Raw genomic sequence first — 124,331 nt, forward strand, 5'->3', positions numbered from 1 at the left:
GACCAACTGGAATGGGCCACACGGTATCACTAAAAAAAATTGAGATCACCTCAGTTATGGGTTTGAAGGAAATACGACGACTTTGACAAGCAACAAACGATCGAGGCGTACATGCATGTTGACTTTGAAATACAACGAGTTGCATTACAGCCAACTCACATTGACTTAAAAAGTCAAATCATTTACACAAATACAAACATATATTTGTAATGGAACGTACGGTTATAGTATTGATGGAGGAAGTATGTTCCGACAGCACATGTCCTAACAATCAACATAATAAACATATTCATGTAATGTAATTGAGCAAGTAGGTAGCTAGCAATGGAAAAAGTGGCGCGCGGACTTGAGTTGAGAGCGAGGGCCGGGGGTAGACGAAGGAGTTGGTGATGGTGATGGCGCGGGTGGGCCCCGCGTTGATGTCGTAGGACAGCCTCCTGAAGATGGCCGGATTCACCACCCGCAGCGGAGGTGGAGGTGGAGGTGGATGGATCGATCGAGAACGAATTCACAATTAAAGGGCCCGCCAAAACCATAAGAGGCAGGCGGCCGGCAGGCGGTCCATTCCCATTGAAATGTCATTGCCTTATACTTATTAAGTCCTTTGTTGTTTAACAAATTTTAATAAAAATAAAAGATAATTGTTACTTTTTTTTTTTTCCTTTTATAGTATAAAAAGAATTTAATATATTTTAATAATAATAATAATAATAAAGTGAGTATAAAATTAAGTGATGAAATTAGTATTATACTACTTTCTTAGCACCGAAAAAAAAAACAAAAAAAACTGGTACTTATTAATTACTTACTTAACCAAGGAGGGACTAGAACTTAAATTAAATCAAAGATGAATAATTAATTAATTAGGGGAAGAGGGAACGAGCGAGCAGAGGCATTGAATGAGCGTACAGCCTCTTCAATAATTTAGGCTGTGCCCTTTTACTAGCCAGCGAGGTTAAGCTCTACCTACCTGCCTGCCTATACAATTCGAAATTGGACTACATTTTAGTTATTTGTGTTACACTTAAGTCACTCATACTCTTACTGGAATTGAATTCCAATTCCAATTCCATCCACTTCACTTCAGTTATTAAAGCTGCTCGGTTTCATGTCATCAACGTTAATCCAATTATCTAATCAGCTTCTATATATTTTAGTCAATATCTTCTGGGCCACCCCACCCTACAGTCCTACTACTACTTTACTATTATCATTGTCAGCAGTAGGCAGTAGAAGAAGCAGCAGGAACGACAGTCCTGCTGAGCTTGGGCTTGCCCATTAAGAAGCCAAGCCCACTTCACATATACATATATATATATATATATACACACACGTATATATAGTTGGGCTGCAGTGGAGTGGAGTGGACTGAGCTCGTCATGGTCGTCAAGAATACACACGCGCGCGCACACCCTTACAACTCGCATCAATATCACATGCTTGCTTAGTTGCTTGCATACATGAACGATACACCCAAAATCCCCGCCTTTCCGACTGACGACTAGGTTTGAAACCCAGCGCCAAGAGAAGAAAAGAACAGAAAATAAATCCAATGCACTTCCCGGACAATAACAGAAACGACGCAATGGAGACAGAGCAGCAACAGCAGAAGAAGCAGCAGCTTTCCTATTCTTATTCCTCCTATGTGACCCAAGGGCGGGAGGAGCAGGACGACCCTTTTCTCATTTTCATTCACAATGTAAGATCCACCCTCTGCGGCCTTCCTCCTGCATTAGACGACGACCCGCTGCAACCCCCGGGCTCGGGAATGGGCTGGGGCTGGATTGCCAATCGCCTTCTCAAAACTTGCGCCACATACCCTAGTGGTGTCACCCCTGCTATTCTACTGTCCGAGATTTCCATGGTACTCTCTCCCTCTCCCTCTCCTCTTCGTCTCCAGGCAACTATGCTTACATCTTTTCCTTTCAACGATCGTTTAGCTATCCGAATGATAGGGTCTTTGATAGCGAGGTCTTGCCAGAAGTTTTTATATGCGCTTCTACCGTCTATCTTTATCTTTGCTATTTGCATCGAGATATTGCTTTTTTTCCTGGTTTAGTTCTTGCAAGGGTGTTGTATATATTGCGTGTATAGGCTTGATCATCACAGCTTTCTCTGTCACGTGCCTTTAAAAATATACAATTTCCTTGACTTGAAGTTTCATGGAATATATATTGTCAACTATTTTGTTCAACTATATTGCTATGATACTTGCGTCACTGCATTTCATCCCAATTTATGCTACCATAGAAGACTGTTCATCTTCTATCATTCGTGTTATCTACTGATCCAGCTGCTAATGCCTTCAGGTATAGATACTCTTGTTGCTCATCAGTTTTTAATTTTTATTTTGTGTGGGCTACTTGTTAAGAACATGTTGTTTATGAGTCAGCCTTCGCATTTTCTTCTTCTTTTTGTGAATATGTGATGATTATGCATTGATCCATGTGCCTAGGCCTGGAGCGAGCAAAATAGAAGTGGAGCTCCTAAAAAACAGCTGGATTGTATTGTGAAGTTAAAGAAGAAACGAAATAGATTAAAGCTACCGAACACCATCACAATAGATTCAATATATGAGAAAAAGTTCCTGTCATTGAGCAGTGTTATTGAAGCAGTTATTATTAATGCTTATATTCTTCCAGGTATGAAGCTGAGCTGACCCTTTAGTATGTTTCTATACTGAGAACTGAGTGTTACTGTGAACTGCCATCCTTTCCACTGCTTGACTGGTTTCTGATTTAACTATGCACAAAAACTAATTGATATGATAAATGTCTCAGGAACTGACATCTATATGCTCACTTTGGGGGATGTATGGAGCTCCAATACTATAGATCTGTATCTTCACAGGCGGTAAAGAATAACCATGAGCAAATCTACTAGAATTGTTCTGCTTTTATATTTACTGTTATTGCTGTCATTGTGTGGTGTGCAATAGTGATTTTCCTTTGTATCAGGATGGATGTTCTTATGACCTCCCAAGTGTCAAATGATTCACATTATGTCTGATGTGTTTGGTCTGGTCTGTTACTGTAGAAGTCTGATTCAGTAACTCCGTATTTAGTTAGTCCTTTTCTGTTTTTATTTATTTATGTTAATGGAAAGTAAGGAAATTTATTATAGTAAAGCTAAGGAAGCAAAAATTGATGGCACTACTGATCGTAAACCAAGAGTATCAAAAAAGATAGAGAGAGAGAGATTAAAGATGCTATTTTACATAACTTAGTTTATTTAGCATGGGCATTGTTAATTGTTGCTTGGATCTGAGTTTAGATTTGCCTGTGGTGTACTTAGTAGACCTTAATCTAGAGAAGTACAGTTGATAAAAGCATGACACAAAATAAAGAATATATGAAAAGAAATGGAAGCAAGAGTGGATAACTTAAGCCATAGCTGTATGTAGTATGGATTCTGCATATTTTACATCTGCCTCTACAAATGATCTCACTTGATTTTGAACAGGTTTTATGACATTGCTGATCTCAAAAGTGGGATTCTAAAACAGGGACGTGAAATTCTCTTAACTGGATGCTATCTTCGAATTGCTGCTGGGAGTTTGCTCTCTGCTCGTATTTTACCAACTGAGTATCTAGTCGTACTGCTGGATGAGGTGACTACTAGTTAGCTCTTCTCTCACATCAATGGGGAATATTAAAAGTCCATGGTTTTCTTTTTTTTTTTTTAAAAAACTATAGCTGTCATGGTTGTGAAAGGTGCGCAATGGCACATGCCATGTTGGCTCTTGTCTTTGCTTCTTTTCCATGGAGTAATGGTGTGCGCCACGGGCCCTTTTTTTTTTTTTTTTTTTAAATTTCAAATCTCCCACACTTTTTAGCCTTATAATCATCTTACAGCTTCTCTTTTGGTTAGTTTCCTATGTGTTCTTCTCTTGTTTCTGACTTCACTAGTTTACTCCGCTCCCACCCACTCTTTGACTCCTGTGTTTGTTTGATTGATATTATATAATTCTAGTATTTGTGATGTTATGTATTGCTTTTATTTATTTATTTATTTTAATATCTTTTGGCATTGAACTAAGTATGCCATCGATTGAAAGGATTGTTCACGGAACTATATAGCATACTTCTGATTTCTAATAATTTAAACAACATACTATGTAATTTTTGTAAGAATACTTTTAAAAGTGAAATCATAAGATTCAAATATCCTGTGGGAATATACTGCAATGCAAATATATAATTATAGAGCATGCCATGTGCCTTTTGCCATGCTGCACCGTAAAAAAAATACAATTATGACAATTGTTGATGTTCCTGTTCTAATGACTAATTTATTAATTTATTTTTTGTTAGTATCTTCTTGGTCCTTGTTCAAGTTTATTTTCTGCAGTAAAATATCTCCACAGGAATCTGCATTTGTAGCTTCTGGTAGTGGGTTTCTGATTTGGTTTGTTAAGTATCTGCAATTAATGCATTATCATGCACACCTTTTGCTTCCCTTATCTTTCTAGATGATTCTTACACGTAGGATGAAGATGATGATGCCATGCTTCTTGGAGCCCAGTTTTGTTTCGATTCATTTTCTTCAATTTCTCTAGATGCAGTGAAGGAAGGGGCTTCATATTCACTGTATGCAAGGTTGTTACTGTTTCTGTTTCATGCATGTCTGTTGGGATTGAGCTAACCCAGTGGATATCTGACTTTTTATGTAATTTTTTTTGTACTCAATAACTCAAATGCTGAATACATTTCCATGCAACTGTGTGCTATAAAATATCAAAGTTTGTAAATAAATTTTTGATATGAAACATATGCACTTTATTCTGGCCAATAATGGTAATTTACTTTGATTCCTGAAGCTTAAGCAGTAGCATTACAAGTTACAAATACTCTTTTGCTTTTTGTCATCATACATTTTGGGAATTAACCTTGGACAGAATTGACTATATTGGACCACTGGAAGTTCAGGGTAAACATGGCAGTGTAAAGAGGAAACAAGTTACTCTTGTTGATATGGGTGGTATGAGGTTAAATTTTTTACTCTGGGGGGAGCAAGTTCAGGTTGCCAATCTCTTCAGGTATGATTACTCTGTCTTGCTAGCTATTTTACGATGCTTTGAGTTTTCTATCTGTTTTCCAATATATACTTTCTTGTTTTTCCAGCTATCGCCCTCCTCTTAATGGTGTACAATAAATTTTAATTTCATGCAGTGTGGGAAGTATGCTTGCCATTGATAAGCCTTTTATTGCGAGTGCTATAGATAGTTCTCTTGAAACTTCTGGTGAAATTTGCCTTGAGTATGGTAGCGCAACTCAGTTATTTATGGTGCCAGTTACACTGCATGAAGAACAAGTAAGATGAAAATAATGCATTGATAGTCCTGTTGAAAAGATGCTTTCCTAGGATTTGACAGGTTATTCTTAACTTTTGTTTATCAGGTTTGTGTAGCAATGACACAGAGCCCTTATCAAGGATCAAAGCTGTTGAATGCCTCGTATCCAAGCCAGGGACCCACAGTTTCTCAAGTGACATTACCTTGTGATTCTCAAGGGACCATTGACTTCAGCAATTACCCCTTTAGAGTAAGATCTCTCTCCATCTGATCATGAGTGATGCTGATAGCAATTGTTGGATCTAACAAATGACTTGCGGATTAAATTTTTTTCTCTCCATTGATCTGCCAATTCAATAATAATAATAATAATAATAATAATAATAATGAAGGATATAAAAAAAATAAAAATCACATAGGTATGCATTTGAAATTTTAGGCGTCAAATTGGAAGTTCGGTGCTTTGGAAGTCTAGATTAACCAGTTTAAATGGACCAATTTCACCAACCTACTGTTCACTTGATTGAATAATCTTGCTATTCAGATGACCAGCTTTGTATGTACTGGAACCTAGGTAACAGATGTTGATATGAAGTTGAGAATGTCCATAAGCAGATGTAGAGTGAAAATATTTACCATATTCGCCTATCCTGTACATGAAATTATGCAGGCATTTCTTTATTATTTTTCCCATATTCTTTTCTCTTATACTCCAGTTATTCCTAAATTATCTTGGCTTAGTGATTTTTACCATGGATTTACTCCTTCCAGTATTTAATCTTCCTAAATACCTTAGCTTAGGAGTTTCAGAGTGTGCAAAGTTTAAATGTTTTTCTGCTTGCACCTAATGAGGGTTTTGATTGCTATTATTAGATCAACAACAGTTAGCATCTTTCCAGTTTCATACTTTGGTTTGCATTCTTATTTGCGAAATATTATTTGTTATTATTTGTAACCATGTTTATAATCTTGCAGTCATATATTGCTGATCTTCGAAACAAGATGACTGGCATTAGCCTCTATTGCGTTGTTACAGACATAAGAGCATCAGAAGGCATATTCTCTTTGAAAATTGAAGATACTACTGGAGCAGTCTGGGCAAAGCTACATTTTAGTAGATATTGGTACAAATACAAGAATTTTTTAAATCTTTGTTTTACTGCTATACAATGCTTTTGAAAAATGATTGATTGAACAATATACTTTTGGTAAAAATGCTGCTGTGCACATGAACTGGAATATAATCCCAAAAGAATACCCATATAACATCAAGCTTCAAGGGGGTATCACGGTTGTGGTAAATCTCTTACATTTTCAAATAATAAGATTGTGGCTTCAAGAATACAAATTTTCAAATGATTAATGTATGCTTGTTTATTAAGCACTGAATCAATTTGCCCCAGTCAACCTGAGAAGCTAAGAGGTCTGACCTAAATTATAATTTGATTGCCCTTTCAGGTCGCTGGGGAGATTAGCAGTAGGTCACATAATTTACATATCTGGTTTAAGCTCTTCGCTCACTCCGCGAAAAAGGTACTTCTTATTGCATATTATTGATAGCCTAATAAATTTGACACTTCTCTTATCCTTGAATAAATTTTCATATCTTCCCTAACATTAAACATTTCCAAGCCTGCAGCCTTGAATTATCCTGGTTTCAGAGTGGCACTGGGTCATCATTTTTCAATCTGAGTTGCCTGCCAGCTTTTTTAAATAGTTCTTGCTTTCAAAGATTACTGTCTCTTTCTGGACTATCCACCGATGCAAGCTGTGTTCAGGTGTTAATCTTTATATTTCACGCCCATATGTTCTTGTATTTCTGTGGATTCTGAGCGTACTGCTTGTCTGCTACTCCGCATTTGATTTGTACTAAGATTGACTTGTGAATGCTCTTTTTAACATCTGGTTTTCAAGATTGGCTTCCAGGCATACATGGTTGTCCCTTTTACCTATGTCATCCTATTTGGATTGTTATAGAGAGCCATTCTGCAGGTTTGTCGAATATGGGTGGATCGCGTTGAATGCTGTTACGTGGACACAAGATTGATGCATACCCATTGTGGCCATCTCGCTGACAAAGCAGCCAGTGGAGATATGGAGTGCAAGTTCTGCCATAAAATCTGTACAGGTGAAGTGGAGCCCACCTTCCGCCTAAAAATTGCTCTTGCAGATGAGACGGCAGCGACCAACGTGATTGCCTGGTGTGTCGGACAGACTGCAACCGAGTTGCTGCAAATATCTCCAGACGAGTTCTATGAACTGCCTGAGGTAAGAGGGTAATCCCTTAGCCAGACCAGCCAGTGACCAAGAAAATGTAGGAAGACAAAAAGGAGGGGGGGGGGGGGGGGGGTTAAGGAGGTACTTTGATGGGCAATGACCGTTTTGTTTTGTGAAAAATTGGTGCAGGAAGAGCAGATAATGTATCCAGCATCACTCGAGAATGAAACGTTCATTGTAGCAATTGCGAGTTCGCGACGCAGACAAAGACAGCAGCAAGAAGGTGGGGCAGCCGTGGAGCTGGAGCAGGGCGACCATCATCGCTACAATGAAGCAGTGGGAGCCGACTGGGAGGTCACGTATGCAATCAAGTGTGAGTGACAGGATAAACACGCCATGGGTAAATCACACACCTGCACTTGACACTGGCTTTTGAATCCCCCTCTCTGTGTGAGTGGTGCAGTTTAGGGTATTATAGTGTTAAACACCACAGGGCATGCAGTGCATGCTCATCATGCTGATGGTGTTGTCTATCTATCTGTATCTATCGCTTTCGTGCCTCCCAATTGCCAATTAACTGAGTTGATAGATAATGTTAATAATAATAATTGATTTTTATTTTTATGTTTTAAACAAAGAAGAAAGAGGATAATAATTGATTTTTTTTAGTCTCTTTATTCCCCATCCTCTCCCCCTCCCTCTACTCCTCCAATAGTGGGCGCCGCAATTCATTTTTTTTAAAAATAATTATTAATTGGGAATAAATTGCCAAAAAGTAGTTTAGTATTTCGATTCCAATCTCTTTCTATTAAATCGATGATTCGTGTCCTAAATCTCTTTATATTAAATCGACGAACAATCTGTTTTGAAATGAATAGTTTCCCTTGTTGGAAACGGATAGAAAGAAGGTCTCGAAACTATTAATCCGAAATTTTCATTTAAAATTAATTTGTGTTGAAGTGGAATAATATTTGAACAATATTCAAGTTCAACACTGGGGAATAATGAAGAGGTGAGGAACGCAAGCGAGGCAGGGCAGGGCAGGGCAGGGCAGACACAGCTGGCAGTTGGCACACGCACTAAAAGGTCACTCACTCTCTTGCTCCAGTGCCTGCTTGCCTGTGTTACGTCGTCATCACATCAGTGATTCATCCCACCAAGTTTAATAGAGCTATCTATAACTCCACCCCTCTCTTCCTCTTTCGCTTTACACTATTTCTCGTGTCGCTGCTCTTGTTTTATATATATATATATATATATATAATTTAAAGAAGATAAGAGAAGAGAGGAGAGGAGAAATATTGTTCAATTCTCCGAAAAGTTTTGATTTTTGTATCTGTGTCGAGTCGAGTGATGGCTGACTGCAGGAGAGTGGGTGTGGCAGTTGATTTCTCGCCCTGCAGCAGGAAAGCCCTCAAATGGGCTGTGGATAACCTTGTGCGCACCGGGGATCACCTCATCCTCGTCACCGTCCGCCATGAAGGTTACTATGAGTCCGGCGAGATGCAGCTTTGGGAGGCCACCGGTTCTCGTATGCCCTCTCCTCTCTCTTCTTCTTCTTCTTCGCATCTCTTCTTGTCTTTCTATGTCTCAATTTTATTTTATTTACTCCGATCTCTTCTATTCAAGCACGTGATTTGATGGATGATGATGATGATGATGGTGATGATCTTGGGTTTGTTTGCGGTTCAATTTTTGGAAAGTATATAGATATGAATGTATGTCTATGTGTTAGGTCTTTGCTTTTTTGTAGTTGGTATTTCGTATTTGGATCATGCTCTCTACTTTTGTGAATCTGGTACTTGCGCTTGGTCTCTGAGCTTTTCTGTCAAAGTATAATTGTCCCCTGAAAAGATATGGAAATAGCTCGGAGACTTAGTAAGGCTGCAAAATCACTATTATAAGCTTGATCTTGATCTAGGCGGCGGGCGATATGATAATGATTACCCACTGATAGATAGATAGATAGATAGATTGCAATTTATTTCCCACTATTATCATCTTGCCTTGGTGACAAGACGAAAGAGAGGGGGTGTATTTCTAGATGTCTGTCTGCTTTATCTTCTTAATTGCTTTATCTTCTTAATTGCTGTATTAATCTTATGACTTCTTTTTTTTTTAATATATCAGCCCTGATTCCTCTGAGCGAATTTGCGGATCCCCACATCATGAAGAAGAAGTATGAAGTCGAGGCTGATCCTGAAACACTTGATATCGTCTCCACGGCATCTAGGCAGAAAGAGGTACATACGGATGTGTGTGTGTGTTCATGGACAGACATTGGCATTTGTTGGGGTCGTAACAAACAATGATTCACAAAGCAGATTACTGTGCTGATGAAAATTTTCTGGGGTGATGCCCGAGAGAAGATCTGCGAATCAGTTGACAACATCCCCCTGGACTGCCTGGTCATTGGGAATAGAGGCCTTGGCAAGATCAAAAGGTATTATTGCTTCCTGCTGCTGCTTCTTCCAGCTCTGAAGTGTAATGGTGAACTTGGACATATCAAACAAATGGTGGGAGGACAATAGATTATTGATTGATTCCATGTGATGGCAATTCTGTATTTGATGTGTTGCAGGGCCATCATGGGCAGCGTAAGCAACTTTGTGGTGAACAATGCTACGTGCCCCGTTACTGTCGTGAAAAGCCATGACTAGGCCAGGCTGGGTTGAGGAAGAGGAAGAAGAAGAAGAGGAAGAGGAGGAGGATTCCTGCTGTTGTCTGGCTAGCTCAGGATATTCTTCTACTAGAATAAAAAATAAATGATTTATGTTTGCTGTTGTTGTTGTATCGTCGACTGTGTCTGTCTGCCTTGTCTATGACTGTATTTGCACGCATGGTGATCATTCTTGCTGTAATTGAGAGAGAGACGGGGCTTCTTGAGCACTTAAAAGTTATGTATATGTGAGTGACTCCTTTTGACAAGAACTCCCTTAATCTAGCAAGCATGCCTAAATGCATATATGGCCGTCCTCTTTTCTTTCTCAACAAACCATGTCATGGAATGAATGAACGAATAGTAGCAACAATAATAGCCATCATTTTGTAACCACCCACCGCCTAACATAGGAGGAGAAAGAGGAAGATGAAGATGGGGTATCCATCCAATCCATGCACTGTTCCAGCTCCCGTGTCACGAATTTTTTTTGTTTGTTTGCTAGCAACACCTGAGCTCCCTTCCCAACAATGGTGGTCAGAGTCCAGCATCTCCAGCTGCTCTTCCTCTCCTCCAGTCTAACCGTCTTCTTTCATTCATCTGCTCGATTCCAGCTTGATGCTTCTCCCGCCCCCAGCCGAGCCCCAGCCCCAGCCCCATCCCCATCCCCATCCCCAGGCCCTGCAGCGGCTGTGCCAACACCAGCTCCATCCCCATCCCCGGGGCTAGCACCTGCACCATCTCCATCTCCAGGACAGGCGCCAGTGTCGTCACCTTCACCTTCGCCGTCTTCATCAATCTCAGTTCCTCCAGCTTCGGCTCCTGCTCCAGCACCATCACCATCGGGCAACATTGATAGCCCTTACCAAGTGGACTCCCCAACAACGCTCTCTCCCTCAGCAAATGTCGATCCAAAAGTGAAGGGCATATGTGGTTCCACACATCATTCCGCCCTTTGCCTCGCCACGGCGGTTCCCCTCCTCAGGAATGATGAGCCACCCACCGTGGCATCCGTCCTTGAAGTGACCATCAAGGCTGGTGCTAAACTTGCCAAGCATGCCCTGTCTGAGGCTAAGAAGGCGACTCAAGAACAGGGGAAATCTGCTGACCGCCACGCCCTGCTCCGCAGCTGCACAGATGATTACGAGGATGCTGTGATCAACTACCAGAATGCAGTCACTGCATTTCCCAGGAGCGGAAAAGGAACCATGAACACCATGCTGAGCAAGGTAATGACAGCTGTGAGAGACTGTGAGGATGGATTCTCATCCTTTCGTGAAGACTCTCCCCTTTCCGCTGTTGCTTCGAGGTTGACAAACGTTACAAGCAATTGCCTTTCAATCATATCTCAATTGGATTGAGAGTTTAGATTTCATATTTCAGATTCGAGATTTGAGATTTAAGATTGAACATTCCGCATTCTCAACCCAGCTTCAAATGGAAAGAGAAATGCTGTCTATGGTGATGCCAATGAGCATCCATACTCAAACAACACCTCTCATCTGAAACTGAATCTGCTCACAGACAAATGTATGTATGTATGTATGTATTTGAGGCAAGAATCTTGTAGCAATAGTCAAACTACGAAAGATGGGAAGCACCTCGAAGAGAAGAGCTCTTTTGAATCGCCGGATGAAGGGGTGGCCTGCTGCAAGTGCAACAACCCATTGTTCAAGTTAGATCTTGATCACATGATTCTTCACATCATAAATACATGTATAAAAATACAGATCAATGTGGGTGGGTGATAGACAGTTAAGGCTGTAGAGCTTTTGTGATTGAATCATGGGTAAGCTAAAACAGCCGATTCATGCATTCTCCATTTACCATAAAGACTGTAAGCCACTAAGCTATTATGTATGTTTTTTGTATGTATGCATAAAGTATTGTTACGCGCAGACTACACGCTCAATGTTTCTCTGTCACTCATCACTAAATACAGATTCTACCTCTCATCTAAAGTACTCTGTCGACGACTAAACCAGTTTGCATATGATCTGGTGTGAATATGAATATTGGTGGAACCTCCACAGTATAGGATGGAGGGTGTGAAGCTGTGCTTTTTAGAACATTCATCCTGAAATTGAAGGAACAACTCATAATGATCCTTCCTTCAAGTTCAAGGCATGTTTTGTCTTGTCTTGTGTCAGCCACTTCCTCGATACCAATTTCCCAATTCTGTTCCTCATACATTATGCCTTGTGCCTGGGAGGGGAGGAGAGGGGAAAAACAACAATGGAGAGAATTGATGTTTTTGTCTTGATTTCGTCGGATATTTCCCTATGGCCTGATGCAGCTGGAGATAATACAGCAGCCGACAAAAAGCTTAAAGCCGTCGGGGATTTATTTATTATACATTCAATTCAATTCAATTCCATTCAGTCTTGGCCCTCCCCCTTTGTGTGCATCGCATTCTCTCTCTTTTATTTTATTTTACGTTTTTTGTCTTCCAAGCTTACGCCTTTCCTTAAATGAAAAAACAGAACAGGGTTGAATGCAGTCGTTGCCAACAAGAAGAACCCACCCCCCCACCCCAGACTCTGTCTGTCTGTTGTATCATACACAGACAGACAAAGAACAACATTCATTTCATTTAAGGTTGAGAAGTAGGAGTTGCAGGCAGTATCAGGTGTCATGTAATGTAACTGAGACTTTTGGCATTGCTGAAGATGATGAGCACCGATTACCAAGCTGAGTATATGCACATGGGCAATCCAGAAGAATGGGATTTGGATTTGGATTTGGATTTGCTGGGTTGTGACATGGAGGAGTTGTTTGATTACAAAGTTGATCATCCTGGATTAGCACCTATTTCCGAGACTCCTCCTCACATAATCCCCCAGCAGCAGCAGCAGCAGCACCAGCACCAATATTCTTTTTCGTGGAGGTATTCCCCAAGTCCAGAGGCGATGGAGACAATGAAGAAGAGGAGGCCTCACCTGTTTAGCTCAGGCTCGGCATCATTTGATATTCTGAACAAGTATGGAAACAGGTGCAGAAGATTAAACAGTGAATTTTCAAATATTTCGACAAAATCCGGCCTGAGTTCTGGCGAGCTGTCAATTGAGATGATCATTCAGTTGGCTGCAGAGAATTTCATCCAGACTACTTCCACTTGCCAGGGTGGTGATCTCTGTGTGCTCAGCCACAGCCCCCCATATCCAGGTTCAATCTTGTGCCATTCCAAAGAAGACTATGAAGGGATTCAGCTTGTCCAGAGCCTCCTCTGCTGTGCTGACAAAGTGGGCAAGAGGCAGTACGAAAGCGCCTGCAAGCTCTTACATGAATGTGATAGAAAGAGCTCCCCTGAGGGGACTCCTGTCCAGAGATTAGTGTTCTATTTCTCCGAAGCCCTGCACGAGAAGATTGACAGGGAAACTGGAAGAATCACTTCAAAGGGCTTGGGGAAGAAGGTTCAGGATCCTCTAGAGGCTTTGCACAGCCCTGACTCGGCTCAGATTGCGTTCCACAAAGAGCATCCTCTTTCCCAGATCACCAAATTTGCCGGGATTCAAGCTGTATTAGATAACATAGCTGATGCAACCAAGGTCCACTTCATTGATTTCGAGATCCGGAAAGGAGTACAATGCATAGTGTTGATCCAAGCTCTTGCCACTGCTAGGCGTCACCATCCTATAGATCATCTCAAGATCACTGCTGTTGGGACGAGATCGAAACAAAGCATGGAGGAGACAGGTAGACAATTGATGAGCTTTGCTCAGTGCGTAGGCTTGAACTTCTCTTTTGATGTAATCATGGTAGATGACATATCAGACCTCAATGGAAACCTCTTCCAGCTTGATGATGATGAAGCCATTGCTGTGTACGTGGCGTACGCTTTGACACATATGATCAGTAGGCCCAATCAGCTTGAACATTTAATGGGAGTCATCAAATCACTCAATCCATGTGTTATGGTTGTGACAGAAGTTGAGGCTAGCTGCAATTCTCCAATGTTTGTGGACCGATTCGTTGAAGCTCTCTTTTTCTACGGTGCATATTTTGAGTCCATGGCGAACTGTTTGAAGAATGATGAGAAGCACAGGTCCCTGGCTGAAGGAACATGCTTCAGTTCATCAATAAGGAATATGGTTGCGGCTGAGGGAGAGGACAGGAAGATTCGGCATGTAGGCATCGATGTCTGGAGGGCTTTCTTCATGCAATGCAGCCTTGAGGAGATAGAACTCAGTACATCCGCGTTATACCAGGCACATCTTGTGCTTAAGAACTTCACTTCCGGGGATTGCTTCACTTTTGACATGGATGGTAGAAGTTTGATTATTGGCTGGAAGCGAACACCGATATGTTCTCTATCTGCATGGAAATTTCAATGTCCTCAGTGATTGATCATATTTGTTTGTAAAATGGAAGAACTTCAGCAGCTAAGCTACTTGTATATTTGTGCATTTTTCAACTACGTACTAAGTCCAATCATAAAATTCAGTTTTCCATTTGGTTTCGGAGTTGGTTTTGTAGTTTGAAATAGTGGAAACAAACTGATGAAGGGGGCTGCATCATCAGCCTCGTCTGTCTTATCTTCTTAGCTGTTATCATCAGTCTGTAAATGTTACACAGTCTCATCAACAAAACTGTCTAGTGTCATATGAATCTTGTCTTTTCCATTACAACCAGTTATACTATACTAGATATGGATTTTATAATAAAAGAAATATAAACTAGGAAAATGATGCATACATACAAGCTTCAAACAAGATTCAAGAATACGCTGCTCTGATACAGAATTGTGACACAAGATGTGAAACTGATGACACGCAAGGGCATAATTATGCTATTGTTAACTTCATCCGGATCAAGTCAAGGCACAGAATCAGTCTCAATCTCACACCATTATCAAAATCTGGTATGATGGAGACAAGTGAAATCCTGTTATTGAAACAGGTGGCATACAGCAAGCAGCAGCAGGGTAGGAGACATTAAACTTATTCATTTCTTTGGTTTCACCAATTGGTGGTTCTGTTTGTATGCATCGATTTTATTCTTGCATTTGTCTTCATTTTCTTAATACTTGTACATACCTTGCTTGTCTTCATTTGGAAAACCTTAAAACCCATGTAAGAAAGGATGGAATCAATCCAGTTGCAAATTGCAGTAGACTGACTGACTGGTCTTTTGTTAGATTTGTTTATGGTGTTTTCTTTGCTGCAGGGAGGGAGGGAGGGAGAGGAAAATTCTTAGCAAGCCGGACATAGAAGATATCGAAAATTGACGCCCGTACATGGTGGAATCAACTCATTACTAATAATACAATACTTGTAGCACCGGAAAGTTGGGGCCACCAACAACAAGGAAGATAATTATATATACTTTTATATAGAGCCTCTTTTTTGCATGTTTAATGTTTTGAATCAATAAGCAAACTGAACCGTTCCTGGTAAATTTGATGGTCATACTCGAGTTATTCATGGTAAAGAGGCTATTCTATGCAACTGAACTGAACTGAACTGAACTGAATTGAAGGCCAGGTACCTACCTCAGATATGGAATTATTCAGTTTTGGTGTCGATTTCTTTCGTGTCCATGACAATGAAGAAGGTGTTGCAATTTCCAAGTCAGGAGGATATCCAAATTCCCATGAGTTCGGGACAGGGAGCTCAGATGACTTGCACCACGACGCTGTCCCTAGCCCTTTAATGCCATCATCATGTGAAGAAGATGATACAGCAGAGAAGGCTGCTGGAATTGACTGCCAGACACGGACTGGACCTAAGAAGAAGCAGCAGCAGCAGCAGCAGCAGCAGCAGTATGTGTTACCTGCTGCTTTTGAAGTTCTGAGAAGACATGGAAGCAGGCGTCTCAAGTTTGATGGGAAGACATGGAGCACAGGTAATGAACAACCACAGTCTGCAGAGTTGCCAACAGAAATGATCATTCAACTGGCTGCAGAAAAGTTCATCCAGTCCGCGCCCCAAAGCGGCCGTAGTAAACTCTCTGCTCTCAATCACCCTTATCCAAGTTCACTGTTAAGCCACTCCGATGAGGATTCTAGAGGGGTCCAACTAGTCCAGAATCTGTTGTCGTGTGCAGAGAAAGTAGACGAGAAACAGCACGAGCGTGCGCTCAAGTTCTTGAAGGAGTGTGAGAAACACAGCTCCCCTAGTGGAACTCCTATTCAGAGAATGGCTTTTTATTTCACTGAAGCCCTTTTCTCAAAGATTGCTTGGGAAACAGGAAGAATTACACCAAAGGTTTCAGAGAAGCCTTTGGATTCTCTAGAGCCACTACTGTGCCCGAATATCCTGATTGCATTTCACAAAGAGCATCCACACTCCCAGATCACCAAGTTTGCAGGAATGCAGGCCATTGTGGATCATCTGGGGGATGCAAGGAAGGTTCATGTGGTTGACTTTCAGATCAGGAGTGGGGTGCAATGGATCATCTTGATGCAAGCTCTTGCAGCTCGAACTGAACACCCCATCCACTACCTTAAGCTCACTGCCGTTGGAACCAAAGGAAGGTTGATGCTGGAGGACACTGGCCGGCAGTTAGCAGCCTTTGCTGAATCCTTGGACTTGAAATTTATTTTCAAACTAGTCATGGTGGAAAATATTTTAGATCTCAGAGAAGATCACTTTGAGCGGGATGCTGATGAAGCAGTTGCCTTCTATGCAGCCTACTCCCTTATGAGCCTTATTGGAAGGATTGACCATATTGACCATGTGATGGGAGTGATCAGAAACATCAATCCTTGTGTTATGGTTGTCACTGAAGTAGAAGCAAACTGCAATGCTCCCACCTTCATAGGGCGCTTCGTAGAGAGTTTGTTTTTCTTTGGTGCATACTTCGATTCCTTGGCTGAGTGTATGAAGGATGATGAGCCAAATAGACGCTTTGCTGAATCTACAATGTTCAGGTCCTCGATAAATAATATTTTGGCAGCCGAAGGAAAGGAAAGGAAGGTTAGACATGTGAATATAAATGTGTGGAGGGCATTTTTTGTGCGCTTCGGATTAGTTGAAGTGGAACTTAGTTTGTCAGCTCTGGATCAGGTAACAGTTGTGCTTCAAGGATTTTCCAGTAGGAGCTCCTGCACGGTACAGCTAGATGGTAAAAGCCTAATTATGGGCTGGAAGGGAACACCACTTACTTCGCTTTCTGTATGGAAATTCAAATGATGTTTCGATCTACGCAAAAATAGATTGAATGATATTTTTTCTATCCATTATCACATGCTGCTAGCGTTGAATTTTCTGGGGCGTCGTTTTGGCCTCTACCTTGAATTATGTACCACATACTTCAGGCGCTTGTTTTGAAGTGATTCAAGTTGCATGATGCTGTTTGAAGAACTGTGACGGATCTATTGATACTTTATAATCGGAGAACTGTATGATGAAATTGTATCATATGCTTCTTGAATATTTGAGCTCTAAACAATAGAAACAAGAAGTGATCATTGATCTACAATGAAAAAGTAACAAGCATATATCGTGCAATATTTGCACCTGCAGTCTGCAGATTACTAGAAATAAAGATTTAACTAAGAGACATTGATTGGTAGACAGCCAGAAGCATGTCTAAGTCGCTCACTAGATTTTGCTTTGTTCAGAATTAGATATTTAATTATTTGAGATGAAATTCTGGAAATGAAGAGGAGGGTGCTCCCACTTTCACCCTCAACTTCCTTCCTACCTTGCTTTTGTGAACCTACCATCCATCTTCTTCTTCCCTTAACTGAAACAGAAAAACGGAGACATTGGATTATTGTTGAAGCACTTCTCTTAGTCTCTGAGTCCACAATAAAACTGCATGAAGTAGCATGGTGAATAAAAACCTATCCTTTTCTACAGTAAGTTATATATTGTTGGTAGCTGAGATGAACAGCATACTTTGGCAGTGGCATACTTGGGAATGATGGAAATTGATCTGAGCATGCCATCCACTCCGCACACTGCTGATATTGATGAGAAGTCTTTCACTGGATCCATGAGTCAATGCATATTTGATTGAACTCAAATATGATTCAAGGTTGCTAATAAAATGCTGTATGCTTCTTATGAGTCTAATCTCAATAGCTTCTGGCTGGAAGTGTAGGAAAATTAAGTTGACAATGACCAGGATATGCAAAAGGAATCAAAAAGATTTCTACGCCCAAAAACAAACTGCTACAACTTTATTACTCAAAAGACCTGTATATGTATACAATACATCTCGTATCCTACAAGATGAATGGACGCAACTTTACAACTCTAATGGACATGAACTTTCAACACTAACAGACACAATTTGTTCCAAAAAGATTTATGGTTCTCTTGTTGATATATGTTGTTCCAAAAAGAATTAAAAGTTTTGACATTTTGCTCTATTCCTCTGCAGGCATGCGACATCTTACCTAATAACAACTAACATGCTGGAGGATTAATTTGTATCAGCATATAGATTGATGAGAAGGGTTTGACTTATTATGGCTATTCATATTTGCCCATACTACGTTGCCTTTAATATCTTCAGAGTATTTGACCTTTACAATACCAATGCACTTGCTTCCATGAACAGACAACCCTAAGCTAACAAGAACATGGCATTTTACCTCATAGTTGGGGGCAAACACTCTTTTCTGTCACACATTTTTGGACAGATGCTCTCCTCTTCTGAATCAGGCGGCTGCTTAATAAACTCACTAGAAATCATTCATTTTCTGGATGTATTCAAGATACTAGTAAAATATCATAACAGTGAAAGGAAAAGATATAAAGTGGCTATGTCACTCTTCGTTCATTTCCAGAAACAGCCAATTCATAGTGACCTATTCATTTTATATTAATGGAGATTCTATTGTTAGTGATCTTATTCTGTCTTTGATCATTTACAAAACACACTTGTATTACTGGGGAGAAAATCCAGGTGCAACTTTGGTGAAAATACTGGCAAGACATGGCCCCATACTCTGCAGGAGCTTCTCCGAATGACGATCAATTCCTCCATGCTAGTCATGTTGAAGCTACAAAACAACCTTTGCAAAATTTTCATGCTTCGTTTGAAATTTTGAACAAGTATGGGAGCCAGATGAAGCGTTTGAGAAGTGGGAAACATCATTATCCATGCCTTGAAATGGAAAAACCCAAAGGGCCGACTGAAGAAGCTGGAAGCAATAGCTGGAGGAACCAAGAACCATCTGCTGCAAGCTTCATGAGAATGGCGAAAATGGAACTGATCCAGCTTAAAGCTCCAAAGAAGTCTGATTCTTCCAACCTTGTTCTAAACACATGTGGATTCAATTCAAGTGTACCTTATGAGCATAAAAAACATATGAAGCACGCTATGTATCTGCTTGGTGCCGTTGAAAGGTTTTCTAACCAACAGTATCATGAAGCTGAAATGATGCTCCAGTTCATTCTGCCGGCTTCTTATGCTGATCATCCTGTTGAGAGAGTCATCACACGTTTTGCTCAAGATCTAAGAGAACGAATTGATGCAGTAAGTAACAACCTTGATCTGGAAAGAGAAGTAGTACTTATGGATGTGGAACAGGTAATTGTGGACATGAGGTCGGCTATTCATACTTCTGAACAGCGGTTGCCTCTCATTCAAATTACACATTTCACTGCGATTCAAATGATTCTGGACCATGCAGAATCATCTGAAAGAATCCATATTATCGACTTTGGAATACAGATTGGCTCACACTGGATAACTATATTGCAAGCTCTTGCTAATAGGAAAAGCCATCCTCTGAGGCAGCTGAAGATCACTGTTGTCTGCAAACCAAAAGAAGATTTTGAGGAAACAGGTAAGCTACTGACATCTTTTGCTGAGTACATGAGCCTGCCGTTTGTATACAAAACACTTCACTCAGAAACACATGACCTTAAGAGAGATCAGTTTGAGCTAGAACCTGGGGAATTGGTAGCCGTTTACTTGGAGTGTTGTTTGATTTCTTTGTCAGAGGGTCCCCAAAAGATAGAAGCCTTGATACAAGGGATTAAAACCCTGAGTCCTCATTTGATGGTTGTTAATGAGGTAGAAGCATATACTAGCGGATCTACTACTTTCATCGACAGGTTTGATGAGGCACTATTTATTTGCTGTGCAATGTTTGATTGCCTCGATCACTGTCTAGAACGTGGCAACCAATGCAGGGAGTTATGCGAGAAGATCTACTTTCAAGAGATAATAAGAAATGGTGTTATGAATGGGGATGAAGGGAATTTTCAGTGGAAATGTACGATTAACTTTTGGAGGGAATACTTGTCAAGATTCGGCTTAGTGGAAACTCCGCTTAGCCAGCGAGCCATCCATCAAGCAAGCCTGATGATTCAAGAATCACCTTTATGGCACTCCTGTACCATGACTCTGGATAGGGAATGCTTGCTTCTGGGTTGGGATTCAGTTCCTCTACGATCAGTCTCTGCCTGGAAGTTCCAGCATGAACCAAGCTAGGAGGAGGATCCTCTATCCCTGAACCAGTATCAATGAATAACTGCAAGAATCAACCAGCAGAGATGCCAGTATGTGTTATATTACCTCATTTCTCTATACTGTCAATTGTGCAGTAGCATGTATATAACTCTTCTTACTGCTTAGAATATTTTCTTCCATTGAAAAGTAAGCATGTAAGACTCATTGCACAAACATGCATCAGTCTCTTGTATGATCGAAAATAGAATAGAATAATGGAGTGTTCATTGACTATAGTTGGATATGCAAAGGCAGTGTTCCTCAATTACAACGTGGCATTGCAGTCTCGTGCTGAATTCTAAAATTCTTAGTGTGTCTGCATGCTTTTGGATTCAGTCTTGAACGTTGTTGCTTGATCAATCAAGGAGTTAATTAGTATAAAGAGAAGCAGCTACCAAAAGAAAAAACAAGAAAAAGTATGAACTTAAAAGTGAAGGAATACATGGTTAGCTACTAATGGACAAGGTCAGCTTTATTATAAATAAAAGTGTCAGCATAACAGCTAGCTAGGAGCATGTCTATTACACGTGTCTGTGTGTGTGTGTGTGTGTGGCAAAGTTCTCCATCAAAACATGTAGATCCCATCAATAGTATGGGACTGAACATGGGGTTGCTGCACCCATGGTTCTTGAAGAATCCTCATTAAAGAATGCTCCTCGCTGTATTTTCCTACACCATTCGCATGTTCAAAACTCTTGTAAGAAGCCAGCACACCCTGGAGGAATTCCAATCTTCTCTTGAGCTCTTCCCCATGCGTTCGGAGCATTCTGTTCTCCGATTCAACGGCCATGTGGCACCGGCTGATTTCAGTGATCTTCTCAACCATTCCACTGCTTCTGGTCCTAAAGTATGCGACTTTATCGTTCAAATCCTTGATGTGCTGCTCCTTTTTCATCCTCGAACGCCTTGCTGACTCACGGTTGGATAACATCCTCTTCCTCTTCTTTTCATCCGCAATCATGGCACGCCGGATGCCATGATCTTCTTCCGAAGAGCTGGAGCTGCTATGCTTTCTAGATTTCATGCTTTTGAGTAAGTTACGGAAAGTAAACGAACACTTTGTGTAGTGGAAATACAATACAATACAATACAAATACAACACTGCACACACTAGTTTTCTTTCTATATATATTGTCTTGTCTTGCCTTTCAATTAAGGGTAAATGATGATGAACACAGAACAGAAAAGGGCTCAAGAAAAGACATAAAACCAATACAGGAAAACAACTGAGAAGGATTGAAGCAGCCTAATTCTAATTCTACCCAGGATTAATGCCGTAATGAGAACACTCATGTGTCAGGTGGAGGAGTTAAGATTGCATCGAAACCATAAACCCATCATGGCTATGCAAAACCAAACGGGATTGAAATGATCTTGTAAGGAAAGGGTGGTTTATACTTGTAGCGTGTGGAAGAAGGAATGACAGGTGAATTAGGAATTGAAGACTTGGAGATCAGATCAGGAGGAGAGGGATAGGAACTGGGATGTATATATAACATAATAAGGAAGACTGTCTGTCTGGTCAGAGATGGAAAACGAAGGAAGATTCCAAGAGCGTGCAGAATTTGGTAAGAATAGGCGGACGTGAATTTTGTGGATAATGATGGAAAGACAACAACACAACGTGCACTTTAACTTTTTTTTTTTTTTGTTTTTTGTTCTGTAATCCTAATGGATGAATATGTGTGTGTATGTGAAAGTGGATAAGGTTGTATGGAAATCAAAAAGTGACTGGAGACTATTAGTACATGAAATTAGTTAACTCCATCCATCCCATCCCATCTTTCTTGATTCCTTCTAGATGATTTACTGAATTTAAAAAGTTGTTTCTTTCCAGCCGTTGTTCCCTTACTGCTGCGCCCCTACACATCAGTGGTTACGTCTTCCGACAAGCAACCTAAGCAGGGTTCAAAACACCAATTTCCTTCACTTACTCCAATCCAAACTATCCCCTCAGAATTATTTATATGAAAATCTAACAAGTTTAGACCATGCGGGGCCAACCTGAAGAAGACAGACAATGAAAATTAACTAGCCTAGTGACCAAGCAAGCACAAAGAGGTAGTAGAAATTAACGCATCATTATCTCTGGTTTGCATAGACAAACTTACAACTGTAATACTTGATAGATGGCAAAATGAGACGAAAGCCAAGCTTCAACATAAATGTATTTTTTACTACTAATATAATGCCAGATAGGCAGATACATAAATTGGTGTGCATATATATAACATAGCAATAGTATATGGAGTCAGACATGTCTCAAAGAGGGGGAAGAAAAAACAAAAATTGTTGCAGCATTGCTGTGCCAGTTTACAGGTGGCTTCGTGCAAGAATCTATTTTTCCAATTTAATAGAGTAAATCTACATCTTATTTTTTAGAACTGGGCGATGACGCTCTAATAATATTGTCTGGCATCGCTGCCACTCCTGATGATTCTTGTGCAACTCCATTGGCTTCTTCCTTGCTCATCTCGCTAAAACTTCTTTTCTTAGATGAAGTGGTAGGAGAAACCTCACTTTCTTTCCCCAGCTGGGCTTCATTGCTCAATTCAGGAAAGAGTGGAGGTTCACGGCCACTCAGTTGACAAAATACTCTCTCGACAGTGTCACATATCTCCTTCCCTAAACCATTCTGGTCCAAAATTAACTCCCAAACTGATCTAGAAGCTTTCTCCAGTACCGGAGTTCTGCATGCATAACACAACACCACGAGTCTTGGACATTGTAACTTAATTCCAATCAACAAATAGGCAAAGGACTAGAATAAATATAGAGCATGTTGAATCTAGAATCAAGTTCAATGCATTTACATGAGTGATATGAATAAACTTCAATTTATTAATTATCAGGAAATACACAAGCTAGCATGCTAGGCACCTAATGTAGGGGGGAGAAGGAAGCATTCATTATCTGCACTAACATTTGAATTGGTCATTAAAATGCAAAGTGGACTACAAACACCAGGGACATCATACTAAGAGCACAACACACAAACGAAAGAAAGAAAGGATAACAATCACTTACTCAAGTTCTTGTCGAAGTGCATCAAACAACTCTCGCTTTGTCTGTTTTTCAGCACCAGGAGTGCTAAGAACCTTACTTTGCTCCACCATTTTTATTGTGTTACTCTTTAGCTCCTCCTGCATGACAAACAAGGTATTTTAATTATTATATATTCATGCAGCAAAATGGTATGAGTTTCTAAACAACCATGAAAATTACAGGACATATAAAAACCCTCAGAAAACAAAACAAAATGATACAGAGGCAAGTCAAATACATGCTACCATTAACTACCCATGGTTATAAGATCCAAGGTACACAGACTAAAACTCTTTAATTATGAGATTGTACACTATATGGGAGTTAATTTGTGAATTCCAAAGCAAAGTAATTGCCCAAACAAATTTGTGAATTCCAAAGCAAAGTAATTTCCCGAACAATATAATAGTGTAGATTGACATTAAAATTTGAAGGAAACACCTGGGCCATGCTTAAACCTATAAGATTATTATGACACTATCCTATCCAAATGATGTGATTAATTATCTCATACATTAGGACCTTGATCAAGATATTATATCAGGATAAACTAAATTGAAGCTATAACCCCAAGTCAACATGTCAGTAGTTTGGGTGGGTTTCGGGTCATATATCTGATCAAATTCAACAAAAAAAACACTAGCCATGCTATACACCCAAATTCTGCCCACATAAACTGACTTGTAAGCAGAACATGTATCGAAATATCTTCTTTGCCTTTACTCTGTCCACACTACAGGCTATGAATCACTAGATCTTTCAGATTTTCTATGAACCATGGAAATTCTTCAGCCATGTTCTTCTCAATCCCTTTTCAGAGCAAAAATCCATGCAGCCCTAACCCAACAGTCAAGATGGATGATCAGCCATAGCAAAACGACTTGATAATGACTACTATACGTTTCACAGCAATGAAGTAAAAACAGATGAACCTGCAGCGATCCCAATTTCAATTGCAAAACCAATCACCTTGTAATACCAAAACTATGCGCACCAGATACAGTACTCAATTGAAGCATCCTTACATTTGCAAGCATCCAACATTTTTTTCTTTTTTCAAAACCAAAAAGCATGCAAATATAGTTGAACTTGAATCCGTAGAAAAGGACGCATCAAAAAGAAAAGCCCATGAAGTATTGTGCTGAGCAAATACTCCATAGAACCGTCACTAGGAAAACGGGCCGGAGACGAAAATTATAGAAAAAAAAAAACACAGATATAATACGAATACATAGATTTTCTGGAAAAATAAATAAATGAATAAATGGGTAGAGGGAGGGAGAGAAAAGCAACATTGGCTTTGAGTTGATTGATGATCTTGAGTCGGATGGCGTCAATTGTGCCGTCGTTCATGAGAGTCTCCAGCACGTCCTCGGGGGTTACCACAGGCGACCCCATGGTGCAGGGTCTTTCTTGATTAGGGATTTAGGAATTTGGAAGGAAAGGAAAGAAAAGGAAAGGAAAGGAAAGACAAAAACGAGGATGGGAAAATCAATTGTCGGTCTGTTTAGTAGTTAGTACAGAGTCATATACACGAACACGACGTCGTATTTAGTCATAGGCGGCGCATCCGCGAAGAGGAGGAGGAAGGCGGTCACGGCTAAATCGAACTTGTATAAATTTTGAGAGACGATGGAAAGAGAGAGTGCGTGAGAATTGAGTTGTCTGTCTCTATAACAATAAATAAATAAAAACAATACGAATCTCAAGATGCCAATTGCGCTTATTATCCCCAATTTACAATAAGCCAATATCTTGTGGGTTTCTTCATTTAAATTTCTTACTAGAGTAGTAGTATTATTTTGTGTGTGTTGCACATGACGTAATCCTGATTTACAACATTCTTGAATTGTTTCTTAACACCACCTTCAAGAATGGTTTCAATATGGAACATAATTTAATACTCCGTGGGAAAGAAGTTGTTGGCATCCATCGATGATGCTTAAAGTTAAAGAGGTGCATCCAATGAAATTCAGAGTTGTTTGCTTGAGCAGTTTTTGTTAGAATTCTGAAGCCCTTGTTATTGAATTCTAGTATAACATCCATGTAATAAGTAAGAGAGGCGACTAAAGTTTGTGGTATAAATCTGTTGTTGGCACCATCCATCACAATCTTTTTAGCTCCGAAGAAGGAAGGAAAGAAACAGATGATGGAAGAAGCAGTGCAAGACAATCTTTGCTCTGGGATCATCTATCTATCTATCTATCTATCTATCTATCTAGGACAAACCTTATTGCTGCTGATTTTGATTTTGATTAGAATACTGAGTGGCACCATAGCATAGCATACTAATCCTTGCACTGGATATGCAACCGGCCAGAAGACAAGACGAGGAAAAGGGAAAGGGAAAACACTATCAATGGGGTTGCTATGCTATCTGATTCATTGTCATTATTCAGCTATCACAGAACATAATACATTCTCTACTGTTAATCTTATTCTTTCTTTCTATCATCAGGAAACAACAACAACAACAACAAGAGTTGGAAAGCAAATAACTAACAATTCAAATCAAATCCAATGACAATTGAACCAACGTCAACACAATGAAACCTCTAGCAAATCAATGGGCATGGTGATGGTCATCCTCATCATTCTTTTCCTCCTGCAAACAATCCCTTCTCCAGAACCCAATCTTGAATCATGGCCTGGGAGTTGGCAGGCTGATCAGTAGGCACAAGATGGCCTGCATTCATCACCACCACATGGCTTAACTTCTCCCATCTCTGCACATATCCAGCCAGACCCCCACCCTCACCCTCCCTCCACACCTTCCTTTCAGCCTCCAGGAACCCACGGATCCCCTCCCACCTCATCATCCTCACCCAGGATAGCGTCGACATCACCCCATCCCTCAAGTCGGCCTGCCCCTGGTACAGCAGCACCCTCGTCTCCCTCACCAAGAACTCCACCATGAACCTCACACTCTTCATCACATCATCGTGCAGTGCATCCCCCACCTCAGGGCTACACAGCTGGAACACCGCCGACTCCTCCACCCCCAGCGCCCTCTTCACCTCCGCATTGTTCAAGAACCTCACCACCACCCTGTTCGGGTACGGGGTCAGCCTCCTGAAATCATACAGCGTGGCCAACCCAGTCATGTTGGTCAGCGTGTTCAGCACTCTATTTCTTGCATCCCCAGCCTCGCCCCATCTCTCCCTTCTGATCAGCCCAATCGTCTCCGACTGAAGCTTCTCCAATTGGGCCATCTGCTTTTCATTGATCAGCCCCAAATTGTAGCAGTTCACGGCGTGGGTGGCCACTTGGATCTCGGGGTCGGTCAATCCATTTCCGATGGCCACGCCGGCCAGATTGATCCTGCTCGCCCTCGGCAGGAGGGGGTTCTGCTTCAGAATGTAATACCCGAGGGCCGGAAGGTACTTCCCGGCGTAGCTCTCGCCGGTGATGTAGATTGGCCTGGTTCTGAATGAGCTGTCGAGGGCAACGAACTCCCTCAGTGCTGTAAAGAGGTGCCTGGCGACATCGAACTGGTTTCTTGGGATCTCCTGCGGGGAAGCGGCAATGCTGAATCCAGTGCCGATGGGGTTGTCTAGAAAGAGCAGGCCGAACATTTTGTTCCAGGAGGCCGGATTGGGGTGGAGAACGGCATCCTGATTGAGCAGCCAGGGCCCGAGTTCGAAGAAATTGGCGAGCATGGAGGAGCAGCCGGGGCCGCCTTGGAGCCAGATGAGAATTGGGGTTTGGGGAAGAGAGGAGGGGCTGGTTGGATTTTGAGCTTCATAGAAAGTGTAGAAGATGGATGAGCGAGTGGTGGAGTTGACTCTTAGATAGCCTGACTTGGTGGGAAGGGCTTCTTTGGGGTAGACTGAATTAGCAGTAGCAGAAGCAGAAGAGAGAGCGAGAGTGGTGAGGAGGAAGAGAAGCAGTGGCAGTCGTAGCAGTGATTGTGGAGGAGGAGACGCCATTGTCGTTGCCATTGGCATTGCATTTGCATTTGCAGAAGGAGATGAGATTTTATAGTAGAGAATATATGCAGTGCAGCGCAGCGCAGCGAGCAGCACATTTGACCAGTTCTTGTCTGACTTTGATGTAAACAATTTACTACTTTACTTGGCTTTGGCTTTGGCTTTGACTTTGACTTTGGGGAGATTAGCTTGTGGGGTGGGGGTAGGCGTGGACAATTTTATGATTGATGTAATAATAATAATAATAACAATGAATAGGCAATTTTATTTAATGATTGATTAGAAGAATGGGAAGATTGGCCCACGTGTTGGTTGACCTTTGAAAATGATGATGTGATTTCACATGATGCATGTATGTATGCCTTGGATCCAGCTTTAGGTCCTTCAATTGATGATGCAGCAGAGCAAAAGTTGAAGTTTGATTTGAGTAGTGATTAATAAATATAAATATAAATATAAATATAAATATAATCCGGGTGTGCAGCTTGCGACAACTGACTCTGACTGACTGACTGACTGACTGACTGACTCAGATACATATATATACATGCATGCTCCTTCGCTCAGTCGGTACTCTGTTTTTCTTTACTTTTTTGTAAGTAGTACTCCCTAGCTAATAATAAAACATGAATACTATTACTAGTATCAAACAAAATATTCTTTAATTATTACTACAAGATGGGATGGGAAGAAGAAAAGGACAATTTGTCTTATTATTGTATTTGTACTTGAAGGCATGCAACACAAAAGTTAGCAGCAGCAGGCCTCATTGTCGTTATAGACAAAAATAAATAAATACTATAAGCCAAAAAACAAGAAAACAGGAGACATATTTGTACATGTAAGTCAACTACATATAACTAACAATAATTAATGAGCATGAGAGGGATAACGGGAAGGGTACGTACTGTCAAACTCAATGAATATACCATACCACCACTTGCACTTGTGTCGTTCTGTGCAGGCTGCAGGGTTGGGTTATCCATTATTATTATGCTGATGATGATGATGATGTAATGCGTCTAGAAAAAACACAGGCGAGGTACCTTACCTAGCATTTTATTACATCACATGTTCAAATCATACAATAAATATACCCCCTACCCCACTATGTATCTATGTAATCTTAGACTTTCTCTATATGGTGGTGGTGGTGGTGGTGGTGGTGGGAGGAGTAAATGCAAAGAGAGGTTTTTTTTCATGAATGGATCATGCATTTCAAATAGCTACTACTACTACTACGACTAGTAGTTATTATTTCTCATGGATTTTGTTTTGTCTTGACTGCTGCATTCAAATAATTACGATGATAACAATAAACAACAAGGATGATGATGATGATGATGATGATGATGGCCGTGTGGTTGTCTTCCTTATTTTGACATTGTCTGCCTGTCTCTGTCAGTCAAACAATGGTGACGATTTTTTTATTTGTATCAATTCAAGTTAAGTAAATCATGTGTGTGTGCGTACATATAAATCTCTCCTTCTAGAACCCAATCACACAGTTAGAAACTTTTTTCCGTTTTTGGTGAGGTCAACCATTTGCTTTTTGGTCAAAAAAGTAACTGATGATGATCGTGTATCCGCCCACATTGCGAAAAAGTCAAACCCTCATATCTCAACTGAAAAGGAACCCACTCTTCTACGGTAAGGTTGCTGCTGTACCTAAATAAACACAAGTAAATGGTAATGGTCTCATCACCATCACCTGCATCCACTCTTCTTCTCTTGTGTACGAATTCTTGATTCTGATTCATTAGTGTATGTGTGTATGCATTAGTAAACAAGCAAGCCCTCCTACATAATAGGTAAGAAGAAGAGACGAATGAACACAACAAATCCATCATTATTCATTCCTCGTACATTTGCCCAACTGCTGCTGCACTGCACTGCTACAAGTGCTGTCTGTCATACATATTGTATGCATTAATAGTATATATTTTTGACACAAGGCTAGGCAAGCGAGCTATAACAACAACAAAAAAAATATCTGCACAATCCAATCCAATCCAATCGCCATACGCCAAAACCAAGACTCATACCTCCAAAAATGACTTCCATGGCGGCTGGCTGTCTGGCTGGCTGGCTACTGCTGGAGCAGGCGTTCTTGTTCATCCAAGCAGTCAGTCAGTCAGTCAGTCGTACATTTCCCCTACTGCTCAAATCAAATACACACACAAAATTCCACCCCAGTTACACCGTCCACAACAGAGTAATATATGCTTGCCGCCCCGCTATCACATGTAATTCAGTGTCGTATACAGAAACAAAAAACATAGAGAGACATACAGACAGACAGACAGACAGAAACACAGCCCACACAAGGTAGGAGCCAATTACAGAACACTATATAGTTGATGAAGTCTTGCATTGCCCACAATTACTCCACTGAAATTTAGATATGAACCTAGATGAACTATAAAAAGACTACACACACCTTCATCTTCGCCAACTGTACTGTACAGTATGTCCTCATTCAAGACATCCCAGTATCCAATGGGCTTTCTAGCTGGTGGCCCTCGTCGTCCACTTTGACGGCTTCTTTCATATACTTGGTGATCATATTTGGCCCGAGCCCACCAACCGGAAGTGGTACCATAACACAATGCAGAACTACTACTAATTTTTGGAAACAACTCATGATCCATTCACAGCCATTTCTGCCGGTGAATTAGGTGGCAACAAAGGGGGTTCGTCACCATGCTTCCTATTATCAGCAGAATCTATCAACTCATCACTTAAGCTTCTAGGAGAACCCTCTCTCTCATCTTTGTGCCCGTCGATTTCTGCAATTTGGCTCTGATCAGATAAGGAGCTGTTAGTGTGCCCCTTGTCAGAGTTCTGGTTTACATTCGACCCGGAAATACTTACTGCTCCACTACCTACTTTCTTATTGGGTAGTACCGCATCACTTAGTGTAGAGCACAAGGTAGCAAAAACACCTCTTGATTTCAAGTCTTTTGGAGATCGGCGTAATCTTTTTGCCTCAGGCTCCTTTGAAACCAACTTACGTTTCAAGGGCAGCTGTGCCAGTTCCTCCTCATCTGATGCATCTGGCACTCTTTTTGGAGGGGGCTTGTAATCCTCATCATCATCATCATCATCATAGTCAACAAGCCGGTCAGACCTTCAAGGGCAAGTGAATTTTGAGTTTAAATATTTGACAAATAAACAAATGTTACTCCAGCTAGTAGTAAAATGATACCTTGGGGCTGTGTCATTTGGCAAAGACCCGTTGGCTAATACAGAAGGCTTTGTTTCAGCTTTCTTAGTGCCACTCGTAAGAACAGATGCTGAATCTTCTTCATCACTGGAAAACCATTCAAAAGTTCTCAATTGGAACCAAACAAATCCAATACATGCATTAGTTAAACAAATCACAGCAAAGATTTCATATAACTAATCATTTTGGTCTTGTAGATTTCAGCTTAAAAGGCATGTGCAAGGAGTAGAATTTTAAATGAAATCATGGCATGCACAAACACCAACCTATCATTGAAATAATCCTCCTCCTCCTTCTCCAAAGCACGATCATCAAGGCGCTTCCTTTGGTTTAAAGAAGTACCTGTGCTTCTTGTATCCGTATTTTCTAGTGACTGAATGCATAACAGGTCACATGTTGAGCAAAACAAATATGAAGTGAATATATCATAAAGGAATGAACAATACCTGTTCATATTTAAGTTTTAGTGCATGAATAGAGGACATGGTTTCAAATTTTGCCAACTGATCCCAAAAGGTGTCGACTAGATACCGGAGTAATATTTTTAAGTTCTCCTGCAGAACACATGATTTAGATCATCATAAACCAAATGGCTGCACCCAAACAGGGGAAAAATGAAAAGAAAGAACACCTTTCGAATAAATTCAAAGAGTTCCAGAATGGCAGAACTAAGAAGATTGTATCGATTCCCATTAGCAACAAATGCATCGATTATTGGTTTGAGAAGGTTGTTCTTGGCAATATAATTCATCAGGTGCTCATCCTGCAAAATTAATGACCAGTAGTTGAGATGATGATACCAGGAGGAAAATAAAAAATAAGTATAATAACTGAACCCAGACAGGGAGACTCCTGATCAATAGCAAAGGGAAGAATGTCATGTGAACCTATATCTATTCAATGAGAGTCCACTAAAAGCCTTTACAGAAATTTCATTTTGAAGCATATAATAGTTAATGTTAACTTACACTGCGAGAGATAAGTACCCTAACAAATCTAATCGCACCAAGTAGAAGATACTTTTCTCTTCTCCTCATCAGATACAAAACCTTCTCAATTACGTTGTTAAGAAGAAAATTGCACCTGCAAGGGCAAAGACAAAAGTCCAATTAAATGAAAAACAATTCACTAACTCCAAGTAAATTAGTAACAAGGGGCAAAGTAATTACTTTATCCTGTAAGGATGTTGCAATACACAGAAGCACAGCAGTTCACAAATATTCAATAATATCTCAGGCTTCACACTGCTCCTGGAATTTCCAACTGAGCTCAGGGACTTCTTGTCAGATTCACCATGAGTGTTTGGTGGACATGATGACGCTATTGCATCAATCAACTGATCCAAGTGCTGTTCGTAAAAAATTTCCACTATAACTTCTCTCTGCAACAAAGTAGAGGAGATGAAGCACTTGACAAAGACAACAAGCATTATACAAATCTCGGCAACCAATTGACAATCAGAGTATGAATTGAAGAGAATGGCAGATAGGTATGCATCTAAAAACAGAATTAATAGTGAGTTAAAAATCTGTTCCACTGCTGCTTATTGAATACACCATTGATGATGGGTCTTGGTAAACTGTTTGATGGTGACTTCTACATGTCCGAGAGCTACTAAACAAAAGTCTTATCTCAAACTTTGCCATGTAAAGCTATGAAACCCTATATCCTACTTCATCAATTACCAGAAGTTCCGATCATTAAAAGGATGACTTATGTGGGAGATCAGCAATATTGAATAAACTAAGTAACATTCTCATACCGGCGTTCCTGGGGTGGACTCTAAAAGACTGCGAATGATTTCAAGAAACTGACAGTGCATGTCATCTCCACAATCTGTTAGCATACTCTTTACCTGTAAGGGAAGAATGAATACAGTTTACCATGGAACACTAACATCTGATTATAACATGTTTTCTGGAACTACAAAATCAGAAAATGAACAGTCCTAATGAAATTACACAAGGGAAGAGCGATTTAAGAATTACGCCCCACTCAAAGTTATATATTCAAGACTGAATTGGATTCCTAAATTCATTTTTGCAAATACCAATTTATGAATGCTCAATGATTTTTCCAATAACATATATGGAAAAGGATTGAGGTGAAGTACTCCATATCCAGAACATAGTTTATCAGTCTATTCTAAGTTACAGGCAAAATTTTAGTATTAGATCCGAACCAACTAACTTCACAGAGGATTTCTACAGTTGCCTTGAGGTGGCACTATGCTCATTTATTGAAAAGAATGAACTTTGCAACAAATGCAGCACCAAGGGGGTGCTGTAAATTAATGGAGCTACAGGAATTAAATTGCCTACCAACAGTCCAAAAAGAACACCATCTTGACGAGACACATGAGAGCGCAGAATATTTGCATCTAGATTTTGGAAAAGCATGAGGATGTCTGCCCTGCAAGCATTGCAACAAATGATCATGAAAAACAATATACTGTTGTTGCATAGGAATCCCTGGATTTCAAATTTGTAGTAAATATATATATATATATGAATACGTATGCTATGTGCAGGGTGCAATTCATTACCCAGTCAAAACAAGCTTATAGTCCTCACTCTGCAAAACATCTGCTATGATGTCAAAAATGCCTTCGTTAACAAGATCCCTACACAGAAAAAACACCATTACAAACCACAGGAAGATTTGGGTTCAATGAGTATAAAACTTTCTGAAGTGAAAAAGATGAACAAAAATGTGGATAGGTTTGGCATAAACCAACCATATACACCAAAAGAGTATACCTAAATAGCCGAACCTGATGCACCATTTGCAAGCTCTTACTTAAGGTACAAAACTCGTGTACAAAGTGCACCTGATTCACAGAAGCAAAACAACAGTAGGTTTATGATAGCTTGTCACATGCTGAGTTTAAATATTGAAAGGGTAAAATAGATAAACATACTTAAGGGAACCTCATATAGCATATATACATATATATATATATATAGAGAGAGAGAGAGAGAGAGAGAGAGACCCAAAAGGCCGCACCTATCACCATATATTATACTCACTGTTTCAGTAATCAAGGTTAAGGGAAGGTAGATAGAATAAGGCTCTAGAAAAAACAAAATGAATACAGCGCGACAGCCATAGGAATAGGTGCATTTATAGTACGGGCAGACTTTTCACCACATTCTTAAAGGGAAAAAATAATACTAAATAAATTATTTAAATTTACATGAGTTGATATTTAGAATGTCACACTGTGCACATAATGATATGCCTACCACATCCTGTAAGAATATCAAAAAATTCAAGATACATGTGTCAGCACAAGAGAGTCTAGAAGAATAAAAATCAAACCAACTGATAAAGCTTGGAGAGTTATGGTATATCGTACTGTCAAGGTTGGGAATTCAGAAGAAATCATTAATGATACAGTGAATTAGAAGCCAACTGTTGTAGAAGTAAAATATTGTTTGTTTCTGACAGTTATCCACAAAGTAAATCAATGCACCTTTTTAATCATAAAAGATTAATGAGGAAAAAATGTACCAAAGTTTTCTTTGATTCTACAGATGTATAGGGAGAATGCAGCCTCGCAAACAACTCCTTGATAAAGGTCTTATCATCTTTTAGCAAAGAAACAACCTGTGACAAACGGAACAAAAATTGATTTAAAACTACAATAGAGTAAGCAGCAGCTATGAACCAGATCGAATAAAACTTACAATTGCATTATTTGAATGAATAATAGAATTAAAAGTTGCAACTAAGCCCTCGTCCAATGCTCTGGGTAACATGACATCCTGTCATAAGCAGACACAGCTGTTATTTCTTCATAACTGATGAAATAAAAGGATTTTCAACTAAGAGCTTAAAAGCTCACCTTAAGATAACTAACTCTGTAAGATTGATGAATCCTTGAGAGGACCTCAGAATCTTTTATAGGTATGGCCTGAAACAAACCATGTATTCATGGATTCTATTAAGTGATTCCTTTCATCACAAAAATTATAGCATGGAAAAAGGCATGGATAAAACTTTTACCTCCTTAAAAACCACATGCTCTTTCAAAAAGTTACGATGATTAGTGTGAGGGACCTCGGGATCATCTGAAAACAAAGTTTGAATTAGTTTCATTACCAAGAAGTAGATAAGCAAGATGACCGAATCAACAACCCCAAAATCATTACCATTTTAAAGTAACATTCCCATCACAATCTGGTTCATAAAAGGAATATATCGGATATCTTTATAATTATTTTGAACCTATTAACAGGTTAGTTAGTAAATCCTTTTTCTTGAAGGCTGGGGATAAGACTTACATTCTAGACATCCAATTATATCCATTATTAAGTCATCCCCAAATAATTTCTCGATGATCTGAGAATTGTTCAGCAAAACTGCAGACAGGAACAAGGATGCCTAATTAATTCCAAATATCAAAATAATAAAATACTGAAGTAGATTGCAAGTTTACTCACTCATTCCCCTGACGATTTTGAAAAGTAAATGAAGCCCATCTAGATTATCCAAATCTTCACATATTCTAAATAGCTCCATTAGCTTGCGAAGAAGATCTTGCTGCATCACCCAAAAGCTTCACTAACACCAGTATGAAGAGAATAAGATAAAAAATAAAAGTGTGTTTAGTTCTCACATCATGCAATATAAGTTCAGTCACACGTAGCTGATCTGTTGTACCACTTTCAACAATCTGAAAAGCATAGAAGCATAAATTAGCTTTATTATAGGGGAGACAAAGGAGGAGAAGAAACCATCAGAATATATGAAGTGAAAGAAAAGAGGACTTTCATAATAATAATAATAATAACAATAATACAAAGAATATTGATATGGAGGAAGTTTGGTGCAATCAGCTGTACCTTAAGTATCAAGGGGAGAGTTGAAAGCTCAACTGAAGGCAACTCCTTCAACTCACTATTGACATTGTTAAATGCTTCATCTGAAGAATCAGAATTCTAAAACATCAACACTATAGCTGGATGGCATAGCAGGCAGAGAAAAGGACAGTTTTATACAAAAACAGTACAGTTATCACACACTTTCTCCCAACCATTCAAAACTGAATACAGAATTATTACTTAGCATCATTCTATTTTGTTGCATGAACATACAATCTGTTTATGAAGAAAACTGTAAATGGTGCATAAGCATAATGGAGTCAACATAGAAACTAGAATTCAAGTATATGGCAGGCAGACAAGTATAAAATAGCCTTAAGGAACACCCAAGCAGCATTGTACTTCTAATGTTATTCACTGACAACTAGAAGATTATTTTTTAAAAAAACTGACAACTAGAAGTTCCTCCCTACTAAATAACCAATTAGCATGATTTCAGATATTAAATACATATACTGCTACAAAAATAAATCATATTAGGTACTAATCCATAAAATTCAAGTATAACAAAGAAAACTAACCAGACAAATGCTGCTGCCAATAGCCCTAAATAGTAATCAAAAGGTCCCAACTAGAAATTTTGAACAGGGAACCAAAGAAGTTACATGTTCATGCATAAAAACATCTCAGAGCAGCTAATCATGATAAATTTCCAGTCAGGAACACACTGAACTGAAGAAAATTCCACAAATATGACCAAAAATGGCAACAATTTCAGTAGCAAAAATCTATGCAGGCTGTGGGGATATCTAAATAGACATGTAGCCTGGAAGATAAAATTCCAATAAGAACTTACTGGCTAGCGAGCTAATGTGCATATTCCTTTGCAGATTACATATTTGGTCCCTGAAATAACAAAAATATATACCCTCAGAACAAATAAAAAAAGCAAGGAAAAGAAAATTGAACAGCAATATATTTTCGATACTAGCCATATATAGGAGCAACCGGCTCTGTCTTGGAAGCTAAGTGCCAATTCAGTTGACAGCTCAGGGTCCCTCCAGGAAATAATTGTATCTGATTACATATTGTTTGTGAGAAACAAAATTAGATCCAAAAGCTTGCATCAATACATATTGAAAACCATATACCTTCTTGCTTTCGATAAATGTCGTCAGAGCTAATGCGGTGCAGCAGTATTGTTTCATGGTCATCATCAATGACAAACAAGGCAGGGTCGTCTGATCTCTGCACAACACACACTGTTTCATTCTCACACTAAATACAAAACAACACTTCATCACAATATTTACATATTAAAAAAAAGAGCCTGGTAAAAAGATGAATATTTGTGAACCTCCAAATAGTAAACTGTGACATGGCCGGTTCCTTGATCATCCCAGTGTCCCTCCTCATTCAGTCGGTACACTTTAACATGCTGAGGGTAAGACAAAGGCATGTGAAAATCATGAAAAACAACACATTCCAATGCTAAAATAACAAGTGGCAACAAAAATTCAAGCTTTTGCAGTATTATGTATGGAAAATAGCATGTAAGGAACAAAAGAATTTAAAAAAAAAATAAAAAATCACTAGAACCATAACAGCATGCGATGGGGAAAGAAGAAGGATGCAAGGCAAATAAGATACGAAACTCATAAAGGTTTGTCGTGCATAAGGTTTTCCTTTAAAACATCTGCATCATCTGTCTATCAAGAGTAATATAACTGTTTCCATCTTTTTATGTTAATAATATCTAAGAAAGGTATCAAGTGCAGCACATTTGCAAGGAGACAGAATGTTGCTAATTCTAATTATTGGTAGATACCATGGCAAGATACTAGACAGGGACTCCTAACAATGGTTTTAGACTGTCAACGCACAGAAACTCAATCTAGAGCCTAAGGCTGCTTGAACTCTTCTTAAGAACAACCACTACATTAGTTTCACCATTGACCCAGGAATGCTCTAATTTTGCAGAATGGGTCCCATACTTCATAACCCACAAATTATCTAATTACTGACAGCTGAGCATGGTAGGACCAGATATTGAAATTTCAATATAATAATTTATAATTTAGTTCTTATCAGGGGCGTCACCAACTGCTTCAGCTGCAAGGCCACAATGGTGTAACAAAGTATTTGATTTAACGAATCAACACTATGAACACTTTTTATTTTGACATGCATTTCTTAATAGTAGCATCATAACCTCCACAACATTAAAGCAGGACTATATGCCAACAAGAACAGTTATGGCATTCCAATTCAGGGTTCGGAAGCTCACAAAAACCAACTCAACAACATCATAAATGAAAAGTTAACATAGAACCAACCAAGATATATGATATCAACAGAGAAGAAGCCTTCTACCTCCCCCTCAAATTGAGCAATATACACAATTTTATAGAGTATAAATCACAACAGGGGTAAAATTCATCCTTGCTGTTCAAGAAAATTCATATTTAAAGTAAACTCAGTTTGCTATTCAGAGCGAACTCAATATCTATATACACTCATTCCTGATGCAATCTCAGAGGTAGTAAAACCAAGTGGCCGAAACGAAATAAAATCATCCTTCACTGCTTGGTGCAGACCTAAAGAAAGTTTGAACCTCCCATTCCTAATCTTCTTTATACTCTTAATAAGCAATCAAGGGCTCGCCTGTCTGAAATATTGAAAGTGTTTACTTTAAAGACACGCTCAACTAAACCACCAAATCTATTACACAACAGCATAACACCCCCCCAGCCGGATAATAATAATAATAAAAATAATAATGTCAATAAAACTTCCAAGCAGAACTGGAACATTTCAAACGCGCTTATTATGATAACCAAAACCACAACTGATTAGAAACTCTAGTCAAAGTTGAATAAATATTGTAAACTCGAACCATTAAAAGCAGAAAGGTGAACCCAAAAAAAAAAATTATAAGCAAGAATGTAAGCACAAAAAGAGGGCGACAATCAAGTAGCTCCATCCGATTATGGGGTAAGTTGGAACAATCTCTTTCTCCCCTCGGCGTATCTTTACTTCACTGACCTGCATGGAATCGTTGGAGTTTTGCGATTTATCCTGCGACCCCATTGAAGAAAGCAAGGTTCCTAGCCTTATCACAAAGTTGACGAATCCAAACCGCGGAGCTGTAAAATATGCTGAACGCAAATCACCAAACCCTTGGGATGCAAAAATTAGGGTTAAAAGGGGATACAAAAGGCGAAAAATCCTCCGACGAGAAGAAGTGTCGAAATTAGGAATCCACACGGTAGGGTTAACGCAAGTAAATCAATTGGAAAACCCTAACCGCCATTATCATCAGCACCAGTGCATAGAAGCCCCGCGCCTCCCTCTCTCTCTCTCTCTCTCTCTCTCTCTTTCCCTATCACTCTCTCTCTCTCTCCCCCGCTTCCCCTATCTTTCTGGTTTTCCCAATTTTGCCCGACCTTTGAACACGCAGCGGTAAAATGACGGTATAGCCCTTGCCGAGAGGTTGAGGTTTCGGCTGAGAAAGGCTACGCGCCGTCTCCGCACGTGCATCTCCTCTACTCCGCATTTCTCCACTCACCTTTTTTTTAAAAAAAAAAATAATAATAATAATCTAATTACAAAACTGCCGCAATAATGAAACGAAGAGACACCTCTGTCTCTCTCTCCTCTGTCTGCCACGTCAGCACTGGATATCTCTATCTCTATCAATATCTCCAACTCATCCTTCCCTCCCTACCATGGCAATGGCTATCAAGCGTGAACACTGAACTGTCATTGATCCATAATTCATTCCCTCGCAACTTCCAAATGCAGCCTGCTGCACTTTCATCTCATTTTCCGCACTCCACTCTCCTACCAAATGCAAACCTTCGATTATGCGGCCTTCGCCTCCATGGTCGGGAACTTCGCCTTGCTCCAAGGAGATCTCCTCCACCGAGGCGGCGCTTGCTCTTGCTGCTGGCTTCTGCTACATCCAAGAGTGCTCCGAGGTCCTTCGATTACGACCTTGTTATTATAGGAGCTGGCGTTGGAGGTCATGGGGCGGCACTGCATGCCGTTGAAAAAGTAGGACCTCACTCTTATTTGATTGAAGTTGTTTATGACTCAATGAACGGCTGATGAATCTGATGGAGTTGAGAATGTTTGAGCTAAAATTGCCTCTGACTCGTGTGTAATAGTGTGGTTTTGACCTTTAGTGTATATTGATGTGTGGGTAGCTTGGTTACTTGTGGTATGGAGCTGCATTTTACTGTATCATGACAAGATTGACGAGGATTGTACTGGATGGTTAGGAATATTACAATTTGATGGTTTTATCTTGTGATTAGTTCATTGCGTGTAAGGTTGGAGGTTATTAACTCAATTGATAGTCAAATTCACCAAAGTTCCCTGTTTCAGAGGCTGAGCAGAACATTTTTTAGATTCTGTAAGTTATATATATAACTCGTGGAATCAAGATCCTAAGTTCAAGCCCACGTGATCTAATACTGATTCTTTATGTGAGAGACTTCAGTGTGACAAGATTCTTGGCTGATAATGTTTTCTATATCTGTGTTGTATGCTTTGGAGTGAGGATATTTGCTTTCTTTTTCTATAAAGCTTGCCTCTTGATGCAAAATATTCTAAATATTGAGTCTTGACTTTGTCCAGGTTGGTCTTTTTTTTGGGTCCAGGTTAGTTTATCAATGAATGGTTCATGGTGAATCTGTGTTAGATGAAAGTCTTGTGTGGAAAATATATAAATGTTATTTGTTATACATACATCATTATTTCCTTCTGAGAAAAAAAAAAAAAAAAAAAAAAGTGATGTTCTTTCAAACAGATTATTACATGATCAAGAATACAATATAGCTTAATAAGGTTGTCAGAACTCAAAATCACATGTTTGTTTTCAGGGTTTCAAAACCGCCATTATCGAGGGAGATGTGATGGGTGGAACTTGTGTAAATAGAGGATGTGTTCCCTCAAAAGCGTTGCTTGCAGTGAGCGGTAGGATGCGTGAACTACAGGATGAACATCACATGAAAGCTTTGGGTTTGCAGGTGTGTGATCTCTTTACCTTATTAGGGTCGTGAAAAATATAAAGAGGGATATCTTTATTCTGTTAGTCATCATGGAGCTTTAGGTTTATTAGTACAAGAACCAAGGATTTTTTCTTCCATTCTGTTTCAGAAATTTTCCCGGCCTTTGAATAAACTAATACAAACATGCTTCTTGCTCATTGATGCTGCCTGTGGGCTGTGATATAGATATGTTCTGTTGGAATAATGTGTTATTACTAATAAAACAATTCCCTGCTGTTGGTGCATGCTAAATTCGCTTGTTTTCAGTATTTTTTTGGTCATAGTGCTATGATAATTTTTGTTCTATCTCCAGGTTTCAGCTGCTGGATATGATCGACAAGCAGTGGCTGACCATGCTAATAATCTTGCTTTGAAAATTCGTGGTAATCTGACTAATTCATTGAATGCACTTGGGGTAGACATTCTGACAGGATTTGGCACCATAGTGGTATGTTTGAAATGTTATTGTCTCAACTCATCACATAAAATATTTTAGTAAAATTCATGCTTCAATGTCAGCTACTATTGTTAATGCTAATTCAAACTTTGTATCGGATATTACACTTTTCATATGCAATTGGCTCTCAAATAATTTCAGGGTCCACACAAGATCAAGTATGGGAAGGGTGGTTTTTCTGTCACTGCAAAAGACATAATCATTGCCACAGGTTCAGTTCCTTTTGTTCCCAAAGGAATTGAAATTGATGGTATGTGTTCCTAGATTCTTGTTTATATTCATCTGTTTTGCTTGTGAAAACTCCATTTTAAACATCCAATTCCTCAGCATAACATATTTTATGATTGTTGTTTATCCTTCTTTGCCTGATCATAGTCTAAACCCTCTAAATATGATAATGATGTTTCTTAGAAACCATATAAATGAAGCCATATGACCCATCCAATCCATTACGCTTTCTACAACTTGTAGTGCCACCTAAATTGATCTAAATCAAACTCAAGATTTCCACAGAGATGGGGGCAAAACTTTGTCTTAACTCTCTACTTTTTGAGACATATGGCTTTAATTTGTATATGGTTTACACTTCAATTGATCGTAATGCAAAGCTTGAAGAAGCGGTACAGTGCCATGATTTTTACTAATTGTATCTGTATTTGGCTTACAGTTCCATAGTCATTTGACACTCCTTTATCTACTTGCAACTTATCTATGAAGGAAAATAGTAGGAAAGGACATGAAAGATAGAAATTGAATTAGAAATCTAAAAGAAACAAACAATTCATTGCCCTCTCTCTGTCTCTCATGCCAACCCACTTATTTCTCTTCCACAGTGTACTACACTTGTGTGTGCAATCTATAATTTTTGTTATTTTTATTGTGTTCTTTTGCATGTCCCAATGTATGGAGTCATCTTAATCTGCAGGGAAGACGGTATTCACCAGTGATCATGCACTTAAACTGGAATTTGTTCCCAACTGGATTGCGATAGTTGGAAGTGGTTATATTGGGCTCGAGTTTAGTGATGTTTATACTGCTCTTGGTAGTGAAGTAAGGGAAAATTAGCTTCTGTTTATTTTTATGCCACATTTAAATCTTCTATTTCAAAGTAAGTTATTTGGTATTTATTTTCCTACTCCTTCGTCGAAGGATTTGGTCACAATGAAATAATTAGCTAGAAAAGGATCTCACTTACCTTTTCCTAAGCCTCAACAACTCTATACTCCATTGTGATGTCCATCACAAATTTCTCAGCTGATTTCTGTTACACTTTCCCACCAAACCTGCACTAATCACAATTAGCATAGTAGGATATCAGACATTGTATTTTTGTGTTTACCAAGTGAGAAAATTTTTATGCATATATTAGTTGCATGTTCATTCTGTAATTCCTTTTTGCATGCAAACAAATATATCCATGTCATGAATTTTTTACTTCCAAGTTGTCATGCCATTTTCTCTTTAAGGAATGGCATTATAATCAACTAGTATTTAGATTTTTCTTTCAATGACTGGCTTCCTGCGTATGTGTGTTTCGTGAACGAAACTTTATATCCTCTCATAGAGCTAAATGATATGGAAAAGTAATAACAAGTCCTAACTATCACACAGGTTACGTTTATTGAAGCTCTGGATCAATTAATGCCAGGTTTTGATCCTGAGATAAGCAAGTTAGCACAAAGAGTTCTCATAAACCCACGCAAAATTGATTATTACACTGGAGTATTTGCATCCAAGGTATATAATTAAGATTGCTACTTGTTTACAGTTTCCTTCCTTAAGAATCACTGACTATTCTGATATTTTGAAAGATTTCTCCTGCCAAAGGTGGAAAACCAGTGATGATTGAGCTTATTGATGCCAAGACAAAAAGGCTAAAAGATACGCTGGAGGTACACACACACACACACACAAACACACACACTTATATATATGTGTGTGTGTGTGTTTTTTTCTCAATAAAAGTGTCATTCCGCAATTTCATTCAAATTCCCAATCTACATTTTTTTATATCAATAATCATCTTCCATCTACAGTTTATAAACAAATAGAACCTTTCATTTTGCTGTAGGTGGATGCAGCATTAATTGCAACAGGAAGGGCTCCATTCACAAAAGGTTTAGGACTGGAGAATGTATGATATTTCAATCTCACAAACTTGATTCGCCTCTCGATAGTTTAAATTCAAAATGAAGTCATTTTTTGTCAAGCAAAGACAGCTCTAAGGATGTCGTGATAATAATGCATTGAGGCATTGGTGAAAAAATAAATCTCACAGCAATGCCTTGAATACCTTGCTTGATACTTTTGATCCTTCTTATGCCAATATATGTTTTTGCTTTCCATACAAGAAAAACAGCCAGCTTCTTTTGCAGATTAACGTGGAGACTCAACGTGGTTTTGTTCCTGTTGATGAACGAATGAGAGTGATTGATGCGACTGGAAAATCAGTTTGTTGATCAGACCGTTCTTACTACTATTCAATTTCAGTTTCCAACTGTTCTAGACGCGTTCTTTTATATTCAGGTGCCACACTTATACTGCATTGGTGATGCTAATGGCAAATTGATGCTTGCTCATGCTGCAAGTGCTCAAGGAATATCTGGTGAGTTTTTTATATAATAAAAACTGTTTACCCCCCAGGTAAACTTGGCTCCTCTCATATATATCTCTGGTTCCTTTTTCTTTGTTGATCCTTACAGTAGTTGAGCAACTTGCTGGAAAGGATCACGTTCTCAACCATTTGAGCATTCCTGCAGCTTGTTTTACTCACCCTGAAATCAGTATGGTTGGATTGACTGAGGTAAACTTGACCTATGCATACCTGGCAGCAGGTTGTTGTACTTCTGAACTCTTGTTCCAGCACACCTTCTTTCAGCATTGAAATATAGTTAACTAGATTTCTTACATCCAGCCAACCGAGAGCAACTCTCTACAGCTCATGGCATGGTCCTTGGAAGCAATAGGTTGTTGCCAACTAGAAATTCATACTGGCAACTAAAAATTGGACTTCTATTCGTCTTTACTGTCGTTTCTTATTCCACTGATCACTGAGTCGTGGCTTTATGAAAGAAATATCGTTTATAACGAATTGCTCATAATTTAAAATGTATCAGTCATACAGTGTTTTCTCTCCAGCCTCAGGCAAGGGAAAAGGCTAAAAATGAGGGTTTTTCGATAAGTATCGCCAAAACAAGTTTCAAGGCTAACACCAAAGCCCTTGCTGAAAATGAAGGAGAAGGACTCGCTAAGGTACTCTCTTGTAGCTCTGCCGCACATCATTATATACAAATTCCTAAATGTAATAATATATCATGGTGGATGCTCGTATGTAATCCGCATATCCTTTATGCAAAATTCTCCGACATTCTCCCATTTCTCATTTACTAAAGTTTGTTGTGCATAGTGTTGAATGCATGCTATGGAAGAAATACCAAAATAAACGTTCAGAAATCTCCTCAATTCTCACTTTTCCTTGCAGTTAATATACAGACCTGACAATGGTGAGATTCTTGGGGTTCACATTTTTGGGATGCACGCTGCAGACCTCATACATGAAGCATCTAATGCTATGGCATTAGGCACACGAGTTCAGGTATGTGAATGATCCTTGCAAATCACACAATAATGTGCACCTTTTCTCCCTATTGGAAATGCAGAAATATTCCCCAAGGATACCTCTTTAAAAAGAATTATGCTATCTCATAGGACATAAAGTTTGCTGTTCATGCACATCCTACCTTATCCGAAGTTCTTGATGAGCTCTACAAGTCAGCCAAGGTATGCTTAGATATTGATATTTGTCACAGCATTTTTTGAGGTAATCTTTATTGCCAATTTGTGAGATGTTGTCATTCTGACACCCGATGTTCTAAAGTAAATTTTTGTCTGAAGATACAAACATGCTAATTAAACTAACATTAGTTGCTTTTATGAACAGGTGAATTACCATGCTGCCAACCCAGTAAGTGAACCTGTTGTTGTGTAGGCTAGGACTTCTATTATCAAATTAAATAGTGTATAGAGCAGGTTGTGTGGAATATTTGAGGATTTAAGAATTGTGCAAACAATCCATGAAGACACTCCAATGGTGTGGGTTTATCTGAAAGCCTGTTCTTCGGTGATCAGGTTCGCCTACAACTTCTTTGCATTATTTTGTACTATACTCAACATTGGCCTCTATGAAAGTTGGGTTTCAATATGCTGATAACAAAATCCTATTGATCTTGCCATTTTCCATTTAGTTCCCCATTAATATAATTATACCCATGCGTCTGCACTCATGTCTCTTGTTTACATTATGTAAGAAAGCAAATATAGGCAACACATTTCTCCCTTTAAATACAATATATGTCTCTGCTTCACAGCATTGATCCAATCCATCAACTTATTGCATGACAAGCTAAACAGAGAAGACATCGACAAGATTTAACCCGTGACCATATCCACATGCAAGTAAAGGCAATACCTTGCTTTGAAGCCCATCAAAGGATATGCATGCATAATGTATGCTTCATTCATCGATCAAATTTGACCACATTTTGCTTATGTAAATAGTAGTAATAGTAACTCAAGTCATCTGCAAATGTAAATAGTAGTAATAGTAACTCAAGTCATCTGCAAATAAAAGATGGGAAATACCCCTCACGCAAGTTCATCATATTCTGGGTAGAAAATTTTCCCATGTAATTGTAAATGATGAATAAATAGATAAGAGGTTGAAGAAATATTTGGCACAACAACACTGCTGCAAAATTTGGCCTATGGAGTGCATTTTCTACAGACTAAATATATACTTTAAATCAAAATCAGTACTTTTTCACATCCTCCATATGATGAGGTTTTCATATCCCCAATCTGCTGATAACCTAATTAAACGATGCTTCCTTCTCTCAATTGCAAATCAATGCTCATTCTTCTCCAAGCATGCATGCTTTCAGTAGTTCAGTTTCAACACATGGTTCATCCAAGACCTCATTATAACCAAGCAGTGCAGGTGCCAGGTGATCAAAGTTTCACAATCACAGACAAACTTCCACCCCCAAAATAACTTTCTGCATAGATATATTCACGTTGCTCAATTTAGTTTCGGCCTAAGATGTTGCTGGGTTTGGTTTCATCAAAGTGATGGCAAATATTAATGGAAGAAGAAGAAGAAGAAGCAGCAGCAGCCACTGAAACCTAGACGCAAGGTATATGTTCCATATTATAAAACTAATGAAAGTGATTAGGGATGCAAAGATTCATCACAATTCGAATTAAATTCCAATGAAAGCAAGAAACAAAAACAGAATAACAGCCACAAAAATTCAACCTTGAACGAATTACAATGATGCGTGCAGTGAATGCATCTCTACTCTTCCTCACTGGCAGCCTCACCGCTCTTGTTGTTGTGCTTCCTTGCATACCTCTGGTTCCTCAGAAACTTAGGATCCATCTGGATAAGATTCAGCACCCAAAAAAAAGGATAAGCTCCCTGCAGCAACACACACCCCACGCATAAACTAAATCGATAAAACTTACCCCTTTGGTAGATGTACGGCGATGCCGTTTAGGCTTCTTGATGCCGTTCTTGTGCGCCTTGAATGACTGGTTGTGTGCAGTGTGATTCTTCGATTTCGCCATTGGTCTTTCCTTTGTCCTCTTCTCACCTCTGTTTCCGAATATTAATTAAAACAAGAAAGCTTCAAATAAATAATCGAAGCACATCCCCCGCGAAAATACATCAACATTCACATCCCACCATACATACCTTACGCTTGCAGGCGGCGACGATCTGTGCGAGAAGGTACAAGCTCTGAAACCCTAATCTCTTTTGGGGGTGACCCGGTTACCTCGGTTATAAGGAACGGAACTTCAAGCCCACTTTTAGCATTAATTTAATTGGGCTTGTAAAAAGAATTTAAAAAATGGCCCATTAAAGTAAGTGCGTTGATCACAGATGAGATGTATCACGATCCACAAAAGAACAAACAGCATCAGCAACAGCAGCAATGTTGACTTTTGTAGAATCCATCCATCCTTGTAAATTGTGATTGTAGTAGTTGTAGCGCCACCGCCATCAAGACCCTCTCTCTCTCTGACGATGCTCAGCCAATCACAGCGTCCCATGTGCACAGAACACATCATTAATTGGATGATTCCATGTGAGAGGGAGCCTCCACGTAGACGGCCGCTGTAAATAGAAAACCGAAAGAAAGAAAGAAAGAGGCCTGCCTACCTAAACTTCTTCAGTGCCTCCATCCTCTCTGAAAATTCTTTGCTTTGGCCTTTTTCTATTTGCTCGCCCACAGGTCTTGGGTGCTGAGCGGTTTTGATTTTTTTGAAGGGCTTTTCAGTTCTTGTTCTTGTTCAAGAGAATTAAGATGTTTCTTTTGGATTGGTTTTACGGGATTTTGGCATCCTTGGGTTTGTACCAGAAGGAGGCCAAGATTTTGTTTCTGGGTCTCGATAATGCCGGGAAGACAACCTTGCTTCATATGTTGAAAGATGAGGTTCTGCTGCATACCCCTTTTTCTCTAGCACTGCCCATCTCTAACTTCCAATCGCGTTTCTTTTTTATACGTCTATAGAATCAATCAAGCAATTGTCTCGTGGATTGTTTTTGTTGATCATCTAATGCCTCATAGCCAATCATCTAGATTAGATCGAAATCTGCTAGAATCTTGCAATACCATTACTTTGCTGATTTATGTACTTTGATGCTGCCTTATTTTCAGTGAAGATTTTTATGACTTGAGTTGACACAGTGAGTTGATTGGTTGCTTATTTTCATCTTTGATACCTTAGTTTTGTCTGCAAAGTGGCTTTTCTTATGCACACAAACGAGCATATTACTTTTCTTCTTATGTTGGCTGTGTTGAATTGATTGCTGATATGTTAATTGTTATGATGTGTGTGAATTTGGATGCAGAGACTGGTGCAGCACCAACCAACCCAGTACCCTACCTCAGAGGAACTGAGTATTGGCAAAATCAAGTTCAAAGCGTTTGATCTGGGAGGCCATCAGATTGCTAGGAGAGTCTGGAAAGACTACTACGCCAAGGTTAATAATGCCTCTCCATATAATTTGAGGAAAACTTCTATTGCATATCCTGCCTTAATGTCCTAGATCGTGTTCTGTTTCGTCTTCTCAGTTGCTACCTTAGGGATTCTAATAAATACTTACACCTGCTTAATATACACACATACATATATATATATATTTACTCTATGCTGCATTTGTCTGAAATATGCAAGACTTTGTCGAAATTGGCTTGAAGTAAAGTCCGGGAGGTCTCCTAACTTTAGAGTCCACATTGTATGTAGAGTTTGCAAAGATATTGGTTATTTTAGCGCATATGTAGATGATTTCAACGCTCACATGCAATTGGAGATTGTTATCCTGTTGTGCTCGTGCTTTCGATTCTAGTTTTTGCTTGGGAATTGAATTCTCATATTTTCTGAACTACAGTGTAGCAAGCAATTGTATTAATGATCCCCTTCTCCCTCTTACATGGTTTGATTTAGGTTGATGCTGTGGTGTATCTAGTTGATGCTTATGACAAGGAGCGGTTTGCTGAATCAAAGAAGGAACTAGATGCCCTTCTGTCGGACGAGTCATTAGCGAATGTCCCATTCCTGATTCTGGGGAACAAGATTGACATACCGGCGGCTGCTTCAGAGGATGAGCTGCGGTACTACATGGGGCTCACGGGTCTCACCACTGGTAAGGGAAATGTTAATCTTGCGGAGACCAATGTTCGGCCACTCGAGGTTTTCATGTGCAGCATTGTGCGGAAAATGGGATATGGTGAGGGGTTCAGATGGATGTCTCAGTACATTAAGTAAGTAGGGGATGGATGGATGATTATGGTGTTCGAGTCCACCAGGAAAAACTTGTTTGTCTGTTCTTGGTAGTGAATTCCAGAGGGAGGCAGAGGTTATGTTCCATTTTGTGGCTGATATCTATCTGTTTGTTTGTTTGTTTTCATGTAACAAAAAGTGGGATGATGAAGGAAGACCTAAGTGTAGAACTGATTGATTGATTGTGTGGCGTTTTGTTTAAGATCTCTCTCTCTCTCTCTCTCTCTCTCCATCTCTCAATCTCTCTCTCTCTCTCTCTGACATTGTTATATTGTTAGCAGGCTGGATTGGGTTCTTTTCAACTTCAAGTTCTCCTCCCATTCGTTCTTTCATTCAGTCATTTTGGGGGTAAATAAACGCACCTAAATAAAATCCAAGTTTTTATTATTCAAAAATAAAAACCTAAAAATCCAAATCCACCGACAAACACACCCTGAAGGTTTTGGGGGTAAATAAATGCCCCTAAAACAAATTACTCCATTATTATTGTTATTATTATTATTATTTTTTTTTAAGTGGGAAACTTGTTGAATTAGGTTTGAGTTGAGTTGGGCTGACGCAGAGGGCATCTGCCACTTCCGTCTTCCACCTGGAGGCGAGCAATCAGTGACTTCCGCCATTGCCCGAGGCCCTATGAGTTATGAGAAGCTCTGCGTCTTTCGCTTCTAGGGCTTCCCCCCTCGTCAGGAGAACAAGAACTGCCGGTGAAAAAAAACCGCAAGCCAGACTCCCCCATCCGAATAATAATTCTCAACTTGGTAAGCTTCAATTTAAGGACTCCAACTTTGCCTCTGATTCCCTTCCGCAACTACACAATTCTACGCTTGAGCAAAGGTTCGAATCTAAACCCATTGATCACAATTACTTGCTGGGGATTCTTTCCAGAAAAGACTGGTGTTTGCTTCTGAATGATGAGGTTAAGGCTCAAAGGCTGATCTTGAATGCCCGAGTTGCGGTCAGTATTTTGCAGAACCAAGACAACGCCTTGTGCTCTCTGCGATTTTACGCTTGGCTCTCAAACTCCAATCCTTCACTTGCCAAAATTCAATCAGTTTGGAGTGCTCTGTGCAATGCGCTTTATAGGGAAGGCCCAATATTGTTGTCTTCTGAATTGGTACATGACATCCGCAATTCTGGATGCGGTGTGACTGAAAACTTACTTTGTGCTTTGATTGGTAGCTGGGGTAGGTTGGGGCTGGCAAAATACTGTTCGGAGGTTTTTGAGCAAGTTTCTTATTTGGGGATTAGTCCGAGTACAAGGTTGTATAATGCTGTCATAGATGGACTAGTGAAGTCAAATGCACTTGATTTGGCTTACCTTAAGTTTCAACAGATGGAGGTGGATAACTGTGTCAGGGACAGGTTTACTTATAACATTCTTATTCATGGAGTTTGTAAGGCGGGTGTAATGGATGAGGCCGTACGTCTGGTTAAACAGATGGAGGGGCTCGGACACTCACCCAATGTATTTACATACACTATTTTGATTGATGGATACTGCAATGCTAAAAGAGTAGACGAGGCATTCAAAGTTCTTGAAAGAATGAAAGCAAGGAATGTTAGGACAAATGATGCGACATATAGATCGTTAGTTAATGGAGCTTTTCGTTCATTGCCCCCTAACGAAGCATTTGAATTGCTATCAAGATGGGTGAAGAAAGAACCCAATATTCCTAAAGTTGTTTATGATACTATAGCTTATTGCCTTTGTAATAATTCTCTACCAAAGCACACAGCTGCATTTTTTAGAACAGCTGGAAGACAAGGTTACATACCTGATAGTTCAATAGCTAACGTTGCAGTGGCTTGTTTACTCAAGGGATTGGATCTTGAGGAAGTTTGTCAGGTGTATGAGTATTTTGTAGGACATGGGGTGAAGGTGAACTTGACTGTTTGCTTGGCACTCATTAAAGCCTTGTACATTTCAGGAAGAGAGGACAAAGGGAACTTATATATAAGTTGGTTACTATCGGAAGGGCTAGTCATGACTGACTTTTCGTACAACATGGTCATTGATTGCTTCTGCCAAGCTAAGATGATGGATAGAGCAATAGAAACCCTTAGATTGATGTCTAAAAGAGGTATTCTCCCGAATATTGTTACCTTCAACACCCTTATTTCAGGGTGCTGCAAGGATGTGGATGTTGTCAAGGCACGGGAAATATTAGTGATGATCTTTGATCGTGGTTTAAAACCAGATGTGTTCACTTTCAATTCAATAATTAATGTTCTTTGCCAAGCTAAGCAGATTGCTGATGCTTTCGATTGTTTCCAAGAAATGATGGAATGGGGAATCTCTCCTAATGTTGTCACCTACAATAGCTTAATCCATGCGTTGTGCATCTGTGGGGATGCATTCATGGCAACAAAACTGCTGGGAAAAATGCAGATTAATGGGATACAACCTGATGTTTATACATTCAATGCCATAATACAGATGTATTGTAAAGTTAACAAAATTGACAAGGCACGGAGGTTTCTCAAAAGAATGTTAGCGCTGGACTTATGTCCTGATTGTTTTACTTACTCTGCTTTTATGAATGCATTTTGTGAGTCTGGAAGTCTTCCTGAAGTGAAAGCTTTGTTTACTTCCATGGAGACAAATGGATATTCACCTGATGCTTATTTATGCAATGCTTACGTTGATTGCTTAGTTAAGTCGGGAGAATTTCAAGAAGCCCGAGATGTGTGGTTGAAATACAACGAGATGGGAATGAAGTTGAAACCACTGCCTGTTCAGGATACTGCTTCCCTTGGCTGATTGATACATCTAATGGATCCACAAGTTTGAGCTGCTTCATGAAGTATTAGCAGCAATTGCGCTGTTAATTTGTGGGCTCCTAAGTCAAGACTATTCATGGTTGAAATTTGAAGGGATGACCATGCCTATGTAATGTGGTGCTCTGGTAAATTTCTTATCATATATATATTTGCATTTTGAACGATTTGGATTTAAAAGAAGTAGAATATAAAGCTTGTTTGGGCAGTTAAGTATCCTCATGTCAGTAATGGTCTTTTCTTGGTTTCTATTTCCCCCCTCCTCATCCCCCACCAAACAATTGTACCAATATTTTGTTCTTTAGGTTATTTGTGTGTAAAGTGTTATAGACACTGTCAGTGAGCAAAGATAGATCTGATCCAAATAGATAATTATTGCTGAAGCATTTTACTCCTCTTTTCTGGAGCATGCCTACTTTTTTCGTAGTGGATACTAACTTTGTTTAGAAAATCTGTATATAAACCTGAACTGCAAGTCTAAAGTAGTTTATTTTGTTGCATGTTGGCAGCAAACCATGTATCTCTTGACATATTGATTGAGTCTCTTCAAATGCTGGTTTATTTATATGTGTATATATATATATATATTTATTTATTTATTTTCAAGTTTGATTGTCTTAATATGTGCTTATTTTGTATTTCCTAGAAGGCCCTGATCCATTTTTTATTGGTGGTCAGGACTTGGGACATTTGTGCCTAATTGCCCATGGAGGCGAATGGTGACGGCAAGGGCTTAAAAGGTTCTGCTTGATAACTTCATCCATCAGGTACCTGCATCAATGATCTTCCACTGAATAGTTTGGTGGGGTCTTTCACGATGTCAATACACAAATGGTTTATAGGCTGGCTCGGAGCTGTGCACAAGTTTTCTGTTAGACTGAGGTTGTGTGGAGCTGCAATTTTTTTCTCAGCAGTGAAATTCAGAAAGCTCAACATTCAACAATTCACATGTGTAGATTGCCATTAGTAATCCTGCAACTATAAATCTGCCGTGGATGAAGCAAACTTTGTCTCTTTATCACTTCTTTTGTGAATGGGTGACTACAAAGTTCACATGACACAAGAGAATATGTAGTGTGTATGCTCCTTAGGAAATTTTGTAGAGAAAAACATTCGTAGATTATCTATTGTACCGGTTTCTTTCGATCCTGGGCTACTCTTTTGTATCTACCCTGGCTTTGAACAGGATGATGATTTTGTGGTCACTGTTGGAGTGGCCTTTTATTTATTGCAATGGGCTGCAAACAAAATTTGTAAAATTAAACAAATTTGTATCAAATTCTTTTCTTGTTAAGAAGGGGCTGAATAAAATTCTTCTGGATGGTTTTTGTTGTGACTTGTATCTATGTAAATGAAATGGTGAAAGCTTGGACAATGGTTTTTTGACTTTTTCATTGCTGTAGGGATAACTTGAGCTTAGCATTTTGACTCTGAATATCGATGCTGCAACTTTCCATTGTCATTGCTGAGTGTGGGTGGATGTTGAGTTTTGCATCTGGCATAGAAGTTGAGTAAGATGAGAAAATTGCCATTCCCTTTTACATATTTCTTATTCATTATAAATCATTACTTGTACTAAAAGTTTTTAATTGCAGGTATGATTTCTTGCTGTTTCACTAAAGGTATGTGAAGTTGTTGAGATAGCCAACCATTCTCCCCTCAGGCCTCAACCATAGTAGATTACCTACAGTTTACTTTTCCCTTTCCTGTAAACGATCAGGCCTCATTTCTTCTTGATTGAGACTACATTCTTATGCTAGAAGATTTGTCAACTACCTGATACACGCATCTTTCTCCATTGAATCTTTGCAATTTTGTATCTTATTCCAGTTTTGCGTATATAATTAGCCCAAGCCTTGCTCTCTGGTGTTGCTGCCTCACGAAAATGGCATTTCCATTGCCCCTTATAGCTTCTATTCTGATTTTCTTGGCTTTGTCTTCCGCATTTGGTACGCTTAGTTGAACCATACTGTTAATATTCATTCATTTCAGAGCATTCAATGCATTCTTTCTAACATGTCTAACTTGGACAGGAAGCGCCTACGACTATCCCCATCTCGGTGCTGCAGGCGTAGTTGCAAATGAGTATTTGCCTCAAGCAGAAGTCGAAGGTGAGCCCGATCAGTTTTTCCCCCAAGCTGGGATCATAGGCACCAATGCACCTCTTCTCTTCAACAGGGCAGTGAAATGTATCACCAAAAAATCTGTAAGCATCAGTTCCAGTAACATACTGATTGTTCCTTTCCTGGAAGAATTTGCTTGTTGGGGTTAAAAAACTCTTTTTTCTACTACAAGTAGATTTACCAGAGCTGCGAGGAGTCCCACAGGCTCTCAGAAAGCGGGGAGCTGCACGTATCGCACGAATACACAGACGAATACTGCGACGGGCCATGCCTGGCTGAGACGCACCATGTGCTGGACTGCATCGAGGGAATCTTCAAAGGCTTCATATTTTTGAACAGGGCCACGCTGAATAATGTGCGCGACACGCTCGAGTCTGGATGCGGCTACGGCCCAGAAAGAGGTAACTTTGATGTTCTGGAGCATCTTCAAGCTGATGGTGGTGCCAAGGCTTCCTGGAATTTGATTTATGCAATGCTGGCTATGATCGCTGCCTGGAGACTCCTGTTTTAACAATGCAATGCTTGCATTCATTATCAAAGCTATATATATGTATATATATATATTTGTATACATATACTGATATGCTAATATATCAATGATGATGATGAGACTTTTGTTACTTGTTTTGGCCACAGTTTTATTAATTGGTGAAAGGGCCAACAGCAAATTAAGAACACCTTGTAACTAGTGAACAAATATATGATTATTTGAAATAATAAATTAAATTAAAATATATTTGAAGAAAGCAGACAGGTGGGTCAACCCGGCCCGGCCCAATAAGATACGGCGTACTTACTGCATACACATACGAACAGCAAATTGCCCACACGGATTCCATTCTCAAGACGACTCGCTTTTACCTTCTCCCTTCTTCTGAACTTCTCGCCGAGAATCAATTTTCTTCTCATCTGCTCTGCGCTGCTTGCCCCAGGACTGCCGGAAGATGAGGCCGCTGGGGAACTCTTCGTCTGCGATCAATTTCAGTTCAATGACACGGAAGATCGACGTGGACAATCGGATCTCTCTACGTAATTACTATCGCATCGCCGATAATCTTCTAAAGCAGGTTCCTACACGCTAAACCCAACTTATCTGTTTCTTTCTTACTTTTGAAAGGTTTGGAACCAAACACCACTCATCAACACGCGTAAAAAATTGTTTCTTGAAGAAACCTAATCTTCTAGTTGAATTTTACTCTCGATTCACTTTGTTGCTCCTTTGTTCATACAAGTCCACTGGTGCTGTAACCTATCTTTCTTCCTGTGTTGCTACATTTAATAAAATTTATTTTATTTTACTTTATTTTGGGTCTGGGTGAAGACTTGGATTGTTTTTATCGTACTATTAAATTGGAGTGTTCTTCTCCAGTATTAGTATTAAGAAGTTGTTGAATTAAATAGGATCAAATTTTGTACTCTGATGATGATCCTTTGGTTTTGCAGGCAAATATTTACAGGGAGGAGCATAATTTATTAGACTTGTATGTCATACTGCTAAGATATTCCAGGTACAGCGTAAAGATTCTAATACATCTGAATTTTTGGTTTATTACTTTATCAATCAAATTTACAAACCATTGCTTATGTGGTGAGATTGCTTTGTACTTAAACAGTTTGGTGTCTGAAACTATACCAGACCATCGAGATTACCAGGCCCTGTGTCAAAAAGAGAAAATTTTCCATAGGAAGGTATTGATTAGTCCTTTCAGTTGATGAAGTGAATGACCTACTGGATTTGAATTTATCTCAATGAATTGCAGAGATTGCTTGCTTTGCTAGATGAGCTAGAAACCTTAAAGCCACAAGCGCGACATCTGCTAGATGAATTGGAAAAAGTTAAGACGTCTACTCAAATGCATCAAGTTGATATCCCAAACAAGATTTCCTATACATCTCCTCTAAACAACAAATCATTCTCAAGTTTCAGCAACAAGCAGGTAACCAATCAAAACGATCATTTTCATAGCCTTGTTTTAAAGGTGGAAAGTTTTCATTGATTTTTCAGGTGAAACTAACAATTGGAGACATAAGCTTATGAACCTTATATTTTGGTGATTGTAAGTTAAGAGCTTCTTAGGAAAGATAAAATGCATGTAGATATATCTCGGTTGTCAAGGAATCCTGAAAACCAACATAAGATTTAGGAAAGATAAAATGTATGTAGATATATCTTGGTCCCTAAAATAGATTATCTTATCAGTGGTGTTTTATATTCTTCCTCCCTTGTCTTATTGTCATTTCACAATTCTTATCTCCTTAACCTCTTATGTTTGTTTAGATCCGGAAATCCATTGCACCACCTTCTTCTTCAGCGAAGCAGAACAATGATTATACTTTATTTTCATCACCAAATTCCATTGACTCCCAATTCCAGAAGCTGTAAGTGTTATATGAAGTTCTTCTATTTGTTTGCTGTTGTAAACACACTTGTCCGTCGTCACATATTACACACATTCAAGTACATTTCCTCATCTAGTTAAATATATTGGTGTATTATGTGCATTGTATGCCTGTTTTGTTAGGACCCTTATTAAATCTCTATGCATCAAATGGATACTTCATTTGAGTTTGAGAAATCATCTTTTTTCTATCAGGCTTCATTTTCTTGTATCTGTGATGGATGCCAACATGTTGATTCCCCTAGGATAATGTCAAAGATTTCTGACATGTAGGATTTAATGTTTAATTACCCTATCGAGTATCAACATATTCACTGCTTGTTCTACTTCATTCCTGCAATCTGAATCTCTTATAGGCCTTTTACAAAACATATATTCGTTAACTATACAAAATACAAAGGACGTAAGTGATGTCTTGCTTCTTCTAAACTGCATGAAATTGCAAGAAATGTTGAGGACATGATGTTGGGAATACATGGACTATTTGTATGGATTTAATTATATACTGGAAAATACAGTTCTATGGATTAAATTTATGTACAGATTATTCCTGGCTTACATGCATAATGTTAGCATTTTACATTTACACATTTGCATGTGCTTTCTTATTGACCTGTCATCACGTAAGTTCAGAAGAAGTTTTAATTTTTATTTTTCATTTTCCTGTTGCTTCATCTCTGCATTATTAGTGAATTTGTCTTTACAAAGTATTGATGCATTTCCTACTCTCTGTGACCACTATTCTCTGCTGGTTTCTACCTCTTATTTTATCTTGCTGCAAATTGTCCTGAGTTCTAGTGCTAATTCAAAAGATTGAACTAGATAGTTCATTCCCTTTTATCAAGTTGCACTCTCTAATCAATTTTTTTCTCCAAATTTTTTTCAGATCTCTCAATTTACCACTTCCAAAGCAAGAAACATTGTCCAGGCATTCCTTTTTAGGACCAAGTGGTCTCCATGGGCAATGGCATGGCCCAGGTACTGAGATTAAGGTAATTTCTGGCCATTCTATGTATCAATTTCTTTCCATGAACATGGCTACTTTTTCTTGTCATTGCTTTTGGTATTAGTTAGTTAAATACTTTTGTACCCAGGTCAACTATCCGACCACTGTTGTGCCAGATTCAAGTGAATTTTTAAGGTACATTTCCCATATATATATATTCCTTCATTCATTTTCAGTTTGCTCAGTTGTTGCCTTGAAGAATGGGATACTTTTTAAATGGATTGCTTCCAACTTGAAGTCCTCTATCCTCTTTTCCATTATGACCAATATTTTCACCTATTCCAGTAAATTGTTCTTGTTGGTTGACTCTCGTTTGTAGATAATAAATAAATGATATCCCTAATTGCTTAACCTTTTAGTTGTAGCGGTCATTTACATTATCTAACAGTTCTATTGAAATCATATTCTAACATTCTATTCTTATTTCTCATTTCTATGACAATAACAAACCCTTAGATGCTGGTACCTGGTAATGGTGGTGGTGTGCGTTATTTAATGATTGATCTATTATTATATGCTGTCACTTTTACTCACATATGCAGGTTCAGGTCCTCGAAATTTCTTGTAACACTTCAATCTTGTATCGCTACTTTTGTAGTTTGAATCAGGCTGGGCAACAAGAACCTTCTGTGATAAATAATATTGATTCAAAGGCGGAGAAGTCTTCGATGGAGTCTGTTTTATCTTTGGATGACGGTAGATGGATTACTGAGGAATCAAGTCTTCCACCTGGGAACAAAATGGAGAATAATGATTATCAGTTGGATTATATAAGGCAACCTTCTCCTCCTCCAGTCCTTGCACAAGTGCAGCCAGAGCTGCATCCTATCTCCCCATCACGAGTTGCAGATCCAAGGCCTGGACCACCAAAGGCCTTGCAGGATGGACTGCCTACTTCCAATTCTTACCAAGATCTTCATATTGTGAGTCTCTTGGTTATCAATTTTATAATTTCGGGGGATGATTCACCCTCTCTTAGTGTTTTTACTGTAATTTCTTCTTAAAGTTAACCTTGAATTTAGTTTTACTTTTTTTGGTGTATGTGACTGACTATCAAATGTTTTAGCCAGTGAAAATCATGGAAGATTTTTTGAGATTGGCACGAGAAAATACTGCAAAGAATTTGGAAACTTGTGGTGTTCTTGCTGGTTCACTTGTAAGTCTTCGCTTTCCACTGACATAGTTAATGGAAACATATGTCTGGTTATTCAAGCATGCCAAATTAATAAGTTACATTCCTTGATTTGCAGCGGAACAGAGTATTTCACATTACTACACTCATAATCCCAAAGCAGGAGTCAACTTCAGACTCGGTATTAGATGTCTCCTGTTGCGCTGCTTAATTTTCCATGAAATGTTCTTTCAATATTAATGATTATTGATATCTGATTTAAATATCAAACATGCTCTTTTGGAGGAAAGTTTATCTTGTTATCACACTGACTAAACTTATCTTATTGAAGCATTTTTTAAATTTAATCTATTTTTATATTTAGTGTCAGACGTTGAATGAAGAAGAGATATTTGATGTTCAAGACAAACGTTCCCTTTTCCCACTTGGGTGGATTCATGTAAGTGTTGGACTAGCTTGGGTGACACACCTTTCTATCCTATCAGCTTGTCTTGTTACACATTGAACTTCCTATAGCTATACGCTTCATAACATTTCTAGCATCATTATTATTTTAATTACACAAGTTGGTTTTTGAAACAAGAAAGATGTCTCTTGTGATTGTGAGCTTTACAAAAGACAAAATGTTAATCGAGAAATATAATTTGTTATTTTTAGGGGATCTATATACTGCTGTATAGTGTTTTTCGTAATTCCATTCTCTTGTTATGCTGTTTTAACTTTCTTTATCTTTATTACAAGGAAACATTGATCACCCATGCAAACTATCCTGATAATGGCTTGAGTAAATAGCATTTTGGTCCCAAATTTTAAGTTTTACAAATTTATTGTTCATGTGCAGACCCATCCCACACAAACATGCTTCATGTCTTCAATCGATCTGCACACTCATTATTCTTATCAGGTAATAAGTTCTATGGTATGGTGCTTAATCAATTTCTATTGGTTTGCATGTATTAGGTTTCATCTTTTTCAGATTATAAAGTAATTTCACATTTCGCAGTTAGGGTTTGTGGTCAAATTTTTTTACTTTTTATTTTTTTGTATTTGGGTTTTGGTCAATATCTTGATGTGATGATTTGTGAGAGGAAATAATAATTGTAAAAGTTGAACATTAAGGAAAGGGTAAAGATTAAGATCTAACGTAGACCTGAATTTACCGGGAAAATATTCTAATATTGAGGTGTTATCTCCATAGCATATGTAATATTTGTGCCTGAATTTTGTTCCATTTTTCCTAGTAATAATAAGAATTTGATGCAGTTGTTAGTTATAGGAACATAGGATGGCTTCATGTTGGAAGAAAGTAAGTCAGACTCGAAATAAAATCGCTTGAGGATGTCTATTTTTTATTTTGCATTCTGTTTTGTCTTTCCAGTGATGCTTTTCTACTTGTACCTTCCCATTTAGTTTGCTCTTTTTTTAAAAAAAAAAAATTGTTTCAACTTGTTTTTAGGTTATGTTGCCTGAAGCAATTGCTATTGTCATGGCTCCCACAGACACATCAAGGTGAAAAGTGGAACAACTCTACCATCATTTTTATGTATTTTGAGTTTATTTTACACGTGACCTGAAGGCTGACATTCATTTCCAAATTAATTGCAGCCCCCATGGAATATTTCATCTCTCTGATCCCGGTGGTGTTTCCCTTATCCGAAACTGTCAACAACGTGGTTTTCATCCTCACGAGGAGCCTGAGGATGGCAGCCCCCTTTACGAGCACTGTTCACATGTTTATATGAATCCCAATATGAAGTTCGATGTAGTTGATCTTCGGTGAGCTTTAAGAATGTGTACAGGTTTTTGTGAATATAAGTTGCAAGTTTGTTTCGACTCCCTTCCCTTCCCTGCTCCATGGTGGATGCCATATTTTAACCGGACATAGTTTAGTGGCAATGACGCTGCTGTTATTATTATGATTCAATTTTTTTCAATATAATCGTGTGCGCAATGTTTGGGACACGGACATTCAATATATGAATGAATGATCTTGCAATACCATCCAGGTTGTCCAAAAAAATAACACTTGCTTAGTTATTAATATCTTTGTATTTATCCATCTCAGGAAAGCTTGAAACATGAGCTTGAAGGAAACGGAAACGTCCGCCCAAACACAAAAAAACATCCCAAGAAGCAGAAAGTGTATGAATACCACAAAGCTACTAGAGCACCAAAATATCAGCAACTAGTTCATCTATCAAAGAATTTAGAATCCGCGACTCGATCTGTACTCCGACCTCGAACTCTTCAACCTCAAAGTCGAGCCATCTCCCATATCGGCTGCTCATATCGCCATCCACAAGTTCGTCTACCATGAGGTTTCCCATACTGCTCCACGCACAAATATCCTTATGCACGTCTTGAACTAGCTTGTCCTTCCTTTTGACAACCTTTGCGCCGTCGGTCCACATTTTGTATCCTCCTCCCACATACTTTCTGCATCTCTGCTCCATGCATTCGCTCACACAGTCGAACATCAGCCTTCTGCTTACTTGGTCGATTCGCCCGCAACCGTTCAAGTGCCTTTTGCGACTTTCCAGCCGATCAAACAGACCAGGGCTTATGATTTCACAAGCCCTGCCCAATGCATAGTTCCTGTACATCTGTTCTATGTTGCAGAGCATCTCCTTCACATACACTATTTCCCAACTTGACGGCTTCGCAATCTCCTCCGACTTGGCTGAGATTCGAGTTCCAGGAGAGATTGAGGAAGCTGAATCCAATAATTCAGCTTCTCTCTCAGATGGAATCATCAATTTATTATTGATCGACATCGAATAGTCACTGAGGGTGTCTTGAATTTGCATAGATGAACTTTGTTTTCCGCCTGTAATTGCTAATGGTTACATTATATCTCAGCATCAATCGAATACAAAAACAAAATACACAAAACCCACCTCTTGTATTGATCATACTCTCAGCTGTGTCCGAAGAACTGCAACTACTGGCGAAGGGAGAATGTTCAAGAACAGAAACAGGACCCGGACCCGGAAGCTGGCAATCAAGAAACTTCCTGCTCTCTTCTTCCACCAGGTACTGAGTAAACATCGGCACAATTTGATTAATTTTCAAGAAACAGTAGAGAACAGATTCTATCTAATAAACTATTCAAGACATACCTTGATTTTCTGATCAGGCATTGTATCACTTGAGGAATATAAACCAGAGCCTTGTTGGTCTTCCAGGCTATACGAATGACTTAGACTTTCTTGCAAGTTTGAGCTCATTAAGACATCATTTTGACCTGGAAGCATCCCTCCATGTTTCTGTTTGGAAAACTCTATCGTCAGAGCCAATTCCTTGAGTTTTTGCTCGAGAAGTTCGCTCAATGTATCGGTCGCTTCAGCATTCATTCCCAGGGCAGGGAACTCTGCACCACTCATGCCATTTGAATTCAGCAGTATCCTTTTATTTCGAGAATCGGCTGAAAGTCTTTTATAGTTTTCTCCAGCCTCATTGTATCTCCCTGAACCAGGTCCCGATCGTGTCATTGGAGCATTGAATGTAAAAGAAATAACATCTGTTCCTGCAACTTCACTTTCTTGATCCCAGCAACTACTTGGCACATTCATCATGTTTTCGCGAGAACGAACTACTTTCCCATATTTATCCTTCCGAATGCTGGCAGCAGCATTTTTTTCAAAGTGGCAATTCCCATCAATTGATCTTTTCTTACTAGTTGCTCTTTCTGACTCAGATGAGCCTAATTGCCTCTTATCATTGCTAACCTCAGACCCCGACTTCCGGGAACTGACTTTAGAGCTACTAACAAGCTTGCAAGAATTACGTGGCCTTGTGGAAGAAGATTCTACGCTCAACACTTTCCCACCTGATAACTTAGACTTGGAAGGTTGCTTGTCTCCATCGACACTGTTGTTTTGCTTCTGATTGTTCTGGCGAAGCACAACTGAACTGTTGTTGTGTGCAGAAGAAGGCGGCTTCTTAAGCATATTCTTCTGTGCCATTGATTGACTCTTCACTGGCTGGTTTGGACTGATCTCATCTGTTCCTTTAAGGTTGTTGACAGCTACGGACCGGTTGGCAATCAAGTTCAGGCCTTCTCGTTTCTGGACATTTTCCTTAGCCTGTAATGCAAGTGATATCGATTTTCTGTTGCCTTTTGACCCGGATGGAGATTCTCCTAGATCCTGAAAAATTCTCAATGCTGTTGCATCTCCAGGACTACTCACACTTTTGTTTACACGGTGCCCTCGAAACTGCTTGACAGCGCTAGCCCCCCCTGATCTCTGAGAACCTTCAGAAATCGCCTTCGATGGCTTTTGTGCTGCTTGGACCTTCTCTTTAAGATCCTTTACTTTGAAAGGCACAGAAGAGGAAGCTGTTAGAGGAAGCTTAGCTTTCATAGAGACAAGAGGCCCCGGCTCGATAATCCTGGCAGCTGCTTCCATTATGTGAGCTGCATTCTCAGGTGGGATCACATTCCCACTTTTTATGGGAGACAAGAGTCTGTTTCGCGTAACCGGAATTGCTTTAGCTGATTTAGGCGGCAAGATTTCCGTTTGAAATTTTGCAAGTGGCCTGTGTGGTACCTTCTGAAACGTCGGTTCTGCATCATTTCTTGAAGGCACATCCTGCAAACTACTGGCACGCATATACTGAGATGCATCATTTCTTGAAGGCACATCCTGCAAACTATTGGCACGCATCATCTGAGAATCTCGACGATATTCAAGATTCTCAGATTGGCAGCAAGAACCTGGAAGAGACCGGCAATCAAAGAGCGGAGTAGAGTTTGGTTCGCAGCCGATGGATCTTGGCAAAGAATCCAACCCCATAAGTCTAGCAACAACTCCAGGGGCCTTGGCTCCATGGAAATCTTCATCAGTGACAGATGAAGCACAACTATATTCACTGCTCCCTTTTATGCTAGAGCCACCAATATACTCATCATCATCCAGCTTTGACACACACAAACAATGAATTTCTTAATTGACAGATCAACAAAAGATGGTGTTCATCATTTGCTTCCACAATAAAAAAATAAATAAATAAAAATTACCATTTGAAGCCTAGTCATTGGCAAATTTCCATCGCATCTCTTCTTCTGTTTCGATTTTTCTACAACAATGAGAAGAAAGCAACTATGTATTAGCTGCCTATAGGAAGCAAAGTGCAAATATTCTGAGATGCAGCAAAACTTTTGTTCACTGGAATCCCCTATACACAATATATAGTTTTTAAATGCACCAATTTGAGCAAGTTAATATCGATCAAAGCACAACAGGCAAGCAGTCATACCTGGGAAATCTGACTTGCCCGAGAACAACTTCTTTCGGGATTTTGCATTCCAATCGAAAAGTTGGAGGAAGCCACTGACATTTTTTCCTCGCTTGGAGCCTTGTTTCTCAGTCCCCATTCGCTCGAGTCGATATTGAACTGATTTACTCCTCCCAGACTAGAGAATTGTGGGCATACTCAGAGTAGTAACATGGGTTGCATACGGTACATCTGCTGTTGAAAAATTACATATCACTCTCTGACACTTTTAATGAACAAAGGTTTGACAGATACAAGAATCACAACTCAAGAAATCATATCCTCGTAAAAATTACAGCATATGTCAGAAATGCTTCATCAATATTCATTAAATGCTTAGACATCTCAAATTTTCTCTAGATTTGTATTCTCAACAAACAAGTCTCGTAAATTCACCATTACCTGAAGACCATTTTCTTCCCAGAGTCAAAACAAAAAGATTCTGTCTTTAAGGATGATGGTCTCAAGCAAAACACACACTGTATAATACCAATGAAACTGAGTTTAGATTTTCAGCAGGGAATGTCCATCAGGCAACAGATACAGTGCAGCAGAGAAACACATTAACACAAATGATGGATTTAGACAGACATTTTTAAGTAAGAAAAAAAAAAGGTATCTTGAAACCTGTAATTCCTGAATGCAGAATCCATATCTGTAGAATCTAAGCGAAACTAAAACGCAAACTCAATATCCATTTGGGGAAAGACATGCCAGTAATATCTGACCTTGTTTTGAGTAACCCCGATCCAGTTTGAGACACAGTAATATACGAAGATCATAACAGAATATTGAAAAAGAAAATAACTTTGCGGCACTCTCAACACACAATTCCAGCAGAATCAAGAAACTCACACAGAAAATGAACAGAGAGCTTGCTTCTTCCTTCCCCTCCGGTTGAAAGGCTCTGCTCACATCAATAAATTCTACTGCAAATTTTAAAGGTTGGAACTGAGCTGTTGTGTAAATGAGGCTGGGCTGGGCAGGTGCTTGAAGTTTGAAGTTTGAGAGATGGAATTGGATTGGATGACTGAGAGAGGAATCCAATATATGGATGGAGGAGTAATTTTAAAGAAATGAAAACCAATTTACAGATTTTGGGTCGTGCATTTGTGGAATTAAATTACATTTTGGGAAAAACAAATATTAAAATTTGACCCCAGCAAAAGGTTAAAAAGCTTCCTTCTAACGTCTCTTTTGGTAAGACTCAAGAGGGAGTGACATTCAAATTCAATAGAAATGCTGGGCCCCGCCTTGAAATTGAAATCCGGTACGGTAAGGTGCACGCTAAGCCTTCCTTCCTATGATTGGTTATAACTCCGTTGTCTCCTCGCTACTATCCGTTGGGACTCACTCATTTATTATTTATTTTTCTTACCTGTTTGTTTGTATTTATTAGTAATTTAAGTTGCATATGTTTGCTTTTATATGCATATATGCTTTCTTGATTTCAAAATGTAAGGAATAAACCAAGAACAGAACACAGTTTTATTATTAGCGTTAATTGGGACCCACCACCCACCTTCATAGAATAAATTTGTAAATAAAATAAAATTGTAGCAACATAGAAAAAATATAATAATGCACAATAAAATATGGAAAAAGCATTGATATGGAAATCCTCACAATTTTAATCACACTATTAAACAATTAATTAAATAAGCCCTTGCTTTATCGCACTCTAATTACTTTGAGCAACAAACGAAAAGAGTTTTGTGTGTTTTATTTGACTAATGAGTGACGTGACGGATACATTTATTTATTTATTTATATATATTTTTGTACGTACTCACTCAAATAATTCGATGAGGTGGATCCAGCTTGAGTTGGGCGGCCCATTGGGCCTGTGTAGGGGAGACAAGAGGCAGTGTACGGATGCGCATGATTTGTAAGTACTGTACGTACTTTTGTTGTTGCCCCATTCCCATTCCAATTCCCATAGCCATGTCCACCATTGCCAATTGCCATTATAGTTATAAATTTCGATTTCCGATTGCCGATCAATCTCCTGCACTGGCTAGATTTGGTCGTGGATATATGGAAGTCTAGTAGATAAATATGAATTTATTAAGATGCAGCTGGGATGGGAAGGGAAGGAAAAACTCAAAACTGATTGATAGCTAGATAATATATAGTCACAGATGGAGATCCACATCCACATCCAAATCCAAATCCGAATCCAAATCGTGGCTGTTGGAGTTGGTTGCCGGCTGTCGGCCTCGTCGGGGCAGCGCAGCAACCTGAAAGCCGACAGCGGCGGCGGCACCATACCTGAGACTGAGAGGCACCCCGGACAGGACCTGATGATGATGATGATGGGCTGGCCCTGGCGGAAGGAACCTGGCGGCGGCGTAGGCGTTGTTAGATGATGGCCCTTGCACGGCCCCATGTGGATTGATGAGGGCAGGGGCAGGGCGTCGATGGTGGTGATCGGGGGGCGCAAAGTGGGCCCGCTTGGCTCGCTGGCGCTCCTTCTTGTGGGCATTCTGATGGCCGCCCAGTGCTTGTGAGTTGGCGAATCTGCGGTGGCAATGCTGGCACTCGAACCTCTTCTTCTCCAACTCGACGTCCTGGAGCTGCAGCTGCTGCAGTCTGTCCGTTTTTGAGACTGGGAACCCAAACAGTCTCATCGTCACTGCACCTGGTTTCTTACTGTTATTACCCTTGTTATAATCTGCTGCTGCTGCTGCTGCTGCACTCTCACTCTCACCTGCTGCAGAGGATGATGACGATGGATCATATGGATATGGATATGGATATTTATTCTCTCCCATTCAAAAAGTTAGTTTTCTTGAGAGAGAGAGAGAGAGGGATATTTATTTATTTATTTATGAGGAGGAAAGCTATCACTCAGTCACAACTGGAGGCAAATCAGTAATGCCTTTGCCTGGTGTGTATATATAGAGAGAGAGGAATTGAATTGAAACTGTATAAAATGAACAGTACTAGTAATAATAATAATAATAATAGGACATGCAAATTTTGTGATAGCAGCAGTAGCAGCAGTAGCAGTAGCAATAGTAGTAGTAGTAGTAGTAGTAGTAGAATGGGACAGACACTTGGTGGCTACTTTTGTAAAAGTTAAAATTACAACTCTGATGGAATGATGCTCCAACTGTTGGTCAGAGGTGATCATCAGAACTAAATTTGATCCCATCACATCTCATCTCATCTCATCTGCAAAGGAAGGTTAAAACTTAATTGGTAAAAACAAGAATATGATGGTGTTTTTTGTCCAACTTTTATTACTATATAAATACTATTATGGGTCTGTCTTTGATGGGTAGATAGACAGACAGATAGAGGAGGTGTTAAGTTGCTGTAAAAACGGATGGATGTCAGCATGATCAATCTCGAATGATTTGATTTCTTCATTTGACTTGATTTAAAAGCAGCATAATATAGATATGTAGGCATGTATGTAATGTATATGTATAGGAGGGACACCAAACATGCGGGTCGGCCCTTGGTGTCTGCAGATGATGATGATGATGACCAAATCTCCTGCAAAATCCGACCTTACTCGATCAATAGTCTTACTTACAAAACATACATATGGTATGGTATAACATTCCTGCATCTGACGTGGTCGTCGATGATCTCACCTCCATATGATTTAATTTCTAATTTATTCTACTAGCTAGCTTCAAGAAAACATCTCAAACAGACAAGTAGCTTGCAATTGCTTGCTTCAGGAGGAATACTGTTTTCATCATCCATGCACTGCACTATACCTTGTCATTAGAGGATATATAGTTTATTGATGGTTGACACTAAACCCTGTATTTAAAGCATGTGAAACTACCCAACTCACCCCACCCCACGCAGGGTTCATTCCCATGTGGATTTGGCTGATCGATCGTGATATACAATACAATACAACACAATGCAAGTACAAATTTGGAAGGCTAATAAGGTATGTACGTATATATATATATATATATATAACAAGAAGGTGCTAAGTAATTAGGTGTTGTCATGATCCATTGCCTGCCTTGCAATAGTGTATATATTTCTATCTTTTTAATCGGTTGTTGATTCTTTGCATAGCTACCCACCTACCTTCATTCATGTTTAGCGGACACTTTTCATGTTTGTACAAGTAATATATATGTATATATATTCTCTTTAACCCGTCGTCTACTGATCTCCCATTGGTGGCTGACTGGCTGGCCTGCAATGGCTTTAATTTCCTTTGTTGTGATCCACTGCACGCACTTTTTAGGCTTTTAATTTATCTATATATGATCATCCATCTGTGTGAATAGAATAGAATTGAATGAAAGTGCACGCACACACAAAGTTGTACGTGTGTTGTCCCACTAATTAAGCTAAGATTCAGAATATATATATAGTAGGACATGCATCTTTAATTAATTGATTTGTTGATGGCACCTCAGCCTCAGGGGTGTCGACAAGACGACATTTCTTGCTTCATTACGACAACAAAGGCAAGGGAGACACACGCTGGTGGAGAAAGGCCTAATCCGAGGAATAGCTTGCTACCCACCTAGCTGTATGTATGCATGTATGTATCATCTGTCTATCCTTGATGATGACGATGATGGATCAGATCTGATATGACCTTAAGGTTGACGAACCATAGCCACTGATCTCCCATCTCATCTCATCTCTGTCTCCTTCACTTTATAGTGCTTCAAACTCTATCTTCTTCTTCTTCTTCTTCTTCTTCTTCTAATTAACCATTTCCTTTATCCAAACCCCCCTTCTACTGTCGGTCAACTTAAGTTAAGAAACAATGCCCTCCTACCTAGCTCATTACACACACACACACACACACACACACACACACATATATATATATATATATATATATAGTGCTCAGCTCATTATTGATTACTAGTATATCCTACAGTGTCAGTGAAGAAAATGCACAGTTAAAAGAAACCCCCCACCAGGCACCAACTATATATACTTACTGGCAAACGAGATGAATTATAGTATATTATTAGATCCCAATTCGGAGTAGAAAAATGGGATATCTTGAGATAAGTTGTTTTTGTCACGACATATATATATTCATTATATATTGAAGAGATCGATGGAGTGAGCTAGCACGAGTGAGTAACATCACAAGATTGCAGAATCAAAGCGATGGTCCACCTATCCATATGTGCTTTTGTCACTTCCTGTTCAACTCCTGCAAATGAATTAATTAATTAATGTACAAAGTGCTCCACCGCATGCATGTTGTATATGTTGATATGGGATTTGTCTGCCCGACTGAGGTCAACTCGATCGATCACTGAATTATTATTATTAAGTGGATTTTTATTGGATAACAGTCTCATAATCATCAGCCATTATTGCATCACGTATGATCTTGTCCACTTCGATCAATTCCATCCAAATCTGCACTCGTCGACGCGACTGTTAGATAGATAGATACAACGTAACTTGCAGCATAAATCATGTATTGGGGTCCTGAATTGATCGATCACTTTACTTTGCACATTAGCTAGCTAGATTTCTTTACAATTGAGATGCAATATATTCTGAAACCCAACCAAATAGAAAGTTTGTCCGAATTAAATGACACACAAACAAAACAAGTCGTATGAGTGAAATAAAGGGGGGGCCCTTTTGTTGTCTTCCATTAATTTGCATTTGCTCAAGGATTTGATGGTGCAACCCAAACCCAACCCAGAATCACATCGATCTCACGTGGTCAGGTTTTGCAATACGTACAATGTGGGGGTGGGTGAAGCCACAGTAATCGTGACACCATTAAAATCTTGAGAGAAAATCCTGCACTAGGAGTAGGAGGAGGAAAGCATGAAAGTCGACTCACTCGATCGCCACGACAGCCTGTGATGAACGAACGAATGAATGAAATTTGTATATATATGTATGTATGTGCTGCAACAGGCAACAGTAGTAATTTGTTATGTGGGATCATGGATTAGATCACTGGCACTGGCAGGCAATATATAGATATAGATATATCTGGATAACATCAACACATGGGCATGGCCGCATGGGTGTTAAGTGAAGTCATCATCATGCGTGGGGTGGCTAGGCTGGATTTTCACACAACATTTCCTAGTGAAAGTGATTATAATAGAATTCCCATTTTGGGGGTTTTGTCACATTCCTTTCCTACTACTACATCCATGACTATGACAAGGATGGATGGATGGATGAATGATGCATCCATCTGTTCTGTTGTGAGAACTGGAGGCTCCAACCCAAGACCAACACCAACACCAACAAATAGTCAGAGTCGAGTCGAGTCGACTATTAGAACCAATCCACTTCAAGTTTCGAATGTGATGCGTGAGCAGCTAGCTCCTATTTAAAACCATGGCTATGGATTAAAAGGTAAAAAAGAAGAAGACAGGCACACTAGTAGTAAGTACTCTGTTCTTATTCAGATTTTCACTCATGGCCTGCTCTGCTCTGCTCTCCACCACATATTGAAGCAAGACCAAAATTTATTCTGAGCCTTCTGGGTTTAACTAATCTTCAAGAGAAATGTGGGCAAGCCTCCTTGGATTCAATTAGCAGTTAGCAGTGTCAGTGTGTGTATTTATTTGTGTGCGTTTGATGATGATTATTATTATTAGCAGTAGTAGTATTAGCCCCCTCAAAGTTGCAATCTTTTCTTTTTGACCAAAGCCTTGTAATTGTGAAGTGTCCCCCCGCCATCCTTTAATCTCTGCTCTACTTGTACTACATAAGGGGATTACACTTATTATATCTATACTATGTTGACAAAAGCCAGCCAGCCCAGTGTATGACATTTATATATAGAAAGATTCTTCTGTTCTGGAGGCTGGAGCTTATCGTAATGTACTTTAGAATTTCCCAAGAGCAGATCTAGTGAGATCAAAGGTAAAGATGGGGGAGATTAGTGTAGTGGTTTGGTTATGCAGTTTTACTAACAGTTTGGCGCGACTAAGACTAACTAACCTGTCTGTCAATGAACAGCCAGCCAGGCCAATGGAGGTGGAGGTGGAGGTGGAGGTGGAGGTGGAGGTGTGCTGTTAGTACTGACTAACACCTACAACAGTTGACTTGAGATAACTGAAATTGCCAGATGTTCTGGTCTGTCTGTTGCTGCATTACAGACTACTACAAGAAATTCAATTACAAGATAGATAGATGGAGCTGGAGCTGGAGCCTGAGCCTGAGCCTGAGCCTGGAGGGAGTGAGGGATAATGGAAAGATATATGCGGCCTGTGGCTGGGCCTGTGCCTGCGCCTGTGGGTGGCTGACCGACTGGCTGAATATGAAATGTACCAATTCACGTAAATAATTAACTGTAATTTGACTGAATACTTTAAGATATAATAATAATATAGGATATGAAGTCGCATTGAAATATATCAAGTAGAGCTGATTGACTGTCTGATTCTATAGCAGTCAGCACAGCACAGCACAGCACAGCACATCATTATCCATATATCTCAATTCATGATCAAAGAAATAAATAAATACTTACTCAAAGATCGAAAAACAGACAATAGCAAGATAAACATGAAGTAAACAACTTTTTATTTCACGTATTTCATCAAACACAAATTTATTTTTATTAAACCCTGTATTCATAATCATATCAGATTTCATATTCAGCAATCATCAATTTTTGTTAGAACAAGTAACAATATCAATTTTAACCATTAAATATGATAATTAAATTAATTTTCAGTTTTCCATTAAATTAAATGTAAAAGTAGTTTCATAATTGGATGATAATTGAATTTTTTTCTGCTGTCAAATATTGGAAGCGGTATTAAATTAGACACCTTTCCTGTGATGGGGTTTGTCTGGAATGTGGACACGTTTCCTGCTGTACTTGCCACTGCCAATGCCAATGCCAATGCCAATGCCATTCATTCAACTCCCAATTTTTATTATATATATATTACAATAAATAAATAAACAAACAAAAAAATAATCACAATTTTATGAGCCCAATAGTAGTACTAGGTCTAGTATATACATACACATTTTCCATCGGGTTTTCTTTCCTTTCCTTGTAGATTTTTTATTCATTCAGTCTAATCATACGAAAATTGCTTGCTTAATTTAAATCAATCAAAAAACAAAAAAAAAAAAAAGAGAGAGAGAAAATTAAACTGTTGATTTATTTCTCAATCATTTATTATTATTAGAAATAAAATAAAAATAAAACAAAATATAATTGCGTGTGCTTGTGCCCGTGTGGCGCAGTCTCAATCACATCGCATGGTGTAGAAACCCTAAATTTTTTTAATATAGATCTATTTTTGTTATGGCGGCAAAGACCCAAACATTTTTACGAAATCCCGAAAAACTCCCTGAGCCGAAAATGAATCAAATTTTCATGAGTTCATTAGCGCCCGCCCATTTGCACCTCCAATTTGGCGGCGCGAGAAATAAATATTTGGGGGAATCGAAGCCCTTTCTCGTCATTTCACGCTCCCGCGCGCCTTAGGGTTTTCGTATAATTTGTATTTATACCCACCCGAGAATTTTTTTTTCACATTCGCCCCCCAACTCTCACCGAAATACTATTTCTGTTGCTACTCCTGCTTGTCGCTTTACATTACCGCCTCAACCTTAGCCAATCGCCTCTTCACTGCCGCCTGCCTTTTCGCTATCGCCGATTCATTTCAAGGGATAAGGCTCTACTCCTCCCGAGTTTACTTGCTGCATTCTTCTCCCCTGCAACTAGATCGTGGTGGTTTTGGGTATTAGGTTTGTTAACTGCTGATTCGTATTTTGGGTTTGGTGCTGTTCCTCGCTGTTTTGAGTTAAATCTTGAGTTCCTTTGTTTATTCTCGCCGATTGCTCGATTCGTTTTGCTCTGTGAGTTCGCTGATTGGGTTGATCAGGCCTCTCTAGGCTTGGCTTTCGGGAATCTCTCCTTTGGATGTGCTAGATCTTTGAACAGAAGGCCGCAGTCGAATGGATCTGAGTGATAAAGTGAGTGATCATGCTGATTTATCATCTTTCATTGCTTGATGAAAAACAGAATGTTTCATTCTCATCTGAAGTACTAGTACGATCAGGATCTTAGCGTTAATGTTATTTGATTGTTGACGCTTTACAGGGCTCGGATTGCGAAGGGGTAAGTAGCCAGTCCCCGCCCCCGGATAGGGTTTCCCCTAGCGGCTCTACTGTCAAAACTTGTGCTGATTGCGGAACCTCCAAAACCCCCCTATGGAGAGGCGGTCCTGATGGCCCGAAGGTATATATTAAGACGCACATGACTGAATTAAATTAAACGCAATGGCTGTGGTAGTATTTCGTTACTCTTGATGCAGCAGCATTTGGGTCTATGTAGATCTTGAGTTCATTTTGATGATATATATTTTGCATCTGTTAGCTTATTTCCGTAGATGCATTTTAGTGGTCTCTATTTTAGCCGGGTGAACATTTCTACTGTTAGACAAGATGTGAGGATTTACATCTTGTTGGAGTACATGTATCTTTTTCCTTTTAATTTTTTTTTTGTTTTGTTTTCTTTAAAGAAGTAATTTTCCTTTCCCTGAGGTGGATCGGTTGTGATCTGATGCGAGAGTGTTGTCGTTTTGCCTGCAGTCACTGTGCAACGCATGTGGGATCAGAAGCAGGAAGAAGAGGAGGGCTCTTTTGGGCGTGACGAAAGAAGAGAAGAAGGGCAAGAAGTCAACAAGTGGGAAAAACTCAAGCAGTAACAGCGGCGGCAGTAGCAGCAGCAGCAGCAGTGGGGAGAGCTCATCGTTGAAGAAGAAGCTATGGGCATTCGGGGGGAGGGAAGACGTGGCGTTGCAGAGACCGCGATCGAACACTCCCCGGAGGAGAAAGCTGGGGGAGGTAGAGCAGGCTGCGTTTCTATTAATGGCTTTGTCATGTGGCTCTGTCTATGCATAGATAGCTTAGCTTAGCTTAGCTTATTAGGGTTTTGGTCCTCTACTGACTGTACTTTGCTGCTCTGCTGTAGCTGTTTGTACTCTGATGACGATGATGATGGCATAGTATAGTATAGTATAGTATAGTATGAAAAGAAATCAAAGAGAGTGGTCTAAATGGGCTTCTCTCGGTCAAATGTTGTACTCTGTTGGTCAGCATTTATTAGAAAAGAAAATCAATTTTAGTGCTATTGCTATTGTTGTTATAATAGTGGGGAGTAGTATCTTATAATCTTGCTCTGCTCTGTTCTCTCTCTAGTTCATGCAAGCAATTCTTGAAATGACACGTGTTGTGCTATTTTTCATGGTCCGTCTCCTTAAATTTCAATTTATCAGATGAGATTGGATATAATAGTTGTAATATATTATATAGTCATTGATGATATAGCAATTGTGTGCTGTGCGGCTGTAGATGATGTTGATGATGATGCACAAGCTGTAGCCTGTTGGCGTCTTCTAATTTCTACTACTAACGACATCCAATGGAATGGAGGATCTGTCCTCTTCTCTTCTCTTGTCTTGTCTCTTGGATAAGGTGTGTGTCGATATCTAATTTGGTTTTGGTGTCCATAATACTGCCCCATACGTGTCATATTCACCTCACAAAGATCAAGTCATGCATTGAGATTTGTATCCAGCCCAATACTAATGCTACTACAAATTAACAAGGATGGATGCATAATAGTTTAAGTAATACTACTACATTTTTATGGAAATTTAAAAAACAGAGGCAATTGAGTTAACTTATTATAATAATCCAAAGAGGTATGTATGGTGAAATACTATTATTATTATTATTATTATTATAATTATTATTATTATTACCAACATATCTTCAACTAAGCGAGCGATTCTTGTCAAAAATAATTAATAGAAAAAATATGGAGGACGGTGACGCGAATAGAATGCGGCACGAAATAAAATATGGCTGTTTATGAGGGAGGCTGAGGCTCCACTCTAGTTCTAGTGCCAACTGTATACGTACATGCATACAGCTCATCATTTTATTTTATTCTCCATTGTTTCAACTTTTTTCTTCCCAAATGCTGTCAATAATAATAATAATAATAATAATATTGTATCTATAAAAAAGTATGATGCAATGCACAGAAGAAGAAGAGAGTAGAGAGAGGGAGAACAAAGTCAGTCAGAAAAGAGAAAAGAGGTATACGAAATTAGAAATTGAATCCCTTTTGAATTTCTTTCTTTCTTTCTTTCTTTCTAGGCTACACCACCTATACGCATGCATTACAGACCACTTTCTTATTTCTATTTCTTACGACGGGGGAGTTTGAGCTTTGACGTTGATTAGGGAGTTTGTAGGTATAGCAATGGGATCAATCTATCTATCTATCTATCTATTTATCAATCTTGCTGTCCTGTCCTGTCCTGTTCTGTTCTATTAATTAATAATGGTAGGGGTAGGCCTGGCTGGCTGCTGAGTCCAAAAGTGAAGAAGATCAACGGTCGGTCATTTGTAATCTATATATATATGCTATCATCGTATCGTATCGTATAACTACTACTACTATGTCTATAACCAATTTGTAAGTGATTACAAGAATCACTACTACTGCCTGCCTTGCCTACTCCTACTGCTGAATTATTAGCAGCAGCAGCAATTAATTTGTATTTGTATTTGTATCTGTGTTGTGTTGTGCTGTGTGCTGTGCCAACTAATTAATTATACCCACCTACATAACTAACTAACTATCATTATTCACTTGTTACTTCTCCCAAACTAGCTACCAAGAAAGAGAACCAATCTTGAATCTATGCTTGATATATATACACATGTATCAAAAGTAGTTTAGTCCCCAGTGCAGTGCAGTGTGGTACTAGTGCTTTATGGAAAAAAGCACTTTCAAAGCCTTCTCCAAAAAGCATTTTGGATCGACTCCATCCCATTAATTCCTAACATTATTACAACACCAGGCAGCTACAAATGATGATGATGATGATTTATTGATATTCACAAGACGGGAGTAATTCATTCATTAATTAATTAGAGACCCTCATTTCACTCATCTCATCTCATCATCTACAAAAAAAAACTTTGGAAAAAAAAAAAAAAAATCAGTGGGCAACCTAAGCTAATCAATCAATAAGCTATGTGGCTGCTGCTGCAGATCTCAATTATTTTCACAATTTTAACTGTAACAGAGCAAGAAAGATCGAAAGAGAAGAATTTCAGTACTTAGCTTCGAATAAAGTTGTCTGTCTTCCAGATAAGATAAAGCCCTCCACTCCATCATAATATCGTCTTCCTCATTCTGCTGCTTTTGCCATTAATTCCAGTTGTCAAGGGGAGATCCGCCGATACGATCCCAATACCACAAAAATAATTTATTTATTTATTTGTTATAGTATTATTATTATTATTATTTCCTTGATCTATTTCTCTTGTAACAAATTTCTACCACCAAAAGCCAAAACAGAGTAGTATTATAAATATATATATATATTTAATAGTTTTCTCAATAGACCACCGCACAGCTGGAAAGCCAAGTGACGACCACCAGGATCAGCGGCGGCGTCAGGATTCTGCGGAAGGACGGTGGGGATACCGACGATGTCGATGACGACGACGGCGGAGGGTTGTAGTAGTAGTAAGGGAAGTAGGGAACAATCGGGTTCGGAGGCGGCGGAGTAGGCCCCGTCGGATACTGCTGCGGCGGTGGTATGAAATAGCCACCGCCGGACGACGGATTCTGCGGTGGCGGATAGTAATACGTGGAAGGCGCTGGCGGCGGTGGGGAGTAGTAGTTGTTCCCCGAGCTGCTGGGGGAAGGCGGCGGAGGGCAATTGACGTTGGAGCTCGGTGGCGGCGGCGGCGGTGGCGGGGGCTGCGGCGTGTTGCAGGGATTGTCACAAGCGGAGCACATTGTGCAGTCAATGTTGTATTTCGATCCAACCCACGTCGCAGAAGTACTTTCGTTGTTCTTCGAAGTCACCACCGAAGGCACAGTTGTCGATGCACAAAGTATCACCATCAGCATCCCCATTAATACGAAGCTCCTGCAACATCTGATCTGCATTCTTGCCCGAAATTAAAATTTATGGAAATCAGAATCGATTGGGGAATTCACGAAAACGGAAGCAATATTTATGATGAGATTGGCAATGGCAATGGCAATGGCGATGGGAAGAGAGAAAAAGAAGAGAGAAAGGGGCTTGTGTCTCTTGGCTTAGAAGCCACACTATATGTGTCTTTATGGGCATTAATTGAAAAGGGTAACCTTTCACCATAATTTAAATAAATAAATAAATAATTAATTAATCAAAAAAATAAATAGTAAAGTGGCTAAACTTTAAACAATACTACATTTTTACATCTTTTACTTTTTCCCTTTTGAATTTGGGGTTCTTTGGTGTATTTTTTTATTTAATTTATATACAAATAAATAGTACCTATATTTGGCAAAAGGTTAACACCGACGGGCTGTGCACTTTACTATAGTATTTTTTCGTATCGTATGTCATCCAAAAGTCATTGCTGTTGAATAATTGAATTGAATTTGAAGGGGTTTATAATTGTTGGCTTTTTTTTTTTTTTTTTTATGTACGAAAACACATCGATTATTGTTATTTTTAATAATAATAATAATAATAATAATAATAATTCGGTATGAATTGGGCTAATAATAATGCATGTACATGGGAATGGGAATTATTACAAACGACATAAAACCTTGCAAATTGCATGTAAGAAATTAGTTATATATATAACACCGGCCAAATCAAACTTTCCAGGCTGGTGTGATCTTGATACATACATACATACAATTCATGTACTGCTTTTTAGAAATGCAACCCATATATATATACATATACATAAACAGTGAGAAAATCAGATATAAACGAACCAAACCGAACTTGTATAAAGGCAGGCAAGTAGAGATGAGATCGAGATCGATCATAGTATATAGTTTCAGCTTCAGAATTAACTACTGGATCATTATCGTCATCGTCATCACCTCAACTCAATTATTTCTACCTGGATTCAGATTCGGAAAGAAACAGATCTTTAAATTGCTAAAACCAAACCGTAGTTTTAGTTAAACAACATATACTGACTGACCTTATAAGCATATATATATATATATATATAATATACACGGGACGGACGGGAGTATGTACACAGGCAAACGCCTAACGACGACCAAGCTAGCTACATGAATCGCTCGCAGTAGATCTGATGAGCACGAACCAATCAATCAGATCGATATATTCCACTGCATATATATATTTCGACTAGCTAGAGCTGGAACTGAAAACGATATATATCCCAAGTCAGAGCAATTATAATTTTGCTGTGCATGTTCTGCTTTGCATAACATGCTGCAACATCGAGCACATTACTCGAGCTTCAATCCTAGAGTCGAGGGATCCACCTGCTTGACCAAAGAATGATGCCCGGCAATGAATTCATACTTAAAAAATACGTTAAAAAACAAGGACAGGTGCTCGCACGTGGAAGAAGAAAAGAGGCGTAGGTATGCATGCTAGACAGGTAGATTATCCAAATGGTACCCATCAAAGGCCAGGTCATTCTCAACAGGTGCGGCAGCGCCTTCCTCATGCTGTAGTGACAACAAGAAATCATATTCAAGAGAGAATCTAGTAAAATAGTACATAAGTTGCGCAGGATGTAAGAAGCTTACCTGTTTGAGAAGGGCGCTCATGAGGTCCTCCTGGACAAAGTGCTCCGGATAGAGGCCATTCTGGAATCCCATATCAGGTAGCCTTTCAGCCTTTACCCTGAATTGATTGTCGGCTACTGACGAAAAGTGTTGCGGAGGACACATATTTGGAGCGCTGCTTAGCCCCTCGGAAACCAAGTGCGCTGTCTTGTTAACAGATGTATACCTCCTCTGATTGGAATAGAATCTTTGCGGCTGAACTGAAACGGACGGCAGAACTTCCAGGCCTCCCGGTGCATTGGAATGTTGAGGGGCGTCGATGGTTGGTCCAGCACTTTGTATACGCCAATCTTGGATTCTATTCTGATTGAGGTCATCGAAGACATTGTAACTTGGAAGAAATCCTCTAGATCCCTTCATTTCTGAGTTCACTTCGTCTTGCAGCTTAGGCGGGAGGCTCGAAATTCCTGAATTACTTGCAACTGAAAAGCCATTCCTCGGAAATTCTGTGGGAAGACTCGCGGGAAATTCTAATCCAGTCGATGCCTGGGAAACTGAAGTATGCACTGGTCCACGAACACTGTCGATTCCATTCCAAACCAAGACAGCACTTGGAATTGCCTGCGAATGAATAGGCTGCGCAACAGACCCCGGCACGCGTCTTCCATTTCCATCAGTTTCGTTTAGTGTTTGAGTCCTCGACTGCGGTTGAACCATCTGTGTAATCAAAGCGCCACTTTGGCCTGCCTGGGAGTGGACCTGCTGCATACTCATATCGCCCAAAGTCTGCGAGGATTGTTGAAAAGCAGCTAGCTGTTTTGAATCCATATTTGTCGGTATTCCATGAAGTAAGCTTGCCTGCTTGCTGTTACCACTTTGTTGTTGCTGCTCCTCCACAAACCTTAATTTCGGATTCTCGAGGCTGAAAAGATGCCTTTGATCCACGAGTGTCGCAGAATTGGAAGTAGCCCTGCCGAGCGCAGCCGCCTGGATTGTAGCAAGACTTTGGGGCTGGAGCTGACCTGTAGCACCAAAAGCTTGAAGCCTAGCATCATTTATCGAAGACATTGCTCCAAACGCCACATCCGGAGGCCCCAAAAAGGCGCCGCCAAGCCCATTTGGATGCTGCGACACACCACTAAGCCGTCTCAGATACAGACGATACTTCTGAAAAAGATTGGTTGCTTGAAGTCAGGGATGAATCATAGATGTTATCTTTACATCAGAAAGGTAAAAAGAAAACACAATCAGCTCATTTCGAGAACTCGACCGTGATTCTTCACCATATTAACCTACGGATAAAACAATAGCAAAAAAAACAATCCCACCTGAAGATGGCTTGCAACATTCTCTCTTGTAAGTCCAGGAACGCTCATCAATTCCAGTATTTTCTTCGGAACAGCCTCTGAAATTATGCGCGGAAGCAAACCAATTAGGAAAAACATCGGAGCACAAGCAATTAGGTGTTAGTAATTTAAACAAGGGCAAACGAATCAAAACAAAACAAACGGCGGTTCATACTGTCTATCCCAAGTTGATTAACGGCAGTGACAAATTGCTGGTGGAGCTCGACTGACCAAACAACCCGAGGCTTTTTCAAAGTGGAAGTGTCATCCCTTTCTTCAGTTTCATCCTCGTCGTCCTTGCGTTTCTTGGAACTTTTCCAAGTTCCTTCATTAGCTGAGGATGAATAGTCCAAATCTTCGGGCACTTTCTGTTCCAGTCTCCCATCGTCTATGCTTCCCGACACTTCACAATCCCTCTCCTTCCACTCATTCTTCTTCTTGCGAACCACATGCTGCCATATGTTCTTCAACGCTTCCATCCGAACCGGTTTTATAAGATAATCACAAGCACCGTGTGTAACGCCCTTCATCACAACATGTTTGCTTTCATCCGCCGACATCACTAAACAACAGGAATTAAATATTTCACTTCATTATTCATATGCCAACAAACAGAACACACATATATATACATATATATATATATGTATATGTTTACTTACTGATAACTGGCAGATCCATCTCAAGTCCGACATGCTCCAGAAGCTTAAACCCATCCATGTCGGGCATGTGCACGTCGCTTATAACAATGTCGTAGCCATTCTTGTTATCCCTAAGAAACCTCAACGCAAGCTCAGCCTGATTGCACGTGGTTGCTGCAAAATGCCAAGAACAGTTAGTTTAATTAGTCTCCTAAGTCTAAAGTACGAATTATGCACGAGATCTGCAGTCGACTAAACTAACCACTCTTTGTAATAAAGCTCATGTTTCATTACAACATTATAAACACTCCACACTGCAGCTATTCAATTGCAGAGTTATTACTGTACTACAAAGAAAACCTTACTTCTCCACACCAAAACCACAAATCCTGAGGTAAGATCTGTCAGGCACATACACATGTAATAACGAGGCAAACTGCATATGGAAACTCTTAGCTTTAGTAAACATCAATAAATTCAGAGAAAACAAGGCAAGAGAAAGAGGAAGAAGAAGAAACAAACAAATTCTTATCAGGATAAAACTGAAGTTAAACACAGCCACGTGAGGGTTGGAATGGAATAATACCTTCATAATGGCAATTTCTGAGCATCTTCTCCAAGATCCTCAAACAAGTAGGGTCGTCATCCACAACAAGCACTCTCAGGCCAGCAGGAAACTGGTCCGAAACTCTATCCTTGGGGCTCCACGAAGCGCTTGAGCTTGCGAAGGATAGGGGTTTCACTCCAAGATCCATCAAATCCCCCCCTCCCAAACCCTACAATTAAACTTGACCTTGGTTCGCAAGCAAACGCCAAACCCAGATGGTAATCGAAAGCCCTTAAATTATTTTCAGTACCGACTGAACTCTTAAGCAAGCCACGAAATCCAGTAATCCATAGGGTAAGCGGAGCATGTAAATAGGGTATATACTAACTTGTTCAGTTTCTTCCACGAAAGAAGATTTCGAGGAAAATGATAAAGAAGAGAGAAGAAGAAGAAGAAGGGGAAATTTTTATTCGCTTTAATATAAATACCTTATGAGAGTGAAAGACATAACATTGAGTTGAGGATGGCTTGTTGTCTCCTTGAGCTTGTTTTTTCTTTCGATTTGTTTATTATTGGAATTATATATATATAAAATATTTTGGATTTCCTTTTTCTGCTTAGCTAGCTAGCTAGAGAGGGGTGGGGGTGGATCCATTGAGATGTGGATCCAGCTCATAGATGAAATCAGCAAACCCCACGCCAGCCAAACATCCTTTTTCGTATTCTATATCCTACTTAAATGTATGTATGTATGTATATTTAACCATCTTCTTCTACCACAAAAATCAAAACTTTGAAATAAATGCTCTTCTTTTTTGGTTTTAGAACAAAGGGATAGAGAGAAAGTCTATAATCTAAATGTAATTAATCTATATCTAATACAATACAATCCATTCCCAAGCAAATCTGTAATTAGTAGTAGGTTTGTACTACACACCTACACATGATGGCCTGTCTGAAAAAGGGGTTCTGTAATTTTTCACTTATTTTGATGTGCAAAGAACACATGACTGCATTTGCATTGAGGACGCCATACTTTGCTCTTTCCCATGAATCCACCTTTCGCAGGAGAAGAGAAGATGAAAGGAGATGAGATATGGGAAAACAAACAAAAGGCTAGAATTATATATTATATTGCTACATTTCAATATCATTAGTTCTGTACTATGCAGACAAGTAAAAAACAAAAAAAAAAAAAAAAAGAATTGCTATGAATGAAGGGGGAGGAGAGTTAATAATAAGAAGCTCAATTAATCAAGGATGAAATGAACAAGAATCAACAAAGGTCAAACCCCACTTGCACTTGCTGTCCTAAAATTTCATCTAATAGCTAGCTAGCTCAGATGTACAGCTGTATATTCATTTCTTAATTTACCCACCTAGTTTAATAATTGTCTCATGCTTTTGAGATTTGCTATATTATTTTTAAACGACATTTGCTGTTGCAATGTTTGCATCTTTTGATGACCTGACCAAAAAGGGTCAAATAAAATAAACTATACACTACATATGGGCGACTGGCTATGCTTTTAAGGTTTAGGAGAAGAAAGAAGGTAGGTTTCTGAGGAGGAGATTGGAGAGAAGAATCCCACGCCACGTGGCACCCTACCCTACCTGCCTCTACACCGTAACTGTAACTATAAGCTGGCTAGGTAGTAGCTACATGGGATTTTGATTTTGATCTTAATTATGTAGAGACAAACACAAACAACAGTCGTCGTCGTCTTCTTCCTTCGTCGGTGCAGTTTTCTTGGCTTGCTCTTTCCATGGCATCCCCAGCAACAGCAGCAGCATTACATGAGCAATGTTCGAATGAATGGATATTCATTAATATTTTTAATTTATTTGTTTTCACTTGTGCAAATGGGTCGCGATAATCAGTACTGTGTGGGGGTGGAGGGGAAGTGACACGTGTCGCTATCCGTGTGGGTACATAAGAGTTTTAAGTGTAAGCGTGTAGATGGGCCAACGCGGAGAAAGAAAGTACTTGGGCTAGGCCCAGATCTCATCATAGGTGGGCCCCCAGTTAGGTGGTGCCGTACATTACTCTCTCCCACTTGCCTCCACTCAGACTCTCTCCTACCCAACAAAACTTTCACAGTTTCTATTTTTATTTTTTAAAATTATATTTTTATATAGCGTAAGATCAATTTAATTGTGAAATGTATTGATGGAGTAGTATTTTATAGAAAATTAAAAGAATTGTACAATTGAAAAAGAAATCAGTAGAAAGAGCCTGAGGCTATAATCTATATTATTGCACGTAATTAAAAGTACAACATATTTATTTTATTTTAGCTTTTAAATATTATTAAGGAACTTGGAAGTGGGACACGATAATAAAGGAAGTTATGTTATGATATGATAGCAAAGACATTAATTAGTGCCAGCAGTAGGCCTTCGTATTGGGGTGGAGTCGATTGGATAGTTTTTATATTTCAATTTTATATGATATTTAGATAGTTGGAATGAATAATTGGCGGGCGTAGGCATTATTCTAATGACCCATATATATTATGATCATGTCAATGTCAAATTAATAAATGATAAAATAATAAGTTAATCATTCTCTATAATAAAAAAGACAAGATCTTAATTAAATGAATAAATAACAAAAGTCGTGATCACTGCCTAAACTTGAAACAATTCACTTTTAATTTTGACTAACTCGAGAATTTTGGACAAATTACTGTGAATTGTGTATCAATCGGTCACCGAGTTAGAACTATTGTAGGATACATCATACTGAATATGTATATAATCAATTTAAATTAAAACGATCAAAAATCAAACTGCATATCTAATATAGCCAGACCAGACCAGACCAGATCAGACCAACCTGTTATTTCTAGAGGTGTTTAAGAGAGTGTGTATATTTAGATTGAAAAAGTAATAAAATATTTAGAGGTAAAAGTGTACATAAGAATCGTTTAATAATACACGTACGCCCACGCCCACGCCCTTAATTACAACATTAATTAATTAATTAAGCTCTATTCACACGTGGACCACTTTACTTTATTAATGGTAGATTGATTAATTGATCTATATACATACTAGTATTAAAATCAAATCACATTTTTTTTTGATATGGACTCATTGATTATTATTATTATATAATATTTTTTGTAAGATAATTAAAACTTTGGTATTATTAAAATTTTCTTAAAATTTAAGATAAAATAATTCAAATTTTTTTGAATTGACTTTTGTCAAACCATTAGTATTAGAAAGCTTAATTAGTTGGATAGTGATACTACACAATTGATTCATACTCAATACAACACCTGAATTGCTCAAACATACATATAATAGTTTTAGCTTAATTGGTTTTGATGTTTATTGTTTTAATTTGTTGTAAATCTTTGTAATTAATTTTTTATTCATTTGGATGCATTTTTATTTGGTAACGATTCCTATCATAATAGTATTATTTCGTTTATAAAATTTTCATGTTGATTATTACCATTATTTCTTTTTAATTTGGATATATAGTGCAAACTGTGTGATTAATATAAGTGACTGCTTTATTAATTATTCCATTAGATACATTATATTAAGTCCCCATCCAAAACCTAATTCCAGCTCCAGCTCCAGCTCCTCTGCTAATTCAACACTAATCAATCAGATGTTTGTTTCTTTTTTTTTCTACAGATATCTCTTTTGTTTGAGTTTTTTTGATGACTTACATTTATTTATTCTTTTTGTTCCATAGTTTTAATTATATAATTATCGACCTTGATTTGATGTTGATGTTGATGTTGCTTTGTTTGGATGAATTTATATATGTATGCTGTAGGTGTATGCTTATTGGTTTATTTAGACACACAGAATATTGAATTAGATTGATGAAGTTGTAAAAGTAAAACATAACATATGGATTTGATCATAGTCAATAAATAGTATGTCACAACACACTGCAGACAATTGCCATAATTATAAATAATTCTAAATTAAAAGGAAGAAATTTAACGACGACCTACATCTATTTATTTATTTATTTCTATAAATATACATATAGTTAGTTCATCACTACAGACGTCAAAAGTATTTATTAAAAATTCAAGCCGATTCATAAACACGTCACACGCGCTACGCGTGTCCGAACTTGGAGGTGTGTAACTCGTAGTAGTACCTCGCGCATCGCAGGTTGGACTCTCTGGAATTTGTTTTAGGTCGGTTAGCCGCAGTGTATTTCCGTAAATTAAACTAAATGTAAGGCTCTTTATTTATTATGGACAGAGTCACATGAAAATGTAATACTAATAAAAATCCAAAATCTGACCGTAGAGGAAATTGGTAGAGAGAGCTTCGTCCTTTGCTTTGGGCCTTTGTCCCTCCTTCCCCGAAGCTTCTCTTTCTTTTATCCTCCTTTCTCCTTTTCCAATAACTTCCCATTTCTCTCTCTCTCTCACTCGTCAGGAGTAGAATCTTAGATTATATTGTGTCTGTATCGTTGCTGCGAGTGGGCTTTGCTTTGCTTTGCGGTGGTGCTTTCTCTGCAAAGCCATCCCATTTTTGATAACCTAATTGTTTTTAATTTCGAGAAAAAAAAATGGATGCCGAATCTTGGCCTCGACTTTCTTCTTATTCTAGGCGCTATCAATCCCGATCAGGTTTGTGGGTTTGATTGTAATTATTCCGGGCTTTTGCTACTAATTTATTCCTTATACGAGAAATTTAACGAAATTAAATTGTTTGGGAATTGTGCTTTTTCCAAGAATTGGTTTTCATTTCTGTCGAGGAAAGTTTTGGGGATTCGAACGAGCTTTGTGGGAGTGTTTTTAAATTTCCCTTTTACATTCTGCGTGTGGGATTTGGAAGTTTAACATCCACATCGATGTAAATTTTCGATTATGTTTTACGAAGATCGCTGATTAAAGGAAACTCCAAGTTTGCAAAATTTTGCTAATTAGGGTTCGCGTTGATAGACTTGCTGGTTGTCGGAAAGTACGAGGAGGATATATATATATACACACGCGCACACACGTTTCTTAAAACATTTTCAAAGATAAATGTTTGCCATAGGAGATTCACGGAAGAGAAAGTTTTGCGAATATTGTCTGTTTATGCATTTGCGTCTGATGATCTGTACATTGTATGTGATCAAGAACTTCATTATTAAGTTAACCCATTTTCATCTTAGGCGTGATAATATAGAAAGGTGTTTCTTTATTCAGAGATGTACGAGTGTGGTATGGGCAAAAGGTTTAGAGTTATAGTGAGACTGAATTTGTGGAATCTGTGCTTTTTTTTAGGAAATGTTGCAGATGTGTATCATGGAGAAGATTACGAAGCAGATGAGGAACAGAGGCCTGAGTATATATGCCCATTTTGTGCTGAGGATTACGATATGGTGGGGCTTTGTTGCCATATTGATGAAGAGCACGCCGTTGAGGCCAAGAACGGGGTACATTCTCGCCACTTCTTTTGTGTTTGGACTGCATTTTGTGGCTATGTTTGGTACTTTGTTTTGGGTTTCAGGCATTGCCTTTGTGTTTGTTGGCCTTGGTTTAAATGATTGGATCTGTTGATTTGTATATACATGAATGATTAGTTAATTTTCTTGTATGCCGGTTGATAGGGGGAAGATTACTTTAGATGACTAATTTGTTTTGCATGCTCTAATAACTACATGGAAAGATTCTGATGAGATAAATAACATGGCTGATACTTTTGGCTACGTGTTGTTTTTAATGACGATGGAATCCAACCGATAATGAAGGCTTTAAAGTCCTGAAACCGCATAGTAACAAAGATTATCCGGATGAGGTCATGCTGCTTGCGAATTTTGATGTAGTAATCTGTTTAGTTCTGGCGATGTGGCAAATGATGTGCCATGCCCTGCCTTTCCTTTTAACTTTAGAAAAGTAAGATACTCAACTTGCTGCCGTTATGAGAAGTAGTCAAAGATTCAGTTTGATTTAACGATAACACAGCATATGCAAGCAGTTCCTTGATTTAGTTATCATTTATCAAAACTTAATCTCTTGTTACGATTCTGTTAAGTTGTCGGATATATTCCATATGCGCGGTGGGGTGTTTTCTTTCTATTATTTGTCTGATGTATGTGTCGTCTTTTGGCTAGTTAGTTACTGATCGATCCTTTTGCACATTACTAGTATGGTTTTTGTCTTCTACTAGACAACCGCTGCCTTATCTTTATCCTTTTTTCTTTCCTATTAATGCTATCTAACTCGGAATATACCTTTTTGGCTTTATGTATTGAATTTGAGAGAATGTGACTTTTATAACCAATTAAAACATCGGGAGTTGTAAATATTTCTGTGCTGAATATGCTTACTTCATAACCGTACGTGCGTGCTCTTTGGATTTATCCAAATGCTGAGAACCTCCAACTATTCTGATGTGCTAGATGTCATAATAGTGTAAACACGTGCTTTGAATCAATCTGCTTTAATGACTTATTCCCGTTCGTTTTCATGGGATTCTTTGCCGATGCAGGTGTGCCCTGTCTGTGCAAAAAGAGTAGGCTCGGGTTTGATTCGCCATTTAACTGTGCAGCATGGGAGCCTTCTTAAAATATCCTTTCAAAGACCGTGTTTATTACTTCATTGCGATACATACATTCAATTGTTTCGATCTGTGCAATATGCTTGTTCTCCTTGACTTGAATATTACGTGCAGCGGAGGAGAAGACTTCGCCGAGGAGGATCGAACTTCTCTTTTGCTAATCTAAGAAGAGAGTTGAGGGACGGAAATGTGCATTCCCTTCTGGGAGGCGGATCTTCATTGTTTGTTTCTTCCTCACGGGCTGAACCAGATCCACTGCTGAGCTCGTTCATATCCAATCCACCTGTGGCTGATGAACCCTCCGTTATCAAACCACTGTCTTCTGTCGAGGCTGGCTCAGCAGCGAAAGGCTCTGTTGAAGATTTGGCTGATGGGTACGAATATGTTAGACTAAAAACTTTTGTAAATCTGTCTTTTACTGAAGATGCTAATTAAATTCCCATTTACAGTAGCGTGGCGTGCCAAACTCCTCTGCTGTCTGATGAAGATCTGAAGGAGAAGACACAGAAATGTGAATTTGTTCAAGGGCTGCTTCTGTCGACCTTTCTGGACGACAACTTATAAGCGCCTGCGCAGCTGCGGGGAAGTATTGTAGTACATCATTACATGTGGAGACAATGGGTTGGAGGGAAGAAGGGGGGGGGGGGGGGTGGGGGTGAGATGAGGGAATGAATACAGGAACATTCTAATCATGTAATCCCAAACACTTATACATATCTATATCTCTATATATATATATATATATTATGTGAATAAAGAAAGACAAACTATGAAGATAGTTTATCATCTGTGTGTGTGTATTATATATTACTGCATAACCTACTATGATGTGTTGTTGTATGTGTTCTTCCTGCGCAGTTGCTGTTTGGCTTCATCTAGCAGGCCTTCGCTTTTGATGAATTAGCAATGTAGATGGTTCAAATTATACTAGATTAGTTTAGGGTAAGATGAATTATTATGGAATTGGACTAGGTTATCTGTTTTTGTTGTTTCATGAACTCTCTCTCTCTCTCTCTCTCTCTCTCTGCCTGCCTGTCTGCCTTGATTGTAACATTAGTAGTAGCATATGATAGTACTATGATTGTCATTAGGATGTTTAGGAAAAGAGTTGCAATTGGTGGTTTGATGAGTGGTTTTGAACTAAACCCACAAATTTGTTCTGCTTTTCAGTAACTATGAGTAGTAGTAGTTTGTTCTCGATGATGTAAATGCAAAATAGGTTGGTGGATTTGCAAGAAATATATATTACTCCCGTCCCATATACCATATTCACGTTGTTGTTTCTGTCCGTTTCTTTTTGAAAAATGATTATACACTTTAATCTCATTTTAAATTTTTTAATTTTTTTTTAATTTTAATTAAACTAATTAATTATCTTAATTTTAATTTATAATTATTTATATTATAGAATAATTATTTTCACTAATACATTTTTAATTATCTATTAATTGTGTTATCGAAGGAGATGTTTTGGAGGGCGTGCTCGAGTCCTCTCCTATGTTGTGAAGATCGAGCCTCGCCCCTATGGAGGATCGGTTTGCAAAACCAGCAGCACGTACCACATCAAAGAAGAAGGCTGCGGAGGCGTCACCGAGGAGAAGATCAAGGCAGGCAAAGAGAAGGCCAAGGCAATCTTTAAGACTATTGAAGCTTATCTTCTTGCCCATCCTCATGAATACAACTAGAATTTACTACTTATATAACATAAAAAAAAAAAAATACTAGACTCTTGTTTGTTTTTCGTATAATTAAACATGAATCGTCAGGTGTGTACCTTGGTTTCGATCGAGTATTATAGTATTCGTACAAACCATGCATGATGATACATATAATACATTTTAGTTTTATAATTTATGAGATTTGTATATTAGTTGACTTTATAGCAGTGAAGTTCATATATTAAACTTATAAAGGATTAGTTCTTCTGTTAATTTTTTTGACTTAAATTTGCACCTAGACACCATCTTGAAAAATTATATATTTTGACTATTTTATTTTTATTTTCTATAAAATAATATTATAAATTATATATAAAATTGATTTTGAATATAATAAAACAATAATCTAGCTAATTGTATAAACATAAGCCACTTTATCATAAGTAGTTACAAAATTTTTATGATTTAATCAATTGGTTGCTTTTCAATCTTTGAAACAATTATTCCATCGTGTAACTTTTTCAATCAACTAGTCTATTATTCTACACTGAGATTATTGCCGCCCATGTGGAAAATTAAATGTTTGTGCATGACCAATCAACTCTTGAAATATTGAATATGAATTGGGTTAATTTTCTCATCAGCAAATCTTGTTAGGATCATTCCAGATTCAATATTGAGGTGCTTTCTTACCAAACCCATTTCCCTATATGTGTATGTCTATATAACATTCTATACACATAGATCGATCCCCTATATATCTTGATTATATTCTTAGTAGAGAAATATATAATTAATTAATTAATTAATAAAACCATGGGTGTTAGTGTTACAACCATCACTCAAGAGTTCATCAGCCCTGGAATTGCACCCAATCGTCTCTTTAAGGCATTGTTCTTGGAAGGACATGACCTGTTACCCAAACTCCTCCCACAGTTCATCAAAAGCATCGATAGGATCGAAGGAGATGGTGGAGCCGGAAGCATCGAGCAAGTCAACTTTACCCAATGTAAGTAGTAGTAGTCGTCGTCGTCTAGCCATACCTTCAACACATCTATCAATCGGTTCGTTTATTAAATTGTTCACATTAATTAATTGATCACCCCAGACACTTCTTTCATCTCATATATATATATATATATTAATATAATACAGCTAGCCATTATAAATACGCCAAGCATCGCATAACCGAGCTGGATAAAGAAGGTTTTGCTTGCAAGTACACGATGATCGAAGGCGATCCCTTGAGCGACAAGCTTGAATTTATCCGGTACGAGGTCAAGCTCGACGGCCGAGATGGCGGCATGTCTTCGATTTGCAAGATGATGAGTGAATATCATGTTTTAGGACAGTATGAAATCAACCAGGAAGAAATCAAGTCCGGCAAAGAAAGTGCTGTCGGAATTTACAAAGCTGTCGAAACTTACCTCTTGGAGAATCCCCTAGTTTATGCTTGAATTTTATCATCCATCAAAAAAAATAAAAAAAATTCAAACTTCGTTTCATGCATGATTTTGCTTTGAACTGTAGAAATCAAAGTTTGTTTTATTCAATTTGTCTACCCAATTATCTATCTATATTCACATAAAGCGTATGTTGCGTTGGTTTGGATGTCTCCATCCCACATCGGATACGTTACCACATGGAGGGCCATTCGCTGACTATAAAAGGGGCCACTCTGCAGCTGTATTACTCATACCTTTCTCGGCCTTTTGGCTAAGATCAAGTGTAGTATCTGTTCTTATCAGTTTAATATCTGATACGTGGGCCAATGGCCCATATGATATTAAATTTATTTTTTTAGGGGGAAGGCCCGTTAAAATAGCTTGCTATTTGGGCCTTCGTATGTCGCCTTAGCGTTGCACTGTTGCTTGGGCCGGGCATACCTCACCAATGTAGTCTGTAATTTTGTACTATTGGGCTGCATTTAATTAGTTTCTAATCGATAATTAAAAGTAGGCCCACCAACACTTTTCTGTCTAAAACCGCTTTCTTTATTATGGAATGTCTAGATTGTCGATTTGTTAGTAGTTTATAATCAAACATAAAAACGAAGATTAGGAATTAAGCGCCGTAAGTTAGAGATAATATATTATTTTCGGCGAGTTGGGGGAGGGAGGGCATTATCGTATTTTCAATCGTTATGCGTGTGGGTTTATCTCTGCCGAGAATTAATGACGAATGCATCACCACTTAAATTTGGGAAATTACGTATCAGTTGTCGTGTACGCGTCTCGGAGCATAATTATGTTCGGTGGCTCGTGAATTTTGGACTGTAGAATTTGGGAAGGGGGAAATTGCCGTACCGGATGGCTGCTACGACAATGGCGACGGCGGCGGGGGCGGTGGTGCTGCTGTACTATGTGTTCAGTCGGCGGATGTCGTCGGCGGCGGAGGAAGTTGAGGATTCGAGCGATGGAGATCTGTCGAAGTCCAAGAGTAGACTGGTTAAGAGGCGGTTGTCGCGGAGGCCAGCTCAGGCGCCTGCCACCTGGCTGGAGACGATCTATACGCTGTCGGAGACTCTGAGGTTTACGTATGGGGAAACGTTGGGGAAATGGCCGATCGGTGATTTGGCTTTTGGGATTAATTATTTGATAAGGAGACAGGTTAGGCTAGTTCTTCCTCTCCTAGATTTCTTCTTTTTGTTAGTCATTTCATTTGATTCTGTATTTTATGTATGCTACTCTTTCCTGGGAGGCCAATGGTGGATTAATTGGAGTTTCCAACGCTTACGGTTGCTGAAATTTGTTACTCTGAGGTGCTATGTTGTTAATGGATTTCTAGATTTCTGCTTTGAGGTACCAAGTTTTGTTGTGCTCAGCGTGGTGTTCTACTTTCGGAGTATTTTTAGCAGGTGTCGAAGTTGAACACGCCGGACATATTTTTTGGTTACCGGATTAAGGTGTAACTGACTGCAAAATGTTAGTGTCGTTGCTGCAAAATCATTGTTTGTGTTAGCGCAGTAATGCAATTGTGTCGATTGAGTTAATTCTCCTTTTCTCATATGGAGGCTCTGTTATTAGCTAAAAGCCTAAAAGGATGCTACTTTGATATGTGATCTAGCTTTTAACAAGCATACGAATGATGAATCAGACTGACATTAATAGCTCAGACATGTAATGTGGGTAACGTTATCGCAGGGAAATCTACAAGTCGCAAGTGTATATGCTGGGGAAAATTCTAAGCAGCTTAAAGGCCCTGAGATTATTGATCAGCTGCATTACTATTTAAGATTGCTTACTCTCTGTTTTTTCTTCTCCAAGAGGCCCTTTCCGGTTTTCCTGGAAACTGCTGGATTTTCAGAACCAAATGTCCTTCTTCAGAAGCCGAAAGCGGGGGTTTGTCATTGCATTTACAATAATATATTGCTCTATTGCTTGTGTTTGCGTGGAGGTTATAATTCTTAATATCTTTTTTGTAGATTCTGAAGCCGGCCTTCACAATTCTACGTGACGAAAGCTCAAAGTGCTTCCTTCTCTTGATTCGTGGCACTCATAGCATTAAAGATACATTAACTGCAGCAACTGGTGCAGTGGTCCCTTTTCACCTTTCGGTGTTGCATGATGGTGGAATAAGTAATTTGGTGTTGGGCTATGCTCATTGTGGGATGGTTGCTGCTGCTAGGTGGATTGCAAAGCTAAGCGCTCCAACTTTGATCAAGGCTCTTGAACATAATCCTGAGTATGAGGTGAAGGTAGGAATTCTTCCTTATTTTGTAATAGTTGTTCTCTCTCACTCATACGAACACACACAGCTCTCTAAGCTTATTGTCATTGTTGTAAACAGTTTTAATAGATTATTCAGCATTAGCTTTTTTCTTTTAAAAAAATATAAATTGCAGTGTCAATTAGCATCTGGTGATATGCTTGTCACCTTTGTCATTTTTAGTTAAACATACATTCTATTTGTGTTTTTACATCACAACTTCAATTCCTCAGATTGTTGGCCATTCACTTGGTGGTGGTACTGCTGCATTGCTAACATACATTCTTAGGGAGCAAAAAGAATTGTCGGCAGTAACTTGTGTTACTTTTGCACCAGGTATGCTGCAAATTCATTCTTCTCTTGCTCTTAAATCTTTACTTACATAAAATGTTGTCAAGTGCCTTGTCCTGATTTTATTTGTGTGTCGCCTTCTTTTAAGCTGCCTGCATGACATGGGAATTGGCAGAGTCTGGGAAGCATTTCGTCACCACTGTAATCAATGGCTCTGATTTAGTACCTACATTTTCCACTGCTTCTATAGATGATCTTCGTTCAGAGGTGTGTTGGTTCTCATATTTATCCAAGAAACTTGTAAAGCTAGTGCTTTTTAGTTTTTGGTGTATTTATATTAAGTTGTTAGTCATTTATAACTGTAAACTACTTCTGTTGGTTTTCATCAGGTAACTGCATCATCATGGTTAAATGATCTTCGGGATCAAGTTGAGCGCAATAGAGTCTTGAATGTCATCTATCGCTCTGCCAATGCTCTTGGGTCTCGTCTACCATCAATTTCAAATGCTAAAGCAAGGGTTGTAGGAGCAGGTGCACTTTTGAGGCCAGTGTCAAGCAGCACTCAGGTAAAATGCTATGAAATTAATCTCTTGCTTCATTTGAACTCTGAAGCTTGCAATTCGGTTTGGATTTTACTTGATGTGAAGTTTAATCTGATTCTTGCTTGTCAACTCACACATGCCTTCGAAAACTAGAGAATGTTCTCTTTTAAGATATCCGATTGAAATACAGGCAAATAGGTGTGATGAAACGCTAACCAGTGAACTTGTTATTATAGGTTGTGATGAAACGTGCACAGTATGTAGCTCAGGCAGTTGTCAAGACTCGTTCTTCCATATCATTGTGGACATGTATGGGGCCCCGACGCAGAATTGTTTCCCCAACATCGAGCTCTAAAACGGATGACTTTCAAGAGGCTCCTTTAATCACTGAGATAGCATCTGAATCTGCTGCAAGTGAAGTAAGAACAAGCAATTCAGATGCTAACAATATAGAGTATCATTTTGCAAGTAGCAGTGAGACTGGACGGGAGGAGACTGATGAAGATGAAGATCTTGTTCAAGAGGACAATGTGGTTTCAACCTCAAACATCGAGGAGATCACTGAAGGACAGCTGTGGTATGAGCTAGAGAAAGAGTTTCAGAGACAGGAGAGCAACGTTGATGCTCGGATTCAGGAAGAAGAAGAAGAAGAGGCTGTTGCCAAAGAAATCACGGAAGAGGAGAAGGTTTATGCAGATGCAGTGGAAAACCACACACCCGTCTCTTCATCAGATATTTCGGACAATCTTCAATTCTATCCACCTGGTCGAATTATGCACATAGTTTCTACTGCATCTTCCTCGGATCCAGACAATGACAGGGATGCCGAGGAACAAGTTGGGATCTATGAGACTCCAAGGGAATTGTACAGCAAGCTCCGGTTATCAAAAACCATGATAAATGATCATTACATGCCAATGTACAAGAAAATGATGGAACTACTGATCAAACAACTTGAAGGTGAGTTAAATTCTTGTTATGTGGGGAGTAACTCTCTATAGCTGTCAAAATGGACAATTATGAAATTGTAGTGTTTATTACTGATCTATTTATTTGTAGGCAGGGTCTTGTATGCATAATGTGTTCTAACCTTAATGTTCAAGTTTGAGAACACATCTGCTCTGTGTAAATTTGTTGAGTTTTATTAAGTATATATATGAATATAATGTTCTTTTTGCCATTGTACATAACATAACCTTCTCAACATGTATATATTTTCTTGTGATGATCAGCAGTGTCTGCACAATGAAAGAAGAGGCAAATGGCTGATATATCGTCCATCACAGCAGCTCTTCCAGTTTGCTTCCATCTGCATACAGCACACTGCACCAGTCTCTTAGCCGAATCTCCCCTTTCCGGTGACGCCGCGGCAGCAGCAACGACCCCCACCGCTTCTTCATTCGACATTACATCCCACACCTAACACAAGCAGCAGATTAAGCAACGGAAATATCGATGATCATATGTATGTCTATGCACATACGCACCCCATCGGTAGCCAAGATGATGAACTGATCTCTTCTGGTAATGCTTCTCTGAGTTAATTCAGGCTCCGAAATGAGGCCAAACTCTTTAATGTAATAGTCCCCGAAGGCTCTCGACACAGCCAAGCCTGGACCCTTCACGGTATCCCCGTTTGGCAACCATACCCGATGCAGGCCCGGCTCGTCCGGGCAGGAGTATACCCTCCCTCTTGACTCTGATATTCTTCTATTCTCATCTGTCATCATATGATTATATTGAGTTCTTGTAATTGGATCCAGATGAGAACTAAGAAAGCTTCAAAGAGATAAGTAACAACTAACGAGGTAGATTTGGTTTGAGGTCTACTGTAAGCTGAGTTGCCACCAGATTTCCCTCATCAGATACACTTGCAAGAACAGCCCGGGAGTCTCCGACATTTGCAACGGTCAAAACATCACCCTGAAAACACAATCCGGACCTTAGTACGCTGATGGAGATTATGGAGACATCGATGATTCTATGACGCCTAAGATTTGCCTACCTGTCGGGTAAGTGCCAAAGCTGTGCTGCCACTGTAGAACGAGTCAATCCCCGGATGGCATCGGATTTCTTGATCAACAGCAGCACAAGCCTTGTAATAAGCTTGCTTCCATGTATCAAACTGGATTTGATCTTGTCCTGGGCTGCAGTCAAAGTTATTGGGTTCACTAAGTGCAACAACTTCCTGCCAAGTGCGTAGCAGCGTTGCCGGCATCAATTTTCTGGCAGTTTTCGCCACATGATGTCCCCATGGTCCATGCCCGTCAAAAACGCCGCAGAAAACCATGTCCTCTTGGCATCCAAACTCCTGAAAACAGACCATGTTATGCACAACATCAGATTTTGCAATATTGACAATGTCAAGGCGAAGTCGCTGGTTCTTGTACCTCCCACACGACTATGCAGTCCTGGTTAAACCCTTTCTGGCCGCGCTTGGAGTATGCAGCCGCAAGATTTTGGTTGTTTCTTGCTGCAACAGCACCGGAGGAAGTCAGCAACAGCTCATTCCTCTTTGCCAGCACACTTGCAGCCTCCCTCCCGATATCTGTGGTCTTCTTACTGCCATGCTTATATGGGATGTTCTTCGACAAGGTGTTGAATAAGGAGGAAAACTGTACCATCTCCAATCTGCATAAGAAATGACAACAGACAAGAAAACTTTGGAAACCTATTTCCACAAAACTGAGAGGCTTAAATGAAAGCAGCAACCAAAACTAGAAACTGCCATACAGAACAGTGGTTGTATGCATAGAAGAAACTAATGATAAAGAGTAAAAACATGCAGAAATGACCTCTGATACGGTTCCGTATGTCTACACAAGTTCCGGACGGGAGTTGAGTTGCAGGGCCTTCCAAATTCCTGGGAATATCAGATAGAGATGCAAAGGCAAGAGTGAAGGAGAGAGTTTATACTCCATTTGTAGGCAAGGACTATGTAGGGGCCTCATTTACTGCAACATATATGCATTGGGAAGAAATTCAATGTTCTAATGGACACATAGTGAGGGCTACGAATCTCTATTTGATCTAATATCTTTGTTCTTTTCTTGCCTTATTTAATTGGATGTCATAATACAGGTTTGAAGGAAGAGGACAAGTGCATACACACACACACAAACACCCAAAAAAGATACTCTATTGAACCTCGTTTCATCACACGGGACACAAAAATAAAACATTGAAAGATCAATAACAGTCAAAGGATTACAGCAGCACAACGTTGAATTGAATACATGTGGTTAATAATGGCCAATAATTTGTACAGGTAACTATCTAATGATGAACTTGGAATATTTAAAAAATGACGATTGCAATTAAATAAGATATAATTGTGGTTGGAAATGCAAGTAAACCATTGTCGGTCATGTCTTCATTAGTTTATTACAATCTACAATTCTTAATATTATCAGTTAACTTTATTTTATCAAGAGAAAACGGTGGTGAAAGGAACATAAAATGAAATCTTATATATGTATATTGTTATTTTACTCAATTCATCATTAAGCAGATAGATTCCCACTTGTGCTTTACCTAATTAGTACCTAATCTCCTTATAAAGCAGGCCTACACAGGCAAATGTTGTCTTCTTGTACCTGTGAACACCATATTAGTTGAACAATATTGTGTGGCTTGTGGCTTTAAATGCATAGCTGACTGCTGACATCAAATGTCAAAATTATATTCTGAAGAACGACAAAAATATACAGTTGAATAGGGAATGAAAGCCAACCCTCATATCAAAGACAATCCAGGCTACAAAGTTGTTCACTGGTGAATGACTAGTTGATCAATCTTGTTTCTTCACACATAATGAAAATCCCTCAAAGAGGGATCCATGCCAATCTCAAGAAAAAGATCAAGAAGGAAGCATTGAAGTGAAGTTGTACATTTTTATGAAGTTCAGCTAACGGTTCAACTGTCTCGCGACTGTATGACTTGTGGGAGGCTGGGCACTCGGTAGATGACACTGATTCATATGAAGAGTCTTGCTTTAAGCAGTCATAGTAGTGTTCTAAGCTAAAGGATTACTTCTGGACTCAGCTTGAAAATCTCTCAAGAGCTTCAGAGATTGCCGGTAGAGGTTCATGTCCAATCCATCAACATTTCTACCCACTCTAGCCTTTAGAATTGCCTGAAAATTTTACAGCTAATTCAGTATTATAGCAGCAATGTTGGCGAAAGGCAGAGGCATACTCTAATCTTTATAAGCATTTTTGCATGTACAAGAGATCATTTAACAGAACCAAGATAAATGCAAACCTCATTATTAGGTTCAACATGCAGTTCTCCAATGAACTGATACATCGAACCCTTGCGGAAATTGAGCTGTATGTGCTTTGTATCAACCTTTAGGCTAGCATCTCCATCGAGAATTGCAACCACTGCTGTCTCCAGATCATACTCTTGCAGCCTTAAAAAATAAAAAAAAAAAATAAAAAAAAAAATTCATATTTGCTACATTCAAATATGACTGTGAAATGTTATGTGCATAAGACTTGATGGACAGCGAATATAATAAAGCTTCCCACACATATTCTTAGTTCACAATAAAATCATAAACTGATCCTTTCTATCTTACACATTCCAAAAACTACCTAAGCTTATTTGAAAACTTTGATTACACATTGTTGGGAGTGCTTATCAAAGCTTCTAACGCCAAAATCAACACCGAACAAAAACTTTTATGTTCTAGAAACAAGATTGATGATACTTCTCAAATCGATCATAAAAGTTCAGTTCTCCAAAATAATTGGCTTTCAATCTGAAAACCCCATTCTTCTAAAGCTTAGATATGCTTGCACTACTTACAACACCCAATATGAAAACAGGAAGAGGAACACATACTTTCCAGTTACCCTAAATGATGCTCCCTGCTTAAATAGCGGTGAAGACGGATTCAGCTCTTGTAGCGTCACCAATTCACCGGCGCTTATCGCAGGCGAGTCCATTTCAATTCCACGTTGAAGCGACCAAATGGAGAAACATCAGAAGCAAAAGCCCATTTAGTCCCACGCTCTATTGACGGATGAAGACGGTGAAGAAAGGATTTGATTGCAGCCCTAATTGAGTGGGCCACAGAAACTTATTTGTAGGGCCCAATATCTAATTGTGACGTATATTACAATTTCGGCCCAACAAAGGCTTACTTTCAGCCCTAATTGAGTGGGCCACAGAAACTTCTTTTTAGGGCCCAATATCCTATTTGGCCTATATTGCGATATCGGCCCAACAAAGGATTGTAAAAAGGATTTATTGCAGCCCTAATTTAGTGGGCCATATAAACTTATTTATAAGGCCCAATATCTAGTTTGGGCCTGTGCTGCGATTTCAGCCCAATAATTTTTCCCAACAAATTCAATTACGTGTCAAGGAAAATTTCCTTCCACAATTTCAAATTTGCTTCTAGTGGAAAATAATATCTCCCCCAATTTCTTCCCTTTCTGTCATTCCCAAACCCTAATCCCGAAATTTTTCGATGGAAATCTCTGCCATTTCCGACGCAATTTCATCGATCGCCTACACGACGCAGTCGTCAGGATTATCGAATTTCATCCTCAACCGGTCAAGCAACGTTTTTTCGCTGATGGACACCTCGGACCAGTCAAATCCATCGCCGCTGCCGTTTAATATCTCCGCGGTATCCAGATCGGCCACGAGAACTATCACGAAACCGCGCGTCCGAAAAACCCGCCGCGTCAAGAGGAAAGTTCATATTGACGACGGCGGCGAAGATTGCGGAATTTTCGTGTTTAGTGATGGAATGGATTTTAGCAGTGGCGGTGGTAATTCGTGGGGCGGTGGTGGGGGTGGGGGATGGAATTTCGGTGGGCATGGATGGGGTAATTGGGAAGAATCTTCAGATAATACAATATCTGATCCGGCATTTGATTTCGTTTTTGAGATCTTGTGCTGGATCGCCATGTCAAATTGCTTGCATTTCGCCTTTAAGAGAGTCGTGAGGTTTGTTTCGGATGGGTTTGGTGATAGGGGAAAAGTTCCATTGCAGTTGACTCAAGTCTGCTGATCGGTAAAGATGATTGATTGCCCTGAAGAAGAAGTGATTCTAAGTAATTAAGATTAGGTGATTATGTTTGTTTCATAGCATGTTAATTTGTGTAGATCTCGTTGTATATAAGGACCCGATTGGTTCTGTGTGTTGTGAATTGTACTCATTGTATATATATATAATCTATTTCTCAACGATGTATGGTTCAATCCAATTTGCCAAAAGTTGATTGCTTCCTCTTTATAGTTGACGCCAATAAATTGGTTTTTCTTTTCCTTTTTTAAAGATGCATTTCTTTCCTATAAAGTTTTGATTGCTTGTAAGGGAGCTGTTTTGGGTTAACCATTGTTGTGGACCTTGTTTGAACTAAGATAACATGGAGGATTGAGTCCTCAATGGTATTTGGGGACCTTGTAGATGCATTTTTCTTGCCCATGAAGTTTTGATTGCTTGTAAGGGAGCTGTATTGAATTATCCATTGTTGTGGTATTTGGGGATGATTCAGAAGTGGCCCTTCTATTCTTTTGGACTGATTAATTGTTTTTCATTAATCTTTCATCTCATATGAAAGAAACAAGACGAGAAATATCTCAGAGCCATGTATATATTGGTAGTACTTTGGACTAACTACTTGGGGATTAAATCTATAGCAACTAAATCCTATGATGGAACATTGTAGTTGCCTACTAGAATCCCCAAAAAATAAGTGTTTTGCATTTGGTTTCAATTAGCAAGCAGATTGGTTGTGACAAAAATACATAAGTTAGCTAGAGCTTTCGATTTGAAATTGTTAACGGTACAGGCTTGGCTAGGCCCATTAAGAGTTCGAGCTAAAATAAAGGGTCGAGCTCGGTTTGTTATATTCAAATTCAAGCTTGAACTCGGTTGTAAAGCTAGATTTCAAGTTCGGCTTAAATTTTATATATTTTTAATAAATAAATTAAATAAATCTAATTTATTATAATAAAATATTATATATAAATATATTATACTACTATAAAAAAAATATAAATATTTTATTACTAAGGAATTCAATTGAGCTATCACAAGTCGAGCTCGTAGGATTTCTTTCAGGGAACTAATTCAAGAACAATTCAATTCAGTTGATGATTGTGGAATAAAATATCATACTACTTCTGAATGTTGATGCCCTTTTTGAGTTAAATATTTCTCCCCTTTCAGGAGTTTTAAATAATGTGAATTATTTGTGTATCTGTTGTACTGGTTCATATTTATGCATACATCATCAACACTATTCAAGCTTTTTGTTTATTAATGTTAATGTAGATTGTAGAACCATCCGGTTGTCGTTTTATCTTTTTGGGACTAGATTTGCCTTTCCCTACTTTACTTGAGCTGATGATGAACTATTGTTACCTTCGTGTCCCATGATGTTGACATTAGTATAAAATAATACCATTATTATGCCACACAGTTGTTCTTGTTTACTCATACATTGAATATGACTAAAATCGAAGAATGAGTCTTTCTTGGTGAAGTTGGTCTTGAATAAAAAAACACATGTCCCCTTAATTGAAATTCTTGTCCAATGTACACAGGCTAAAATACAATACACATACACGATGATATAAAATACCATAATATTGTTTGTTTAACGCATTGATCATATGCTGAATTTCATTGGATTTATCTTTTCTAATTACCTCCAAATTCATCGATCATCCATTCATCGACACACGCTGCCTCCGGCTCCAGGCCTAAAAAAGTCTCCAAGTTCAGCAGCATCTCATTCTTCTTCGTCTGGCTCGGCTGGCACTGATTCAACGACGACTCTGGCACGCTTTGAACCCCATTCTCCATCACCCGATCCTTCGCCGGCAGTTGATCATAAGGGAAGTTGAGCTTGGCTTTCGAGCCACGGATGCGCCTGGCAGCTTCATCGTAGGCCCTGGCTGCATCCTCGGCTGTGGAGAAGGTCCCGAGCCACACCCGAGCCCCCTTGCGGGGGTCCCGGATCTCGGCAGCCCATTTCCCCCATGGCCTTCGCCTTATGCCTCTGTACATAGTTTTTCTAGGCCTCCCGTTACCCTTCTCAGCTTTGCTATTTTTCTCAATGGAATTTTTGTCCTCCTCCTCAACACCCACTGCTTGCATAGTTGCATTCAACATCAAAATCAAACTCAAAACATTATAATTAATCATAGAAGAATCGTTGAACCTTTGAAAATCATCAAGCATTCATTCGAACCATTTGTTGATAATATTCTAACAAGATTTGTATAGAACCGACAAATAAAACGCGTGCTACTCTTTCTATCTTTTCGTGATGCATAAGAAAGATAAAAGCTGTTTTCTTGAAGCATACATACGCAAGAACAAAACATATGACAAACAAAGAAAGCTTTCTAAAACATCAATCCCTACCTTTGTTGAAGATACAGAAATCAAATTAAAACAAGACTAATGTACATAAACGATATACAGTTTGTACTAGGCACAGAACCAACCTTTCTTGGATGAGGGATGAGGGTTTTGGTTTGTCCGATTTTTGTTGCCATTATCGGAGCAATCGAAGCGCCAAAACTGAGAAATGGTGTCGAGCTCAGCCCAGAGCTCCTGTTTGGTTAACTTACCTCTTCTTTTGGCTAATGGTCCATCTGAGATTATCGAACCCCCACACATCTTCTTCACCTCTGCGTCACGACTTGCAGAAACTAGAGCACCAAAAACGATTGATTTATAGAGAGATAGAGAGAGAGAGACAGAGACAATTACGGTTACAACTATTGGAGAAAGAGGACAAAATCTGATGCTAATTTAGAGCCTTTTGATCCGACGGTGGGCGGTGAACCATTGTGGAATATAAGCCGTCGGATCCTAAATCGAGACTGGTGAACCCCACCAGGTTCGAATCCATTTGCATTGATTCACTTGGAGATTTTTCTTCAACTTTAAGTCGATTACAAGATTGATTTTTTTACCTCAAATTAACTTTTCCCTTGAGATGAAAAACATGTTTACAGCACTTCTTGGCCACAAATTTCAAACGGGCATGAAGCAATTAAAGCTGTTCTGCAAAAATCCTATCTTTTTGAATTGATGGGAACAAAAAACAAGAAAGCGAACTGTGCAGCAAAAAGCAGCCCAAAAAGAACAATCTTGGGGGCGAAAAGAGGTGATTTTGATTGGTGGCACGACGTGGCATCATGTGATGAGTTTACTGCTACAGAAAAAATCTTGGCCACACATCTGTATGCACACTATTTACTCCTCAGGCTGCTTCTTCTCCTGCATCAATCAAGATATTTAATGACCACCATCATAGCCCATCTTGACCATTTATGGTTGTTGGGAGTCCAATAACAAAAAAAAAAACATTAAAAAAACTATTTGATCTGTGGTTTCTGCAAAAAAAATTTGACAGCCAGTCTGATGCATCTGCTTCTTAAAACGTTGACAGCATCTATAAACTTTGATCTTTAATTTGCGACAGCTCCTGTGTTTTTTTGGTTTCTTCTTAACTAGTAGTTAATTACAATACATTCGTCTTTCTAGAACGATACACATGGCGGTGGAATTTGAACACCAACATGAGCCACTATGGCATTAGAACAAACTGATGAAACCTCCCCACTTCCTTTGAGCTTCAGATTGATATTGTGCAGACGTATGTCGAGGCAGGGGGCTCCTGAGCTGCAAATCAAACTCACTGCAACTGGTGATGTTGTAGTTCCTCTTATGTTGTGGTATGTGACATCACTGATTTTCACCATTGATGGCTGCATAAAAGAGACACACAGTTTAGACATTAGTGCTATTGTTTTTAACACAAAATTATTATCTGTTGGGCAATGTGGATCACAAAAAACCTGTGTCGACTTCAAGCCGTAGTTCTGGTTAATGACAATAGGATTCCCCACATCTTCCATGACGATATCGGCAAACACGATTCCTGAAGCTTTGCTCGGATCCGAGGCCGGATAAGTCTTGATTCGGACGCCATTGTTGGTGCTGATTAAGGTGCAGTTGTTAACTAACAGCCCCTGAACATCCAATTCATTCGGTACCTTTCCAAGGCTCCCCACGCTGAATTTAGATTTCACATTAGTCTGGTTTAATCTTACTTGCATAAAATTTCATATAAAATGGATTGATTGATTACTCATTACCTGATACCGTGGCCAGGGCCGCAGGTGACCATGCTAACAGTGACGTTGCTCGATCCCTGGCCTATGGATATGCAGTCGTCGCCGGTCTTGACAATGCACCTTATTACTTTTACATCTCTAGATTTGCTAATGTGGATTCCATCTGTGTTGGGGGAATCTCGAGGGGCAGTGATTGTTAAGCCGCGAAGCACGATTCGCTCGCTGTTGGTAACGTGCATATGGAACCCCATGCTGTTTATCAGCTTGAGTGAAGTGATCCAAGCATTTTGCACTTTGGTCATATATATACTCTGCAATCAAAAGAACATCATACACTTGTGAAACGCCATGTCCATTGTTGAGGAAATTTAATGAATCACTTACAGCCGGCAGGTGTTTACAGTTTGGATCTTGATCACAATCATTGTATTTCCATAAGTTCTGGCCCTGTCCATCAATGGTGCCTCGACCTGTCAGGACCAGGCCACTGACCTCGTCGAATGAAATCCATCCCTTTTCAGGATAAGCAGAGAGATCAGAGAATGCCCTGAGGGTTCCTTCCAGCCTAACTGTTACAGGAGTGGGGTTCTTACAGGGCCCCTGGAATGTTGTCTCCCCTAGGATGTAAACTCCAGGTGGGATTAAAACCATAGCCTTCCTGTCGAAGCTACAAGCAGCTCTCCACGCCAGAACGAAAGCCTGAATTGGAATGGATATTTTCCTGATCATGTCATTGAAGAAATTTATTCTTTCTCATCTGGAAATTTCACTAACCTGGGAGCTTTCTTCTTCTGTTCCAGGCTTTGCACCATAGCTCATCACGTTAAATATCGTTGCCCCACTGTTATTTGGCCTGCGGCCACCTGCCGCTGAATCGCAGGAAATTAGACCACAGCTCAGAATGAGGATGGCAATGGTGCTGCTGCTGACCTTACTTGCCATCCTTTGAACCGAGTTTCGGTTGTCCTTAATCTGTTTTAGAATGATCAAATTCTCGGCCGTTCTGTTACTCGGACAACCATTGATTCATAACTAACCTATTACTCAGAGGACTGTCCTAACTAACTGTAATTAGGCACCTCAGTTCAAGGGCTGACTTCCCTTTGACAATACTGGATTGCCTCTCAGTTCAGCCATGTAATTTAATGTGCTATTTTATAGAATAGGGCTGTTTTATTTCATTCTTTTTTTAATTTTCTTCTTCAGAAATCAGAATAACTGCAACACAAATTAATGACTTGTTGCAATTTGCAATAACAAAAAGGATTATCACAAGAAGAAAAGAGTAACTTTTCATTATATTCACAAGTGGACTACATGAAAGTAAAACCACATAAACATAGATTGCCTGCAACTTATAACTACTTGGCTTTTCTCTTTAAACACAGCTAATCCCAATCATTTTCGATATTTTCTTCGCCCCTCGAGTACTGCTATCCCTCCATACTTCTTGGCAGCTTGGCTTGAATTGATTGTACTCTTTGGAGCAGGAAAGTTCCTCCCAACTGGATGTGGTTTCTGAGCAGAATTTTCTTGTGGCAGATGGTCCGGCCTCCGGGTTCGAGTGAAAAACCCCTCTATTATGTCAAAACCTTCCTTTCCAATCTTTCCAAGCTTCTCCTGATGTGCCATGATAGACAATAGGACAACAAAGAACACCTCAGAATTAACTGCAAGAGATATTTTTTGGTTGTCTTTACGACAATGTTAATGCAAAAAAAGGTCTTTAAATAGGCTTCATTTCACCAATGATCGGTAAAATCATTTAACCTTTTAACTTTACAAGCGGTAAATTTAAAAACACTTCAACACGAATGAATATCTTAAGTTTTGCGGGAAAGCATGGATCATTGTGGCTGTAGAGATTAGTATCAGAATAGAATACAACATCATATTTATTCCTTTTACACCTCTACTCGGTGATCATTTTTAGATTTTTCTTTTACTATATAACCCTCACAATAATACGCTATATCATTTAACAAAACATCACATCCAAACCACTATTAAAATTAAAATCTCAAAACCAAAACAAAATAAAATAAAAGTATACCCACCTGTTTGATATTATATTTTCTTGATTCCAAACTAAGTTCATTAAATAAATGAAAAAAAGCTTAATAGAGAATAAACACTTGGCATAAACAATATGTTAACAACATGATTATTGATAATAAAGTTGGGGAATGTTCTCAAGCTGGATAATCATAAACATAAGAGGAACTAATTAAGCATCTTAAATAGTTAGAATAAACTGGTTTAAATATGTGTTTCTTACTTAATTAGTTTATGGAGGAATAAGATCTTTCTGGCAAATAATTGAGTCCCCAAGATTAGGCAGATAGACAAGAAATCATCTGCATGCCGAAAGGCACTGGTGGAATCTTCATATATATATATATAGAACAGGCCTAACTACAGCCCCCCTTAGTATAAAGCTGTAGAATTCAAAGGCGAATATTTGGCCGGAAGGTGTAACATCGAGAAGAAGATTTAATATAAGCTAAGGATATATATGTATGTGTGTGGAAATATTACTTTGACGTGAGATAGAAATGGTGTTGTGGCAAAAGAAGAAGCATTTTAGATTGGTAAAATCACTTCTATCTTTGGCTTGTTCTTTTACATTTAACACCACCAAAATCATGATTGTAAACTGTAATTTCAAAGTAGAAAACATACAAGATAAAACAAAAGGTATTCAGATTTTAGATTCCCCTCTTGAATTTGCAAAAAGCAAAACTCCTATTCAATTGTTCACTGTGCTAGCTGATAAACTTAAAAAATATGCATAAGTACATTATTGATCAAATTTTAATAGTTCAGATCGGGATATGGAATAGCAATAATTGAGTAACAGTTTATGCAATTTATTCTTTGAAAAAGGGGGTGTATACTGTAAAACATTATTCTTTATTATCCAGCAGACCAAGACCAACAATAAAGTACTAGAAACCAAATGCATAACAAATGAGCTTTTTCTTGAGGATTTGATGTGCCAAATCTGGAATGAGTCGAAAATGTCTCTTCCCCACCAAATCTTGCACTTGTTCCATGGAATATTCTTGTCAGATTGGATATTAATGATTGAATTAAGTAGGCTTAGAGCCTGTGAGGTAAGTTGAATTAGGAGAAATTTAGCCAAATAGGGACTGCAGCCCCTGTAGATGTATCAGTAATTACCACCCTCGGCATGGATATATACATATATTATCAAAATTATGCAATCTGGTTGCTATTTATGTGTAAAATGGTTATATATATATATATATGTATATATTATCAGTGCAATATGGTTGATACTTCTCTGTAAAGTGAGAAAATTAGCTTGCTTTCATTCATTAAGCTGGAGATACTGCAATTGAAATAATATTCGTAAATTTCTGCAACGTGGTATATCGTATACATTACTAAAAGAGATACATTTGAGCATGCAACCACATATTTTTTTTATTTCGAGTAGCAAACTACAGAGACTGTGGTGAAACTAGTCTAGAATAGGGGCATGCATAAAGGTTCATGCCTTAAAGTTTTTTCAGAGTACAAAAGCACATTCAGCTGGCTGTAGTGTCGTTGAACTTAGCCGCCTCATGACATGTAATGGCCTTCACTTCCATGGAAGAAGCCGGCTGCGCGAAGCAGATGAGAGGCTTCTGTGGCATGTAAGGGTAACGGCAAAGTACTTTCGGCTCTGATTTGATAGAAGGCTTCTCTTTTTGCAAAGATGAAGTTAAAGGAGGATGAGATCTTCCCTTCATTTCTAAGATTTGGCCTAAAAGGATATAGCCTTCTTGGCCAATACAGATCAAATCTTTCTTGCATGCCATTTCTCAATGGTTGAGGAGGAATAGAGATTTGGTATTTGGTGAATATTTGGCTGTGGATAAAATTGTTTAAAGGCCAAAATGTTTATATAGGTAGAGGAAGAAATTCAAAGAAAGAACCTAATTCCTTGTTGAATTACATTCGGATTATGCAGATGCCACTTTGCCTTGGAATATATTGACTGATTCTTGGAGTAAAACATGAAACACGATCCAGAATTTAACCATGTTACTTTTATCTGATACAAGTTCAATTGTTAGTTAAATTCTCAATTTTTTGTTGTAGCTGTTACTCCAACCTGACTGACTTTTAGTTATAGCATTCTAAAACTTCGAATATATCATCTCGGTTACAGACACAATTGAGAAGTATTTGCATGCCAAATTTAGGCCATTGGCTCTTGTTTTAGATTGGTATCAGATTTGATGTTAAAATCTCTTTTCAGGATTTGGAAAGTCTAATTAAAATTAATCTTTATGGTACCACAATGGATCTCCTTTGAAGGGAGCACAGTTATTCTTTGTTGTTGATTGAAGACACGGCTTTGTATGCTTGTCGTGGTGATTATAACGCTGTTTTGATTGATTTGGAACAGTAGGACAAGAAGATCGATGACTGTAAGAAATCCATTGATTGTGTCCCTTTCACCTTCATCCAAACACTACTTTTAGGAAGACCATGATCTGATTGAGGTAAGGAGTTTCTTGGGGCATTTAGGACAACAAACCGATTCTCTTGTCGTTTGGATAAGTCATTTGAGTGCAGAAAGTACCCAACAGTTTTCATGTGTCAAGAATGGAACAAACAGGGAAAGTGACAGTGTATGCATGACAAGTCTGGCTGTTGCTCAGCTTCTTTTACTTTCGGTTAGGAACAAATGCATTCAATCCGATAAGAATATTGTCGAATTCGTGTCCCTTTCATCGTTCCAACAAAATATGAAACAAGTTCCATGAAAATTACATCCACCCAATCTGATTGAAAAAGATTCCAACAATCTAATCCAAAACACCCCTTATCATCAGAATTAACCATGATGTTAAATGGATATCTGTTGATGGATGATGTAGCTGAACCGTGTAAAAGTCGTATACTGGAAAAAGAAACTAAAGCACAAACTATAAGTAGATTAATGTAGCTTGGCCATACTATAAGGACAATAAACCTGACCTTCCATTGATCAATGAAATTTGGGTGCAATGTTCCTCTGCACAGCTTGAGCAGGATTGTCAGAAGCTCAATTTCTTGGATCATACGGCTTTCCACTTTTCCTAACAAAATGATCATCAATTATTGTAAATCCTTCAATGCCTATTTTGAGAAGGTCACCAACATTTACATGTCGATGAGCCATTTCTCTACATGTGAACAAGATATGCTTGAAGAGTTTAGTTGGTTTGTTCAGAGAATGTCGGAGCTGTGTAAGAAAACAATACACCGGACGGTGCTTTAGCTTTTTATGATTCTTTTCAGATAAGAATGACTTGGTTGAATATTCTAAAAGGATAATAAAAAAATGCTTCAGAGTACCCCTTCAAGTTGATCTTCATATTGGCTACATTAACTAAGTCGACATGGCTCAAACACTTGTCACACGGTTCAATCCATTCCTAGAATATCAGTATAACTTATGGAGAGTGTTGTTTCGAAAAACAGTACTTGTTTGTGTTTGGTGCCATTGCTTCCCCTTGCAAGCGAAATCATGCGACTCGAAAAACATATTAACTCAATGGTACACTTCTTAAGTATACAAGAATATATCAAACAAAAACTAAAGTTTTTAGTTCATAGCAACTTTCAATGAATCTGCCGAAACAAAGTCTAATGTTGATATGGATATGATTAAGATATGTAAAGAACTCAACGGTATAATTGATTAATAACTCCTCTATTTAGAGGCAGATCAATATAATAGTTAGATTAGTTCGATATAGAAGTTTTAACAGATGATAAGTGTCAATCACAAGCAATTGATATGTTTCCTTTGGTCTACAAACTCCAATCTGATAATATTTTGGTTTTGAAAACAAATGCAAGAAAAAACTTCAATGAATAAATTATGCAGCTACACATATGATGACATCACAGGTTCCAAACATGTCGTGTGCTGCTGATGTATGAAAAGATCTAAGATGCTCTATCAGACTAAGAATCAATACTGTTCTTTTCTTCCTTGTTCAAAGGATATGGTGCAGTCGGTGAAACCTGGTCTAAATACTGATACTTCAGCTAGACAATTGCCTAGTCGATTGAAATTTGATTCGATAAAACAGTAGCAACCACTCCCTTCTCAGCTTCCATGTGAGTCTCCATTGGAATTTTTGGACATGGCAGTCAAGAGGAGGACTGGATCCAGAGTAGGCAACACGGCGTGTAGCATTCATGTAATATTCTATTTCTTCTTGATGAGGAATAATAATCTCTACTTTCGGTTAAAGTGATCATAAAGCATAACTTCAGTATACCATTTTCTCATGGTGGACCTAATCTTGAATCTTCAAATATTTTTTGTTACTTTGCAGCTCTTAGTTTGGTGTTTAGATGTTTGCGAAAGAATGACTTGCTCCTCACCAAATACATTTCTTACCTGTTTGATCTCAAGTAATTATTTTGTTATACTTAACATATTTACCTTAGTAATACTCTTCTTGATTGATTTACCAAACTCTTCTTTCGCAACAGAAAATCAAACATTCGACGTGGCAAGACCATATTTGTCTTCGCTAATTCGATCTTATAAGACCCTTTGGAAAACTTGTGAAATATTTTCTCTGATAATGGTAAAACTTGTAGTGTTCGCTCCTTATATGAAAGATTTGTTGTGGGAGCTCGGGCCGTGATACCTTAATTAAGCCAACGTCTGTTTTTATTCAAATATCGACAGATTTACAGAGTTGGAGTGCAGCCTACAGGACACAAGCTGCTACTTTACTACATGTATTAAGATTGCGCAGATACAAGCATTCTTAACTAATACATGGTGCAGATTTGGCCGAGGCGCGACTACTTTACTTTACTTAGGTAGTAGAACCATATATATGCTACTAATATACGATGACAAGTCTAATACGGCATAACTGCAGAGTTCCTCTGGGAGTAGTAATCCATATTGCCGACTTCGCCATACTGCACCGTCATTTCTTTAGCAGAAACAGGTTTTACCTGATGAAGAGGGTTCACTGGAGGCTGATACTGGTGGTGGTGGTGGTGGTGGGGCTGTTTAGACCTCCCATACCCATTGTTGTTGCTGTTGTTGTTGTTGTTGTTGAAGAACTTCTCCACTATAAAGAACCCCTCCCTGCCTATTCTCCGGAGATCTTCTTTCGACCCCATGATTGATTATGCTTCAGACAAGATTAGATGATATGATATGTAAGAAGAGGACTAGCAAAGAGACTAGTGTGTTTTTTGTTTTGCCTGAAAAATCTACAAGGCAATCACCCTATTTATAGGGAGCTCAAACTCAAGAAATCTTAGTGCAACCAATGGTTTTCCACCATGTGGTGATTCCATTTGCAATAATTATATGGAGTTCTTTCTCCCTCGGACACTACTAGTCGAATATGGGAATATATGACGACGCGGCCCAAGAAACCTCAGCGTTGTTGTGCTGCACATTCATCGAAAGATGTCTCTCATGTGTCATGTGTCCGCACACTAGTGGCTTGGCTTGGCTCGGCTCGGCTAAGAATTCTGTTTTTTTTTTTTTTTGGCGCGTTTCTTACATCGGTCAATTGACTGGGAAAGAAGTAATAATTGTGATGGTGAACTTTATTCTTCATAAAGTTTGATCAGAGCATATAATCTGAAATGTTTTGAACAGAATGATCAGAGCCTCACAAACTCTGTTACATTGTATCTTAACATGTCTGTTTTGCATCAAATTAATATTGTTGCAATGCTGTTGAGAGGTTATGTAATGTAATGTAATGTAATGAAATGATTCTTCATGCACGAAGATGCTGTTAATAAACCTTTCCAGGTCCGCTGGAATGTGATTCTTCTCTATCCTGTCCTGGAGGATTTTTATTTTTTATTTTTTTATTTTTATTTTTATTTTTATTTTTTTTACTTCATATATCTTGCTTGTGTTGACTGTTGACTGTTGAGTTGAGTTGAGTTGAACCCTTATTAGATTATTGACCTGAATCTGAAGAGTATTTCAATTAGATAAAATATTATTTATTTTAATTATTTTTTGTTGTTGTTACTTATAATAGAATCAAGAAATGTAATGTAATGAAAACTACTGAACAATAATTAATTAATGTCCACAAGGTAGGCCATGGACGACATTCTCAATGTTCCTACCATTTCTCTCAGCCTTCACTTCCAATCTTAGAACACACTCATTTTAGCAAAAACTATTTACGTTTTTAATTTGATATATATATATATATATATAATCCTCAACACAATTATTAGATTTAATTAACATCGATATACATTCATACATCCCAGGTTTCATGGGGTTTGTAATAAAACAAAACTACCTTAATTAATTAATAGTTCAATATAACAATTCAATAATACACACATCCATGTAACTAACTGTTACACCAATTATCTTAATCACATTCACATGTACAGATAGATTGATTTTTAATATATATATATATACACACATAATTAAAAATGGGAGATTCGACGACGAAGGCGGCAGCGTTAGGGTTGGCCTCCATCCTCCTGGTGGCGATGGTGGTGGCGGTGGCGGTGACCGTCAGCAAGAAAAGCAGCGACGGCGACATCAACTCGTCGACGAAGTCGATGCACTCCATTTGCCAGCCGACGGACTACAAAGAAACCTGCGAGAAGACATTGCAGAACACGAATTCCTCCGATCCCAAGGAGCTCGTCAAGGCGGCGTTTCAGGCCACCGTCGACGACCTCCGGAACGCCATTAAAGACTCCTCTCTCTACAAGGAAGCCGACTCCGATCCCAGGACCAAAGGCGCCCTCGACGTCTGCGAGGAAGTCCTCAACGACTCCGTCGACGATCTGCAGAGGTCGTTCGACAAGGTCGGAGAATTCGACGTCAGCAAACTCGACGATTACGTCGAGGACGTCAAGACATGGCTGAGCGGCGCCATCGCCCACCACGAGGCCTGTAAGGACGCCTTCGACAACACCACCGGCGACACCGGCGAGAAGATGAAGGAGCTGCTGCATAACTCCGGCGAGATGCTCAGCAATGGCCTCGCCATGGTTAGCGGCTTCTCGAGCATACTTTCTTCCTTGGGTTTGGACAGCCTCACAAACCAGCGGCGCCTCCTGTCGGAGGGCGATGAGCCGCCGCCTTTCGTGGAGGGCGTGAAGAGGAAGCTGATGGCGGAGCCTCAGGCGCCGGTGAAAACCAACATCGTTGTGGCGCAGGACGGCAGCGGCGACTTTAGGACCATTAATGAGTCGATCGCGTCGTTGCCGCCGAAGAATAATCAGACCATCACCATTCACGTCAAGGCCGGCGTTTATAAGGAGACTGTCATCGTTCCCAAGAAGGTCAATAATGTCATTTTGATCGGAGAGGGTCCGACGAAGACGAGAATCTCCGGCAGTAAGAATTACGCCGACGGGACCCCCACTTACCACACTTGTGTACTCGGTAACAGATTCATGAAATTAGGGTTTAATTTATCAGACTTGTTACAGCTAATTAATTCATTTTGAATCCTGTCTGGTGCAGCTATTAATGCTGACGGATTCATGGCGAAGGACATCGGAATCGAGAACACCGCCGGAGCGGAGAAGCACCAGGCGGTGGCGGTGCGGGTTTCCGGCGACAAGGCGGTGTTCTTCAACGTCCACATGGACGGTTACCAAGACACACTGTACGCCCACAGTTACCGGCAGTACTACCGCGACTGCGTCATCTCCGGCACCATCGATTTCATCTTCGGCGACGCCGCCTCCGTCTTCCAGAAGTGCAAGCTCGTCGTCCGGAAGCCCATGGCGAATCAGGGTTGTATGGTGACCGCCCAGGGGCGGAAGGACCGCCGGAGCGTGGGCGTCATCGTCCTGCAGAACTGCGACATCGTCCCCGACCCGGCGTTCCTGCAGTTGCAGCCGCCGGCGAAGGCGTACCTGGGGCGGCCATGGAAGGAATTCTCCCGGACGATCATAATGCAGAGCTTCATCGACGGCTTCATAGCGCCGGAGGGATGGTCGCCGTGGATGGGGAACTTTGCGCTGGACACGTTGTACTACGGGGAGTACCAGAACCGCGGACCCGGGTCGGATACCTCGAAACGGGTCACGTGGAAGGGGATCCAGAAAATAACTCCGGAGCTGGCGGAGAGCTTCACTCCGGCGAAGGTGTACGCCGGAGACGAATGGGTCATCAAAGCCGCCGTACCCTATTCTCCCGGCATGATGCAAGTGTAAAACTGTCTGTAGTTATAACTGTACGTAGTAGTAGTTGATACATCATTTATATAATTAATTAGTTACTGTTTATTTATTTAGTTAATTAGTTTTTTTGTATGATTGAAAAATTTTGGGTGGGTTTTCATTGTAATAAGAAGGACCACATGATAAATAGAAATAATATTTTTTTGGCCATTTAAAATGAATTTCTTAAGTAGCTACCTAACCTAATCAACGTGTCACATAAGAAAATGGACCCAATTGAATTGGCATCAACATCAAATCAATTTGACTCAAATCGATCGATTTCGATTCTTGACTACCTTACTTAGCAAGCAATCGCGTGGACGTGGGAGTCGTTGCAATTAACACTCATACTTGACTTGTTCATATTTACTAATTAATTTATGGGTAATAGTGGAGTTTGTTAGAAATGGATGTATTGAAAACACATAACTACTCCACTCTCCATCAGCTGGCCTGCCTCCAACAAATAAAAAACACCACATTTATATAAGGGAAAAAAAACAAAATATAAAGAATAATTTCGAATTCTCGTACTGTACAAATTCCATATAAAAAAATAAAAAGGGATATTTAAAATGTGTACTATAATGTCGTTTCTTTGCCACGAAATTACCACGTTGTTTCCTACGACGTTGACTCACATCACATCACATCTCAACCTTTTCTCTCCCTACCTGAGCCGGATCCGGTTCGTCCGGCCCGCTCTCCAAATCCAACTCGGCGGCTACTCGGCTCGACCCGGCCCCCGCCCCACGCGCAGTCGTTGACCCCCCGGCGGCGGGCGACTTACGTCCCATGCTCAGAATTCTTCTCAGAGCCGACAGCCGGCTCGCCGGCGAGATCTGGCTTAATTCGTTCTCCGGCACGACCCTCGCCGGAACATCGATGCTTATCCCCACCTTCCCCCGATCGCCGGAGTTTCCCTCCTCCGCCGGTTTGGAGCGGCTCTCCTCCACCTTCTCCACCGGCGACCGGCAAAGCGGACAGGTGGAGTGCGAATGGAACCACATGCCGATACACTCGACGTGAAATCTATGTCTGCACTTGGGCAAGAGCCGCACGATTTCTTTTTCTTCGAACTCCGACAGGCAGACGGCGCACTCCACCGCCGCCTCCTCCGCCGCGCCGGAGGAGTAGAGAAACACGGGAAGGGAATTAAGCACCGTGACATCCAAGCCACGATCGGCCGCCGCCTGTAACTGTCGAGAATCAGAAATGAGCACGAGCTGGGAGCGGCTGGCGCGGCGCTGTCGGCGGCGCTCGAGGTGGCGGCGGCGGGCGCGGAGAAGATACCATCTGGCGTAGAGATGAAGGCCCACCATGAAAACGACGACGGTGAAGAGAACGACGATGGCGCTGAGCATAATCTTTCCGCTCATAGCGTAGCCCTTCTGTGGCGCCGCCTCCTCCCTCCATTCGGGATGATCGTCCATAGAACAGATCGAAACCTAGGAAGACGAAGAAGAAGAAGGAGAATTGAGATTAGATTGAGGAAATGGATAGGTAAGAATAGATAGATAGATAGATATATGTGCGAGAAGTGGGAAAATAAATGTAGGCTGCCCTGCCCTGTATGGAGGAGGAAACTTCGGGCGGGTTTCCCGTGTTCTTAAAGCTAGCTGCCATGTCTATGTCTATATCTCTATATCTATGTCTATGAGTAGGGAGTCAAGAATTGGGTCCAACTATGCAGACCTAACCAGTAGACGCCAAGTTTGACGCGGGAATCAGGCGTGGATAATTGGGACATAACAGAATAGAATATAATATAATAGTATTAGAGAATTTTATTCTATTTTATTTTTATGTATGTAAGAATGGATGAGGATGTGATCATTCCTTAATTCCTTCAGTTCAGATATGCTCTCGCTTATTTGGGAATCTGGACCATAACCCAATGCAATGCAAAGCGTACTAGTTGGGCCGGCCCAGAAATCCGTTTCTAGACATGTTTAAATGGATTGGGTCGGGTCGGGTCTTGACTGTTTAGTTCAGACCAGAAAGAAGAAACAACCCACGTGTCTGCATCTTCATCTGCCTTCACATTTACTTCAACAATTATTATGTCCATCTTCATGCTAAATTAAAGCTGTTTATTAATTAAAGTAATGGCCCATTATTGGCATTTGCCTCTACTCTACTCTACTCTACACTATACTATACAACACAGATATCGATCTCCATCAAATTCAATCATCCAACCGCCATGGATGATCGTTCTTTTCTTTCATATTCAGAATTGGGTTTTCTAACTGACTGACACGGATGATTCGTGATCGTGGTTGCAACAAACACAAGAGTGAGTGAGTGAGTGAGCAAAGTGTACTAGGCAGGCAGGCCTGTCTGATTAATCTGGAAATTTGTTAATATTGTTAAAGGGGCCTGGCCCAGACTTGCCACTTTCTTCAATGTAATATAATTAATAAAACCAACATACACACACAAGTAAGTGAGTGAGTGAGTGAGAGCATTTTCATTCTAGGGTTTCCTTTCTCTTCCGGCCGTTTCTATTCCTTTCTTTTTCTTGATCCCCTTCTTTCTTCCTCAAACTAATTATATTGATTTAGTAACTACAAGCACAACATATATATATATATATATATATAATGTTGTCCAATAAACCCCCAATCTTCCCTGTCCAAGAACCCCATTTCACTGACTATGGTTTCGAACCCCAATTTCATTACTTCCAGGTCTTCTTCTTCTTTCATGTCGTCTTCTCTGCTATCTCCCATTCTTGTCTTAATAATGTTGTCTTGTGCTATATTAATCATGTCTTCATCTTGGTATATGTATTATTAATTAGGTTTTGGAAGAAGCAAGGAACCACAGGAGGGAGAGGACGGCGATTGCAAGATCCAGCGTAGACGATGACATGATGAACTTCAAGCTCCAGAAACCCATCTCCAGAGACGACTCGTCTTCTCTGTCAAAGAAGATCAAGAAGACCAAGAACACCCGCCGCTGGTGGCGCAACGCCCTTCTCTTCTTCAGGTTTCCAAGGTCGCCGCCGCCTGACAACCGCATTAATTATAATATCGGCTCCTCCATATCCGGCCCACTTTACATTACTGACAGTATCGCCGGCGGTTCGCCCGCCCCCTACCGGACCGCCAGCCGGCCGAGCTCCGGCCCGCTCGTCAAGGGCGAGGTCGTCGACATCCCTTACGTCAGCCTCGCCGACGGCAACTGTAGGACTAGCTCCGCCGCGGCTACGCCCATATATCTCGTCACATAATCCGCCATTGATGTGCAGGAACTTCGGGGAGTTCGGCTCCCGGGAGTCGCTGAGAATTTCGATCACTCTTGATATATTTATATTCCTTTACCTTTACTCATTTTTTTTTTTTTAGGAAGAAAAAGAATGTGGACTTTTTTAGTGCAAGGTCACTTCAATGGTGGTTTGGGAATGATTTCTTCTAATTTCCATTAGTGTTCTTTTCCTTGAGCTTCAAGAATGAAACTTTTATTTTATGGCTTGTACATTAATTGTGATTTACTCGTTAGAAAAATAAATAAAAAGAATTAAATTCAACATCACATCACATCACATCTAACGTCTGATTTAAATTTATTAGTTTTAAAACTAATTTTAAACGGCCCACCAACATTAATTTCAAACTAGAAATAAACAAACACATATGATTGCATTTATTAATGGATTTTTTGTATGAATGTAAAAGTACAATAATAATTATTTATGATTTTATAAGTCTGATCTAATTATATTGTACGAAGGAGGACTAATTTTTGCAGCTTATTAATTGCCTCCGATTCTACCATATGTTGTATGGTTGGTTTTGAAAGTTGTTGGAATTTATTGATGTGGGCATTCCATTGGTATTGCTTCTGAACCTTTTACACTTTTACTTTTATTATTGTTATTATTATTTATTATTATTATTATTATTATTATTATTATTATTATATACTTACTTATTGTTAAGTATTTTTGGTGAGAGATATCTGGAAAAAATCTCCACAAAAACACTATAAATGGCACTGTTTTGTATAAAAAAAAGTTATGAAATTTTTTTAAAATAGTAAAGAAATTAAATATTTATTTAATTTGATATATATTAAATAAATAAAGCTTAAAAATTGTTACAAATTTTAAATAAAGTTTTCTAAAACATATACTTAAATTGAGCTTCTTAGCTTCTAACTTTAAAAATTCAAGAATGGATTGTCTAGGTACCTCAGATAGATAGAGATCAAATCGTATATAATTCTTCAATTACAACCAACGTAGTCAATACAAGTAATCAACCAACTAAAAGCCTAAGTCAAGCGCTAGACCCTCACGTCAAAATGTCATCAATTATGCATGTGGGAAGCCAGACTACCTATCCATGAAAACAAAATCTCGGTCGACCCTCGGCATCTGCTCGTAAAAACCTCGAATCCACAAAGGAATATCCCCCGACTCCAAAGTCTGATCCCCCGAAAGGGAACAAGCTGCACTTGCCAATGCATCCGCCACTCGGTTTTTCTCTCGATAGATATTGGGAGATTCGCCAAGTGACATCATGTAGTTGCAACTGCAATTGGCTAAGGCATGTCTGTAGGGTCCAGTGCCCTGATGAAGACGAAATCAACGCTATGCTGCAAAGAAGAAAAAGTCGAAGTTGAAATAGACAAGATTCGATTCAGATACAATACAAAGAAATGGAATTCGAAGTGAATCCTTTCCTTGTATCTGAGAAAAACTACATCGAGTCAGTCTCGATCCATAGGGAAAGAAGGCGTCCACACCTCTACGTATTGCCTCCAACTCCGCAAAAATATTGGTCGCATGTAGCACGATCGCTCCGAAAGTGTCTCAAATGACGCTTGGGGATCCCGCCAGCTTCGGGTCTCCAAGCGAAGCACCATCCGCATTCAACTTGAACCAACCCTAAGATGAAGCCTCCCACTGCACAAGTAATGATGGTCGAGGAGTCGGTTGAAATCCAAAACTCGCAGCAATATGTAGATCACCTACCAATATCTTCTGTTAAGAATACCAGCACTCCCCAATATAATTGACATGGCCAACAACATATATATATATATATATATAATGGAAATTGGGTTTAAACTCTGACCTTAGATTTTGCATGTTATATATAGTTTGTTATTTGTTTTATACAACTATTAAGTTCATGTAAAAATTTATCTATTTTTTTCTCAAAAAATATCAAATCAAACACTTATTTTTTATTTTTTTATGTTATATTAAAAATTAATTTTACATTCAAAACATCACATCAACACCTATTTATATCAAATCATACAACTATTCTAATTCAAAATTTTTACTATTCAAATTCCAACTCAAAATCCAAACAAACGCATAGTAACAGCAAATTCTCCATGTCATAAAATCATAAAATAAAACATACAATACATATTCAGTTATATTTTTATTTGTCGATTAGAGCAATTAATACAATACTTATAAATACCTACTTATGTACCATACAATAAATGTCTCGCTAAAAGACACGTGAAAATTAATGCACGTCTCTTCATTTTTTTTTATTTTTTTTTTCTCACATTGCAGAATAAAGTATCATAGCTCAATATTTATTTATATTTATTTTTGGTTATATATATTAAATTCGAAAAAACTAAAAGAACATTTAGCATGATTTAATCACAAACAAATACCACCCTAATATTTCCTAAAGAAGTGAGATCAGATCCTAAATTAAATTGTTCAGCTGAACGCATGAAATTTAATTATTTTATTTTATATAATTAAATTTTATTATTATTATAGTCATATAAATTAATTTTAATGAGGTTGACCGGATCTTCTCGGTTTCTTAAATATCTATTTCATTAAATTGTATTGTTTCAAAAATATCTTCTTATCCTCGATTTCCTAAATATCTATTTCATTAAATTGTATTGTTTCAAAAATATCTTCTTATACACACTTGTCCCCACCTCAATTATAAAGTAAATGATATACTTCCTCCATCTGCGGACTTTCACACATAATTTAAAAAACAATAGTATTTTAATTATAATTGACAGATAAAAGTAGTATAATAATATAAAAGTAATGATATACTGTAAAATAAAAATATTTGTGAAAAAAAATGTATTTAATAAAATAATCACTTTATAATTACACGTCCCAAAATAAAAATATGTATACTTTGTAGGGGCAGTATTTTCTAAAGATAAACAAACATAAAATTCATTTAAAAATCATTTCCAATGTTTTGTACTATTCACAAAACCCAACCGTCTTTTTAGGGGCATATTCGTAATTACGGTTACGTAGCCACAATTTAAGACTAATAAATAGAGGTAGCATGCCTTACCTCTGCTATTTCCAACTGCAACTCCGTCGAGAGGGGCGGCCATGGATAAAATCGAGCACCGGAATATACCCATCAACGGCCTCAATATGCACGTCGCCGAAATCGGCAAAGGCCCCTTAGTCCTCTTCCTCCACGGCTTCCCGGAGCTATGGTACTCCTGGCGCCACCAGATGCTCTTCCTGGCGGAGCGCGGGTTCCGCGCGGTGGCGCCGGACATGAGAGGATACGGCGACACCACCGGGGCTCCCCTCCACGAACCTTCCAAGTTCACCATTTTCCACGTGGTCGGCGACCTAATTCTGCTCCTGGATGCCATCGGAAACGAAGATGATAAGGTGTTCGTCGTCGGCCACGATTGGGGCGCCATGATCGCCTGGATGCTCTGCCTCTACAGGCCAGACAGAGTGAAAGCTCTCGTCAATCTGAGCGTTGCTTTTCCTCGAATTCATCCGCAGACGAGCTTTGTGGAAGCTTCTCGAAGACTCTTCGGCGATGATTACTACATCAGCAGGTTTCAGGTCGGAGGTTAATTGACCAATTAATTAAATTAGGGTTTCGGAGGCATTGACAGTGACAATGACAGGAACCAGGCGAAATCGAAGCAGATTTCGCGAGGATAGGCGCGAAGGAAATTCTGAAATATGTGTTCGCATTTCGAACACCAGGTCCTCTCTTTTTCCCAAAGAACGCGGACCCTAGCTACTACGCTGCTGATCGTCCGCCATGGCTAACTGAAGAAGACCTCGGCTACTACGCTAGCAAGTTCCAGCAGAGCGGCTTCACCGGCGGAGTGAATTACTACCGCGCTCTTGATCTGTAAGTGTATCTCTGTCAATTGCTTCCTATTATCTGCAAATCATCTTCATCTTGTTTAATTTATAGTTTAGTATTTGAGACGACGGAATTTGTATTATGACTATTTATGAGTTCTAATTTGATTATTCTTAACATTTCGAAATTTGCAGAAGTTGGGAACTGCATGGGGCTTTTGTTGGAGCAAAAATAGTGGTGCCAACAAAGTTTATCGTGGGAGATCTAGACCTGACCTATCACATGCCAGGTGTGCAAGACTTCATCCACAAAGGAGAGTTCCAGAAACATGTGCCCTCGTTGAAGGAAGTTGTGGTGATTGAAGGGGCTGCTCACTTTATCAATCAGGAGAGGGCAGATGATATCAACCAACATATCCACGACTTCCTCACCCAATTCTGATGAAATATATATATATATACATACAAATGAAGAATGAATGATAATGGAACAACCATATATAAGAAGAATAATAATAAAAACGGTTATTGTGGTTTGAAATTCTTTAGACATTAGCAAATGAATACATGCTTAAAAAGATTACACTCAATGCATGCATCCATGGGAACCAATTGCAAAATTTTAGCAAAAGATGATGAAGTATTGCTATATATATATATATATATCTACTAGCCAAGAAGTAGCTAAAAATGATAGCGGAGAAAATCAGAATTTGTTGAAAGCAAGTTCTTACTACTCCTCCACTCCACACCGTTTGATTTGTAACAATTTTAAAAGACTACATGTGGACAAAAAATTGTGTTATTTTTAATAAACACAAAATTTGTACAAATTATATTTGATTTGAATTTAAAGCGGGTTCTATTCTCTAAATGGGTCATTTGATTCTCCTTCCGGGTCGATTTATTTTCCAACTTGATTTTCGATGGCTTCTTTGATCCGAAGAGGTTTGGTCTTCAGTTTGACTTTGCCGGCTTTTGGAGGGTTTTGGTCTCCGTGCGGGAGATTTGATTGCAACTTTGGATTTGATGTCTTTTTTTCTAGACGATCCGAGACTTTGATCTAAAATTTGGCTTTGCCGCTTTTGGAGGTTTGGTCTCCGCATTGGCGATTTGATCATCGTCTTTGGATTTGTTGTCTTCTTTGGACGATCCGCGACTTTGACATTTGTTTTGGCTTTGCCGCTTTTGGAGGACTTTGGTTTCCGTGTTGGCGATTTGATCATCGTCTTTGGATTTGTTTTCTTTAGACGATCCGCGACTTTGACCTTTGCTTTGGCTTTGCCGCCTTTGGAGGACTTTGGTCTCCGCGTGGGCGATTCGATCGTCGGTTTTGGATTTGATGTCTTCTTTAGACGATCCGCAACTTTGATCTTTGGTTTGCCTTTTCCGCCTTTTGGAGAGCTTCCGTCTCCGCGTGGGCGATTTGATCCTCAACTTTGGATTTGATGTCTTCTTTGGACGATCCGCAACTTTGATCTTTGATTTGTCTTTGCCGCTTTTGGAGGACTTTGGTCTCCGCGTGGGCGATTCGATCGTCGGCTTTGGATTTGATGTCTTCTTTAAACGATCCACAACTTTGATTTTTGGTTTGCCTTTTCCGCCTTTTGGAGAGCTTCGGTCTCCGCGTGGGCGATTTGATCCTCAGCTTTGGATTTGATGTCTTCTTTGGACGATGCGCAGCTTTGATATTTGATTTGTCTTTGCCGCTTTTGGAGGGCTTTGGTCTCCGTGCGGGTGATTTGATCCTAAGCTTCGGATTTGATGTCCTCTTTAAACGATCCGCAGCTTTGATCTTTGAGAAGGTGGATTTGGTGCTCCATAACGCTTTTGGCGGCGTGTCCTTTTTGACTTTTGGATCGAAAAGGGCCGAGTTGTTGCTTTGGTGAAAAATGTGATGAACACATCGAAGCTTTAGGATGAACTTTGGAGACTTTTCCTTGGCTTTGACGAATTCCTCAACGGCTTTGAGAGCTTTGATCATTAAAGAGGTGGATTTATTGCTCCATAACGCTTTTGGCAGCGTGTCCCTTTGACTTTTGGATCGAAGAGGGCCTGGTTTGCGCCTTTTATGAAGAACGCGACGAACATCTTGAAGCTTTGAAAGCGGCTTTGGAGGCTCTTCATTGGCTTTGATGGATTCCTCGATGGCTTTGAGAGCTTTGATCCTTCCTCCGGCTCGGACATACGACGAAGAACGTTAACTTCATCGATTCGCCAACCAATATTGGATCATTTGTCCATATCGGTGACTTTTCGACGAAGAACGCTTCGAAGGACACGAAGAACAATGAAGAACATTGCAGAGAGTCTAAAGAGACTTACCCTTGCGCGAGTCTTCAAATGAACTTCGGTGTCTAATGAATTGGTCAAGGCTCCTATTTATAGGGGAGGGTGGCATTGGCTTCCTTTTCGGATGGTGCCACGTGGATGGAAAGATTTTATAATATTTCTTTTTCTATCATATGCTGCTTTCCATTCTTGACGGATTTGATTGTGCACCTTCGTTTATTAACAAGATCTTTATATCATTGCCTTTTTTGGAAGATATTAATTTATATACTTCCTTTATTGACAAGATTAATTTATTTTGCTGCCAAAGTTATTATGGCTCTATTTATGCACGTAATATTTGTACGATATCTTCCATTTTAAGCATATTTTTGCATTAATGGTTGATATTTATTGTACAAAAATTAACATATGTGCATAATTAAATACCATATATTTATATTATTGGAATTTTATTTTCTTCCAAAATATATGATATCTAATTGATTTTAGACATATATTTTTAGTGTCTATAAAATGCCCCATCGAGACTCTTTTAAGCCGACGCAAAGCGTTGCTTGAATGAGTCTCGAAACATAAGTCAATTTATTTTTTGACTGTTTTTTTTTATGGCTATCATTTTTTGATTTTTTTTTAGCCAATATTTTTTTTCAAATGGCTTTTTTTTTTTGGACGATAATTTTTTTTGTTCAATTATTTTTTTTAAGCCCGATTTTTTTTGGACTTTTTTTTTTTTGCCCAATTTATTTTTTAGGGTTTTTCTTTTCTTTTTTTTTTGGCATAATTGACTGAACTCGGAGTTATATTCCAAGTTGCCTACATATCCGGTTAGGGAATCAAATCATAACGTAGTTCAAAACAAATTGAATTTGTTTGTTTTTGTTAACAGTTTATTCTCGTGTTAAGGAGTCTTGTTAGAAAGTTTTAAGGAGTCTTGTTAGAAAGTTTATCCTCATTCCTAAGAGATTGCAGAAAGTTTATCCTTGTTTCCAGGAGATTGAAGAAAGTTTATCCTCGTTTTCAGAAGATTAAAGAAAGTTTATCCTCGTTTCTAGGAGAGCTGTAGAAAGTTTATCCTCGTTTCTAGGAGAATGACGAAAGTTTATCCTCGTTTCCAGGAGATTAGAGAA

General features: G+C 39.1%; 31 protein-coding genes and 1 non-coding gene across 47 annotated transcripts; 19 read left to right on the forward strand and 13 right to left on the reverse strand.

Annotated features, from left to right (window-relative positions):
- The first annotated feature begins 1,386 nt into the window (after positions 1-1,386).
- LOC127247647 (uncharacterized) lies at positions 1,387-8,151 on the forward strand. Its single transcript, XM_051269601.1, has 13 exons — positions 1,387-1,864; positions 2,456-2,642; positions 2,781-2,853; positions 3,463-3,610; positions 4,489-4,598; positions 4,898-5,038; positions 5,172-5,313; positions 5,400-5,543; positions 6,269-6,417; positions 6,752-6,826; positions 6,933-7,071; positions 7,286-7,561; positions 7,700-8,151. Exons 1-13 carry the CDS (start codon positions 1,553-1,555, stop codon positions 7,889-7,891), a joined length of 2,088 nt encoding a protein of 695 aa, XP_051125558.1. The 5' UTR covers positions 1,387-1,552; the 3' UTR covers positions 7,892-8,151.
- A 403-nt stretch (positions 8,152-8,554) lies between these two features.
- LOC127250717 (universal stress protein PHOS32) lies at positions 8,555-10,475 on the forward strand. Its single transcript, XM_051274136.1, has 4 exons — positions 8,555-9,041; positions 9,641-9,753; positions 9,835-9,953; positions 10,092-10,475. Exons 1-4 carry the CDS (start codon positions 8,864-8,866, stop codon positions 10,168-10,170), a joined length of 489 nt encoding a protein of 162 aa, XP_051130093.1. The 5' UTR covers positions 8,555-8,863; the 3' UTR covers positions 10,171-10,475.
- Positions 10,476-10,699: 224 nt separating this feature from the next.
- Positions 10,700-11,677, forward strand: LOC127250733 (pectinesterase inhibitor 10-like). The gene has a single exon (XM_051274161.1). The coding sequence runs from the start codon at positions 10,700-10,702 to the stop codon at positions 11,528-11,530; it is 831 nt and encodes a 276-aa protein (XP_051130118.1). The 3' UTR covers positions 11,531-11,677.
- Positions 11,678-12,838: 1,161 nt separating this feature from the next.
- Positions 12,839-14,512, forward strand: LOC127247940 (DELLA protein RGL1-like). Its single transcript, XM_051270038.1, has one exon. It carries the CDS (start codon positions 12,839-12,841, stop codon positions 14,510-14,512), a length of 1,674 nt encoding a protein of 557 aa, XP_051125995.1.
- Positions 14,513-15,667: 1,155 nt separating this feature from the next.
- On the forward strand, positions 15,668-17,302 carry LOC127247951 (DELLA protein RGL1-like). Its single transcript, XM_051270048.1, has one exon. The coding sequence runs from the start codon at positions 15,668-15,670 to the stop codon at positions 17,300-17,302; it is 1,635 nt and encodes a 544-aa protein (XP_051126005.1).
- Positions 17,303-19,058: 1,756 nt separating this feature from the next.
- On the forward strand, positions 19,059-20,564 carry LOC127247958 (scarecrow-like protein 3). Its single transcript, XM_051270062.1, has one exon. The coding sequence runs from the start codon at positions 19,059-19,061 to the stop codon at positions 20,562-20,564; it is 1,506 nt and encodes a 501-aa protein (XP_051126019.1).
- A 469-nt stretch (positions 20,565-21,033) lies between these two features.
- LOC127250724 (bZIP transcription factor 53-like) lies at positions 21,034-22,078 on the reverse strand. The gene has a single exon (XM_051274148.1). The coding sequence runs from the start codon at positions 21,604-21,606 to the stop codon at positions 21,148-21,150; it is 459 nt and encodes a 152-aa protein (XP_051130105.1). The 5' UTR covers positions 21,607-22,078; the 3' UTR covers positions 21,034-21,147.
- A 708-nt stretch (positions 22,079-22,786) lies between these two features.
- Positions 22,787-25,067, reverse strand: LOC127250709 (uncharacterized). Its single transcript, XM_051274122.1, has 3 exons — positions 24,921-25,067; positions 23,610-23,725; positions 22,787-23,272 (listed from the first exon to the last, which is right to left on the reverse strand). The coding sequence occupies exons 1-3, from the start codon at positions 25,023-25,025 to the stop codon at positions 22,954-22,956; spliced, it is 540 nt and encodes a 179-aa protein (XP_051130079.1). The 5' UTR covers positions 25,026-25,067; the 3' UTR covers positions 22,787-22,953.
- LOC127250693 (serine carboxypeptidase-like 50) lies at positions 23,669-27,583 on the reverse strand. Its single transcript, XM_051274101.1, has 3 exons — positions 24,921-27,583; positions 24,309-24,464; positions 23,669-23,725 (listed from the first exon to the last, which is right to left on the reverse strand). The coding sequence occupies exon 1, from the start codon at positions 27,572-27,574 to the stop codon at positions 26,219-26,221; it is 1,356 nt and encodes a 451-aa protein (XP_051130058.1). The 5' UTR covers positions 27,575-27,583; the 3' UTR covers positions 23,669-23,725; positions 24,309-24,464; positions 24,921-26,218.
- A 1,802-nt stretch (positions 27,584-29,385) lies between these two features.
- On the reverse strand, positions 29,386-39,099 carry LOC127250646 (uncharacterized). 2 transcript variants are annotated; one of them, XM_051274028.1, is made up of 24 exons: positions 38,654-39,099; positions 36,966-37,046; positions 36,760-36,856; positions 36,601-36,685; positions 36,465-36,514; positions 35,630-35,709; positions 35,404-35,460; positions 35,228-35,327; positions 35,069-35,146; positions 34,791-34,855; positions 34,630-34,698; positions 34,472-34,549; positions 34,296-34,391; positions 33,542-33,612; positions 33,328-33,405; positions 33,104-33,194; positions 32,545-32,637; positions 31,952-32,163; positions 31,751-31,865; positions 31,414-31,545; positions 31,229-31,336; positions 31,049-31,155; positions 30,765-30,869; positions 29,386-30,686 (listed from the first exon to the last, which is right to left on the reverse strand). In XM_051274028.1, the coding sequence occupies exons 1-24, from the start codon at positions 38,696-38,698 to the stop codon at positions 30,197-30,199; spliced, it is 2,583 nt and encodes an 860-aa protein (XP_051129985.1). In that variant the 5' UTR covers positions 38,699-39,099; the 3' UTR covers positions 29,386-30,196. The 2 variants fall into 2 exon arrangements, with proteins under 2 accessions (XP_051129985.1, XP_051129989.1); XM_051274032.1 differs by lacking the exon at positions 38,654-39,099 and having other exon boundaries at positions 36,760-36,870; positions 36,966-37,052.
- Positions 39,100-39,271: 172 nt separating this feature from the next.
- LOC127250682 (dihydrolipoyl dehydrogenase 2, chloroplastic-like) lies at positions 39,272-45,705 on the forward strand. Of its 2 annotated transcripts, XR_007838758.1 has the most exons (16): positions 39,272-39,664; positions 40,495-40,641; positions 40,976-41,110; positions 41,261-41,369; positions 42,045-42,169; positions 42,731-42,856; positions 42,931-43,011; positions 43,191-43,253; positions 43,495-43,569; positions 43,646-43,724; positions 43,822-43,922; positions 44,258-44,371; positions 44,601-44,714; positions 44,828-44,899; positions 45,060-45,247; positions 45,487-45,705. XR_007838758.1 is itself a non-coding variant. In XM_051274085.1 (15 exons), the coding sequence occupies exons 1-15, from the start codon at positions 39,407-39,409 to the stop codon at positions 45,105-45,107; spliced, it is 1,647 nt and encodes a 548-aa protein (XP_051130042.1). In that variant the 5' UTR covers positions 39,272-39,406; the 3' UTR covers positions 45,108-45,320. The 2 variants fall into 2 exon arrangements, 1 of the variants encoding a protein (XP_051130042.1); XM_051274085.1 differs by lacking the exon at positions 45,487-45,705 and having other exon boundaries at positions 45,060-45,320.
- A 111-nt stretch (positions 45,706-45,816) lies between these two features.
- Positions 45,817-47,024, reverse strand: LOC127250740 (60S ribosomal protein L29-1-like). Of its 2 annotated transcripts, XM_051274179.1 has the most exons (4): positions 46,872-47,024; positions 46,643-46,772; positions 46,434-46,556; positions 45,817-46,173 (listed from the first exon to the last, which is right to left on the reverse strand). In XM_051274179.1, exons 2-3 carry the CDS (start codon positions 46,742-46,744, stop codon positions 46,473-46,475), a joined length of 186 nt encoding a protein of 61 aa, XP_051130136.1. In that variant the 5' UTR covers positions 46,745-46,772; positions 46,872-47,024; the 3' UTR covers positions 45,817-46,173; positions 46,434-46,472. The 2 variants fall into 2 exon arrangements, with proteins under 2 accessions (XP_051130136.1, XP_051130128.1); XM_051274171.1 differs by lacking the exon at positions 45,817-46,173 and having other exon boundaries at positions 46,302-46,556.
- A 267-nt stretch (positions 47,025-47,291) lies between these two features.
- Positions 47,292-49,166, forward strand: LOC127250701 (GTP-binding protein SAR1A-like). Its single transcript, XM_051274110.1, has 3 exons — positions 47,292-47,613; positions 48,033-48,164; positions 48,629-49,166. Exons 1-3 carry the CDS (start codon positions 47,485-47,487, stop codon positions 48,947-48,949), a joined length of 582 nt encoding a protein of 193 aa, XP_051130067.1. The 5' UTR covers positions 47,292-47,484; the 3' UTR covers positions 48,950-49,166.
- Positions 49,167-49,199: 33 nt separating this feature from the next.
- Positions 49,200-53,623, forward strand: LOC127250659 (putative pentatricopeptide repeat-containing protein At3g16890, mitochondrial). 5 transcript variants are annotated; one of them, XM_051274073.1, is made up of 5 exons: positions 49,200-49,312; positions 49,501-51,870; positions 52,421-52,509; positions 53,146-53,253; positions 53,338-53,623. In XM_051274073.1, exon 2 carries the CDS (start codon positions 49,605-49,607, stop codon positions 51,723-51,725), a length of 2,121 nt encoding a protein of 706 aa, XP_051130030.1. In that variant the 5' UTR covers positions 49,200-49,312; positions 49,501-49,604; the 3' UTR covers positions 51,726-51,870; positions 52,421-52,509; positions 53,146-53,253; positions 53,338-53,623. The 5 variants fall into 5 exon arrangements, with proteins under 5 accessions (XP_051130030.1, XP_051130011.1, XP_051130021.1 ...); XM_051274054.1 differs by having other exon boundaries at positions 53,146-53,623; XM_051274064.1 differs by lacking the exons at positions 53,146-53,253; positions 53,338-53,623 and adding an exon at positions 52,585-53,123.
- A 1,056-nt stretch (positions 53,624-54,679) lies between these two features.
- LOC127249104 (AMSH-like ubiquitin thioesterase 3) lies at positions 54,680-60,606 on the forward strand. The gene is made up of 15 exons (XM_051271740.1): positions 54,680-54,932; positions 55,309-55,373; positions 55,479-55,554; positions 55,626-55,802; positions 56,144-56,244; positions 57,151-57,256; positions 57,359-57,405; positions 57,869-58,193; positions 58,337-58,426; positions 58,521-58,583; positions 58,767-58,841; positions 59,244-59,306; positions 59,859-59,911; positions 60,008-60,178; positions 60,468-60,606. Exons 1-15 carry the CDS (start codon positions 54,810-54,812, stop codon positions 60,475-60,477), a joined length of 1,545 nt encoding a protein of 514 aa, XP_051127697.1. The 5' UTR covers positions 54,680-54,809; the 3' UTR covers positions 60,478-60,606.
- Positions 60,565-64,769, reverse strand: LOC127249081 (uncharacterized). Of its 6 annotated transcripts, none has more exons than XM_051271685.1 (7): positions 64,535-64,769; positions 64,082-64,158; positions 63,662-63,871; positions 63,423-63,481; positions 61,522-63,321; positions 61,300-61,438; positions 60,565-61,229 (listed from the first exon to the last, which is right to left on the reverse strand). In XM_051271685.1, the coding sequence occupies exons 3-7, from the start codon at positions 63,777-63,779 to the stop codon at positions 60,565-60,567; spliced, it is 2,781 nt and encodes a 926-aa protein (XP_051127642.1). In that variant the 5' UTR covers positions 63,780-63,871; positions 64,082-64,158; positions 64,535-64,769. The 6 variants fall into 6 exon arrangements, with proteins under 6 accessions (XP_051127642.1, XP_051127653.1, XP_051127670.1 ...); XM_051271696.1 differs by having other exon boundaries at positions 63,662-63,874; XM_051271713.1 differs by lacking the exon at positions 64,535-64,769 and adding an exon at positions 64,307-64,391.
- Positions 64,770-65,814: 1,045 nt separating this feature from the next.
- On the reverse strand, positions 65,815-66,453 carry LOC127247962 (zinc finger protein GIS3-like). The gene has a single exon (XM_051270075.1). The coding sequence runs from the start codon at positions 66,451-66,453 to the stop codon at positions 65,815-65,817; it is 639 nt and encodes a 212-aa protein (XP_051126032.1).
- A 5,700-nt stretch (positions 66,454-72,153) lies between these two features.
- On the forward strand, positions 72,154-73,769 carry LOC127251031 (GATA transcription factor 16-like). Of its 2 annotated transcripts, XM_051274593.1 has the most exons (4): positions 72,154-72,382; positions 72,520-72,610; positions 72,738-72,875; positions 73,229-73,769. In XM_051274593.1, exons 2-4 carry the CDS (start codon positions 72,593-72,595, stop codon positions 73,538-73,540), a joined length of 468 nt encoding a protein of 155 aa, XP_051130550.1. In that variant the 5' UTR covers positions 72,154-72,382; positions 72,520-72,592; the 3' UTR covers positions 73,541-73,769. The 2 variants fall into 2 exon arrangements, with proteins under 2 accessions (XP_051130550.1, XP_051130544.1); XM_051274587.1 differs by having other exon boundaries at positions 72,154-72,610.
- Positions 73,770-75,089: 1,320 nt separating this feature from the next.
- LOC127247497 (uncharacterized) lies at positions 75,090-76,779 on the reverse strand. Its single transcript, XM_051269353.1, has one exon. It carries the CDS (start codon positions 76,614-76,616, stop codon positions 76,056-76,058), a length of 561 nt encoding a protein of 186 aa, XP_051125310.1. The 5' UTR covers positions 76,617-76,779; the 3' UTR covers positions 75,090-76,055.
- Positions 76,780-77,586: 807 nt separating this feature from the next.
- On the reverse strand, positions 77,587-81,324 carry LOC127249045 (two-component response regulator ARR2-like). The gene is made up of 6 exons (XM_051271638.1): positions 80,795-81,324; positions 80,230-80,382; positions 79,743-80,129; positions 79,550-79,626; positions 78,243-79,388; positions 77,587-78,161 (listed from the first exon to the last, which is right to left on the reverse strand). Exons 1-6 carry the CDS (start codon positions 80,961-80,963, stop codon positions 78,084-78,086), a joined length of 2,010 nt encoding a protein of 669 aa, XP_051127595.1. The 5' UTR covers positions 80,964-81,324; the 3' UTR covers positions 77,587-78,083.
- Positions 81,325-85,040: 3,716 nt separating this feature from the next.
- LOC127250380 (protein DEHYDRATION-INDUCED 19 homolog 4) lies at positions 85,041-88,129 on the forward strand. The gene is made up of 5 exons (XM_051273652.1): positions 85,041-85,371; positions 86,014-86,165; positions 87,221-87,298; positions 87,398-87,663; positions 87,739-88,129. Exons 1-5 carry the CDS (start codon positions 85,311-85,313, stop codon positions 87,851-87,853), a joined length of 672 nt encoding a protein of 223 aa, XP_051129609.1. The 5' UTR covers positions 85,041-85,310; the 3' UTR covers positions 87,854-88,129.
- Positions 88,130-89,471: 1,342 nt separating this feature from the next.
- LOC127247819 (major strawberry allergen Fra a 1-3-like) lies at positions 89,472-90,549 on the forward strand. The gene is made up of 2 exons (XM_051269853.1): positions 89,472-89,956; positions 90,103-90,549. The coding sequence occupies exons 1-2, from the start codon at positions 89,764-89,766 to the stop codon at positions 90,402-90,404; spliced, it is 495 nt and encodes a 164-aa protein (XP_051125810.1). The 5' UTR covers positions 89,472-89,763; the 3' UTR covers positions 90,405-90,549.
- A 93-nt stretch (positions 90,550-90,642) lies between these two features.
- On the forward strand, positions 90,643-90,838 carry LOC127251238 (U2 spliceosomal RNA). Its single transcript, XR_007838859.1, has one exon. It is a non-coding gene; the product is annotated as a U2 spliceosomal RNA (small nuclear RNA).
- LOC127247829 (uncharacterized) lies at positions 90,657-96,522 on the forward strand. Of its 3 annotated transcripts, none has more exons than XM_051269874.1 (8): positions 90,657-91,556; positions 92,091-92,288; positions 92,372-92,644; positions 92,889-92,991; positions 93,095-93,213; positions 93,336-93,512; positions 93,725-94,448; positions 94,721-96,522. In XM_051269874.1, the coding sequence occupies exons 1-8, from the start codon at positions 91,257-91,259 to the stop codon at positions 94,735-94,737; spliced, it is 1,911 nt and encodes a 636-aa protein (XP_051125831.1). In that variant the 5' UTR covers positions 90,657-91,256; the 3' UTR covers positions 94,738-96,522. The 3 variants fall into 3 exon arrangements, with proteins under 3 accessions (XP_051125831.1, XP_051125838.1, XP_051125822.1); XM_051269881.1 differs by having other exon boundaries at positions 94,724-96,522; XM_051269865.1 differs by lacking the exon at positions 94,721-96,522 and having other exon boundaries at positions 93,725-94,668.
- A 681-nt stretch (positions 96,523-97,203) lies between these two features.
- Positions 97,204-98,507, reverse strand: LOC127247855 (CST complex subunit TEN1). The gene is made up of 3 exons (XM_051269904.1): positions 98,337-98,507; positions 97,752-97,902; positions 97,204-97,623 (listed from the first exon to the last, which is right to left on the reverse strand). Exons 1-3 carry the CDS (start codon positions 98,438-98,440, stop codon positions 97,504-97,506), a joined length of 375 nt encoding a protein of 124 aa, XP_051125861.1. The 5' UTR covers positions 98,441-98,507; the 3' UTR covers positions 97,204-97,503.
- Positions 98,508-98,871: 364 nt separating this feature from the next.
- On the forward strand, positions 98,872-99,783 carry LOC127247846 (uncharacterized). Its single transcript, XM_051269893.1, has one exon. The coding sequence runs from the start codon at positions 98,968-98,970 to the stop codon at positions 99,514-99,516; it is 549 nt and encodes a 182-aa protein (XP_051125850.1). The 5' UTR covers positions 98,872-98,967; the 3' UTR covers positions 99,517-99,783.
- A 1,220-nt stretch (positions 99,784-101,003) lies between these two features.
- LOC127247387 (ethylene-responsive transcription factor RAP2-3-like) lies at positions 101,004-102,208 on the reverse strand. The gene is made up of 2 exons (XM_051269218.1): positions 101,967-102,208; positions 101,004-101,603 (listed from the first exon to the last, which is right to left on the reverse strand). The coding sequence occupies exons 1-2, from the start codon at positions 102,139-102,141 to the stop codon at positions 101,155-101,157; spliced, it is 624 nt and encodes a 207-aa protein (XP_051125175.1). The 5' UTR covers positions 102,142-102,208; the 3' UTR covers positions 101,004-101,154.
- Positions 102,209-102,957: 749 nt separating this feature from the next.
- Positions 102,958-104,724, reverse strand: LOC127249581 (exopolygalacturonase-like). Its single transcript, XM_051272481.1, has 5 exons — positions 104,382-104,724; positions 103,992-104,306; positions 103,629-103,918; positions 103,329-103,545; positions 102,958-103,238 (listed from the first exon to the last, which is right to left on the reverse strand). Exons 1-5 carry the CDS (start codon positions 104,547-104,549, stop codon positions 103,011-103,013), a joined length of 1,218 nt encoding a protein of 405 aa, XP_051128438.1. The 5' UTR covers positions 104,550-104,724; the 3' UTR covers positions 102,958-103,010.
- Positions 104,725-111,928: 7,204 nt separating this feature from the next.
- Positions 111,929-114,104, forward strand: LOC127249575 (pectinesterase-like). Its single transcript, XM_051272468.1, has 2 exons — positions 111,929-113,034; positions 113,116-114,104. Exons 1-2 carry the CDS (start codon positions 112,068-112,070, stop codon positions 113,811-113,813), a joined length of 1,665 nt encoding a protein of 554 aa, XP_051128425.1. The 5' UTR covers positions 111,929-112,067; the 3' UTR covers positions 113,814-114,104.
- Positions 114,105-114,287: 183 nt separating this feature from the next.
- On the reverse strand, positions 114,288-115,440 carry LOC127249590 (RING-H2 finger protein ATL2-like). The gene has a single exon (XM_051272490.1). It carries the CDS (start codon positions 115,253-115,255, stop codon positions 114,470-114,472), a length of 786 nt encoding a protein of 261 aa, XP_051128447.1. The 5' UTR covers positions 115,256-115,440; the 3' UTR covers positions 114,288-114,469.
- Positions 115,441-115,969: 529 nt separating this feature from the next.
- LOC127250148 (uncharacterized) lies at positions 115,970-117,339 on the forward strand. The gene is made up of 2 exons (XM_051273312.1): positions 115,970-116,515; positions 116,629-117,339. Exons 1-2 carry the CDS (start codon positions 116,429-116,431, stop codon positions 117,058-117,060), a joined length of 519 nt encoding a protein of 172 aa, XP_051129269.1. The 5' UTR covers positions 115,970-116,428; the 3' UTR covers positions 117,061-117,339.
- A 2,796-nt stretch (positions 117,340-120,135) lies between these two features.
- On the forward strand, positions 120,136-121,457 carry LOC127251203 (uncharacterized). Its single transcript, XM_051274802.1, has 3 exons — positions 120,136-120,657; positions 120,723-120,955; positions 121,105-121,457. Exons 1-3 carry the CDS (start codon positions 120,181-120,183, stop codon positions 121,349-121,351), a joined length of 957 nt encoding a protein of 318 aa, XP_051130759.1. The 5' UTR covers positions 120,136-120,180; the 3' UTR covers positions 121,352-121,457.
- Positions 121,458-124,331: the final 2,874 nt, after the last annotated feature.

The sequence above is a fragment of the Andrographis paniculata genome, unplaced genomic scaffold (genome assembly GCF_009805555.1).
Source record: "Andrographis paniculata isolate CXL003 unplaced genomic scaffold, ASM980555v1 Contig11END, whole genome shotgun sequence".
Taxonomy (NCBI): Eukaryota; Viridiplantae; Streptophyta; class Magnoliopsida; order Lamiales; family Acanthaceae; genus Andrographis; species Andrographis paniculata.

What these genes read in the sequence shown, in the direction of transcription:
- LOC127250646 (XM_051274028.1), bottom strand. Translation starts at nt 38,698, where the DNA reads ATGGGGTCGCAGGATAAATCGCAAAACTCCAACGATTCCATGCAG. An exon ending in ACTCCAACGATTCCATGCAG is followed by an intron (nt 37,047 to 38,653) that starts GTCAGTGAAGTA and finishes TCTTACCCTCAG; the next exon opens with CATGTTAAAGTGTACCGACT. An exon ending in TATAAGCTTGTTTTGACTGG is followed by an intron (nt 33,195 to 33,327) that starts GTAATGAATTGC and finishes CAATGCTTGCAG; the next exon opens with GGCAGACATCCTCATGCTTT.
- LOC127247846 (XM_051269893.1), top strand. Translation starts at nt 98,968, where the DNA reads ATGGAAATCTCTGCCATTTCCGACGCAATTTCATCGATCGCCTACACG.
- LOC127250380 (XM_051273652.1), top strand. Translation starts at nt 85,311, where the DNA reads ATGGATGCCGAATCTTGGCCTCGACTTTCTTCTTATTCTAGGCGCTAT. An exon ending in CCGTTGAGGCCAAGAACGGG is followed by an intron (nt 86,166 to 87,220) that starts GTACATTCTCGC and finishes TTGCCGATGCAG; the next exon opens with GTGTGCCCTGTCTGTGCAAA. An exon ending in AGCATGGGAGCCTTCTTAAA is followed by an intron (nt 87,299 to 87,397) that starts ATATCCTTTCAA and finishes CTTGAATATTAC; the next exon opens with GTGCAGCGGAGGAGAAGACT.
- LOC127247497 (XM_051269353.1), bottom strand. Translation starts at nt 76,616, where the DNA reads ATGCAGATCAGATGTTGCAGGAGCTTCGTATTAATGGGGATGCTGATG.
- LOC127247958 (XM_051270062.1), top strand. Translation starts at nt 19,059, where the DNA reads ATGGCCCCATACTCTGCAGGAGCTTCTCCGAATGACGATCAATTCCTC.
- LOC127251203 (XM_051274802.1), top strand. Translation starts at nt 120,181, where the DNA reads ATGGATAAAATCGAGCACCGGAATATACCCATCAACGGCCTCAATATG. An exon ending in ACTACATCAGCAGGTTTCAG is followed by an intron (nt 120,658 to 120,722) that starts GTCGGAGGTTAA and finishes TGACAATGACAG; the next exon opens with GAACCAGGCGAAATCGAAGC. An exon ending in TACTACCGCGCTCTTGATCT is followed by an intron (nt 120,956 to 121,104) that starts GTAAGTGTATCT and finishes CGAAATTTGCAG; the next exon opens with AAGTTGGGAACTGCATGGGG.
- LOC127247819 (XM_051269853.1), top strand. Translation starts at nt 89,764, where the DNA reads ATGGGTGTTAGTGTTACAACCATCACTCAAGAGTTCATCAGCCCTGGA. An exon ending in GCAAGTCAACTTTACCCAAT is followed by an intron (nt 89,957 to 90,102) that starts GTAAGTAGTAGT and finishes AATATAATACAG; the next exon opens with CTAGCCATTATAAATACGCC.
- LOC127247940 (XM_051270038.1), top strand. Translation starts at nt 12,839, where the DNA reads ATGATGAGCACCGATTACCAAGCTGAGTATATGCACATGGGCAATCCA.
- LOC127250693 (XM_051274101.1), bottom strand. Translation starts at nt 27,574, where the DNA reads ATGCCAATGGCAACGACAATGGCGTCTCCTCCTCCACAATCACTGCTA.
- LOC127250733 (XM_051274161.1), top strand. Translation starts at nt 10,700, where the DNA reads ATGGTGGTCAGAGTCCAGCATCTCCAGCTGCTCTTCCTCTCCTCCAGT.
- LOC127250724 (XM_051274148.1), bottom strand. Translation starts at nt 21,606, where the DNA reads ATGAAATCTAGAAAGCATAGCAGCTCCAGCTCTTCGGAAGAAGATCAT.
- LOC127249104 (XM_051271740.1), top strand. Translation starts at nt 54,810, where the DNA reads ATGAGGCCGCTGGGGAACTCTTCGTCTGCGATCAATTTCAGTTCAATG. An exon ending in CCGATAATCTTCTAAAGCAG is followed by an intron (nt 54,933 to 55,308) that starts GTTCCTACACGC and finishes TTGGTTTTGCAG; the next exon opens with GCAAATATTTACAGGGAGGA. An exon ending in GACTCCCAATTCCAGAAGCT is followed by an intron (nt 56,245 to 57,150) that starts GTAAGTGTTATA and finishes AATTTTTTTCAG; the next exon opens with ATCTCTCAATTTACCACTTC.
- LOC127250740 (XM_051274179.1), bottom strand. Translation starts at nt 46,744, where the DNA reads ATGGCGAAATCGAAGAATCACACTGCACACAACCAGTCATTCAAGGCG. An exon ending in GCCGTACATCTACCAAAGGG is followed by an intron (nt 46,557 to 46,642) that starts GTAAGTTTTATC and finishes AATCTTATCCAG; the next exon opens with ATGGATCCTAAGTTTCTGAG.
- LOC127249575 (XM_051272468.1), top strand. Translation starts at nt 112,068, where the DNA reads ATGGGAGATTCGACGACGAAGGCGGCAGCGTTAGGGTTGGCCTCCATC. An exon ending in TTACCACACTTGTGTACTCG is followed by an intron (nt 113,035 to 113,115) that starts GTAACAGATTCA and finishes TGTCTGGTGCAG; the next exon opens with CTATTAATGCTGACGGATTC.
- LOC127251031 (XM_051274587.1), top strand. An exon ending in GCGGTCCTGATGGCCCGAAG is followed by an intron (nt 72,876 to 73,228) that starts GTATATATTAAG and finishes TTTTGCCTGCAG; the next exon opens with TCACTGTGCAACGCATGTGG.
- LOC127247829 (XM_051269865.1), top strand. Translation starts at nt 91,257, where the DNA reads ATGGCTGCTACGACAATGGCGACGGCGGCGGGGGCGGTGGTGCTGCTG. An exon ending in ATTATTTGATAAGGAGACAG is followed by an intron (nt 91,557 to 92,090) that starts GTTAGGCTAGTT and finishes ACGTTATCGCAG; the next exon opens with GGAAATCTACAAGTCGCAAG. An exon ending in CAGTGTCAAGCAGCACTCAG is followed by an intron (nt 93,513 to 93,724) that starts GTAAAATGCTAT and finishes TTGTTATTATAG; the next exon opens with GTTGTGATGAAACGTGCACA.
- LOC127250709 (XM_051274122.1), bottom strand. Translation starts at nt 25,025, where the DNA reads ATGGGGTCGCCTGTGGTAACCCCCGAGGACGTGCTGGAGACTCTCATG. An exon ending in TCAATCAACTCAAAGCCAAT is followed by an intron (nt 23,726 to 24,920) that starts GTTGCTTTTCTC and finishes TTTGTCATGCAG; the next exon opens with GAGGAGCTAAAGAGTAACAC. An exon ending in GCACTTCGACAAGAACTTGA is followed by an intron (nt 23,273 to 23,609) that starts GTAAGTGATTGT and finishes TTATGCATGCAG; the next exon opens with AACTCCGGTACTGGAGAAAG.
- LOC127250717 (XM_051274136.1), top strand. Translation starts at nt 8,864, where the DNA reads ATGGCTGACTGCAGGAGAGTGGGTGTGGCAGTTGATTTCTCGCCCTGC. An exon ending in TTGGGAGGCCACCGGTTCTC is followed by an intron (nt 9,042 to 9,640) that starts GTATGCCCTCTC and finishes TTAATATATCAG; the next exon opens with CCCTGATTCCTCTGAGCGAA. An exon ending in GGCCTTGGCAAGATCAAAAG is followed by an intron (nt 9,954 to 10,091) that starts GTATTATTGCTT and finishes GATGTGTTGCAG; the next exon opens with GGCCATCATGGGCAGCGTAA.
- LOC127249081 (XM_051271720.1), bottom strand. Translation starts at nt 63,779, where the DNA reads ATGGGGACTGAGAAACAAGGCTCCAAGCGAGGAAAAAATGTCAGTGGC. An exon ending in TGCCTGATCAGAAAATCAAG is followed by an intron (nt 61,439 to 61,521) that starts GTATGTCTTGAA and finishes ATGTTTACTCAG; the next exon opens with TACCTGGTGGAAGAAGAGAG. An exon ending in GAGTATGATCAATACAAGAG is followed by an intron (nt 61,230 to 61,299) that starts GTGGGTTTTGTG and finishes TAGCAATTACAG; the next exon opens with GCGGAAAACAAAGTTCATCT.
- LOC127247962 (XM_051270075.1), bottom strand. Translation starts at nt 66,453, where the DNA reads ATGGGAGAGAATAAATATCCATATCCATATCCATATGATCCATCGTCA.
- LOC127247647 (XM_051269601.1), top strand. Translation starts at nt 1,553, where the DNA reads ATGCACTTCCCGGACAATAACAGAAACGACGCAATGGAGACAGAGCAG. An exon ending in CTACATTTTAGTAGATATTG is followed by an intron (nt 6,418 to 6,751) that starts GTACAAATACAA and finishes TTGCCCTTTCAG; the next exon opens with GTCGCTGGGGAGATTAGCAG. An exon ending in CCGATGCAAGCTGTGTTCAG is followed by an intron (nt 7,072 to 7,285) that starts GTGTTAATCTTT and finishes GCCATTCTGCAG; the next exon opens with GTTTGTCGAATATGGGTGGA.
- LOC127250701 (XM_051274110.1), top strand. Translation starts at nt 47,485, where the DNA reads ATGTTTCTTTTGGATTGGTTTTACGGGATTTTGGCATCCTTGGGTTTG. An exon ending in TTCATATGTTGAAAGATGAG is followed by an intron (nt 47,614 to 48,032) that starts GTTCTGCTGCAT and finishes ATTTGGATGCAG; the next exon opens with AGACTGGTGCAGCACCAACC. An exon ending in GGAAAGACTACTACGCCAAG is followed by an intron (nt 48,165 to 48,628) that starts GTTAATAATGCC and finishes GGTTTGATTTAG; the next exon opens with GTTGATGCTGTGGTGTATCT.
- LOC127249045 (XM_051271638.1), bottom strand. Translation starts at nt 80,963, where the DNA reads ATGGATCTTGGAGTGAAACCCCTATCCTTCGCAAGCTCAAGCGCTTCG. An exon ending in CAGAAATTGCCATTATGAAG is followed by an intron (nt 80,383 to 80,794) that starts GTATTATTCCAT and finishes GGCATTTTGCAG; the next exon opens with CAACCACGTGCAATCAGGCT. An exon ending in ATGTTGCAAGCCATCTTCAG is followed by an intron (nt 79,389 to 79,549) that starts GTGGGATTGTTT and finishes AATCTTTTTCAG; the next exon opens with AAGTATCGTCTGTATCTGAG.
- LOC127247855 (XM_051269904.1), bottom strand. Translation starts at nt 98,440, where the DNA reads ATGGACTCGCCTGCGATAAGCGCCGGTGAATTGGTGACGCTACAAGAG. An exon ending in TCATTTAGGGTAACTGGAAA is followed by an intron (nt 97,903 to 98,336) that starts GTATGTGTTCCT and finishes TTATTTTTTAAG; the next exon opens with GCTGCAAGAGTATGATCTGG. An exon ending in ATGTTGAACCTAATAATGAG is followed by an intron (nt 97,624 to 97,751) that starts GTTTGCATTTAT and finishes TAAAATTTTCAG; the next exon opens with GCAATTCTAAAGGCTAGAGT.
- LOC127249590 (XM_051272490.1), bottom strand. Translation starts at nt 115,255, where the DNA reads ATGGACGATCATCCCGAATGGAGGGAGGAGGCGGCGCCACAGAAGGGC.
- LOC127250659 (XM_051274054.1), top strand. Translation starts at nt 49,605, where the DNA reads ATGAGAAGCTCTGCGTCTTTCGCTTCTAGGGCTTCCCCCCTCGTCAGG.
- LOC127249581 (XM_051272481.1), bottom strand. Translation starts at nt 104,549, where the DNA reads ATGGCAAGTAAGGTCAGCAGCAGCACCATTGCCATCCTCATTCTGAGC. An exon ending in GGCCCTGGCCACGGTATCAG is followed by an intron (nt 103,546 to 103,628) that starts GTAATGAGTAAT and finishes ATCTAAATTCAG; the next exon opens with CGTGGGGAGCCTTGGAAAGG. An exon ending in ACGGCTTGAAGTCGACACAG is followed by an intron (nt 103,239 to 103,328) that starts GTTTTTTGTGAT and finishes TCTTTTATGCAG; the next exon opens with CCATCAATGGTGAAAATCAG.
- LOC127250148 (XM_051273312.1), top strand. Translation starts at nt 116,429, where the DNA reads ATGTTGTCCAATAAACCCCCAATCTTCCCTGTCCAAGAACCCCATTTC. An exon ending in CCCAATTTCATTACTTCCAG is followed by an intron (nt 116,516 to 116,628) that starts GTCTTCTTCTTC and finishes ATTATTAATTAG; the next exon opens with GTTTTGGAAGAAGCAAGGAA.
- LOC127247387 (XM_051269218.1), bottom strand. Translation starts at nt 102,141, where the DNA reads ATGTGTGGGGGTTCGATAATCTCAGATGGACCATTAGCCAAAAGAAGA. An exon ending in TCATCCCTCATCCAAGAAAG is followed by an intron (nt 101,604 to 101,966) that starts GTTGGTTCTGTG and finishes CTATGCAAGCAG; the next exon opens with TGGGTGTTGAGGAGGAGGAC.
- LOC127247951 (XM_051270048.1), top strand. Translation starts at nt 15,668, where the DNA reads ATGGAATTATTCAGTTTTGGTGTCGATTTCTTTCGTGTCCATGACAAT.
- LOC127250682 (XM_051274085.1), top strand. Translation starts at nt 39,407, where the DNA reads ATGCAGCCTGCTGCACTTTCATCTCATTTTCCGCACTCCACTCTCCTA. An exon ending in TGAAAGCTTTGGGTTTGCAG is followed by an intron (nt 40,642 to 40,975) that starts GTGTGTGATCTC and finishes TTCTATCTCCAG; the next exon opens with GTTTCAGCTGCTGGATATGA. An exon ending in TTGATGCGACTGGAAAATCA is followed by an intron (nt 43,570 to 43,645) that starts GTTTGTTGATCA and finishes TTTTATATTCAG; the next exon opens with GTGCCACACTTATACTGCAT.